This window comes from Rhinopithecus roxellana, chromosome 10, assembly GCF_007565055.1.
Source record: "Rhinopithecus roxellana isolate Shanxi Qingling chromosome 10, ASM756505v1, whole genome shotgun sequence".
Classification (NCBI taxonomy): Eukaryota; Metazoa; Chordata; class Mammalia; order Primates; family Cercopithecidae; genus Rhinopithecus; species Rhinopithecus roxellana.
Window position 1 is genome coordinate 62,015,183 of NC_044558.1, and position 136,896 is coordinate 62,152,078.

The window sequence follows — 136,896 nt, forward strand, 5'->3', positions numbered from 1 at the left end:
CAGCTACTCGGGAGGCTGAGGCAGGAGAATGGCGTGAACCCAGGAGGCGGAGCTTGCAGTGAACCGACATGGTGACACTGCACTCCAGCCTGGGCGACAGAGTGAGAGTCCGTGTCTCAAAAAAAAAAAAAAAAAAAAGGCAAATATGGGCCTGGTGCGGTAGCTCATGCCTGTAATCACAGCACTTTGGGAGGCTGAAACGGGCAGATCACCTGAGGTCAGGAGTTGGAGACCAGCCGGACCAACATGGAGAAACCCCATCTCTACTAAAAATACAAAATTAGCCAGTCATGGTGGCTCGCCTGTAATCCCAGCTACTCTGGAGGCTGAGGCAAGAGAATCGCCTGAACCCGGGAGGCGGAGGTTGCGGTGAGCCAAGATCGCGCCATTGCACTCCTGCCTGGGCAACAAGAGGGAAACTCCATCTCCAAAAAAAAAAAGCCAAATATGTGTTTCTAATTCTTGAAGAGGAGAAGACAGGAGGAAAAGAGGAAAGACATAAATGAAGGTAAAGTTAAATAATACAAAATATTTAAATAACAACAACTTAAGAAGACAAATATTATGAAACAATGCATATATGGACAATTTTTTGTTTTTTAGAGACAGAGTTTCATTCTTGTCGCCCAGGCTATAGTGCAATAGTGTGATCTCAGCTCACCGCAACCTCCAACTCGCGGGTTCCAGTGATTCTTCTGCTTCAGCCTCCCAAGTAGCTGGGATTACAGTCATGCACCACCATACCTAGCTAATTTTGTATTTTTAGTAGAGATGGGTTTCTCCATGTTGGTCAGGCTAGTCTAGAACTCCTGACCTCAGGTGATTCGCCAGTCTCGGCCTCCCAAAGTGCTTTGATCACAGGCATGAGCCACCGCACCCAGTCTTTTTTTGTTTTTTGAGACGGAGTTTCGATTTTGTTGCCCAGGCGGGAGTGCAATGGCGGATCTTGGCTCGCTGCAGGCTCCTCCTCCCGGGTTCAAACAATTCTCCTCGCTCAGCCTCCTGAGTAGTTGTGATTACAGGTGCCCACCACCATGCCCAGCTAATTTTTGTATTTTTTAGTAGAGAGGGGGTTTCACACATGTTGGCCAGGGTGGTCCTGAACTTCTGACTGTTGGGAACAGGCCCCGCAAAATCTGGCCATAAACTGGCCCCAAAACTGGCCATAAACAAAATCTCTGCAGCACTGTGACATGTTCATGATGGCCATAACGCCCACCCTGGAAGGTTGTGGGTTAAGTGGAATGAGGGCAAGGAACATCTGGCCCACCCAGGGCAGAAAACCGCTTAAAGGCGTTCTTAAACTATAAACAATAGCACTAGTGATCTATGTCTTAAGAACATGCTCCTGCTGCAGATAACCAGCCCAACCCATCCCTTTATTTTGGCCCATCCCTTTGTTTCCCATAAGGGATACTTCTAGTTAATCTAATATCTATAGAAACAATGCTAATGACTGACTTGCTGTTAATAAATACGTGGGTAAATCTCTGTTGGGGGCTCTCAGCTCTCCAGGCTGTGAGACCCCTGATTTCCCACTTCACACCTCTATGTTTCTCTGTGTGTGTGTGTCTTTATTTCCCCTAGCGCCGCTGGATTAGGGTCTCCCTGACCGAGCTGGTCTGGGCACTTGACTTCAGGTAATCCACCTGTCTTAGCCTCCCAAAGTGCTGGGATTACAGGCGTGAGCCACCACGCCCAGCCTTATGGCCAATTTTTAACTGCCCACTGAACTATGCAGCTGGATGTTGCTTTAAGAATTTAGAGGAGGTCAGGGCTGTTGGCTCACGCCTGTAATCCCTGCATGTTGGGAGGTCAAGGCAGGCTGACAGCTTGAGCCCAGAGTTCAAGACCAGTCTGAGCAACATGGCAGAATCAGCTAAGTGTGCCGGTGCCCGTCTGTGATCCCAGCTGCTCAAGAGGCTGAGATGGGAAGATCACTTGAGCCTGAGAGTTGCAGGCTGCAGTGAGCCGTAATCGCACCACTGCACACCAGCCTGGGCGACAGAGTGAGACCCTGTCTCAAAAATAAATAACTTAAAAAAAAAAAATCTCCCTTCATCTAAATCCTGTCTACTTCCAAGACTCAATTACACGTACACACACACACACAATCTTGGCCGGAGGCGATGGCTCACGCCTGTAATCCTAGCACTTTGGGATGCCGAGGCGGGTGGAGTTCAAGACCAGCCTGACCAACATGGAGAAACCGCGTCTCTACTAAAAATACAAAATTAGCTGGCGTCGTGGGGCATGCCTGTAATCCCAGTTACTCAGGAGGTTGAGGAAGGAGAATCGCTTGAACTGGGGAGGCAGAGGTTGCAGTGAGCCGAAATCGCACCATTGCACTGCAGCCTGGGCAATAAGAGGGAAACTCTGTCTCAAAAATAAATAAATAAATAAATAAAAGTTGAATCACAACACCTTCCTCTGAAAGGTTGTAGTGATGTTTAAAAGGAGATAATATCCCGGCCGGGCGCGGTGGCTCAAGCCTGTAATCCCAGCACTTTGAGGGCCGAGACGGGCGGATCACGAGGTCAGAAGATTGAGACCATCCTGGCTAACACGGTGAAACCCCGTCTCTACTAAAAAATACAAAAAACTAGCCGGGCGAGGTGGTGGGCGCCTGTAGTCCCAGCTACTTGGGAGGCTGAGGCAGGAGAATGGCGTAAACCCAGGACGCGGAGTTTGCAGTGAGCTGAGACCGTGCCACTGCACTCCAGCCTGGGCGACAGAGCGAGACTCCATCTCAAAAAAAAAAAAAAATAGGCCGGGCGCGGTGGCTCAAGCCTGTAATCCCAGCACTTTGGGAGGCCGAGACGGGCGGATCACGAGGTCAGGAGATCGAGACCATCCTGGCTAACACGGTGAAACCCTGTCTCTACTAAAAAATACAAAAAAAACTAGCCGGGCGAGGTGGTGGGCGCCTGTAGTCCCAGCTACTCGGGAGGCTGAGGCAGGAGAATGGCGTAAACCCGGGAGGCGGAGCTTGCAGTGAGCTGAGATCCGGCCACTGCACTCCAGCCTGGGCGACAGAGCTAAACTCCGTCTCAAAAAAATAAAATAAATAAAATAAAATAAAATAAATAAAATAAAATAAAATAAAATAAAATAAAATAAAATAAAATAAATGAGATAATAGGCTGGGTGGGTCACGCCTTGTAATCCGAGCACTTTGGGAGTCCCAGCACTTTGAGGGTAGGAGTTCGAGATCAGCCTGGGTAACATGGCTGAGATAACGACTATACAGTGAATGGCACATAGTAAATGGTTAGCTAATGTTTGACTCAGTCCCACTCTTCAGTGATCCTTGTGGGCATTTCTTCACAAAGTTGCAGGGTATTTCTGTAGTCCTCTCTCCAGTATTTTTCAGTATTTGTTCTAGCACACACTAGGCCTTCCATAAAAATGATGGAGTGAAAACCCCTGGCGGCGGGAAACCGGGGTGGGGGTGTGGGGAGGGGCACCTCAACGCAAACACACAGAAAATGCTACCGCAGAACATCGGTTACTGGGCAGAGGTACCTTTCAGAACCCCTAGGGTGCCCTCACATCCTGCCTGGCTGGCCTGATTCAAATGGTTCATTTAACCAAGGTCAAACTAACATCTTGGCTGCTACTAAAATCCAGGAACCGTCACTTTTCCCAGATAAGAGAGACAGTTGCTCAGTTAGAATCAGCAGCGGTAGGCCCAAAAGATCCCGCCTTCCTCCACAGGGCGAGCCTATCAGCGCTCCTCCAGCGATGAGCGGCAGCTCTCCAGGAGCCAATGAGTTCCTCCCCATGGAAGGAACCCGCCCACCCCTTGTGTCGTCACCAGATCTCTTAAAAAGATGGAACCTCAGCGGCGCTTCCTCGTAGCAAGCCTAGTGGCGGGTGTTTGCGTTGAAACGTGAGCGCGACCCGACCTTAAAGGGAAGGGAGCAAAGGAAGGACAGAGCCCTTTAAAACGAGGCGGGTGGTGCCTGCCCCTTTAAGGGTGGGGCATCCGGACGGCTGTATCTGAGCCCCAGACTGCCCCGAGTTTCTGTTGCAGGCTGCGAAGAAAGGCTCCTACACTGGGTCCGGGTGCTCGGCGGCGGCGGCTTCCTCCCCGCTTGTCCTCCCCGGGCCCGGAGGCACCCCGGCTCCAGTCATGCTGAGCAGAGTATGGAAGCACCTGACTACGAAGTGCTATCCGTGCGAGAACAGCTATTCCACGAGAGGATCCGCGAGTGCATTGTGAGTGCGGGGCCCCGGCGGGGAGAAGCGGGGGTTGCGGGAGAGGGGTGGGTTGGGGTCCGAGCCCACCTGGTCTCAGAGCGCCGTCAAATCATGCCTGGGCCAGCGGTGGGCGACGGAGGCCTCCATCCGGGAAGAAGGGCGGGTGCCCGGCTAGAGATCCCCTAGATGGGATCAGCTGGGTCCCTGAGCGGTAAACAAAGGCCGTCGTTTCCGTTCCTCCCCAACACGCCCCTCCCTGCCCCTCCCTCCCACCCCTCACCCAGCCCGTCTGAGAGCCTGCGGAGTCCGCCTTAGTCTGATAATCGGGGAAGGATGGGTTTGCTTCTCAAACGGGATTGAGGGCAAACCCAGCTGACGTTGGATGAAGGGGAGAAATCGTCACTCTGAGCTTGATTCCAGAAAAGAGGGGAGGTGTAGGGATGGCAGACAGGAGGAACCTGGGGACTTGGCGGGTCATCTCCTGCTTTGGAAGAAAGGAGTCTTACTAGGGTGGATCCTAATATGTAGAGATGAGGAACAACCAAGTATCCAAGTATCCCCCCGTCTTTTTTCTTTCTCATTAGTGTTTGTTTGAAACCCTGCAAGGCTGGGTTCCCAGCCTCTCAGCTATTCCGGGGTTTCCCCAGTAAGTTGTCCTCCCAGGGCTTCAGAGGGTATCTGGCTGCTGTTCCTTACGCCATCCCTGCCACTTAGAGCGGCAGCTGAACCAGCCGCAGAGAAGTGGTCTCCTCAATTCTGGGGTAGGGGTACCCAGTGGAGCTTAGGGAGTCATATCTTCTTCAGCCTTGCTTTGAATTCTTACCTCTCTCCTTTCTCCTCTGTTTCCTTCTCCAGAGCTCCCCAGGGCAACCCTCATCTCCAAATAGTAAATGGAAAGGGAATGGTTTGGGAAAACAGAAAGAAATGTTAGTAAGTGGGGGAACCCAGTGTTGGGGTCATTCCCTTCATTTTTCTCAGGCTGGGCTCTAGCCAGCCCTGGGCAGCCTATTGGAGGTAGGGTAAATTGAGCCAGGACATAATTAGGTCTGCTCTTATCTGTGAGGACAGGAAAGTATATTAGTCTGAGTGTGCAACTCCAGTAGAAGTTTGCTTTCGGCAAGCCTTCCTTGTGTGTTTCTTGGTGGACAGTCCACATGGTGGGTTGGGCATATTGCAGAGGCACAGCCAGGTCTTGAGACAGTGTCAGGCAGGAGGCTCACATTCCTAGAGAACAGGGAGGGATGAGACCTTGGACAGAAGCAGCCTCCTGGATGTCTCCCCCATCCTTTAGTCCCATGAGCTGAGAACATCGGTGCTGGCTAAGGGTAGCCTGAAGATTTATGGTGCCTCCCCCACCTGGCTCTCATCCAGGGGCTGAAGCGCAACCTAGCCTCTTGGAACTGCGTGGAACTCCACCCTGACCTTTTGAGCCCTCCCACCTTCCTGGCTATTACGCAAGCCCAGGGCAGAACACAGGCTGTAAAAATCTTGCAGCTACAATCTGAGTGGCTCCTTCTATTCTGCTTCCCTAATGTCAAAAGCTATGACTTTGTTCTAGATCGATGGCTCTCCTGCATCTCTGTGGATTCTTTCCTCGTATAGATAACTGTATGTGTATTCCCTGTGGGGTCACCCCTTTCTGGAGACTGGAAGACCCATGAGACTGATCCTGTCTTCTTGGCATATCTCAAACACAATAACTTCTTTTCTTGATACTCTCTGGCCCTTTTTTTTTGAGACCTGGTCTCACTCTGTCGCCCAGGCTGGAGCGCAGTGGCATGATCTTTGCTCACTGCAACCTCCGCCTCCCAGGTTCTAGTGATTCTTGTGCCTCAGCCTCCCGAGCAGGTGGGATTACAGGCACCTGCCACCACACACAGTTTTGTTTTTTGTTGTTGTTGTTGTTGTTTTTTTTTTTTTTGAGACTGAGTCTCTGTCGCCAGGCTGGAGTAAAGTGGCACAATTTCGGCTCACTGCAACCTCCGCCTCCTGGGTTCAAGCAATTCTCCTGCCTCAGCCTCTCGAGTAGCTGAGACTACAGGTGCATGCCACCACGCCTGGCTAATTTTTGTATTTTTAGTAGAGATGGGGTTTCACCATGTTGGCCAGGATGGCCTCGATCTCTTGACCACGTGATCCTCCCGCATTGGCCTCCAAAAGTGCTGGGATTATAGGCATGAGCCACTACGCCCAGCCAATTTTTGTAATTTTTTGTTTGTTTGTTTTTGAGACGGAGTCTTGCTCTGTCACCCAGGCTAGAGTGCAGTGGTGCAATCACGGCTCGCTGCAACCTCCACCTCCCGAATTCAATTGATTCTCCTGCCTCAGCCTCCTGAGTAGCTGGGATTACAGGCACGTACCACCACACTCAGCTAATGTTTGTATTTTTAGTAGAGACGAGGGGTTCCACTGTGTTGGTTAGGCTGGTCTCGAACTCCTGACCTCATGATCCTCCCACCTCGGCCTGCCAAAGTACTGGGATTACAGGCGTGAGCCTCCGCGCTCAGCCCAATTTTTGTATTTTTAGTAAAGACAGGGTTTCACCATGTTGGCCAGGCTGGTCTCAAACTCCTGACGTCAATTGATTCACCTGCCTTGGCCTCCCAAAGTGCTGGAATTACAGGCGTGAGCCACTGTGCCTGGTCGAGATTCTCTGTTCTTGATTATAGAGCCAAGCTGGCCAATGACTCCTCCTCTGGGCAGTAGAAGCTTACTTGGAGTAGAGTAGGAATGAATATGCAGATTAACGTGGCCGAGTTCCGCCATCACTGTCACTTGGCAGTCTAGCCAACTGTAGAAACACTAGATATTGGGCCCTAGCTAAAGCCCACTGTTAGGGGTAGAGGATTAAATGAGGCTCTGGTTTGGCCCAGCAGACCTGATCTTTCAGGCCCCTGAATAAGCATGGAATAGAAGTTGTGACTTGGTCTAGAAACATGACACCTACTTTGGGTCAAGGCACCAGTGTGGGTGGAGGTAGGAGGGTAGGGTAGTGATGGGGTGCCAGGACAATGCAGACATCTTCCTCCCCTCAAACCTGCTTCCCTTCCCAATAATGTGCTCAGAGTAAATTCCCTCTGGTTCTGTAACTGGTTTGAAATGTGTGTGCTTGTGCATTTCTAGGAGTTTTCTTTGCCCATTTACCAACCAGAGTTGGGCTGAAGCTACTTTCTCCCAGTGAAGTCCTTGTAGGGCTGGGCATGGTACTGTTTCCCCAGGTGCATGGGGCAGCCCCTGTCTGGCCCTTCTTCGAGGCCCCTGGGGCTCTGACTAGAAGGAAGTACCTGGGGGATCAGAACAGAATATACTTCCAGATGAAACCCCTGGAAGTATGGAGCCTTATCTTAAGGAAGTAATGGCCATGGAATTAACAGAGAGGCCCTTGGCTGTGGAATATGCTAAAGGTTAGAGCTTCTCATCCCAGCTCACATTCTGCTACAGATCTCAACACTTCTGTTTGCAACACTGTACATCCTCTGCCACATCTTCCTGACCCGCTTTAAGAAGCCTGCTGAGTTCACCACAGGTACTGTGATTTCCCTCCCTCCTGCCAGAGTTCCATTTGCCATGGACCAGCCTCAGGGGAATGGGCCTATGGCGCCCACTGGGAAAGGAGCAGTGGCTGTGTGGGGCTGTTCTGGATCCTTTGCCTCTTCAGCCTCCCTTTCTGCACAGACAGGGGCAAGGGCAGCTAGATGGAAGTGTCTTCTGGGCAAGTCATATAACATTTCTGATCTTCAGTTTCATCCTACAAAATGGGCATAGCAATGTCTACCTACTCCATTGTGTGGACCAAAGGAGATGGTTAATGTGAAAGCCCTTTGTGAACCTGAAGTGAGCAACTGCCGGGTGATTGTCATTACGGGCACAGTCTCTGTGTCATCTCCTCTCCTAGTGCTCCCACAGCCAGGACCAGAGACCTCCCCGATGACTGGGGCACCTGGTGATGGTGGCCTTTCTCTTTATGGGGAGTCAGAGTATGCTCAGATTGCAGCTTTCCTTCCCTAGACATTGTGTAATTGGAGGTGGGGGCACACTTGCCCCAGTTTCTAGCCCCAGCCTTTCCTCCTCTCAGGATGGCTCAGGATGAGTCCCCACCCAACAAGGCAGCTACCCTAGAGTAATTCCCTTGGGGACCTTCTCTGTGAATCTCCCTTCCCCCTCTTCTTTTCCCTTTCCTAGACCCAGCCACTGATGTAACCAACCTCACAGACTAGTTGTTTATTATATTAATATTTTGAGCATATAAAGAGGAACCTGTGATGGGAGAGATCTAGGGAGGAGGAAAGAAGTATAGGAATGTCTGGCCTGCATTCTCTTACCTGGGACCACTGATTTTTAAGCTGCCACCTTGACTGCAGAATAGGCTATGGAGTTCATAATGTGTGGTCTCCTGGAGCCTTCTGTTCAGCTCTGCCTTCTTTGAGGGGGCAGGGATGGGGCGGGGAGCACATTGTAATACTTACGGCCTCAGAACTGCCCCCTGATGTCCTGCCTCTTCCCCGTGCCTCTGTCTCTTACAGTGGATGATGAAGATGCCACAGTCAACAAGATTGCGTAAGTGTCCCTGCCTCAGCACCTAACACCAGTGGTCTTTAGGAACTGGGATCTAGGGAGGCCTAGAGCTGGAGGGAGAAGGGGGAAGTCTCACACAGTGAAGACAGAGTTTCTTTTTCCACCCCATTTCTGGCTTCCGGCTTTACCTCACCCTGGGGACGCTCAGAAAAGCTGCTGTTCCTGTCTTCCTGGTTAGGCCAGGAGCTTGTGGGAGCCTCATGGCCAGGAACATCCACTGGGACCTGAGTCACCAGAAATGGCTCCAGCTTGGCTTCACCTCCCAGCAACCAGAGTGGGGATGCAGATTGATGGAAAAGGAGCAGGGTGTGGGGAAGATGGGAACCCCTGAGGGAGGGGCATGCTTGGTTCTGAGAGGAAGGCCCATATTCCAGGCTGCCAATGTTCACTAGCACATACAGAGAAAGATGGAGAGATGACTCCTCTGAGTCAGTAGATCAGAAGGCAGCCCTCCACCCTTGATGGACCAACGAGATAGAAGTGCCCCTCTTCAGTGTATGCAGCCCAGGGCATAGACCTTGGCTATGAAGCTAGGTTTCAGTTTCCCCTTGTCCTCCTTTGCCCTCATGCCTTTGTGCGGGGCATAGCCACATGGGATGACCCTGTGCTTATCTGGGCAAAAAGAAGTAAGCTCAGAAATCCATATCCCTGAGTAAAGAAGAGAAGCCAGGCCCCCTAGCTTTGGTATCCTACCTGGCATAACTTATAGGCATGTATGGGAGGACCACATTCCTGGGGACAGCTGGGTATGTGACATGGCAGGTGACCAGCTTCCCATGAATGCCCGAAGCTGTGCCCATCCCATGAGCTGGGGCTTCCCTGGAGGTAAAGGGCTAGGGCGGGCCGGCAGTGGGTAGAACCCCAGCTGGACGGCTCCTTCCTTAGCTCTGTCATTGCTACAGCTGATTGTGGAAGCCACAGGTGCCCTCAGGACAAATGGAACTTCTCCAGCACAGCGTAGTGAGTGCTGAGCTAAGCAAGGACACTCTCCCCTTCTCTGTCCAGGCTCGAGCTGTGCACCTTTACCCTGGCAATTGCCCTGGGTGCTGTCCTGCTCCTGCCCTTCTCCATCATCAGCAATGAGGTGCTACTCTCCTTGCCTCGGAACTACTACATCCAGTGGCTCAACGGCTCCCTCATCCATGGTTTGTGGCTCCTAGAGGCAGCTTGGGGTGGGGATAGGGAGCAGAGAGCAGATAGAGTCGGGCAGACTCAGGCAGCTGTGGGCCAATCAGTCATGTGTCGCACCTTCCCTCTCCGCTTCTCCTGCAAATGGTCAGTCTCCTGTCAGTTGCCCCTCCCTTTACTGACCATCTCTGCTTTTCCTTTTTTGCTCTAGGCCTCTGGAACCTTGTTTTTCTCTTCTCCAACCTGTCCCTCATCTTCCTCATGCCCTTTGCATATTTCTTCACTGAGTCCGAGGGCTTTGCTGGCTCCAGAAAGGTAAGTAGGGGATATGTATCCAGGCAGGAAACGGAATTCCACACACATGGTTCAACTGAAGAGATTTTAATAAAGAGGCTATTTGCAGAGGTTTAGTTAAAGGAAGTTTGAGGCTCTAGTGACAGTAGGAAGTCATTACCACCCTTAGGCCTGTAGAGACAAAGGGAGGAAATAGTTTCTAGAACCCACTAATAGCTGAAGCCAGGGATGTGAAGCTGCCCAGAGAGGAGCTGTTGTCTTAGTGTCATAATCACTGCCAAAACCATGGTGGCAGATGTGGGAGGACTCACAGGAAACATACCCTCACCCCTTTTCTACCTTCCATTCTGCTGTTGGATGCGAAACTAGAGGGCAAAGAGCTTGTGGGATGCAGACCTCAGAGGTCAGCCTCCCAGAGCAGACAACGACAAGGAATGGGTCTGGGAAAAGGAGATGCAAATGAAGAACACCTGGTATGTGGGGTGACCTTAGACTGGGGAGTGGGAAGACAGAGCAACTTAGCAGAATAAGAGGGAAACCCTCTCTCTTACCTCCTGAATCCAGACCTCTCTGGTTCCCGCAGGCTGGCCGCCATCTCCGATGTCTTTCCATCCCCACACTGCCCTGATGTTAACCTCCTTCACCTGTTGCCTCCTTCTGTAGGGTGTCCTGGGCCGGGTCTATGAGACAGTGGTGATGTTGATGCTCCTCACTCTGCTGGTGCTAGGTATGGTGTGGGTGGCATCAGCCATTGTGGATAACAACAAGGCCAGCAGAGAGTCACTCTATGGTGAGTGGCCCAGCTTCCTCCAGGCTGTGTGGCTTTTCAGTTGGCCCATGTCCATCTGCCTGGAATGACTGTAACCCACTAAAGTGGAAAAGGTTGGCACCTTCTCCCTTTGACTGAAGTTTCAAACTGATAGACATCTGGCCAAATCCAATTTGCAGAAATGTTTCATTGGCCTATGCAATGGTTTTTAAAATATATATTCTTCAGTTGCTAACATTTTAAATTGGGAGGTTTCATATTAATATCCAGATATCTAACTTTGCTTGACAAGGAGAAGATCTGGCTACATTAGTCCCTGGTGATGGGGGCCAAATAGCAGTTATACCCTTTAGTTAGGGGTTAGGATCTCCAGTTTGTTATAGGCCCTGCCATTCCCTCTTCTGCTGATGCTGGCCGGCTTTCTTCATTTGTATTACTTGCCTAACCCCTGTGGGGACTGTGCCCTTGTCTAGACTCTGAGGCCTGTCAGCCCCCAGTAAGCAAGAAGAGATGAGCTGACACGCCTCTTTTTTTTTTATCCTTAGACTTCTGGGAGTACTATCTCCCCTACCTCTACTCATGCATCTCCTTCCTTGGGGTTCTGCTGCTCCTGGGTGAGTGTACAGGGTCTGGGAGGGAATGGGTAGGGTCCTTGGACCAGAGTAACCAGGCTGGAAGGAGGGGGAATGGAGGGGCATGTTAGTTAGGCAAGGGGTGGAGAGCAGGGTCTGGCAGGTGACTGGCTCTTGTTCTCACAGTGTGTACTCCACTGGGTCTCGCCCGCATGTTCTCCGTCACTGGGAAGCTGCTGGTCAAGCCCCGGGTATGTGGTATTCCTTGCTCTTTGATCCTGCAGGGTGAGCTTCCTGCAGAGCTGGAACCAAACAATGAAACCCACAGAGTGGTGAATGAGGGTTTGGGGGAGGCCTGAGACTAGGGAGCCCTGGGAAGAACAGGGTTCTCCTGGGGCCTTTGGGTCAGGGAGCCTCTGAAAGTTAGTCTCTTCCTTTCCCCTGCCCCTAGTTGCTGGAAGACCTGGAGGAGCAGCTGTACTGCTCAGCCTTTGAGGAGGCAGCCCTGACCCGCAGGATCTGTAGTGAGTTGCAGTTCTTCCCTGATGGGGTGGTGGGCTTGGCCTGGGCAGAGACTGCCCGACTTGGGAGCAACACCATCTTCTCTGCCCTCAGATCCTACTTCCTGCTGGCTGCCTTTAGACATGGAGCTGCTACACAGACAGCTCCTGGCTCTGCAGACACAGAGGGTCCTGCTGGGTATGTGGGTTGGTAGGGCTTGGGATACCTGGGTTTCCCCAAGGAGAGTAGCCCCTGGTTCCAGGTGCTTGCTGACAGCCTCCCATCCCTGCACAGAGAAGCGGCGGAAGGCTTCAGCCTGGCAACGGAACCTGGGCTACCCCCTGGCTATGCTGTGCTTGCTGGTGCTGACGGTGGGTATACCAGCCCTAGAGGTGGGGAGTGGACCCTCAGTACTCGAGGCCTTCTCAGGGAGAGGGGAGGCGATGAGGGGACCTGGTTATCATCAGTAATAGTGGTTGCTTCTCACTGAGTGCCTGCTTTTATGTCCTGCCTGTGCTGAGCACAAATGTTGAGCACATCAATCCTCATTTTGTAGATGAAGAGACAGAGTTGAGTGACTTGCCCAAGGTCACACAGGACCAGTGAGTAGTTGTGCAGGTTTGCCCTGGCATGAGAATAAGCAGTCGATTCCCCTATGGACTCAAGAATATATCTTATCAGTTGGAAGAAGAGAGATGCCTTTTGCTATTTATCCTTTTTGCAATCCATCCACCTAGAGGAGATGTATCTTATAATGTCCTCAAAGGCACTCTGTTGCTAATAACAGCTTTGATGAGGTCCCATACAGCTCATTGGAAGCGGAGCTAGTCTTGGAAACTGGAAATGTTGGACCAGAGTCTCTGCCCATTCCTTTAGCTCTGGGTCGAGCTGTGGTCTGGGGTGGGATGGGAGTCTGACCTTGCCTCACACAGGGCCTGTCTGTGCTCATTGTGGCCATCCACATCCTGGAGCTGCTCATCGATGAGGCTGCCATGCCCCGAGGCATGCAGGTACCAGGCTGCCCTCCCACCATATCCTTTGGGGAGGGCCTAAGAACAGCTGGGGAGAGGAGGCAGAAGCTGAGGACAGTGGGAAGGCTGGGTGCCGGGTAGTGCTGATGGTGGGGAATGCTCACAGTGACACTGCCCCACTCCTCAGGGTGCCTCCTTAGGCCAGGTCTCCTTCTCCAAGCTGGGCTCCTTTGGTGCCGTCGTTCAGGTTGTACTCATCTTGTATCCTTCTGGAATACAAAAACCTGTCTCCTGGGACTCTAGACAGCACTTCTTGGACTTTGTCTCCTTTGGGACTCTGAGCAACACTGATGGGAAATGGGGCAAGTTTTCATCAACCTCGGGTTCAGAAAGAAGGAAAATACTTAATTTTGAAAGGAGAGCTGGTGGTTCAGTAGAATCTGATCAGAAGAAAATAAAAAAGAAGCCAGATGCAGTGGCTCACACAGTGCTAATCCTAGCACTTTGGGAGGCTGAGGCGGGTGGATTTCTTGAGCTTAGAATTTCAAGACTAGCCTGAGCAACACGGTGAAACCTGGTCTTTACAAAAAATACAAAAAATTAGCTGGGCGTGGTGGTGCGTGCTTGCATTCCCAGTTATGTGGGAGGCTGACGTGGGAAGATCGCTTGAGCCCAGAAGGTCAAGGCACTGGGAGCTGAAATCGCACCACTGCACTCCAGCCTGGGTGACAAAGTGAGATCCTGTCTCAAAAATAAATAAATAAATAAATAAATAAATAAATAAATAAGCAAATAAATAAATAAAAAGTGGGCTGAGAGAGAGCTCTGTTCCCTTTGAGATGAGTTATTAATTCTTAGGAGCCAGCCAGTTCTTCCTTAATGCAGTGGCAGTTACCTAATGGTGTCCTCCGTTGTGGGCTTCTATAGCTCTCCACTCTTCCGGAGCCTGCGGCCCAGATGGCATGACACCGCCATGACGCAGGTAGCTGGGAGGGAGTAAGGGAAGCCTCCTGCGGGGTGTGGATGGGCACTAGGTGCCTGCAGCTCTTCCACCCTCACCACTCCTTTCCCTGCTTCCACCCAGATAATTGGGAACTGTGTCTGTCTCCTGGTCCTAAGCTCAGCACTTCCTGTCTTCTCTCGAACCCTAGGTAAGTACTGAAAGGAGGAAATAAAGGAATTGGGTTTTTTTGAGTACTTACTGATGTAAAGCAGGCACTTTATTTACATGCTTTCTCTAATTCCCACAACAAACCCGTGAGTAGGTATTATCCGCATTATACAGATGAGGAAAGCGAGGCTCTTTAAAGTGCCTACACTGAGCTTCAGGGTACTGTTGCCGCAAAGTACATACTTTTTTTTTTTTTTTTTTTTTTTGAGACGGAGTCTTGCTCTGTCGCCCAGGCTGGAGTGCAGTGGCCGGATCTCAGCTCACTGCAAGCTCCGCCTCCTGGGTTCACGCCATTCTCCTGCGTCAGCCTCCCGAGTAGCTGGGAGTACAGGCGCTCGCCACCTCGCCCAGCTAGTTTTTTGTATTTTTTTAGTAGAGACGGGGTTTCACCATGTTAGCCAGGATGGTCTCGATTTCCTGACCTCGTGATCCGCCCGCCTCGGCCTCCCAAAGTGCTGGGATTACAGGCGTGAGCCACCGCGCCCAGCGCAAAGTACATACTTTTTACATTTGCTACTGCCTCTCTCATTTACTTCTACTTTTGGTCGGGGAGCACACTTTTTTCTAAATCTTTCTCCTGGGTGAGTAATCTAGTAAATGTGCCTATTTGAAAAATGATGAACAGAGAAGCTACCTGATTGACCCAGATTATACAGCTAGTTTGAGGCAAAGTCAAGTCAGTCTAGGACCCTTGTCTCCTGAACCCCAGGCTAGTGCTTTCTCTACACTGGGGTGTCAGATAATATACTCATTCCTTCTCCTGCCTTGAAAGCTATATCTATAATTAACTGGTTAAAAAGTTCAAGAGTGGCTGGGCGCAGTGACTTGTGCCTGTAATCCCAGTACTTTGGGAGGCCAAGGCGGGCGGATCACCTGAGGCTGGGATTTCGAGACCAGCCTGACCAACATGGAGAAACCCCGTGTCTACTAAAAATACAAAATTAGCCAGGCGTGGTGGCGCATGCCTGTAGTCCCAGCTACTCAGGAAGCTGAGGCAGGAGAATCACTTGAACCCAGGAGGCAAAGGTTGCAGTGAGCTGAGCTCGTGCCATGCACTCCAGCCTGGGCAACAAGAGCGAATCTTCATCTCAAAAAAAAAAAAAAAAAGTTCGAGAATGTAACTAGTTCACCCCAAGGTAGTATGTGAGCTGCAGAGGTAACAACCGCCCTCCTACCTCCCCCTAAATACCACATCACCCTCTGTGTTTTATATATGATTTCATATTTAAATCAGTTCTGGGGCCAGGCCTGGTGGCTCACGTCTGTAATCCCACACTTTGGGAGGCCAAGGTGGACGGATTGGCTTGAGGCCAGGAGTTCAAGACCAGGCTAGCCAACATGGTGAAACCCCATCTTTATGAAAAATTTAAAAATTAGCCAGGTATGGTGGCACATGCCTGTAATCCCAGCTGGGGTGTGAGAATTGCTGAGCTTGGGAGGTAGCTGAGGCATGAGAATTGCTTGAGCTTGGGAGGTGGAGGTTGCAGCGAGCCAAGATGGTACCACTGCACTCCAGCCTGGGTGACAGAGCAAGACCCTGTCTCAGAACAACAACAACAAAAAAGGCCGGGCGCGGTGGCTCAAGCCTGTAATCCCAGCACTTTGGGAGGCCGAGATGGGCGGATCACAAGGTCAGGAAATCGAGACCATCCTGGCTAACACGGTGAAACCCCGTCTCTACTAAAAAATACAAAAAACTAGCCAGGCGAGGTGGCGGGCGTCTGTAGTCCCAGCTACTTAAGGCTGAGGCAGGAGAATGGCATAAACCTGGGAGGCGGAGCTTGCAGTGAGCTGAGATCCGGCCACTGCACTCCAGCCTGGGCGACAGAGCAAGACTCCGTCTCAAAAAAAAAAAAAAAAATCAGCTGTGATCCAGGCACAGTGGTTCACGCCTGTAATCCCAGCACTTTGGGAGGCCAAAGTGGGAGGATCACTTGAGGCCAGGAGTCCTAGACCAGCTTGAGCAACATAGTGAGACCCCATCTCTACCCCCCCAAAAAAAAAGTGTTTTTGTTTTTTTTTTTTTAATTAGCACACCTATAGTCCTAGTTATGTGTGAGACGGAGGCAGGAGGGTTGCTTGGGCCCAGGAGTTTGAAGCTGCAGTGAACTAAGATTGTACAACTGCACTCCAACCTGGGCAACAGAGCAAGATCCTGTCTTAAGACAAAACCAAATTAAACGAAACAAAAAACAGTTCTGTTTAATTCTTAACGTTATATTATTTCCACTCTACCATTTGTATTTATGCCAGGATAATTTGTAAGACAGTAGGCTTGTGGGTCTTCCAGTTAGTTCCTTTAGGTTGGATGCAGGTAAGAATATTTACAGGTGGGGAGCAGAGTTTTTTGATTTATGATAGTATTATGAGGGGCCCAGTAAATGTTAGAATAGTGCCTGGCACAGACAGTGCTTTATGTGTGTTGTCTCATTTAATTCTTAGGAAACTGAGGCACAGAAAATTTAAGGAAATTGCCCCAGATCACACAGCTAGTTAGTGGTGGAGTTGGGATATGAACCAAAGCAGCCTGATCAGTCTGAGCGGTCAGCAACCACACTGTTCTGTCTACTAAAAAAACTTGGTGAACTGCTTGCTCCAGGCCCAGGAACAGGTAGTAGGCCCTGGGAGTTCCTGGGAACACCGGTAGCCAGAGGAGGCCTCACTGGAGGAGAAGATACCAGACTCTGGAAGCGAAGTTGAAGCAAGCCTAGCTGCTGACACTTTGAACAGTCCCGAACTACTAGTCAGCTTGCGGAGTAGAATTGGGAGAGGCCAACCTATCAGTTGCAGTGTTGAAATGTGGCCACCAGGAGGCAGCACAAAGTTGGACTGGTAGCAGAAAAGGGCCTGGGGAGCCCACCTCTCATCCTGGCCTTTGTACTTCAGGGCTCACTCGCTTTGACCTGCTGGGTGACTTTGGACGCTTCAACTGGCTGGGCAATTTCTACATTGTGTTCCTCTACAACGCAGCCTTTGCAGGCCTCACCACACTCTGTCTGGTGAAGACCTTCACTGCAGCTGTGCGGGCAGAGCTGATCCGGGCCTTCGGTGAGAGGGAGTGAGGGTGCAGGCTGTTGGGGGGTGGTAGTTATCTAGGACACTCTGGATCACGGGTCACCCCGTCACCCCAGCAGGGGAGAGGGTGTGCTTGCTGCTTTGTGGGTAACATACCTCATCCACACATTCTGTGGCTTGGCTGTCTGATCCCTAACGGACTGGACCTTTGACCTGCTTTTGACTGCCCATCTCCTCCTCTTCTCCAGGGTTGGACAGACTGCCACTGCCCGTCTCTGGTTTCCCCCGGGCATCTAGGAAGACCCAGCACCAGTGACCTCCAGCTGGGGGTGGGAGGGAGAAAACTGGACACTGCCATCTGCTGCCTAGGCCTGGAGGGAAGCCCAAGGCTAGCTGGACCTCAGGACCTGGAATCTGAGAGGGTGGGTGGCAGAGGGGAGCAGAGCCATCTGCACTGTTGCATAATCTGAGCCAGAGTTTGGGACCAGGACCTCCTGCTTTTCCATACTTAACTGTGGCCTCAGCATGGGGTAGAGCTGGGTGACTGGGTCTAGCCCCTGGTCCCAAATCTGTTTACACATCAATCTGCCTCACTGCTGTTCTGGGCCATGCCCATAGCCATGTTTACATGATTTGATGTGCAATAGGGTAGGGTGGGGACAGGGAAAGGACTGGGCCAGGCCAGGCTCGGGAGATAGATTGTCTCCCTTGGTTCTGGCCCAGCAGAGCCTAAGCACTGTGCTATCCTGGAGGGGCTTTGGACCACCTGAAAGACTAAGGGGATAGGAGGAGGCTTCACCCATCAGCAATAAAGTTGATCCCAGGATTTGCTTTGTTTTTTTTAAAGTGCCTGTCTCTGTGTGTATTTGAACAGCCTTGCTCCCACCAGTCCTGAGTCTGCCCAGTAAGAGAAGCAGAGGGGTCCTGCCCACCATCCTTTTCCTTCCCCTTCATCTATATTACTAGCATCCTTTGGGGACTTGGATCTGGTGTTAGGCCATGCAGTTGGGCAGTGGAAAACTCCTCCATCCTCAGCCTTGCTTAAAGCTGGCTTGTCCCCTGACTCCTTATATCCATGGCCTTAGGACATGGGCATAGGAGTAGGATAACCTCCCCCGGTACACTCACACCTTCAGCCCTGTCCTCCTTGGCTTAACTATTGGATATAGAGTAAAATAAGTGGCTGGCTGACAAGGATTTTCATTTCCTACCTGAGAGAAGAACCTGGCTTTTTACTAGAGGTCATCAGTTTCTTGAAGAGCCCATGTGCTATGCTGCTGGTAAGAGCACAAAACTTAGAGTTATACAGATTGTGTATTGCACAAGTTCCAGGGATACCATTCACCTCATAGTCATTGTATGGATAGTTACTATGATAGTTTTCTCATAAAAGTCGGGCATCTTGAGGAAGGGGTGCTTTTTTCTTTTCTTTTTTCTCTTTTCTTGTGAGACAAGATCTGGCTCTATCACCCAGGCTGGAGTGCAGTGGTATAGTCTCAGCTCACTGCAACCTCCACATTCTGGGCTCAAGCCATTCTTCCAGCTCGGGCTCCAGAATAGCTAGGACAACAAACATATGCTACCATGCGTGGCTAATTTTTGTATTTTTAGTAGAGATGGGGTTTTGCCATGTTGCCTAGGCTGGTCTTGAACTCCTGAGCTCAAGCGATCCACCTGCCTTGGCCTCCCAAAATGATGAGATTACAGAGGTGAGCCACGACACCCAGCCATCTTTTTTTTGGGGGGGGTCTCTCTGTGTCACCCAGATTAGAGTGCAGTGGCATGATCTTAGATCACTACAACCTTGAACTCTTGGACCCAAGTGATCCTCCTTCCTCAGCCTCCTGAGTACCTAAGACTACAGGCATGTACCACCATCACCCACTAATTATTATTTTTTTTTTGAAATGGGGTCTCACTATGTTGACCAGGTTGGTCTTCAACTCATGGCCTCAAGCAGTCTTTGCCTCAGCCTCCCAAAGTGTTGGGATTACAGGAGTGAGCCACTGTGCCTGGCCTGGTTTTTTTCTAATGTACGCTAAGTTGCTATGAGTACTAGCCATAGAGTGGGGTGAGGGGAGAGTGAGTATGAAACACAAAGTGTAGATTCCACAAATACTTGCAGAGCACCCTTCTGTAGAGTAGGCACTTAACCTTGGAGATGCATGATAAATATGTGTGTGCTTAAGATTGCTTTGTCTAGTAAGGTGCCAAATAATTCTAATACTGTTCTACCACTGCAGTTAAGTACTGGTTTTTGAGGGAACACAGGTGGGCAGTGTTGGGACATCAAGGAAGGCTTCTTGAAGAAATGACTTCTGAACAAAAGAAATTGGATATGGTGCCTCTGAGATGAGATCTGAGTGGCTGAAAATGGAGCCCCGGGAGTCCAGAGAGGGAGAAAGCTGGAGAAGTGCCTAGATGGACAGTTAAGGGAAGTGATCCTCACCTCTTACAAAGACTTTTGAATGTCCACTGCCCTTCAGCAGCTTCCAACCGGCAGGTTATTCATTTGAAAAGCAGCAGCTATTAGATGCCTGGCAAAGAAGAGAAGGGGAAAAAAGTTGGAAGTCCTAAACCAGACAATAAGTACCAAGCTCTGTCCCTGGTTCTGGGGAAGTTCCAAAGGAGATTGTAAAGTTAGTAGAGAAATGGGCCCCTGGTATCCTCACCTCCCAGTCCTGCTTAATGCTGAGTGTGAGGAGAGATGGAAGTTGGGGAGATCTGCGGAGGACCACAGAGAAGGGAGGCTCTGGTTGTCTGCCCAAAGGGCTTGGCTGGTCTTGGGCAGAAATTGGAACCCGTACTTCCTGGATGACAGCGGAGGGCATGGCCTGCCAGGGTAGGCTTTGAGAGAGCAAAAATTCCAATTCGAGTATCAGAGGACGGTGGTGTGGTTCCAAGTTTAGGCTTGGAGGTAGAAAGATGTTTAGGCAGCCAAGGACTGTAAAGCTACAAGGATTTCCTAGGCAGGTGTTTGCCTGGTTTCCAGGATGGGACACACTTCAGTCGCAAAATGGACCAGCAGTGACCGGCTAGATCCCCCGCCCGGGTGAGAAGGGGTGGGACGATCTTGGGAGAAGGGCGGAGGGCGGGGCCAGGGGCCACTTAAGGCGGAGTCCGGAGTCCGGGAGTTCTGGCAGCACCAGAGTCCTGCAGCAGAGACGGGCTGGGCTGGCACTCACCCACGACCCTCCTTCCCTGCTATGATGGTTCGTCAGTAGCAGGTCCTAGACGCCCCCCCGCCCCCGGGGGGCACGTGTGCAGAGCTAGAAGCAGCCAGGTGCACGGAGCCACAAGAGCTCTAGGGCACTCAGGGGGCAGCTCTGCCTGCTGCCCTCTCTGGTGCCTGTGGAGATGCCTAACTGACAGGAGAGTTAGTGAGGACAGGAACGCTCGCTCTTGGCCCAGGTCCGCTGTATCCATGGCTCTCCTGACCAATCTGCTGCCCCTGTGCTGCTTGGCACTTCTGGCGCTGCCAGCCCAGAGCTGCGGGCCGGGCCGGGGGCCGGTTGGCCGGCGCCGCTATGCGCGCAAGCAGCTCGTGCCGCTACTCTACAAGCAATTTGTGCCCGGCGTGCCCGAGCGGACCCTGGGCGCCAGTGGGCCTGCCGAGGGGAGGGTGGCAAGGGGCTCCGAGCGCTTCCGGGACCTCGTGCCCAACTACAACCCCGACATCATCTTCAAGGATGAGGAGAACAGTGGTGCGGACCGCCTGATGACGGAGGTAAGGAGGGCCTCTCACTACCTGAGCCAGGGCACTGCCAGCTCCTCCGTTTTCCTGTGGCAGCCCAGGAGGGTGAGTCCAGCTTCACCTACAGAGACTTTAGCCTTAAAGATCTTCCTTGTCACCAGCCCCGGGGGGAAAAAAATCCTTACTGGCTGGACAGAGTGGTTAGGAGGGATCCTGACTAGAAGAGTCTGGGATGGGGAGGGGAGGAGGGACTGACTAGTGAGAGTGAAGCTGGGAGAGGCAGCGAGGGCGGGGAAAGGAGGATGGCGGCAGGCGAGACGGGAAATGGCTGAGGCGTGGACCGGGGGTCAGCCACCCAGCTAGGCAGGAAGGGCTGGGGTGAGCTGGGGGCCAGGAGCTGGCTAGGCAGCAGACAGAAGCCTGGCTCCTGACCTGATTGTAGAAAAGCTCTGTGGGTCGAAAAGAAGAGACTGAAAAGGACTGGGACAGGGGTGGCCAAGGGTCAGGTCACCAGACCATGTACCTGAGGAGGGGCTGGGCAGAAATTGCTTTTGGCATGAGAAACGTCCTAGAACCAGGACACATCTATTCTAGGGTCTATCCTAGGGCTATCCTAGGGTCCAAACGACAATCTTGGGGTAAAAAGTCATCCTCAGTGAGAATAACAAATGGGCCCACCTGAGAATCAGAGGACTCCTAAGTCTTCCAAGCTCTGCCTATCTCAGGGGCTTTCCTTGGAATTACATAATTAAGATAAATTCAACTACCATTTTTGAGCACTGGAACTGAATCAGCCTAGAGTGAGGTGGGCAATGCCTTGGAAGAGAAGGACCACCTCTGGCCAGTGATTTATTTTTTATTTTTTGTAGAGATGAGGTCTTGCCATGTTGCCTAGGCTAGTCTTGAACTCCTGAGCTCAAGGGATCCTCTCGACTCGGCCTCCCAAAGTGCTGGGATTACAGGTGTGAGCCACTTCATCCAGCCTGGCCAGTGATCTTGAATGTTAAAACTGAAAGAAAACTTGGGAGATCACATTCCTCCAACCCTCCCCACCCTAACTGCCACCCTCATTTTACATCTGAGAGCTGGACTTTCCCCAGGAGGAAAAGCAATTTAAACTCTCACAATTTAAAGTGGCATAGCTGGGACTAGAATTCAGGACTCCTGATTCTAAGCCCTATATACTTTCCATTACACCACCTAATTGTGTATGGAGTGGGGAGGTGAGGGGAGAGGGAGGGGTACGGATTTCCTCTGATTAATTGCCATAGTTTTCCAGGTTACTTTGTTAGGAAAACCTGTCCAGGGGAGAAAGAATTCCTTTTGCTTCTGCCCTGAAGCCTTCCTCCTACCCAGAGATTGGAAAAGGGGCATTTCTTCTTTCCTCCTTGGCCGTGGAACATTGTGACCCTTTTCTCTGGTTGCCACCTGCAGCAGAGTGGGCAGAACAAGGGACAGGCTCAGGAGGGGCTCCGACAGGCCTGGGAGCCCCCTCAGTCTTGCTTATCTCCCACACCCTGGCTGCAAAAGGCCTCCATTGAGTTGGCTCTGCACTGGGCTGCTGCCCCCGCAGGTCAGGGCCTCGGGGCCTCCTTAGGGGACGAAACGACAAAGTTGGAAGGAGCTACCACTTTTCCTGTTTTTCCCCCACTCCCCAACTCTGCGGAGGTGGAGGCGACTAGAGAAGGAGAGGGGAAAAGTGTCCTTCTGTTAGGAGGAAACCAAGTCCGAGGTGAGAGGTCGGAGGGGAAAGAAAAAAAGGAAGCTGTCCCTCTGCGCCTCCTCCCGCGGTGTCCCTGCTATGGTGCGCGCCAAGGTCTCCCGCTCCCAGGCTGGAGCGGCCAAGATAACTGTGGTCTCACTCTCCCAGGTGCAGGCTTACAGCCGCAGCTTCTTTTCCTCTTCTCCACTCTCACCCTGCAGGGGGCTCCCCAGATCCGCGCAAGGATCCCGTTATTCTCAGGTGCTATTCTCACGCCCTTCTGGGCTGCATCTAGAGCAGAGATGGGAGAGATGGGGGCTCTCCGGACTGGCAGAGCCTTAGCTGGAACTGGGAAGACTGGCCACGCGGGGGGAGGGGACCTAGCCGGACGGAGCAGGGATGGGGGGCGCGGCTTTCTGCCCTTTCCTCTCCCTGAGCCGGGGCGGCTGAAAAGCGCCTTTGTGGCCGGAGCTGCTGAGTCCGCTTCTCCCTGCGCGTCCCCGGCCTGGGCTCAGGATTCTCGCTCGGTTAAGTCATCCCGGAGAATGGCCATTGTACTTCGCGCAACCCCCGCCACCCCAATCCTTTTTCCAGCAGCCTTGATCCCGCACAGCTCCTCTTGGGCACCTCTGTAGGGGGCACCCGGAGCACGAAGGGGTTAATGCTAGGGGCCGAAAGGAGGAGGAGGAAGGAAGGAAGGAAGCGATGCCCGGTGCCAGGGAAGGCAATGAAACAAAAGATGAATCAGGAGGAGGGAGGAGAGCCGGTGCCTGGGGCGGGGGCCAGGCTCAAACAGGGGCTCCCCGGGAGCAACCAGGCCCTCCCTGACCACGCTTCCATTCGCCCTCCCAACTCTGGCCTTCTCCCAGGTTAAGCCGCTGTGCCAGTACCAATAGGGGTGAGGGACGGGCATTAAAAATGGGGAAGGAGGTAGGTATGGGCATCCCCTCTCAACCTCAGAGGTGACCCCACAGTTCTCCAACAACGCCCTGGGAACGGAGTGCAGATTGGCGACTACCATCTACTCAGATTCTCATTTCTCCAGGACACTCAAAAGCTGGGAGGGGGAGGAGTGGGGCCGGAATAACAAAGAATCAACCGTCCTATCCAGGTCCCTTTTACCCCCAGGGCGGTGGTGGGGAGACTGACTCCTTTATTCCCCGCCAGCGTTGTAAGGAACGGGTGAACGCGTTGGCCATTGCGGTGATGAACATGTGGCCCGGAGTGCGCCTACGAGTGACTGAGGGCTGGGACGAGGACGGCCACCACGCTCAGGATTCACTCCACTACGAAGGCCGTGCTTTGGACATCACCACGTCTGACCGCGACCGCAACAAGTATGGGTTGCTGGCGCGCCTCGCAGTGGAAGCCGGCTTCGACTGGGTCTACTACGAGTCCCGCAACCACGTCCACGTGTCGGTCAAAGCTGGTACAGTAGGAGGAGGGTGGTAAAATCCGCCCAAAGGGGGCTCCCTCCGGGAAACTGAGTCTGCAGTAGTCCTGTTGCCACCCTAGGGGAGACCAAGCGGGCTTTAGTGTTGAAAAACACCCGTCCAGGGGCCGAGGCGGTGCCTCACGCCTCTAATCCCAGCACTTTGGGAGGCCAAGGCGGGAGGATCACTTGAGGTCAGGAGTTCGAGATCAGCCTGGCCAACATGGTGAAATCCCGTCTGTATTATAAATACAAAAATTAGTCCGGGGTGGTGGCGCATGCCTGTAATCCCAGCTACTCGTGAGACTGAGGCACGAGAATCGCTTGAACCCGGGAGGTAGAAGTTGCGGTGAGCCGAGATGCTGCCACTGCACTCCATCTACTGGGCGACAGAGGGAGACCCTATCTCAAAATAAATAAATAAATAAATAAATAAATAAATAAGAGAAGAAAAAGGAAAAGAAAAGAAAGAAAACCACCCTTCCTTTTCTGCCCAGGTTGGGGCCAGTCAGGTTAATGGGAAATTGTGTTGTCCAGGACTGGCGATGTCTGCGCTGGCCTTGAGACTCGGTACCATCATTCTGGAACCACTGGTCTTGATTCAATCCTCCCTGTGGTTGTTCCCTGCAGATAATTCACTGGCGGTCCGGGCGGGCGGCTGCTTTCCGGGAAATGCAACTGTGCGCCTGTGGAGCGGCGAGCGGAAGGGGCTGCGGGAACTGCACCGCGGAGACTGGGTTTTGGCTGCCGATGCGTCAGGCCGGGTGGTGCCCACGCCGGTGCTGCTCTTTCTGGACCGGGACTTGCAGCGCCGGGCTTCATTTGTGGCTGTGGAGACCGAGCGGCCCCCACGCAAACTGTTGCTCACACCCTGGCACCTGGTGTTTGCGGCTCGAGGGCCGGCGCCCTCGCCAGGCGACTTTGCACCAGTGTTCGCGCGCCGGCTACGCGCTGGGGATTCGGTGCTGGCGCCCGGCGGGGACGCGCTTCGGCCAACGCGCGTGGCCCGTGTGGCGCGGGAGGAAGCCGTGGGCGTGTTCGCGCCGCTCACAGCGCACGGGACGCTGCTGGTGAACGATGTCCTGGCCTCGTGCTACGCGGTTCTGGAGAGTCACCAGTGGGCGCACCGCGCTTTTGCCCCCTTGCGACTGCTGCACGCGCTAGGGGCGCTGCTCCCTGGCGGGGCCGTCCAGCCGACTGGCATGCATTGGTACTCTCGGCTCCTCTACCGCTTGGCAGAGGAGCTGCTGGGCTGAGCGTCCCAGGCATAGAAACCTCGAAGCGCCCGAGGAAACGAGGGCCTGCTGGCTGAGATGTGGGGGTGTGGGCAGCAGACGATGCCGACTGGAAGGGAGGGAGAGGGAGGGGGAGGGAGAAAATGGGGCTATGCCTGGCTTAGGGGCAACCTCGAACTTAGAGGAGGTGATCCCGGGTCCTAGGTAGGTGGAGCTGATGGTGCGCACTCCTTAAAGAGGACTTTTTAGGCTGGGCGCGGTGGCTCACGCCTGTAATCCTAGCACTTTGAGAGGCCGAGGCGGGTAGATCACGAGGTCAGGAGATTCAGACCATCCTGGCTAACACGATGAAACCCCGTCTCTACTAAAAATACAAAAAAAAAAAAAAAAAAGAAAGAAAGAAAGAAAGAAAAAAATATTAGCCAGGCGTGGTGGCGGGCGCCTGTAATCCCAGCTACTCGGGAGGCTGAGGCAGGAGAATGGCGTGAACCCGGGAGGCGGAGCTTACAGTGAGCCGAGATCCCGCCACTGCACTACAGCCTGGGCGACAGAGCGAGACCCTGTCTCCAAAAAAAAAAAAAAAAAGGACTATTTAGCCTCTCCCCCAGTGCCTCAGCCCCACCCAATAATTTTATTTTATTTCTTATTTATAAATTGTAATATAATGATTCCCTTGCCCAGCTTGCCAAGGTAAGGGGCTGGGGCATGGCATTAACACTGACACCGCCAGCCAGTCTGACATCTGACATTTTCCTACAAGGTGGGCTAATAAAGGGAAGGCTTTCAGGAGCTTACTGGAAAACACCTCCATTCAGAGGGTGATTCACCTCCAGAGAGGGGAAGAAAGGTGGCCAACCTGAGTTAACACCTTACTTCCGGCTTCCCCTCCTTCCTCAGCAGGGTCTTTGGGACCCTTTTCCTCCCTTCAGAAGGGGCATCCCAACCCATAAGCAACAGAGCCCACAAGAGTCGTACCCTTTTCCAGGCTGCTGTTTCCATCTCCCACCCAGAGAGGATCAGCATTTTGCTTCTGCGGCTGAAGGGGCCAGGGTTGTCCGGGGTGGGAAAGACTATGCACACCTCTTCTCTGTTTATAGGGGCTCCAGCAGGGGCTCAGGCCCTTATGAGTACTGATACTCAAAACATCTAGTCCCCTATTATTAGCCAGTAGTCCTGGTCCCCATCCTACCCTGGTGGCAGGGCCTGGATGAGGTGGATGTTTTTTCTGATATGCCACTGGGCCAACTGATGATCCATGGGAAACCTGGCTAATAACTTGGCAATCCTCACATACTCATGGCCTGTAAAAGGAAGGGGAGCATGGTAAGGGGCTGGAATATTTCCTTACTGAAGGGCTGCTCAGAGAGAGAGAATGGGTTAGGCCTGGGTGTATGTGGGGGAAGTAGATTCCCTAAACAAAGGCATATCAGCATTACAACCCAAGCTCCCCTCCTGATCGCTGGCCCTGATTGTTGTTTCTACTGGCTTGGTCTTCTGCGCCTCCTTCTCCCTCTCCCATTATCACCAGCTGTGCTTCCCTAGCCTGGGTGTTTTTGGAACCTTTAGGTTCCAACGCAGTAGACACCTGGAATCCCTGAGTTAGGAATGGAAGCTCAGGAGGAAGCTGGGCTGCTCCAGAAGGGAAGTGTCTTGGGTGGAGGTGAGGCAGGGAGGAGGAAATAGTCGGGGGTTGTTGGTACCACCCGGAGCTCACCCTTGTCAGTAGCAGAAGTGCGCTCCCACCGCACAGGGTCCCTGCTATACACCGCCCTCTGGTGGCCTTCAAGATAATTCTAGGCCTATGTATGTGGTTCTCTGAAACGGAAGGAAAGAGGTCTCAGACATGGAAGGGTGTACTGGACCTGCGCAAAGGAGCCTGCTCCCAGGAGGGGAGAGATGATGGGTGGGCCTTGTTAAACTGCCAGCGCTGAGCCACGCATATCAGGAGCTATCAAGGAGTCCACCTGCTTCTCCTTGGGAAAGTCCTTCCAAACCATGGCACTTTTACATCCCTCCTGCCTAGTTTAGCTCTGTGGTTCCTGGAAGCTGCAGATGCCCTACTAGTATACCTGTAGTAGCCCAGACTTCCTTACATATCAAAGTTGCCCCCTCATGTCCCTCACCCTCATGACCCTTGAGTTCAGTTGTCAAGGAAGTGAAAGCATAATAGAGTTCCAGGTAGTGCTTGATAAAGGCAATATTTGGAAGCAGGCCAAGTTTACCTTTGGTGTCCTTCCACCTACCACTGCCCTCAACCCACATTGGGGGTCTGTTGCCACCTTTGTTTTTCCGTGTCTCAGAAACACATCCCAAGCTGTGGACCTTTCCTACTTTCTAAACCTACCCTTGTCTCTTTTTATCAGATCTGGTGCCTTCCTGTCATGTCACCACAGGTGATGACAAATCTGATAAACGAATTAGTTTTCCTATGTTGATGGGCTCCTTGGCTTTACTGCCCTTCCCAGGTAATCAGGTAATGCATATATATACATGTATTTTTAAACAGACAGGATCTGGCTCTGTCGCCCATGCTGGAGTGCAGTGGTGCGACCTTGGCTCCCTGCAGCTTCAACCTCCTGGGCTCAAGCAATCCTCCCACCTCAGCCTCTCAGATAGCTGGGACTACAGGTGCACGCTGCTATGCCTGGCTAACGTTTGTATTTTTTGTAGAGACAGAGTCTTGTTACGTTGACCAGGCTGGTCTTGAACTCCTAGGCTCCTGCCTTCGCCCCACAAAGTGCTGGAATTACTGGTGTGAGCCCCTGTGCCCAGCAGTAATACATATATCTTACAGTTTTAAACTTTAACCATAAAATCATAATGGTGATGATTCCTAGCACTGTAATAAGTTAGCTAGGGAGAGGTTTCAGGACAAGGAGAACTCATTGGTTTCCCTTAAACTACATTCTGTAAGTAATTTTCTAGGCTTGAGGTTTACCTCTCAACCCGCACTTCCTCCCTTTATTATCTTTATTCCTTTGAGGCCCCTCCTAGCTCTCAAAAAAAAAAAATGCATGACTTGCGTTCAAGCAGCATCTCGGTGTAGCAGGTGGGCATATTCACTTCGCCATGCAGTACCTCCCAATTGCAACACATTTTACCATCAACAAAATAGGCAATGATGATTCAGCTTATAAGTCAGCTAGATCTGGGGATAATGATACCTCTGTGACAGGATGGTTGACAAGGATTGTGCTGGATGTGGAATAGGCACTCAGTAAATGTTTTCTATTCTTTGGCCACTTCTCCCTGACTTTGCTGCCTTCCGATTGCTTCTTTCCTCACCATTCCACTAAAAGCATCAGTCGTGCAAACTTTCTGGGGTTGTATCACAGCACTTTCAGAAGCTGGAGGTATACTAGCTGCATTTCTGTAGTAGTTCAGATTTCTTTACATATTGAAGTTGACTCTTCATGTCCCTCACCTTTGTGACCCTTGAGCTCAGTAGTCAAGGAGGTGAAAACATAATGGGGTCCCAGGTAGTGCCTGAGATTACTTTTCTGAAGAAGTATAATTAAAAGTAATCTTGTTTTGAGAATTTGTGAAGCATTTTGTGATCACCCTGGCAATACCTGTCTGCGTATTGAGAAATCAGAGTTGAGAACCACTGCCTAAAGGTTTCAGGTGACCTGTGTATCTGCCCAGAATCCAGTCTTTTATTCCTTCTTTCCTTCCCTCAAGCAGGATTTACTGAACATCTGCAGCCTAGCCCTGTATTCCCCACTGAAAAACACAAAAGGTTAACAAACAGCTTCTTCCCTGGGGAAGTAGACATAAACACAGAAAATATTTAACATTGTTACTTAATTTGGCTGAGTTGAACCGGTGGTAAATGCCATATTAGTACAGAGAAGGCCTTGAGGAGAAAGGAGGGCCTGATTCGGATGTTGAAGCATGTGTAGGCGGAGGAGACTGGAAAGGGCATTCCAGGCAGAAGGAACATCATGAGCAAGGACTCAGAATCTGAGATGAAGCTGTGCAACTTATTTAGAGCAGAAGACTGGAAATGTAACAATATGTAGCTAATGGTTACTGAGAAGTTAAGATATGCCAGGCCCTGCTCTGATATTTTACCTGCATTTTCTTTTCCCCCCTTCCCCTTCCCTTCCCTTTTTTTCTTTCTTTCTTTCGAGTTTCATTCTTATTGCCCAGGCTGGAGTGCAGTAGCATGATCTCGGCTCACTGCAGCCTCTGCCTCCAGGGTTCAAGTGATTTTCCTGCCTCAGCCTCCTGAGTAGCTGGGATTACAGGTGCCTGCCACCATGTCCGGCTAATTTTTTGTATTTTTAGTAGAGACGGGATTTCGCTGTGTTGGCCAGGCTGGTCTCAAACTCCTGATCTCAGGTGATCCACCCGCTTCGGCCTCCCGAAGTACTGGGATTAAGGCGTGAGCCACCACACCCGGACTTTACCTGCATTTTCATTTAGTTCTCACAATCACAATCTGAGATGGTGTTGTAGAAGAGGAAACTGAGACAAAGAGAGGCTTAAGTCACGTGGCTAAGTTACCACAGCCAGTAAGTGGCAAAATGAAGCAGGAGTAACAAGAAATAAGACTTGGGCTAGGTGCGGGTGGCTCATGCCTGTAATCCCAGCACTTTGGGAGGCCAAAGTGGGCGGATCACTTGAGGTCAGAAGTTGGAGACAAGCCTGGCCAACACGGCAAAACCCTGTCTCTACTAAAAATACAAAATTAGCTAGGCATGGTGGCGGGAGCCTGTAATCCCAGCTACAGGGGAGGCTGAGGCAGGAGAATTGCCTGGGAGGCAGAGGTTGCAGTGAGCTGAGAGAATTACCTGGGAGGCAGAGGTTGCAGTGAGCTGAGATTGTGCCACTATACTCCAGCCTGGGTGACGGAGTGAGATTCTATCTAAACAAAAAATAATAAATAAAAATAAAAATAAAAAAATCAGGCTGGACAACATGGTGAGACCCTGTCTCTACAAAAAATAATTTTTAAAATTAGCCAGGTGTGGTGGTGCATGCCTGTAGCCCCAGCTATTTGGGGGGCTCAGATGGGAGGATCGCACGAGCCCAGGAGTTCAAGGTTGCAGTGAGTGATGATCACACCACTGCACTACAGCCTGGGTGTCAGAGCAAGAGCTCAAAATAAATAAACAAATAAATAATTTTTTTTTAAAAAAAGAAATAAGACCACCTCGATGAATGGGGCCGCATCTTGTTGGACCTTAGCTGTTTTTCACCTTTTCTCCTTCCCTTCACTGTGTCACTATAAAGTCCTCCCAGCTTTCTGACAGTTATTTCTCTCTCATTTTCATTGGCTCCCTAACTAAATAGCTAGATAGCTCCCTAAAGCTATCTAGCCATCCAGTTAAGGAAATACATATACTGATACAGGTTTCTGGCAGGAATCTATGGCAGGCTGGTACGCCAACACAGAAAGCATAAGAAGACCCTTAGCTCTTTTTGGACTAGAGAAGGAGAGGGAAGATTGAACTTTGTTATGACTGAATGTTTGTGTCTCCTCCCCCCAGCTCAAATTCATATATTGAAGCCTTAACCCCTACTGTGTCTCTATTTGGAGAAGGGGACTCTAAGGAAGTAATTAAGGTTAAATGAGGTCATAAGGGTAGGGCCTTGATCCTACAGGATCAGTGCCCTTATAAGAAGAGACATCAGAGTGCTCGGGTACTAGCTCTACCACATGCACTGAGGAAAGACTATATGAGGACATAGAGAGAAGGTGGCTGTCTACAAGACAGGAAGAGAGCCCTCTCCAGAAGGCACATCAGCTAGAACCTTGATCTTGGACTTCCAGCCTCTGGAACTGTGAGAAAATAAATTTCTGTTATTTAAGCCACCCAGTCTGTGGTATTTTGTTATGGTAGCTCTAGCAAACTAGTTCAAGCTTCCAGAAATATTTGAGGTAGAAAGAGGCTAGTGCTGAGACAGGGTCTCTACTTAGTGGAAGTAATCAGCTGTCCTTGAAAACGAGCATTACTTTCTTTCTTTCTTTTTTTTTCTTTGGGATGGAGTTTCGTTCTTGTTACCCAGGCTGGAGTGCAATGGCACGATCTCAGCTCACTACAACCTCCGCCTCCCAGGTTCAAGCGATTCTCCTACCTCAGCCTCCCAAGTAGCTGGGACTACAGGCATCTGCCACCATGTCCAGCTAATTTGTGTACTTTTAGTAGAGATGGGGTTTCACCATGTTGGCCAGGCTGGTCTCTAACTCTTGACCTCACGTCATCTGCCCGCCTCAGCCTCCCAAAGTGCTGGGATTACAGGTGTGAGCCACTGCACCCGGCTGAAAAGTGAGCATTTCTGACCTAGAAACTTCACATGGTTATTTAATTTAATTAATTATTTACTAATTTATTTTTGAGATGGAGTCTCACTCTGTCACCCAGGCTGGAGTGCAGTAGCAAGGTCTAGGCTCACTGCAACCTCAGCCTTCTGGGTTCAAGTGATTCTCCTACCTCAGCCTCTTAAGTAGATGGGATTACAGGCTCCAGCCATCCCACCCCGCTAATTTTTTTTGTATTTTTAGTAGAGACTGCATTTCACCATGTTGGCCAGGCTGGTCTTGAACTCTTGACTTCAAATAATCCGCCTGCCTCAGCCTCCCAACATGCTGGAATTACAGGTGTGAGCCACCTCGCCGAGCCTTTAAAAAAAAAAAAGAAAGAAAGAAAGAAAAAATTCTTTATTTATTTATGTATTTATTTTGAGACAGGTTCTCATTCCCACCACCCAGGTGGGAATGCAGTGGCATGATCACGGCTCATTGCAGCCTCAATCTCTCAGGCTCAAGAGATCCTCCCACCTTATTTTTTGATTTTTTGGTAAAGATGAGGTCTCACTATGTTACCCAGGCTGGTCTGGAATTCCTGGACTCAAGCAGTCACCCTGCCTAAGACTCCCAAAGTGCTGGGATTACAGTTGTGAGCCACTGCACCCAGCTATTTATTTGTTGAGAAAGAGTCTCACTATGTTCAGGGGCACAATCATGGATCACTGCAGCCTCGACCTCCCAGGCTCAGATGATCCTTCCACCTCAGCCGTCTGAGTAGCTAGGACTAAAGGTACATGCCACCACACCTGGCTAATTTTTGTATTTTTTGTAGAGACAGGGTCTCACTATGTTGTTTATGGTTGGTCTCAAACTCCTGGCCTCAAGTGATTCTCCCACCTTGGCCCCCCAAAGTGCTGGGATTACAGGCATGAGCCACTGCACCTAGCCTACATGTTTATTTTATTTTATTCTAATTTTTTTTTAAAAGGCCTGGGCATGGTGGCTCACACCTGTAATCCCAACAGTTTGGGAGGCCGAGGCAGGCGGATCACCTGAAGCTGGGAGTTTGACACCAGACTTACCAACATGGAGAAACCCCGTCTATACTAAAAACACAAAAAAATTAGCTGGGCGTAGTGGCGGGCGCCTGTAGTCCCAGCTACTCCGGAGGCTGAGGCAGGAGAATGGTGTGAACCCGGGAGGCAGAGCATGCAGTAAGCTGAGATCACACCACTGCACTCCAGCCTGGGTGACAGAGCGAGACTCCGTCTCAAAAAAAAAAAAAAAGATACAAAATTAGCAGGCATGGTGATGCATGCCTGTAATCCCAGCTACTCAGGAGGGTGAGGCAGGAGAATCGCTTGAACTAGGGAGGTGGAGGTTGTGGTGAGCCAAGATGGCATCATGCACTCCAACCTGGACAACAAGAGCGAAACTCCCTTTCAAAAAAAAAAAAAAGGGATGGAGTCTTGTGATGTTGTCCAGGCTGGTCTCAAACTCCTGAGCTCAAGTGATCCTCCCACCTTGGCCTCCCGAAGTGTTGGGGTTATAGGCGTGAGTCACCAGGCTTTGCCTACATGTTTATTTTTGACTGTGCTTTTGTGGTCTCTGTAATATTGGAGGGAGCTTTCCTCTTTGGTTGGAAGACTGAGGCAGCTATCATGGGAAAGAAGGTGGTCAGGGTCTATTTCCCTGCAAGGAATTTTGTGGCCAATCAGCATATTGTCATTGTTGTTGTCTATGTATGTGACTTGGTGGATGTATACAAATAAGCATCTCCCTGAGAGGAGGTTATTTTCAGTTCATTAAAATTTCATGAGTACCTACTATGTGTCAAGTATTGTGCTGTGTGATGGAGATAGGACAATAGAGGCAGACAGGGACACAATCCCTTCTCCCCATGGCTCTTGTAGTTCATCTGGCAAGACAGGCATAAATGGTTAGAGGTTGTTGAATGTGGTAACAAGTGACACTTAGACTGAGACCTGAAAGATGAGTGTGAGTTGTCCAAGAGGGAACGGCATGTGCAAAAGGTTGGATTTGGGGAGCAAGAGTAAGATGAATCTGAGGAGATCAAAGGAGCATCAGCAAGTTCAGTATAGCTAGAGGGTGATGTGATCCAGGTCTTGTATTTCCAGGCTGCAGTGCAGTGGTGTCACCATAGGTCACTGAAGCCTGGAATGCCTGAGCTCAAGCCATCCTCCTGCCTCAGCCTGCTGAGTAACTTGTAGCTAGGACTACAGGCATGAACTAACTTTGTTTTCTTTTTGTAGAGATGGGGTCTCACTATGTTGCCTAGGCTGGTCTTGAATTATTGGTCTCAAGCAATCCTCCCACCTTGGCCTCCCAAAGCACTGGGATTACAGGTGTGATCTAGTGCACCCAGCCTGCTTTAAGGATTTTGAATATTGTCCTAAAGATGAAAAGTTATGGTAACATTTGAAGCAAGGGAAAAATCCTGCTGAGAGGAATAATCAAACTTGCATTTTAAAAGGGAAACTGAGGCTGGGCACGGTGGCTCACGCCTGTAATCCCAGCACTTTGTGAGGCCGAGGTGGGCGGATCACCTGAGGTTGGGATTTCGAGACCAGCCTGACCAACATGGAGAAACCCCGTCTCTACTAAAAGTATAAAATTCGCTAGGCGTGGTGGCGCATGCCTGTAATCCCAGCTATTCAGGAGGCTGAGGCAAGAGAATTGCTTGAACTCAGAGGCAAAGTTTGCAGTGAGCCGAGATCATGCCATTGCACTCCAGCCTGAGCAATAAGAGCGAAACTCTGTATCAAAACAAACAAACAAAACAAAACAAAACAACAACAACAACAACAAAAACAAAGACAAAAAAACACAGCTGGGTGCCGTGGCTCACTCCTGTAATCCCAACACTTTGGGAAGCTGAGGCAGACGAGTCACGAGGTCAGGAGTTTGAGACCAGCCTGGCCAACATAGTGAAACCCTATCTCTACTGAAAAAATACAAAAATTAGCTGGGCATGGTGGCGTGTGCCTATAATCCCAGCTATTAGGGGAAACTAGCAATTGGATAGGACTTATTTATTTATTTATTATTATTTTTTTCAATGGAGTTTTTTTGCCCTTGTTGCCCAGGCTGGAGTGCAATGGTGTGATCTCGGCTCACTGCAACGTCTACCTCCTGGGTTCAAGTGATTCTCCTGCCTCAGCCTCCCAAGTAGCTGGGATTACAGGCATGCATCATCACACCTGGCTAATTTTGTATTTTTAGTAGAGACAGAGTTTCACCATGTTAGTCAGACTGGTCTCGAACTCCTGACCTCAGGTGATCCACCCGCCTCAGCCTCCCAAAGTGTTGGGATTACAGGCGTGAGCCACCACACCTGGTCAGATAGGACTTTTTAGATAGCCCTTATCCCTATGTAGATTGGTCCTCGGTTGAGCATTTGAATGTCCTTGCTCTAGTTTCAATTACAAGAAGGAAATGCTCCCACTCCCACACAGAGTGTGTTATGGGAGCAGATGGTGGGAGCTGTGTAGAGAAATTGGAGTAGGATAGGATAGGATAGGATAGGATAGGATAGGATAGGATAGGATAGCAATGGAACAGAATTGAAGGTGATACCACCAGCCCTGATTTTGCTTCTCTCAGAAACTTAAACTGTGTCTTAACTTCTCTCTTTGGGACTGCAAAACCTAAGAACACAGTTGTCTGATTTCAAACCATATGATGTCCAAACAGAAGTCCTTTGAACTGGGTACTTCTTCTCTGCTATTCTCTTTTGCTTTCCAGCCATCCATCCAGCAGAGCCTTGGCTTAGCTTGGAGCTGAGCGCCGCAAGCTGAGATAGAGCTGTCATCCTAAGAACCAGGCCTGGGGTGAACATTGCAGCTGCCCAGGGAACAGCTGGTTAAGCCCCCAGCAGCTGCAGCAGCTGGGATTCCACCCAACATTTGATCTGGGATTAATCCCATTTCCTCCACACACATCCCATGCTTGTTCTAGTCCCTGGCTAGTCTATAGTATCTTGCAGAATCTTTGAGAACAGATATTGCAGATCTCTTCCTTAAATAGGCTGAAGACAAGGTCACCCACCTTCTCCTTCTCTTGGAAGCAGCTGGCCCAAAGCACCTTGGGACCACTACAGAAAGGAGGATATAGGTTTCTCTCTCTCTCAGCCCTCTTTGACTCTCTATATATTTCAATAAATTGGCTAGGATAGAGTAGTCTTTAAATTGCCTGATTTTCAATAACTCGGAATTGTCCAAAGATAAAGGGACTTCTTTGTTGAGATGGAAGGAGAATTTCCTTTATCTCTGAAAGACTGTACCAAGGCCTAGAAACTATTGGCGGGGTGTCTGGGTAGGATCAAACATCATGCCAGTGGTTATCACTTTTAAACTGATTGCTTCTCACTTAACTGTGATTCTACAGTTAAAAACAATAGGGCTATATATTCTACTTGTTTCCTATTTACCAGCTGTGTGGTCTTGAGTAAACAAAGGCTACCATTAGGTACTTCCATGAAGTTGGAAATGAAGAGGTGCTCTGAGATTTAAACAAGGCAAATCAACACAGGAAGGCACAAGGCAGTTCCTCCCAGATCCAAACCTGATTCTCTCCCTTCCACAAATATTTATTAAGCCTCTGCAAATACTAATAGGCATTGTACTATGTTAAGGATTTTGATATTTTTCTAGAGACATGGGCAGTCATTTTAGTGGAATAAATTAATTTAATTAAGTTTTAGCTTGGAGGAGTAGTCTAATCAAATTTGGATTTTATTTTATTTATAGATGGAGTCTCACTCTGTCACTAGGCTGGAGTGCAGTGGAGCGATCTCTGCTCACTACAAGCTCCGCCTCCTGGGTTCAAGCGATTCTCAGGCATGCGACACCACACCCAGCTAGTTTTTTATATTTTTAGTAGAGACGGGGTTTCACCATGTTGGCCAGGATGGTCTCGATCTCTTGACCTTGTGATCCACCCGCCTTGGCCTCCCAAAGTGCTGGGATTACAGGCGTGAGCCACCGCACTGGCCAAATTTGCATTTTTTTTTTTTTTTTTTTTGAGATGGAGTCTCGCTCCAGGCTGGAGTGCAGTGGCACAATCTCGGCTCACTGCAAGCTCCGCCTCCTGGGTTCACATCATTCTCCTGCCTCAACCTCCCGAGTAGCTAGGACTACAGGCGCCCGCCACCACACCTGGCTAATTTTTGTATTTTTAGCAGAGACAGGGTTTCACCGTGTTGGCCAGGATGGTCTCGATCTCCTGCCCTCGTGACCCACCCGCCTCGGTCTCCCAAAGTGCTAGGATTACAGGCGTGAGCCTCCGTGCCTGGCCCAAATTTGGATTTTAAGAAGGTCACTCTATTAGCCAGTGATGGTGGTGGTTGCCTATAATCCCAGCTACTCGGGGGACTGAGGCAGGAGAATCACTTGAACCTGGGAGGCAGAGGTTGCAGTGAGCCGAAGTCACGCCACTGCACTCTAGCCTGGGCAACAAGAGTGAAACTCCGTCTCAAAAAAAAAAAAGAAAGAAGAGAAAGAAAGAAAGAAAGAAAGAAAGGAAAGAAAGAAAGAAAGAAAGAAAGAAAGAAAGAAAGAAAGAAAGAAAGAAAGAAAGAAAGAAAGAAAGAAAGAAAGAAAGAAAAAGTGGCCCAAACATTCCAACCTTCTCTCCTCTATCTTCCAGTCTGTGGCCAATGCTTGCTATTAGCTAAAGCTGTCTGGAAGCCAGAGGGCATTACTGCTGTCTATAAAGGTCAGCCTTCCAGGAGCAAAATGCAGGATGAAGAAGGGTAAAGGAAGATCTGGAGGGGTAAATGGAAAATGTGAGTTAATAAGAACCAGAACTCTAATGTCTGAGTCTTCAGAGAAGGGTCTTCAGATTAGAAAGAACATGACCATGACAGGGAGCACCTGAAAGCAACTTATTAGTTAATTTAAATCTAAGAAGCATGGCAGTTTGCATTTTAAAATAAAAAAAAAAAAATTGGTGCTATGACTGGAATTCAAGTTTGCATTTTATCTTAAATCTGTATTTACATGTTTTTTTTTTTTTTTTTTTGAGACGGAGTCTCGCTCTGTCGCCCAGGCTGGAGTGCAGTGGTGTGATCTCGGCTCGCTGCAACCCCCGCCTCCCAGGTTCCAGCAATTCTCTGCCTCAGCCTCCCGAGTAGCTGGGATTACAGGCACCCACCACCACACCCAGTTAATTTTTGTATTTTTAGTAGAGACGGGGTTTCACCATCTTGGCTAGGCTGGTCTTGAACTCCTGACCTCATGATCTACCTGCCTCGGCCTCCCAAAGTGCTGGGATTACAGGCGTGAGTCATTGCGCCCAGCTATTTACATATGATTTTTAACAGTTGATGCCAAAATTAGATAATCATCCATTTTCCTAATTAGAAGATCCAAAACAGAAAGTATTGTTTGGCCAACTTGAGCAAACTTTTAGGAATTACATAATTAAATGTCTAATTTATAATATTTAATTTATATACTATACATATTTAAAAGTACATAGCCTATAAAATAATAAATTGATATTATTTAACTGATTTTCCATTCTTACATTTAAAGAATAGTTTTATTCAAACTTTTATTATTATTTTTTGAGATGGAGTCTCGCTCTGTCATCCAGGTTGGAGTGCAGTGGTGCAATCCCAGTTCACTGAAACCTCCGTCTCCTGAGTTTGAGCAATTCTCCTGCCTTAGCCTCCTGAGTAGCTTGGATTACAGATGTGTGCCACCATGCCTGGTTAGTTTTTGTACTTATACTACAGACAGGGTTTCACCATGTTGGTAAGGCTGGTCTCAAACTACTGACCTCAAATGATCTGCCTGCCTCGGCCTCCCAAAGTGCTAGGATTACAGGCTTGAGGCACCGTGCAGGCCTTATTACTATTTTTTTTTTTTTTTTTTTGAGAGAGGGTCTCACTTTGTTGCCTAGGCTGGAGTGCAGTGGCACAAACATGGCTCACTGCAGCCTCAACCTCCCGGGCTTAAGCGATCCTCTCACCTCAGCTCCCACAAGTAGCTGGGACTACAGGAACACACCACTATGCCTGGCTAATTTTTTTCTTTTCTTTTTTTTTGAGATGGAGTCTCACTGTGTCGCCCAGGCTGGAGTGCAGTGGTGTGATCTTGGCTCACTGCAAGCTCTACCTCCTGGGTTCATACAATTCTCCTGCCTCAGCCTCCCAAGTAGCTGGGACTATAGGCGCCCGTCACCATACCTGGCTATTTTTTTTTTTTTTTTTTGTATTTTTAGTAGTGCCAGGGTTTCACCATGTTAACCAGGATGGTCTCGATCTCCTGACCTTGTGAACTGCCTGCCTCGGCCTCCCAAAGTGCTGGGATTACAGGTGTGAGCCACCGTGCCCAGCTAATTTTTGTATTTTTTGTAGAGATGGGGTTTTGCCTAGGCTGGTCTAGAACTCCTGATCTGAAGTGATCTGCTCACTTTGGCCTCTCAAAGTGCTGGGATTACAGGTGTGAGCCACTGCTCCTGGCCCCAAACTTGTATATTGATATGAAAATATCCATTTTCTTTTCTTTTCTCTTTTTTTTTTTTTTTTTTTTTGAGACGGAGTTTTGCTCTTGTTGCCCAGGCTGGAGTCCAATGGCGTGATCTCAGGCTCACTGCAACCTCTGCCTCCTAGGTTCAAGCGATTCTCCTGCCTCAGCCTCCCGAGTAGCTGGGATTACAGATGTGCGCCACCATGCCCGGCTAATTTTGTATTATTAGTAGAGACAGGGTTTTACCATGTTGGTCAGATTGGTCTCAAACTCCTGACCTCAGATGATCCGCCCCCCCTTGGCCTCCCAAAGTGCTTGGATTAGAGATGTGAGCCACCGCACCTGGCTAAAATACTCATTTTCAATATAAGTGCCTTTATGATTACTAGATCCTCTTTTGGAACTTAGATATGATACCTAAAGGTGAGCTCATCTTGTGGCCATGAAGTGACAAGCAAAAGGGAAGAGTTAAGAGGACTGCAGGTACCAGACCTGGCATTATGGAGCAACTGGACTGATGCCGCTTACCTCCAGCTTTGTTACTTCAGAAAAATAAATCCTTGTTTGTTTAAGCTATTGCAACTTGGTTTTTCTGTTACTGAAGCCAAATGTGTTCTTAATATTCAAGTGACTACAACCACAGATTCAATATCAGATAGTTCAGGTTACTGTAGATCAGGTACCCAATATCAAAGTTTCTACGACAGATGTCACAGATGGCCTCATTGTCTCCCATGCAGGTGCAATCTGAGTGCTCCAAGGTGATGTTTGTGGTGAGGATGGAGTTGTAGATCTCAACTACAGCTGTGGAAACCTGGGGGCTTGGTAAATGAAGAACTCCAGCTTGGACTTCTTGCCATAATCAATCTACTCTGTAGCAGATTGAAAAACAGAGCTACAATATTTTGCAGTTTCTCTCATGGAGAAATGAAGTCTATTTCCCCATGCCTTGAATCTGGGATGGCATTGTGACTTGCTTAGGCTACTAACATGTGGCAGAACTTGTGTTGAATGAGTTTCAAAGCCTAAGGCCTCAAGAGACCATGCACTGTCCTAACTTTGCCATCTTGGATGCTTCTGCTACCCAAGAAGAAGAAGCTCGGGCTGCCCCAATAAATGATGAGAGACATGTGGACAGACATAGGCCTAGCCAAGAGCCAGCACCAAGGCTCCAGACATGAGTGAGGTCATTTTAGACCTTCCATTCCCAGTGGAGCTTCCACTGACTAGTCACAAGAGTGAGTCCAGAGGAGGCAACATAAGAACCATCAATTCAACCCACAGAATCCTGAGAAAAATACATTGTTGTTTTAAGGCACCAAAGTTTGATGTGGTTTGTTATGCAACAATAGGTAATTGATACATCAGCAAGGAGGTAAACTCATAACTGTGGAAAACAAACAAGCCTTGAATACCTGTGCAATGGAGTCCATTAGAAAAGACATGCCATATAATTTGGATGCAAACAGAGTAGAGACATTTTTCACTTTTCCCAGAGATACTTAAAACAGTTTTCTGGGAACATCTTATCTTTATTTTGTCTCAGTTGTTTGAAACATAGCAATATATTATGCTGTCTTAGAAATGTTATTTCAGGCCAGGCTGGGTGGCTCACGTCTGTAATCTCAGTGTTTTCGGGAGGCTCAGGAGGAAGGATTGCTTGAGGCCAGGAGTTCAAGACTAGCCTGGGAGCAACCCCGTCTCTACAAAAAAAAAAAAAAAAAAAAAAAAAAAAAAAAAATTAGCTGGGCATAGTGGTGCATGCCTGTATAGTCTCAGCTACTCAGGAGGCTAAGGCAAGAGGATCACTTGAGCCCAGGAGTTACGGGCCACGGTAAGCTATGACGGCACCACTGCACTCCAGCTTGGGTGACAGAGTGGCACCCTGTCTCTAAACAACAAAAACAGGCTGGGTGTGGTGGCTCACATCTGTAAACCTAGCACTTTGGGAGGCTTAGGTGGGTGGATTGCTTGAGTCCAGGAGTTTGAGACCAGCCTGAACAACATGGTGAAACTCCATCTCTACTGAAAATACAAAAATTAGCTGGGCATGGTGGTGCATGCCTGTAGTCTCAGCTACTCAGGAAGCTGAGGTAGGAGAATCACCTGAGCTGAAGAGGTAGAGGCTGCAGTGAGCCAAAATCATGCCACTGCACTCCAGCCTGGGCAATCGGAGTGAGACCCTGTCTCAAAAATAAATAAATAAATAAAAATAATAAAAAACAAAAGAAATGTTATTCCAATCCCATTTATCTAACATTAGGATGAATTGCTTCCTTTATTTCTAGTATTATATAAATAATACATAATAAATATGTTTATTATATATAAAACAATATTTATATATTATATATTTTAATACATATTATTTTTTGACTTATACTCAAGTTCTATTCTTCCTTTATTCGATCCTGTTTTTGTGATCTTTACTAAATAAACCATTTATGCATTACTTTTTTTTTTTTGAGACGGAGTCTCGCTCTGTCACCCAGGCAGAATGCAGTGGCGCAATCTTGGCTCACTACAACCTCTGTCTCCCGGGTTCAAGTGATTCTCCTGCCTCAGCCTCCCGAGTAGCTGGGATTACAGGCGCCTCCCACCATGCCTGGCTAAATTTTGTATTTTTAGTAGAGATGGGGTTTCACCATGTTGGTCAGGCTGGTCTCAAACTCCTGACCTCATGATTCACCTGCCTTAGCCTCCCAAAGTGTTGGGATTACAGGTGTGAGCCACTGTGCCCGGCCTATGCATTCCTTTTTAAAGTGATTGATATTTAATGAATAACTATTTAATCAACCGATACCTTAGTCCTAAAGTGTGCAGGTTTTATAGATTGGCTCATGAAACATTTCTCTTTTTGTTTTTCTGGAGACAGAGTCTCACTCTGTTGCCCAGGCTGGAATGCAGTGGCATGATTTCGGCTCACCGCAACCTCTGCCTCCCAGGTTCAGATGATTCTCCTGCCTCCACCTCCCAAGTACCTGGGACTACAGGCACACACCACCATGTCTGGCTAATTTTTCTATTCTTAGTAAAGATGGGGTTTCACCACGTTGGCCAGGCTGGTCTCGAACTCCTGACCTCAGGTGATCCATCCGCCTCAGCCTCCCAAAGTGCTGGGATTACAGGCGTGAGCCACCGTGCCCAGCCCTGGCTAACTTTTTTATATTTTAGTAAAGACCGGGTTTCACTGTGTTGCTCAGGCTGGTCTTGAACCACTGAGCTCAGCTCAGGCAATCCGCCCGCCTTGGCCTCCCAAAGTGCTAGGATTACAAGCGTGAGCCACTGTGCCTAGCCCTTTTTTATTTTTATTTTTATTAATTTTTTGACACAGGGTCTCTGTTGCCCAGGCTGGAGTACAGTGGCACAAACATGGCTCACTGCAGCCTCAACATCCTTGGGCTCAGGTGATCCTTTCGTTTCAGCCTTCCAAGTAGCTTGAGACTACAGGTATGTGCCACCATGCCTGGTTAATTTTTCTTTCTCTTTTTTTTCTGTATTTTTTATAGAGACAGGGTTTCACCATGTTGCCTACCTAGGCTGGTCTCGAACTCCTGAGCTCAAGCAATTCACCTGCCTGGTCTCCCAAAGTTCTGGGATTACAGGCCTAAGCCACCACGTCAGGCCAAAACATTTATTTCTTTTTTTTTTTTTGAGACGGAGTCTGGCTCTGTCTCCCAGGCTGGAGTGCAGTGGCCGGATCTCAGCTCACTGCAAGCTCCGCCTCCCGGGTTTATGCCATTCTCCTGGCTCAGCCTCCCGAGTAGCTGGGACTACAGGCGCCCGCCACCTCGCCCGGCTAGTTTTTTGTATTTTTAGTAGAGACGGGGTTTCACCGTGTTAGCCAGGATGGTCTCGATCTCCTGACCTCGTGATCCGCCCGTCTCGGCCTCCCAAAGTGCTGGGATTACAGGCTTGAGCCACCGCGCCCGGCTCAGAACATTTATTTCTAATCACCTTGTCTTTTGCCTTTCTTTACTATAGATGTTGGAAAAGAAAATGCTAAAATTTCCAGGTTTCCTTACAGCTAGAGATGACTATATAAAACAATCTTGTTCAATGAGATGCAGGTGAATATCTGCTGTGAGCTCTTCCCTTGCCAGCTAAAAAGAAAAAGTCACAAGAGGAGAAAGCCCTTTGTCTTGGCTCTTTTGCTTTCTCTCTGATTCAAAACAGGAGAATTAAGATGGTTTAATAAGGAGACTATTTACAAAGCTGTGGGCAGGGTATAGGGAGACCACAAGGGATAGAGCAATGCCCCAAGGTGAATAACAGAAAAGAGGCTGATACTGCTATAGGCCTGAAGGCTGAGGGGAGTCACTGAAAACTAGGAGACAGCTGTGTGTATGTGTTGGAGGAGGCGGCTGCCTTGAGAGGTGCTGTGACCTTCAATGAGGGACAGAGCCACTCTCCTGCCTTCATTGAATCTCCTGTGTGTGCTTTCCTTTGGCTGAGATTCACTGAAAGCCAGGAGACAAGGCCTGCCTCCTGGACACAAATCTGGGTGGAAAACAATGGAGAGTTCATCATCTCGACGGTATAAGCAGTATAAAAGGCATCTGTTTGTTTGTTTTTTTTTCTCCTCCCTCCCTCCCTCCCTCCCTCCTTCCCTTCCTTCCTTCCTTCCTTTTGATGGAGTCTCACTCTGTTGCCTGGGCTGGAGTGCAGTGGCATGATCTCGGCTCACTGCAAGCTCCACCTACCAGGTTCACGCTATTCTCCTGTCTGCCATTCTCCTGTCTCAGTCTCCCAAGTAGCTGGGACTACAGGTGCCCGCCACCACGCCTGGCTAATTTTTTTTTTTTTTTTTTTTTGAAGCGGAGTCTCGCTCTGTCGCCCAGACTGGAGTGCAGTGGCCGGATCTCAGCTCACTGCAAGCTCCGCCTCCCGGGTTTACGCCATTCTCCTGCCTCAGCCTCCCGAGTAGCTGGGACTACAGGCGCCCGCCACCTTGCCCGGCTAGTTTTTGTATTTTTAGTAGAGACGGGGTTTCACCGTGTTAGCCAGGATGGTCTCGATCTCCTGACCTCGTGATCCGCCCGTCTCGGCCTCCCAAAGTGCTAGGATTACAGGCTTGAGCCACCGCGCCCGGCCAAGGCTAATTTTTTGTATTTTTAGTAGAGATGGGGTTTCACCGTGTTAGCCAGGATGGTCTCGATCTCCTGACCTCGTGATCCACCTGCGTCGGCCTCCCAAAGTGCTAGGATTACAGGCATGAGCCACCGTGCCTGGCCTATTTCTGTATCCTAGTGTGCAACACATAGTAAGAGTGCCTGGCATAAAGTAGAATATCTTTTTTTTTTTTTTTTTAAAGAGTCTCACTCTGTTGCCCAGGCTGGAGTGCAGAGTGCAATGGTGTGATCCTGGCTCACTGCAACCTCTGCCTCCCATGTTCAAACGATTCTCCTGCCTCAGCCTCCCAAGTAGCTGGAATTACAGGTGCGCACCATCACATCCAGCTAATTTTTGTATTTTTAGTAGAGGCGGGGTTTCACTATGTTGGCCAGGCTGGTCTCGAACTCCTGACCTCAAGCGATCTGCCTGCCTCAGTCTCCCAAAGTGCTGGGATTACAGGCATGAGCCAGCACGTCCGGCCTAGGGCTTTTGTGAACATTAAATGAGATAACAATAAAATGCACCTGGCACATAGTATAGTAGAACTCTCTATAAATCTAGGTGATTTCCTTCCTTTCTTCCCTCCTCTACCAATCCTTCTGCAAGTCATTTTAACCTCAGCTTCAGAATATCCTGAATTCTCGACTTCATTCAACATGATCACTCTAGCCACGCCACTCTCATCTGGACTACAGGTAACAGTTTCTTCGCCAATCTCCCTGCTTCCTCTTGCTCCTGTTCCCCTCAAACCCCAATCCATTCACCACAGCCAGGGAGATATTTTAGAAAGACAATTTAGATCATGTCATGCCCCAGCTTAAATACCTTCAAGTACTTAGAATTAGCCCAGACTTCTTTATGTGGCCTGGCCTCTGCCATTCTCTTAGACTTCATCTGCTTTAGGCTAACTGGCTTTCTTTTTTTCTTCCCCTGTTCCTGGAATTTACTGAATTTATTTCCATCTTAACGCCTTAGCATTGGTGGATTCTTCTTTTGAAATCTGCTAACTGGTTCCTTCAGATCTTAGTTTAAATGGGGTTTCCTATGGGAGAAAGTATCACTAATCTAAAGTGGTCATCTCAGCCAGGCTCGGTGGCTCATGCCTATAATCCCAGCACTTTGGGAGGCCAGGTCAGGTGGATCATTTGAGGCCAGGCGTTCGAGACCAGCCTGGGCAACATAGCAAAACCCCGTCTCTCCCCAAAACACAAAAATTAGCCAGTCTCATAACCCTGTCTCAAAATAAATAAAGAAAAAATTTAAAAATGCTGTATTGTCTTTAAAAAATAAAGTGGTCATCTTTTATCACACCATCTTCTATATCACTTAACGCTATCTGATATCTCCTTGTTGTATGTTTGTTTCTGCCTTCATAAGAGCAGACACATTGTCTTTCATGTCCATGTTCTGACCCCAAAGCTGGAGCAATGCCTGAAACACGTAGTATATGCTCAGTATTTGTTGAAAAATGAATGTTTGAGGATCATGATGATGAAGAAGAAACCTCAGACTACTTGATCATAAATTCTAGCAATTTCCGCAAGAACAAGAATTGCAAAAAGGCCGGGCGCGGTGGCTCAAGCCTGTAATCCCAGCACTTTGGGAGGCCGAGACGGGCGGATCACAAGGTCAGGAGATCGAGACCATCCTGGCTAACACGGTGAAACCCCGTCTCTACTAAAAAAATACAAAAAACTAGCCGGGCGAGGTGGCGGGCGCCTGTAGTCCCAGCTACTCGGGAGGCTGAGGCAGGAGAATGGCGTAAACCCGGGAGGCGGAGCTTGCAGTGAGCTGAGATCTGGCCACTGCACTCCAGCCTGGGCGACAAAGCGAGACTCCGTCTCAAAAAAAAAAAAAAAAAAAAAAAAAAAAAAAAAAAAAAAAGAATTGCAGTTTGAAATTAGATGCTGGAGGACTGGAAACCTTGATAGGTCTGGGGCTGAAGGCTGGGGGAAGCAGAGGGAATATATTGGAACTTCGGCCCTTTTCTTCCTATCTAAGGACCCCAGAGACCATGCAAAAGGCTAGAATCTTAAGGCCAGAAACCATACAACGGGTATTTTCCATCCATAATTCTTCGCAGCCACTTCAGCTAGGCTGCAAATGCGCAAACGCCTTTAGGACCCCGGGTTCCTTTCTGTTTCTTTATGAATGAACCGGCTCCAGTCTGCGCACGCGCAGCTCCCAGGACTCCCGCTCCACGTGAGGCCCACCCTTCCCTCCTGCTGGCGGCACCGCCCTTACCCATTCTAATGGACCAATGGCGAGCGGCCTGAGGGGCGGAGCCCGGCGCGGCGCGGCTCAGTAGTTCCCCCGGCGCCTGGCTCCCTCGCGTTAGACTTGCTGTGTTGTGATCACGTGGGCAGCTCCGGGCGCGGCGCTTGTTTTGGTTTCCCTCTAACTTGCCCACGGCAGCTTCTGGGTGAGCGACTTTCCTGCACCTGCCCACACCCTGACCTCGTCTTCGGGCTCTCTCAGCCCGCGGTTCCGCAAGCCCCTGGGGCGGGCTCCTGCCATGCCGCTGGTCCGTTACAGGAAGGTGGTCATCCTCGGATACCGCTCTGTAGGTGAGTCTCCGCCCTGCAGAGCTCGGACGCGCAGCAGCTTTGTAGCCAGAAGAGGCGCGCTGCCGTGGGAACGCGACCCAGGGAGGAATGGTGACATCGTAAGAATGGGGTTGTAGAGCGAGGATTGGAAGAGTGGAGGAATAAAGGTTGGTGGTGTGTGGAGGCTGCAGGAAGCGCGAGCACTCAAGGCTTAATGAGGACCTGGCTGCGGTAATCTCAGAGTGGTCCCAGCGTTACTTTGGGGATAGGGGTGGGGTCACAATTTGAAAACCGGGACGCGGTCGCCGTGGGGACAGATAGTCGCAGGTGTCCTGGGGCCGGGCGGACTTGATCCTGGGGAATCTTGGATCTTCCTGCGGGTAGGATGGGGTGGGGAAGGCGGCGGGAAAGGCTTCCTGCTGCGCTTCTGAATGCATCCGGTAGCCAAAGTGCGGAGACCCCGGGCGAAAAGACGGTGAGGGTAGACACAAGGGATAGGATTGCTTGAGGCACTCACAGACTGTGGTGTTAATTTGGGGTACCCTTTGGTCCTGGGCCACAGTCCGAAAGGACAGAGGATGTGAATGTGGATGGATGATTTGGATACAGCTGCCACACTGCTCCCCACAGGGAAGACATCTTTGGCACATCAATTTGTGGAAGGCGAGTTCTCGGAAGGCTACGATCCTACAGTGGAGAATAGTGAGTAGACTTCTCCCCTAGTGTGCTGGTGATGCGACCCGGAGGGCTTGGATAGCCCACCCAACTCCATAATGTATTTCTCTGGTGCCAAGGGGCTATTTACACATTACATCTAATTTCTTCTTTAGCAATCCTGTTCAATGGATGGCTAGAGTATGGATTTTGCAGGATACTGAGTCTGGGATAGTTTAGATGTAGACATTAAGAACCTTAGTGTGTTTTTCCAGTTACCTGGATAACTCCCTGGAGCTGATCTCTCTGTGTCAACCCCAAGGTTAAGAATGTAAGGGGAGGCCGGGCGCAGTGGCTCACGCCTGTAATCCCAGCACTTTGGGAAGCTGAGGCGGGCGGATCAATTGAGGTCAGGATTTCAAGACCAGCCTGGCCAACATGGTGAAACCTCATCGCTACTAAAAATACCAAAATTAGCTGGGCATGGTGGCACACACCTGTAATCCCAGCTACTAAGGAGGCTGAGGTAGGAGAATCGCTTGAACGCAGCAGGTAAATGTTGCAGTGAGCAAAGATTGTGCCACTGCACACCAGCCTGGGTGTCAGGGTGAGACTGTCTCAAAAATAAAAAAAAGAAAAAAAAAAACAAAAAGGCCAGGCGCCGTGGCTCACGCCTGTAATCCCAGCTCATTGGGAGGCCAAGACAGGTGGATCACCTGAGGTCAAGAGTTCGAAACCAGCCTGGCCAACTGGTGAAACCCTGTATCTACTAAAAATACAAACAATTAGTTGGACATGGTGATGGATATCTGTAATCCCATCTACTCGGGTGGCTGAGGCAGGAGAATTGCTTGAACCCAGGAGGCGGAGGTTGCAGTGAGCTGAGATGGTGCCACTGTGCTCTAGCCTGGGCAACAAGAGCGAAACAACGTCTCAAAAAAAAAAGAAAAAAAGAGAGAATAAAAAGAATGTAAGTGGGGGGAAGGGAGTGGGAGGGATGAAGATAAATTGATCAATAAGTACAGATATATAGTTTGATAGAAGAAATAAGACTTAGTAGATCAGTAGGGTGACTATAGCTTACAATAAGCTATTTTACATTTCAAAATAGCTATAAGAATTCAAATGGTTCTAGCATAAAGAAAACACAAATATTTAAGGTGATGAATATTCCAGATATACTTATTTGATCTTTACAAATTATATGAATGTATTATCATGTGTACCCTGAAACTTGGTGCATCTATTATTCATCAGTAAAACAAAAGTAATTTTCTTTTCTTTTCGAGACAGAGTCTCGCTCTGTCACCCAGGCTGGAGTGCAGTGCCGCAATCTCAGCTCACTGCAACCTCCACCTCCTGGGTTCAAGCAATTCTCATGCTTCAGCCTCCTGAGTAGCTGGGACTACAGGCATACACCACCATGCCCAGCTAATGTTTTGTATTTTTAGTAGAGACAGGGTTTAACCATGTTGGCCAGGCTGGTCTCGAACTCTTGGTCTAAAGTGATCCGACCGCCTTGGCCTCCCAAAGTGCTGGGATTACAGGTGTTAGCCACTGAGCCCGACCAACAGTCTACTTTAAAAAAATGCTGCCGGCCGGGTGCGGTGGCTCAAGCCTGTAATCCCAGCACTTTGGGAGGCCGAGACGGGCGGATCACAAGGTCAGGAGATCGAGACCACCCTGGCTAATACGGTGAAACCCCGTCTCTACTAAAGAATACAAAAAACTAGCCGGGCGACGAGGCGGGCGCCTGTAGTCCCAGCTACTTGGGAGGCTGAGGCAGGAGAATGGTGTAAACCCGGGAGGCGGAGCTTGCAGTGAGCTGAGATCCGGCCACCGCACTCCAGCCTGGGCGACAGAGCCAGACTCTGTCTCAAAAAAAAAAAAAAAAAAAAAAAAAATGCTGCCAAAAAAAAGAAGGTAAGACAGCCAGGTGCAGAGGTGCATACCTATAGTTCCAGCTCTTGGGAGGTTGAGGTGAGAGGATCGCTTGAGCCCAGGACTTCCAGGCTATAGGGTGCTAAGAGTGCACCTGTGAATAGCCACTGCTCTATAGCCTGGGCAACACAGCAAGACCTCATCTCAAAAAAAAATAAAATAAAATGTAATTAGCCGGGCGCAGTGGCAGGCGCCTATAATCCCAGCTACTTGGGAGGCTGAGGCAGGAGAATCGCTTGAACCCAGGTGGCAGAGGTTGCAGTGAGCCAAGATCAAGCCACTGCACTCCAGCTTGGGCAATAGAGTGAGACTCTGTCTCAAAAAAAAAAAAAGAAAAAAAAGTCAGGGGACATACATTGCTGGCCCTATAAGGCACCTCACAAAGTTTTCTTTTCTTTTCAGCTTACAGCAAGATAGTGACTCTTGGCAAAGATGAGTTTCACCTACACCTGGTGGACACAGCAGGGCAGGTACCAGTTGGGGTATGGTATCCAAAAGTGGCAGTTCAGCCCTCAGAGATGAAGTCTGGTAGTCTTTGTGGCTCATCTGTAAAGTAGTATTAAAAGCATTTTACCTGCTAAGAGTATGCAGGGCTCATTGGAGCTGCTCCATAAATACTTGTTGAAGTGACTATAGTAGGGCATGCCCCAGGGAGGGTCACCTGGATGTTGTCCCACCAACCTTTGCCATCTGAGTGGTTTGGATCTAGGTACTGATGTTTCCATTTCTGCCAGGATGAGTACAGCATTCTGCCCTATTCATTCATCATTGGAGTCCATGGTTATGTGCTTGTGTATTCTGTCACCTCTCTGCATAGGTAAGTGACCAAGGTTGTGAGTGTGGGACTTGGGAAGACCTGAGGACTGTCTCATAAAGTTATAGCTCCAATTCTTGTGTTTAAAGCTTCCAAGTCATTGAGAGTCTGTACCAAAAGCTACACGAAGGCCATGGGAAAACCCGGTAAGTGGCCTTGGGGGATAGGGACATAGTGTGGGCATGAGGGAGTAGGAGAGAGCAGAGGGGAGAATTATCAAGTTGGAGAGGCTCGGATATAGATCCTGCCTGGTCTGATAAGGAGTTGTCCAGCCTTGATGTAAGGAGTTGGGGAATGAGGGGATTCTGAAATAACTGCTGTTTCCTCACAGGGTACCAGTGGTTCTAGTTGGGAACAAGGCAGATCTCTCTCCAGAGAGGTATGTAAATCTCTGCTACTTAGAGGAAAAGGAAGTGAAATGGACTGGGAATCAGTCAGACTCTCATCCTGGCTCTGCCACTGACTCAAGTCATTTCACCTCTTTTTGTCTCTAACTTGAAGCTTAAGGAAGATAATACTTCTATCTTAAAAGCCACAATTTCATATTTCAAGCCTCAGTCCTAGATTCACCCATTGTTCCTTTGTTTACCTATATTTGCTCCTTCCACAGCTCTCCTCCCAAAACTTGGGGAAATGGCAAGGGTCAGAGGAAGTCTTTTTCTTCCTTCTTTTTTTTTTGAGATGAAGTCTTGTTCTGTTGCCCAGACTAGAGTGCAGTGGCGTGATCTCGGCTCACTGCAACCTCTCCTCCCGGGTTCAAGCGAGTCTCCTGCCTCAGCTTCCCGAGTAGCTGGGACTACAGGCGCCCACCACCACGCCTGGCTAATTTTTTGTATTTTTAATAGAGACGGGGGTTTCACTATGTTAGCCAGGATGGTCTTGATCTCCTGACCTTGTGATCCACCCATCTAGGCCTCCCAAAGTGTTGGGATTACAGGCATGAGCCACCACGCGCGGCCCATTTTCTTTTTAATAGAGATGGTATTTCACTGTGTTGCCAAGGCTGGTCTTGAACTCCTGAGCTCAAGTGATCCACCACTTCGGCCTCCCAAAGTGCTGCATTACAGGCATGAGCCACTAAGCCTGGCCAGGAAGCCTTGATTCTGAAGATTTTTCAGAGCACTTACCGACATTTCTATCCTCCATCTTTATGTCCCAAATTTGCTTCCAGAGAGGTACAGGCAGTTGAAGGGAAGAAGCTGGCAGAGTCCTGGGGTGCGACATTTATGGAGTCATCTGCTCGAGAGAATCAGGTGCTTGACCCGAAGACTAGAAGGGTGGTGGTGGTAGCCGTGTTTTCCTTATTGTACTGCTTGGTGGGAATGTTGCAGGAATGGAGCTTTCACCCCAGAGCTGGGTGGTATTGGCACTGAACTGACTTTTGCCCTGAATCCTCTCCCCTTATAGCTAACTCAAGGCATCTTCACCAAAGTCATCCAGGAGATTGCCCGTGTGGAGAATTCCTATGGGCAAGAGCGTCGCTGCCATCTCATGTGAGCCCTTGGGTGTGGTGTAACTGCCTTGTTTCTGCCTCTGGCACTTGCCATGTTCCAGTGGGGGGTCAGACCCTCAGGACTTCACGGGTATGGTTGCCAGCTGTGTTCCTGACCCCTGGACACACAGTGTGGCATCCTCATGTTTGCACACTTTCCCCAGGCTCTAATGGCCTGGATGTCAATGTTTACAAAGGGGCAAGGACCTATCATGGACACTGGCCTCTAGCTCTCTGTTTTTGCTAGATGAATTCTGTTATAACCTGTGGGGTCAGGATATGAGTCCTGGGCATTATTTATCCAGGACCCATCCTCTTGAGTGGGTTTTGGGTGTTGGCTGGGTAAGGGAAGCCAGGGACTTCTGAAATAGAGCTGGCTCCCTGGGGTGACAATGTATATATGCAAATAAACTGAGAAATCTTTTGTTGTTGACTTCTTTTCCCTGTGTGTGTGTGTGAGACGGAGTTTCACTCTGTTGCCCAGGCTGGAGCGGTACAGTGCTGCGATCTCGGCTTCCTGCAACCTCCACCTGCCAGGTTCAAGCAGTTCTCCTGCCTCAGTCTCCCACAGGCACCTGCCACCATGCCTGGCTGTTTTTAGTAGAGATGGGGTTTCACCATGTTGGCCAGGATGGTCTTGAACTCCTGACCTTAAGTGATCCGTCCGCCTCAGCCTCCCAAAGTGCTGGGATTATAGGCGTGAGCCACTACTCCCGGCCTTACTGTTGACTTCTGTATATCTAGGGAGAGCTCAGAGCCAATATCTCTTTTTCCAAGGAGTGATGGCTGTGGTCTTTGGTGGGAAATCTTTCCTCCTACCTTGTTCCTATTCCTTATTCCTCACTTATTAAGGACCATTATCCTAACTTGCCTTTCCCACCTTTCTATTCTGCTAGGTTCCTCATACACTGAGTCCAGTTGGCTGCCACTCCCGTCCAAGTTTTGTAGCCTTTCAAGATCCCCTTAATTACAGAAACACCACCCTCTAGTGGCCAGATGCAACATGCTGACCTAGCTGTCTTCCTGGGGCCTCAGCATTTGCTTGGACTCAAAGCAGACAGGGTTTCAGGAGAACGAAGCCCCTCGTTCCTAATGATGTAAGAATTGAGGAGCGTAGAGGCAGAGACTAAAGTGTTGTGAAGACTGACTTCCCAAGAGTGTTGAGTAAAGTAAGAAATAATGCATCTGGTGCCTATCAGTCCCCCCGGCCTTCCATGTCCCCAGTGTCTTTCATTAAAATGGCTGTCCTTTGCTCTTTTCATACCTTTAATCTTTTTGTACTTTTCACACCTTTGGTGTTCTACTCTTTTTAGGTGTCAAAGGCTATTGGTTCTGCTCTTATGGACCTACCGCCTCAGTAGGATTGATATTTCAGCTAGGAAAGTTTGGTCCTGTTTGCCTCTGCTTTTCTTGATCCCCACCCTCCCACCAGCATGATTGCCTAACTAATACCTCCTCCAAGGACGTGTAAGGGTTACTTGAATGGTAGATCTTCACAGGGAAGGTACAGACCTCTTCTGACAACTGGGGGAGCCCAAGGTACCTGTCAATGTACTTACTTGGGAAGGATTGACAGAACCTAGATGTGATTTTTAGCTGTGACTTTGTCAGTGCCTGGCTCCAGGCTTACAGTGGGGATATGGCTTGTCATGCTGATTTTCAAAAGTCCTGACAGCTGCTTTTGCTTTTCTGATCCAGAATCTAAAAAGAAATAAGGGCTGCTAGAAGAAACATACTTCAAACAACAATCTCACTGGCTTAGGAGGTTCCGGGAGGTCACTAACCTCTCTCCTTATACTAAAATTAAGTCCTTTTGCACATCTGACCTGGGATACTCATTACAGGGGCCTACTTTCCCGCTGCCATTTTCACGAGGTCTGGGGTAGACTTAGAAACATCTAACATTTTCTAGTTTATCAATAATCTCAAGGCCTGGGGACAGTAGTGATAGCGGTTAATAGCTCCTCCACTTAGCTGTGTGGCCTTGAGCAGTCACTTAACCTCTCAGAGCCTCCATTTCTCATTTATGAAGAGTGGCTAAGTGTGCTTCATAGAGTTGAGGTGAAAATTAAATCAGGTAATATATGCAAAGCTTACTACAGTTCTTCACACATAATAAGTCCTTAAGAAATAGTGGGTGGCAGCCGGGCGCGCCTGTAATCCCAGCACTTTGGGAGACCAAGGTGGGTGGACAACCTGAAGTCAGGAGTTTGAGACCAGCCTGGCCAACGTGGTGAAACCCCATCTCTACTAAAAATAAATTAGCTGGGTGTGATGGTGGGCGCCTGTAATCCCAGTTACTAGGGAGGCTGAGGCAGGATAATCGCTTGAACCTAGGAGGCGGAGGTTGCAGTGAGCCAAGATCACGCCATTTCACTCCAGCCTAGGAGACAAGAGCGAAACTCTGTCTCAAAAAAAAGAAAAAAAAAAAAACCCCGAAATAGTGGGTGGCTATCTGTGTTATTACTGGAGGTCTTTCTGGTGAGGGTCTGCCTCTCCCTGCCTCTGGGTGCAAACCTGGGAGGGGCCTTCCATTTTCCAACTTGTTTCTTGGTTAACTTATTCTGTTGTAACCAAAAGAGGTGTGCGATCACTGCTGGAGTTTTTTTGCTCAAATATGTGTGGTCAGTGCAGAAAGCAGATGCCAATGTGTGGCTGGAGTAGGACAAATCTAGTCCTGATCCCTCCTATGACTCTGACCAGCAGAGATTAAGGTCTCCTGCACTGTCGAATATAAAAGCATCAAGTCACATGTGGCTATTTAATTTCATTAAAATAAAAAGTTCCTTACTTGTACCACCTGCATTTCGAAGTGCTTGAGAGCTCATGTGGTTAATGGCTACCATATTAAATAGTGTAGATTTAATCCATTTCCATCACTGTAGAAAAGTTCTGTTGGGGCCCCGTGTGGTGGCTCATGCCTGTAATACCAGCTCTTTGGGAGACCAGGGCGAGCGGATCATGAGTTCGAGACCAGGCTGGCCAACATAGTGAAACCCTGTCTCTACTAAAAATACAAAAAAGTAGCCGAGTCTGGTGGTGTGCGCCTGTAATCCCAGCTACTAGGGAGGCTGAGGCAGGAGAATCACCTGAACCCTGGAGGCAGAGGTTGCAGTGAGCCGAGATCGCACCATTGCACTCCAACCCGGACGGCAGTGCAAGACTCCGTCTCAAAAAAAAAATATATATATATGTTGGATAGCACCGTAAACCCTTTCCCCACAAAGCTGGCATTGGATCGAATCGGCCTGCCTCTTTCTCCATATCTTCCTTTAAAAAACTGTAGTATTATTTGTAATCCTAGGAAAAACGTGGCCTTTGGTTTGAATAATGGCTCAACTTCTGACGAGATGTATTTCTGTGGGCAGTCTTACCTATTGTAGCCTTAATCTTCATCTGCAATATGGAGATAATTCCATGTAACTCATAATGAAGGTGAGGAAATAACTAAGAGTATATAAAGTATCTGGACATAGTTAATTTGTCTCCTTTTGTCCACCCCATGTGTGCAGTTGATGCAGAAGAGGCATTCCAATCCTTTCTCATCCAGACTTATTGTGGGGGGGTGGTGCCTGCAAAGAGTATGTTTTGCGATCTTGTCTAGAACAGTACTCCGGCCAGGTAGCAGCGAGGCTACCTCAGTTTACTAAAAAAGGGACAGGGGTATTGAATATCTGAAAGGACTGGAGGTGGGAGTGGGGGCACCCTGAAAAGGAAGGGAGACTCTACATTTATGTTTCGATGGGGAGGTGTGTGTAGTGACTGTGTGGGCACCGACAGTCCTTCCTCACACGGGGGACTGGGAGCCAGGAGGAACGCCTAGGGACTAGTCCAGTTTTCTTCGGGTCCCCAAACGTGGCAAGAACCCACCCTCTGCAGCGCCAGGCGCCGTACCTCACTTTCTCCATTTGCGGACTCCAGTTCCCAGGATGCTGAGCAGCGGCCAATCTCCTGGCTCTTCTTCCATCCCCCTCCCGGGAAAGACTGCCCCTGGCCAAAGCAAGGGGGCAGTTGGAGTTTCAGGGACCAATGACTGCAAGGGTATGGAATTAAAAAGCGGCCGGAGTCCTAGTTTCGCGGCCTGGGCGGTAAATGAAGAGGCTCCAGGGCCGCGGCAGACAGGAGGTGGGCTTCGTTCCCACGTGTCTGCCCGGCTGCCGGCCCGGCGCGGTCGGGGTTAACCCGGAGCGGAAGGATCCCGCAGCGTGTGCGTAGAACTGCAGAGTCACAGCCTTTCCTCCGAGAGGGCGGGATCCCTCCGCCGCTCCGCTCCAACACAAAATAGGGCCGCCTCTTCTCCTTTCTCCCCCTCTCGAGTGGGGTGCCCCGGGCAAAAGGCCCCCCCGGATCTCGCGCCGAAGGCTTCACGAATCTTCACGACCGCTGCCCAGCTCTCGGGCCAGGAAATAGCCCCTTCGCAGGAACCACCCTACCGGCCGAACAGGAGGCGGAGGGGGGGAGGCGGAGCGGCGCCGCGCTGCACTACTTTCCTCTCCGGTTGCAAATGGCTGCCTCGTTCCCCACTTTCCGCTCAGTTTCCTGACCCCCCGGTGCCGGGAGCCGGGGTTGGGCCATGCACCTCTAGGCCCCCTGCGATCACAGTCAGCCGGGGGTCGAGGGGGTGCCACCGACCAAAGCCGGCCAGGCCGGGGGCGGGGCAGCTCCCGAGGCCAGAGGGGAAGGGAGGCGAGCGCAGGGCCTGGAGCGGCCGGAGGGGAGCGGGCAGAGGGCTCGCACCGCCCGCCCCTTCCTCTTCCTCGCCCACCTAGCCTCCTCCCTTCCCCGGGGGGAGCAGAAGGTGGGGGGCTCGAAGCCGCCGAGGGTGAGCGCTCGGGGTCGAGAAGCCCGGCGCTGGGTGTGTGTCAGGTTCAGCCCCGCGGCCCCGCCGGCCCCGCGTCGCCGTAGCTCGCGCGGCCCCGGGCGCCGGCCGGGGCGGGGAGAGGGGCTCGGCGCTCCTGCGAGGGTCTCACGTTCCATCCGGGCCAGGCGCGGGGCGGCGCGGCATTCCTTCCGGGCTGCTGGGGAGGCGCCTCGACGTTCCATCTGGAGAGCCTCGACGTTCCGCCCGAGCCCGGCGCGGGCGGCCGGGGCGCTGGCCGGGCCCTAGGACTAAGAGGCCGCCCGGCGACGCGGATGCGGAGCCTGCTCGCCCAAGATCAAAGCCACCGGTGCTCTCTTTGTGTCCGCTCGGGATTCGCCGCCCTGGGGCTGTCCATGGAAACCTAAACTGCTGGAACCTGAGGCAGAGAACCCCTCTTTGGCTTCTTGCTGTTTTTTGTGGGGGGAGGGTGGCCACTCCGACCTGGATTTACCGTTCTTGGCCCCCCTAAGCCCCCCCGTGCGGGGGGCGGCTGTGATCGCTCTGGCGGTTGGAGGTCGGGGAGCGGCCCGGGCTCTGGCCATGTTCTCGGATGAGGATTTCTGGATCGCCCTGTGAAGAGGTGAGTGAAGTCCGCCCGGCCAGGGCCCAGAAAGGGTTGGACTGGGGGCACAGCCAGATGGACTATCTTAGCCGGAGCTGGCCTTTAGGTTGGAGAAGGGGGTGCCAAAGCTGGGGAGCGTTCCTTTGGCAGGGTCTGTCAAGGGAACCTGAGCCAGTCACCAGGGCAGAACTGAGGCCTGGTGTCTTGGGGTGTGCCTCTTTAAAGACTGGGGGTTCAGAGAACCACGGGAGTTTGGGAACCTGGCCAGATAGCCTCTCTGCCTGTTTATTTTTGTGTTGGGGGAGCTCGACTAAAGTAGGACCCAGGCCCTGATGCCAGCACCAATCCCAGGCTGCTGCTGCTCCTCTCAGGGTTCCTTGTGGGCCTTGGGACAGAGCAACTTGGGATGGTGGGGGAGGGTACCACTGCCAGGTCAGACTTATTATGCCAGTTGGATCTTAAGGTTGTTCCTACCGAGTTGGGCACCCAAAGCAGTCCCTGGAAAACTCAAGGAACCCCAGATCCTTCACCAGGCCTTCTTTCACTGGGCAAAGGGAGAGTGTGTGGAAACTGACTAGTTGTGTGTGAAGGGAATGGCTGGGGCAAGAAGGAGGCGGGGCTGGGGGCAGCTCTGGCCCTGCTGTTCAACTTTAAACTACCCCTGCCTGGCAAAGTGACCCCAGTGAGGCCTACTGCTGTCTTAGCCTGCTTTGCCTCCCCTCCTCTTAGGATGGATCTAATCTCTAGAGGATTATAGAAGAGGCCCTTGAGATTTGCTCCCTGCGAATGTAGGCTGCAAAAAATGGCTTTTGTCTTTTGCCTTCTCCCGGCCTGGTATGGAGAGCTGGCTGCCATGAGTCCCTGGCCAGTCCTGCAAGCCCCTCCCAGACCTCTCCAACCCTTTTTTGACCAGGGATTGTTAACTGGTTTTCTGATCCTGTACCAACTGTGCAGAATGGGGTGGCCTGTATCTCTCTGGAGGAGAAATGTCTTGATCAGAGCTCTTTTCTCCTGGAAACCAGTGATTCTACACCTGGCAGTAGGTATTGGGGAGAAAGAGTGTGTATGTGCCTGCAGCTTGAGCCTCAATCCTGTGGGCCTTGCTTGGGCTGGGACTGCCCCTCTCACACCTGTCATGCTGCCCAGCAGGGATTTGGCTGGTGCATTTTGCTCCTTCTATCTGCTCCAACATACATATGCTAGATTTCTTTGAGTCTGGTTTTGAGAAAGAGAAAATAGAGGTTTTGCCTTTTAAAGATTTCTCAAAGGTGAGAGGTGTTACAGGGGTAGTGGAGTGAGGTGAGCTGTCAACCCTGCTCTCCACTCCTGCATTCTATGGAGAGTCCCTCCTGTTTGTCCTGAAACAACTTCCTTACGTAGGACTGCACCTTGTTAGCTGTGCCTGCCTTCAGGATGAGCCAGGGACACAGTTCAGAGGGTCTGCAGGGCCAGTGTTCCTTTTGGATCCATCTCGGAGGGCTGACCCAAAATGGGGGTGGGAAGAGGTGTGGTTTGAGTCTCAGGCTGGGAACCAGGAAGTCCTGAGTCCTACTGAAGAGCTGTTCACTCAAGGGCCTGCTGCAGCCTTATACCTCTCCAAGTGTCCATTTCCCCCTTGCCTGGGAAAATGGAGTGAAAGCTGTTGGTCTGGGAGGGAGGCAGGAAGGAGAGTGGGTTGAGATCAATCCCTGTCCTTTTCTTTGCTGTTTTGGACCTCTAAGGTATAGGATTGAGGGGTGCCAGCACAGTTTTACTCCCTAGATCTGTACCTGCTGTCTGGGATCTCTAGTTCTGTGGAGGAAGCCTGGCGAGACACTAGCCCATTTTAGATCCAGGGAAAAAATCCTTGGTGTGTATGTGTGTGGGTTTACTGACTGTGAATGATGGGACTGGATAACCTGGGGTCTTTGTTTAGATATGTTCAGGGGCCTGTTAACTGGGAATCAGCATTGGGATCCCGGTGCTGGACTTCAGGGCTGGGGAAATAGGGACTGAGGGCTGAGGCTTTTTGGAGGTGCCCCCTAGATTATTTTTGGTACAACTTGTATGACATTCTTCTCTTTGCTTCTTAATCTCTCATCTTCCATGGCCCCATGCATGGGCTCTGGCTTTGGAGGATGGTTGTAGTCTGTCTCTCAAGGCCAGATGAAGGTGGTTTCTTTACCTTCTTGAGCAGTACCAGCCTTACCTGCCTGAGAGGGCTGAGCTCGGGGGAGAGCTGAGGAATTTGCCCCTCTGGCCTTGTGTGAGGCAGCTCTCCTCCTACCCACTGTATTATCATTGTTGCCCTTTGCTTCTTGATGTTTGTGACTCTTTTGGCCTTAACTTTGAGAGCAGAGCTGGTAGAGGATCTTTCGGGGTATGTAGTGGTAAGAAGTAGTAAGATGCAAACAATTAGAAAACTTTAAGAGCCCCTTGGACCTTCTGGGTGTGGTCAGGCCTTGAATGACTGAATGGAAGAGGGGCCTGGCTGCTGCCCTCACCTCCATCTCCCACTTCCCATGGTAGCTTCTAAGGACTCCTTGAAGTTCTGGAGCAGCTTTTCTATGAGCCGGCCAGATGACCACCCTGCTTTCCTTTCAGGTGTGGTTGTGTGGCAGGTTTGGGAAAGAGAGATGGCTTGGGAATGGAGATGATGTGTATCAGGTGATGCTTTACTTTATCCAGTAGGTTCTGAGAGTGTTAGGGGAAAAAGGAATTTTCTTTCCTGTGACATGTCTCCAGAGGGGCGTAGCCAGTATCTGGAAATAAAGGGTGAGTTCAGAACAGGAGGAGTGATACTGTAGTTCTTAGGGAATTGATTTACTGATTTGGGGCGCCTTTGAGGGTTCCCCCTTGTCTCGTTTGTCCCAGTCATTCAACCCTAAGTGGCTGACTGGGGTGTTTGCCTTCCAGTTTGGGAGGAGAGGCTGTCCTTGCTAAGGGTGGTGTGGTCACTCTGGTTAGTCAAGAAGAGTGGATAAGGTGAGAGATTAATTTATCAAACTTTTATTGTTTAGAGTTCTGTTTTAGGGATTTCCCCCACCTCACCACCACTTGCTTTAGGAACACTGTATTCTTCTCTGATTAAGAGAAAGGATATATACTTCCCACTACAAGCCGCTGGCACTTATCCCTTTCTTCCTCCTCCTATAGGGTCCCTTTCCTATTCCTCATATCTGTAATTATTGTTCTCCTCCCCCCCCCCCCCCCCCCCCCCGCTGTGCTTAATTCCCTCTGAGGTCTAGGAAAATAATACCCAAAGGTGTAGGTCTCAACTCTTTTAGGTGTAACTTTAGTGTGTTTCATTAGGCTCTGATACAGGCATGTATTTCTTAGAAGAATGGACAAGGGACCGTTATTCCCCACCCCCATGTATGTGTGTGGAAACCCTGCTTGAGGGAAGAGGAAGGAAGCTACTCAGCTCTGCTGTGCTATGTCCTGCCCTGTTTAGAACTCCTCTGAGTGACTGTATGCGTCCTGAGACTACAATTCCCAGCATGCTTAGCCTCAGGCCTGGCTACACATGCTCAGTAACTCTCAAGGTCCACTTCTGTTAACTACTAGGGATATCTGAAGAGGAAGGGCAGTTGGTGTTGCTAAGGGCAATGACCTGAGACCTTCAGGCTGGGTGAGACCCTGAGCTCAGTTAGGGCACGGGCTAGGGGTTGGTCTGAGCTGGATTTAGGTTGGAAGTGGGTGGAAATTAGGGAGTTTCTTCTTTTGTGATGGTGATGTCCTCGTAGAAACAAGTGGCGGTGGGGGAGATCTATCCATAGCTAGGCTATAGTTCTAGTAGTGTGTTCCATCTCTTGCATTGCCTCAGACTCTGCCTCTGGGAGAGGGATTTTTGCTGGACTCAGGCTTCCTGGGTCATAACTACCCCTGGGTTGGCACAGACTAGCCTCTAGAATGGCAGCTTACTTGAGACTTGAAGAAAAGGTGTGGAAATAGGGCTCACCAAAAGCCAAAAACCCAGAGGCAAGGCAAACAGCAGTATTAGATATAAATGGATATGCTTCTAGTTGGATGCTATGGCCCCAGGAACTCTTACAGAGGAGGCTGGAAGTGGGAAAGTCAAATGGATCCCCTGAGAATCTCTCCAGAGTGGGAGAAGAGGGTATGTGTTTATCTGGGGAGGAGGTGACCCTACAGGTTAGGGAGAATGACTTTCTTGTCAGTATAGGATTTTGTAGTATGGCTTGCTCTGATGTCTGGAGGGTCTGGATGCCTTCTTCCCAGGATTCTGGGAAAAGTGCTTCTTGGGAAGACTTACTAGGGATATAGATCTCTTCCTTGGCACCAACAGGTCTCCCCGAGAGGGCCCTGCCCAGTCGGAGAGAGGGATGGACAGCCAGAAGCTGCCTGGTGAGGATAAAGATTCAGAACCGGCAGGTGAGTAGGACAAATTCTTTATTTGCTTTTAGATTTCACAGGCAACCTTATATTTTTGGTCCTGGCCCAAGGACATGAGCTAAGTCTATGCAGCAGATAAGTAATGGAACAACTTTGTTCTTTGAGACAACAGTTGAAATATCATAACTCTGATCCACTCAGGTTTTGGATAATCTCATGTGTCTGGTGAGTGGACTTTGTATTAAATAGGGATGATGACTGACACATGCTGTTTGTCTGTTTATTCAGCTGATGGACCTGCAACTTCTGAGGACCCAAGTGCCACTGAGTCAGACCTGCCTAACCCACATGTGGGAGAGGTCTCTGTCCCTAGTTCTGGGAGTCCCAGTCTTCAGGAGACTCCTCAGGACTGCAGGTAACTTGTTTGAGGGCACATAAGGATTTGATTTGAGAGTCTAGGGCTTTCAAGGAAGAGAATTTAGGAAAATGAGTGTCGGGGAACCATGGGCATGCCAAATCATGGGGTTGCTGGGGGCCTGGCGTGGTACTGATGCTTGTGTGTCCACAGTGGGGGTCCGGTGCGGCGTTGTGCTCTCTGTAACTGCGGGGAGCCCAGTCTGCATGGGCAGCGGGAGCTACGGCGCTTTGAGTTGCCATTTGATTGGCCCCGGTGTCCAGTGGTATCCCCTGGGGGGAGCCCAGGGCCCAATGAGGCAGTGCTGCCCAGTGAGGACCTGTCACAGATTGGTTTCCCTGAGGGCCTTACACCTGCCCACCTAGGAGAACCTGGAGGTGAGTGAGGAGAATGGGGCAGCAAATGGGAGAAGGACTGGGTAGTCCTGAGCCAGCGATCCCCTTTCTGTTAACTCTTTCCTTTCTGTTTACCTCTTCCCACCTGTAAAGGGTCCTGCTGGGCTCACCATTGGTGTGCTGCGTGGTCGGCAGGCGTATGGGGGCAGGAGGGCCCAGAACTATGTGGTGTGGACAAGGCCATCTTCTCAGGGATCTCACAGGTGGGGCTGGGGCCAAGGGATTGCATAGGTGAAGGGTAGGGCTGGTGGGCTTCTGAGAGTCAGGGTGGAATGAGAAGGAGTGTGGGTATGCTGGGGCAGAGCTAGTGCCTGAACTGTTTCTTTGGGGAGAGCTGGCTGACACTGAGGCTCTTTCTTCACCCTGGCAGCGCTGCTCCCACTGCGCCAGGCTTGGTGCCTCCATCCCTTGCCGCTCACCTGGATGTCCACGGCTTTACCACTTCCCCTGCGCGACTGCCAGTGGTTCCTTCCTATCCATGAAAACACTGCAGCTGCTATGCCCAGAGCACAGTGAGGGGGCTGCACATCTGGGTGAGAAGTCCTGATCTTTGGTCATAGGGCAAATGAGAGACCAAGTGTGCCTTGGATTTTTGTACTCTACAGAGCACTGATCAAAGTATAGAATTATATACTGTTGGTCTGCCTCACTAAAATAGGTGTGAACTTTGTGAGCACCAGGGGTTTGCCTGTCTCGTTTACCATTGTGTCTCCAGTGCCTAGAACAGCTGGCAGACGTTGGGCAGGCACTCAGTAACTTTGTTATTTGTTCATTCTGTGCCCATGGAGTGCCTGTTTTGTGTACGGCACTGTGCTGAGGCTTGCAAGGAATCCATAGCTGACCTGTGGTGTCTCTACCCCCTGCAGAGGAGGCTCGCTGTGCAGTGTGTGAGGGGCCAGGGGAGTTGTGTGACCTGTTCTTCTGTACCAGCTGTGGGCATCACTATCACGGGGCCTGCCTGGACACTGCTCTGACTGCCCGCAAACGTGCTGGCTGGCAGTGCCCTGAATGCAAAGTGTGCCAAGCCTGCAGGTAGGAATGGAAGGGCACGAGGGAAGTCTTAGGCACAACACAGGTTAGGGTTGAAAATGAGGGCAGTCGGAGAAGGCCTGTTAACATGAAAACAACAAAAAAGAAACGAGGGCAGAGAGGACACTGGAATGTTCCCTGTGCCTCTGCAGGAAACCTGGGAATGACTCTAAGATGTTGGTTTGTGAGACGTGTGACAAAGGATACCATACTTTCTGCCTAAAACCACCCATGGAGGAACTGCCTGCTCACTCTTGGAAGTGCAAGGTGAGTGTACCCTGATTCTGCCCTATTGTCCCTAACTCTGCCTCCTACAGCATTCTCTGTCTTGACAAGTCCTATACTCTTCTTTAGTCTTTGCTGTCTGACCAATGCCTGTTTTGCCCACTCCCTTCCCTTAGGCATGCCGGGTGTGCCGGTCCTGTGGGGCGGGCTCAGCAGAACTGAATCCCAACTCGGAGTGGTTTGAGAACTACTCTGTCTGTCACCGCTGTCACAGAACCCAGGGAGGTCAGCCTATCAGCTCTGTTGCTGAGCAGCATACCCCTGTGTGTAGCAGGTAAGTGGTGTGGACTGACTGAGATTGGGCTGGCAGGTTGGAAGGACTGAGTTTGGCAGGGTTCTTCTTAAATTGAGTGGACTTTGAGAGGAGAGCCTTAAGGTGGGCAGTGCCATCCACAGCATTCGTGCCTCGCCCCAGTGTGCTCTCTAGGATTTGTTAGCTGGTGAGAGCCACAGTGCCTGCTCCCCTGTACCCTCTGCAGATTTTCACCCCCAGAGTCTGGCGATACCCCCACTGATGAGCCCGATGCTCTGTACGTTGCATGCCAAGGGCAGCCAAAGGGTGGGCACGTGACCTCTATGCAACCCAAGGAACCGGGGCCCCTGCAATGTGAAGCCAAACCACTAGGTGAGTAGGGTTTGAGGGTCCCTGAAATTCATCCCCTTTTATTCTGTGATAAGAGACAGTTTGTGCATTGCCCCGGACCCTGCACTTCCTGTGGGGTGGATCTGAGCTAGATAGGAGCATCGTGTTGTTGTGTCTGCAGGGAGAGCAGGGGTCCAACTTGAGCCCCAGTTGGAGGCCCCCCTAAATGAGGAGATGCCACTGCTGCCCCCACCTGAGGAGTCACCCCTGTCCCCACCACCTGAGGAATCACCGACATCCCCACCGCCTGAAGCATCGCGCCTGTCCCCACCACCTGAGGACTCGCCCGCATCCCCGCTTCCTGAGGCATTGCACCTGTCCCGGCCGCCGGAGGAATCGCCCCTCTCTCCGCCGCCTGAGGAGTCTCCTCTGTCTCCCCCACCTGAATCATCACCTTTTTCTCCACTGGAGGAGTCGCCCTTCTCTCCACTGGAAGAGTCACCCCCGTCTCCTGCACTTGAGACGCCTCTATCCCCACCACCTGAAGCATCGCCCCTGTCCCCACCATTTGAGGAATCTCCCTTGTCCCCGCCACCTGAGGAACTGCCCACTTCCCCGCCACCTGAAGCATCTCGCCTGTCTCCACCGCCTGAGGAGTCACCCATGTCCCCTCCACCTGAAGAGTCACCCATGTCTCCACCACCAGAGGCATCTCGTCTGTTTCCACCATTTGAAGAGTCTCCTCTGTCCCCTCCACCTGAGGAATCTCCCCTCTCCCCACCACCTGAGGCATCACGCCTGTCCCCACCACCTGAGGACTCGCCTATGTCCCCACCACCTGAAGAATCGCCTATGTCCCCACCTCCTGAGGTATCGCGCCTGTCCCCGCTGCCTGCGGTGTCACGCCTGTCTCCACCGCCTGAGGAATCTCCCTTGTCCCCACCGCCTGAGGAGTCTCCCACATCCCCTCCACCTGAGGCTTCACGCCTCTCCCTGCCACCTGAGGACTCCCCCACATCCCCACCACCCGAGAACTCCCCCACATCCCCACCACCTGAGGACTCGCTCATGTCCCTGCCGCTGGAGGAGTCACCCCTGTCACCACTACCTGAGGAGCCACAACTCTGTCCCCTATCCGAGGAGCCGCACGTGTCCCCCCGGCCTGAGGAACTGCACCTGTCCCCCCGGCCTGAGGAGCCGCACCTATCTCCGCAGCCTGAGGAGCCACACCTGTCCCCCCAGCCTGAGGAGCCATGCCTGTGCGCTGTGCCTGAGGAGCCACACTTGTCCCCCCAGGCTGAGGGACCACATCTGTCCCCTCAGCTTGAGGAATTGCACCTGTCCCCCCAGACTGAGGAGCCACACCTGTCTCCTGTGCCTGAGGAGCCATTTTTGTCCCCCCAGCCTGAGGAATCACACCTGTCCCCCCAGTCTGAGGAACCATGCCTGTCCCCCCGGCCTGAGGAATCGCACCTGTCCCCTCAGCTTGAGGAGCCACCCCTGTCCCCTCGGCCTGAAGAGCACCCCGAGGAGCCAGGCCAATGCCCTGCACCTGAGGAGTTGCCCTTGTTCCCTCCCCCTGGGGAACCACCCTTATCTCCCTTGCTTGGAGAGCCAGCCCTGTCTGAGCCTGGGGAACCACCTCTGTCCCCTCTGCCTGAGGAGGTGCCCTTGTCCCCGTCTGGGGAGCCATCCTTGTCACCTCAGCTGATGCCACCAGGTAAGGGGAAGTTAGTACCCTCTTACTCTGGAACAGCTGTAACTCTTCATGGCACGTCTGATCTAAGAGCCCTTCTTTTTTCTCTTTCCTTCCAGATCCCCTTCCTCCTCCGCTCTCACCCATTATCACAGCTGTGGCCCCACCGGCTCTGTCTCCTTTGGGGGAGTTAGAGTACCCCTTTGGTGCCAAAGGGGACAGTGACCCTGAGTCACCCTTGGCTGCCCCCATCCTGGAGACACCCATCAGCCCTCCACCAGAAGCTAACTGCACTGACCCTGAGCCTGTCCCCCCTATGATCCTTCCTCCATCTCCAGGCTCCCCAGTGGGGCCGGCTTCTCCCATCCTGATGGAGCCCCTTCTCCCTCAGTGTTCGCCACTCCTTCAGCATTCCTTGGCTCCCCAAAACTCCCCTCCTTCCCAGTGCTCCCCTCCTGCCCTGCCACTGTCCGTTCCCTCCCCGTTGAGTCCCATAGGGAAGGTAGTGGGGGTCTCAGATGAGGCTGAGCTGCACGAGATGGAGACTGAGAAAGTTCCAGACCCTGAATGCCCAGCCTTGGAACCCAGTGCCACCAGTCCTCTCCCTTCCCCGATGGGGGATCTTTCCTGCCCTGCCCCCAGCCCTGCCCCAGCCCTGGATGACTTCTCTGGCCTAGGGGAAGACACAGCCCCTCTGGATGGGATTGATGCTCCGGGTTCACAGCCAGAGGCTGGACAGACCCCTGGCAGTTTGGCTAGTGAACTTAAAGGCTCCCCTGTGCTCCTGGACCCCGAGGAGCTGGCCCCCGTGACCCCTATGGAGGTCTACCCCGAATGCAAGCAAACAGCAGGGCAGGGCTCACCATGTGAAGAACAGGAAGAGCCACGTGCACCAGTGGCCCCCACACCACCCACTCTCATCAAATCCGACATCGTTAATGAGATCTCGAATCTGAGCCAGGGTGATGCCAGTGCCAGTTTTCCTGGCTCAGAGCCCCTCCTGGGCTCTCCTGACCCGGAGGGGGGTGGCTCCCTGTCCATGGAGCTGGGGGTCTCTACAGATGTTAGTCCAGCCCGAGATGAGGGCTCCCTGCGGCTCTGTACCGACTCACTGCCGGAGACTGATGATTCACTATTGTGCGATGCTGGGACAGCTATTAGCGGAGGCAAAACTGAGGGGGAGAAGGGGCGGCGGCGCAGCTCCCCAGCCCGTTCCCGCATCAAACAGGTGAGGGACTGTCTAGCTGCGGGATGTGATCAGAGTTAGCCCTGTCAGAGGTATAGTCCTGTGTCACTGATACTTTCCCACCTTGCTTTGTGAATCCTATACTTGGAGATCCTTTATTCCAATTATTAAGGAGAAAATACTAATACATAGAAGGGATGAGTAATTTGCCCAGATTCATGGTTACTCAGTAATAGAATTGGGACCAGAAACTTGGTTCTTTCAAGTCACTGTTTTTTCTCCATGTCCATGTCGGCCACTCTTGGGAGGGGAAGAATGGGTTTGGGCTACAGCTATGCACTTGTTGATATCTGGGAGTTTGGCCTTTTCCCCTGCCATGAGTGGGACTCCTGGGCTTATTACCTGTCTTACTGTGTCCATTTGTCACTTCTTCTGTTCAAGTGTGTAAACCCAACACACTAGCCCTTGACATGCTCCTGTCATTGTCCCCTTCTTTCACTCAGGGTCGCAGCAGCAGTTTCCCAGGAAGACGCCGGCCTCGTGGAGGAGCCCATGGAGGACGTGGTAGAGGACGGGCCCGGCTAAAGTCAACTGCTTCTTCCATTGAGACTCTGGTAGTAAGGAGATGCCTCCTATTCCTCCCATCCCCCGACCATGCTTTAGCACCCTCTGAGTCCTTCCAGTCCTTTGCATGCTTGCCTACCTGCCTGCTTGTCTAGGGTCTGTCTGGCTATGTCTGAATTCCTGTCCACTTGGCCCCCAGGTTTTTCTGAAATCTCTGCTATCAGGCTGAGGCCCAGTTTGGGAGCTGGGGTGTTCTGTCCGTTATTTCTGGCTTTTGGCCTTCATCTTAGCCAGGGGTTCACACTTTCTTCCCCCAACACCAAAGAGGAAAGTATCTTGGTGGGGGCAGATTTATCTGCCTCACTTTTCACAACTCTCTCCCCATTAGGTTGCTGACATTGATAGCTCTCCCAGTAAGGAGGAGGAGGAAGAAGATGATGACACCATGCAGAATACCGTGGTTCTCTTCTCCAACACAGACAAATTTGTCCTAATGCAGGTACCATACAGTGAGACCTGACACACTGAACATTGTGTATGTTTGTGTTTTGATGAGAGAATAGATGGGGAGAACTGGACCTACTTTTGGGATACCCAGCTAATGAGAAAACAGACCATGAATTCTAATCATGTTGTTCATTGGTTTGTCCATCCATCATATTTCTCTTGAGTGTCTCCTCTGAGCTTGGCACTAAGCTAGGAGCTAGAGAAATAGCAGTGAAAGGGGGCTGGGCACGGTGGCTCAAGCCTGTAATCCCAGCACTTTGGGAGGCCGAGACGGGCGGATCATGAGGTCAGGAGATCGAGACCATCCTGGCTAACACGGTGAAGCCCCGTCTCTACTAAAAAATACAAAAATAAAAGCAGCCGGGCAAGGTGGCGGGCGCCTGTAGTCCCAGCTACTTGGGAGGCTGAGGCAGGAGAATGGCGTAAACCCGGGAGGCGGAGCTTGCAGTGAGCTGAGATCTGGCCACTGCACTCCAGCCCCGGGCGACAGAGCAAGACTCCGTCTCAAAAAAAAAAAAAAAAAAAAAAAAGAAATAGCAGTGAAAAAGTCTTTGCCCTATTGAAGTTTATAGCTTAGGGAACTTACATGTGTCCTCACTTGAATAATCTTGAAGCTGATAGAATTTTGTCACATACGTGATTCTCACCTGACCAGTCTTTACCCCATCTTATCTTCCTTTAATTTGTTCTTACCTTTACCCATGTCAGGCTTTATAAATTCAAGTGACCTGACTAGGTGAGTGAGGCATTCTAGGAAGGAGCAGGGTCCCTTGGTAGCTTACAGCATCCTAACGCTGTGGGATGGGGTTCCTGACTCTCTGGTCACAAATCAGTGTTGTAGCGTCATAGTGGGCTGGATCTGAGTGGGATGGGGAGATCTAGTTGGACATTTGGGTTTCTCTGTGTTTCCCCAGGACATGTGTGTGGTATGTGGCAGCTTTGGCCGGGGGGCAGAGGGCCACCTCCTTGCCTGTTCACAGTGCTCTCAGTGCTATCACCCTTACTGTGTCAACAGCAAGGTGAGTTCGGGCCCAAGAGGTGTAGGCTGGGAAATAGGGTCAGTTATTTGTTACCCTAGTTACTTGTCCTGGCCATACCACCTCTTAAAGCAGCCACTGGTCATGGATGTTGTTCATTAGTCACCAGTGGTTATCAAACTTTTCTTGGGGAAAAATACTTTGGAACTCATGGTGGACTTCATAGTTTCTTTGTGGTAGATCCTGACTTGCTGGTATAATTCAGTCCATTGTAAAAAATAACAACATGGCCGGGCATGGTGGCTCCCATCTGTAATCCCAGCACTTTGGGAGGCCTAGGCAGACGGATCACCTGAGATTAGGAGTTCAAGACCATTGTGGCCAACATGGTGAAACCCTGTCTCTACTAAAAATACAAAAATTAGCTGAGTGTGGTAGCGCGTGCCTGTAATCCCAGCCACTCGGGAGGCCGAGGCAGGAAAATTGCTTGAACCTGGGAGGCGGATGTTGCAGTGAACTGAGATCATGCCACTGCACTCCAGCCTGGGCAACAGAGTGAGCTCTGTTTCCAAAAAAAAAAAAGAAAAAAGAAAAATTGGGGGACCTAATTCTGTCTATAGTCTCTTCTTAGGGACTTGGCTAGTGGAAAGATTGCTATTCTATTCACAATGAGGCAGTGGCTAGTGCAGCTCTTCTCTGATCAGCAGAGATGATTGGGAATCTAAGTTTAGAGTCCCTGTTTTGGGGACAAGGGTGCTCTGTCTAAGTCTCCCTGTGCTCAAATGGAGGCCTAGTCTCTGCATTGGGGTTCCTCCAGCTTCACCCTTAGAAGTCCCACCTCCTAGGCTGGGTATGGTGGCCCATACCTGTAATCCCAGCACTTCACTTCAGGAGGCTGAGGCAGGTGGATCACCCAAGGTCAGGAGTTTGTGACCAGCCTGACTAACATGGTGAAATCCTGTTTCTACTAAATACAAGAAAATTAGCTGGGCATGGTGGCAGTTACCTGTAATCCCAGCTACCTGGGAGGCTGAGACAGGAGAATTGCTTGTACCTGGGAGGCGGAGGTTGCAGTGAGCCAAGATCACGCCATTGCACTCCAGCCTGGGGAACAAGAGCAAAACTCCGTCCCCCCCCCAAAAAAAAGTTCCACCTCCTTTCCACCTCACACCCTGAGAAGTTCCCATTTTCTGCCTCAGATCACCAAGGTGATGCTGCTCAAGGGCTGGCGTTGTGTGGAGTGTATTGTGTGTGAGGTGTGCGGCCAGGCCTCCGACCCCTCACGCCTGCTGCTCTGTGATGACTGTGATATTAGCTACCACACATACTGCCTGGACCCCCCACTGCTCACCGTCCCCAAGGGTGGCTGGAAGTGCAAGTGGTAAGGAGACTGTGATCTTTATTGGAGCCCTGGGGCCTTGAGATGTTAAAGTGGATATGATGTTGAGTATGTGACAGAGGCTGGGTTTAGGAGGCCAGGCTGGTGGCTTGGGTTCCTGGTGAGGGGACTTCTGGGTACTTTGGGTAGGTTGGGTGCTCAGGCTCTGTTTTCCTGCTCCTACCAGGTGTGTGTCTTGTATGCAGTGTGGGGCTGCCTCCCCTGGCTTCCACTGTGAATGGCAGAATAGTTACACACACTGTGGGCCCTGTGCCAGCCTGGTGACCTGCCCTATCTGTCATGCTCCTTACGTAGAAGAGGACCTACTAATCCAGTGCCGTCACTGTGAACGGTGAGAACATCCCTTTCTCTTCATGTTGGCCCCGTTGCTAGCCTCGCATTGCCTGAGCTCATTTCCTCCAGTCTCTGTTCTCCAGGTGGATGCATGCTGGCTGTGAGAGCCTCTTCACAGAGGACGATGTGGAGCAGGCAGCCGATGAAGGCTTTGACTGTATCTCCTGCCAGCCCTACGTGGTAAAGCCTGTGGGTGAGTACCAGCTGCTGGGTAGGGGGAGGAGTCAGGGCAGGGGTACCTTGCTTTGGGACAGGACCTCAGCCACCTCCGTTTGTCCTTCTCTCCATAGCGCCTGTTGCACCTCCAGAGCTGGTGCCCATGAAGGTGAAAGAGCCTGGTGAGTCACAGAAATTTTGACTGCCAAAGCCAGACCAGACGTCTGACATCATCTGGTCTAACTCTAACCCCCCAGCTTCATCTCCTCATTTTAAGAGGAGGAAACTCAGGAAACTCAGACCCAGAGAAGTTAAGTGGCCTGCCCAAGGTTACCTAGTGAGTTAGTGGCAAAGTTACGACTAGAACCAAGGTTTCCAGCTTCCCGGGCAGTGTTCCTTTCATCAGGCACCATGGCCTCTTTACTGCCAGAATTTCATTTTCAGAACTCTTTTTTTTTTTTTTTTTTTTTTTTTTTTTGGTGAGACAGAGTCTCACTTTGTCGCCCAGGCTAGAGTGCAGTGACACAATCTTGGCACACTGCAAGCTCCACCTCCCGGGTTCACGCCATTCTCCTGCCTCAGCCTCCCGAGTAGCTGGAACTACAGGCGCCCACCACCATGCCCAGCTAATTTTTTGTATTTTTAGTAGAGACGGGGTTTCACCGTGTTAGCCAGTACGGTCTCGATCTCTGACCTCGTGATCTGCCTGCCTTGGCCTCCCAAAGTGCCAGGATTACAGGCGTGAGCCACCGTGCCCGGCCAAGAACATAACTCTTTTTTATCAGTGAAAGGGGCCAGGGACATCTCCTTTATCGTGATATGGCACTGCTCCTGGCATCTAGGACATTGTGTGCTGGCATTCAGCAAGTAGGGGCCCTCATAGCCCCAGACAGCAAGATAATCACCCTAGTGATGCTTGGGTTAATCATGAGCAAAGACAGCCTTCTGAGTTACAGTTCCTCTCTGAATCTCCCTGGGTCACTGACAGAGAACTCGGGCCTCAGCCAGTGCCTTAGGTGGTCTCTTCTCCCCAGCAGTTAGACCCTAAGCTGGACTTTTGTCACTGTCTTTGTCTCAGCTAAGGACATAGGTTGAAACTTGCAGTTCTGGTTTCCCTGGGGCTTCCATCCAGGTATCACACACTCTCCTCTAATGCAGAGCCCCAGTACTTTCGCTTCGAAGGAGTGTGGCTGACAGAAACCGGCATGGCCTTGCTGCGTAACCTGACCATGTCACCACTGCACAAGCGGCGCCAGCGGCGAGGACGGCTTGGCCTCCCAGGCGAGGCAGGATTGGAGGGTTCTGAGCCATCAGAGGCCCTTGGTCCTGATGACAAGAAGGATGGGGACCTGGACACCGATGAGTTGCTCAAGGGTGAAGGTTAGCTTGGGGAATCTTAGGGAGCGGCAGAATAGTGGGAGCATGCCTCTGGGAGTGGGATGTTGGGTGGGGGCTACATTGCCACTCACAGTTACCCTTAAGCACTGCTGGTCTTGTCGAAGTGGCTCTGAGGCAAGGTCCTCAGCTCTCTCCATGGCAGGATGACAAGGTTAAAAGGGCCTATCGTTCTGATCTGCCTCTATCTTTTCTGTCACCATATGCAGGTGGTGTGGAGCACATGGAGTGCGAAATTAAATTGGAGGGCCCTGTCAGCCCTGACGTGGAGCCTGGCAAAGAGGAGACCGAGGAAAGCAAAAAACGCAAGCGTAAACCCTATCGGCCTGGTGAGGTCCTGGGATGGGTTTGTGGGGTGGTGGGGTGGCTTGGTGCAGCTCAATAGGTCCCCCAGCGGCTTCTCATCCGCAGCTCTGCCTCCTCATAGGCATTGGTGGTTTCATGGTGCGACAGCGGAAATCCCACACACGCACGAAAAAGGGGCCAGCTGCACAGGCGGAGGTGTTGAGTGGGGATGGGCAGCCCGACGAGGGTGAGACGGGTGAGGGCACCAGTGGGGCCTGGGAGAAGGTGGGACAATGCTAGAGAGACCCAGTGGGTGGACTCATTGAAAGGGCCGAGAGGGTGGTAGACCCAGCTGGTGTTGTGGGAGAGAGTAGGCACAAAGTGTCACCCTGCAAGTTGGGAGCAGCATGCCCTCAACCCAAGTCTGACACTTCTGTTCTGTCCACAGTGATACCTGCTGACCTGCCTACAGAGGGCACCATGGAGCAGAGCTTAGCTGAAGGGGATGAGAAGAAGAAGCAGCAGCGGCGAGGGCGCAAGAAGAGCAAACTGGAGGACATGTTCCCTGCTTACCTGCAGGTGGGTCTCAGGCTCCAAGCAGTAAGGGAGGTGTCTGTGCCCTGCAGGGCATGAAGAAACCTGTTTCTCCTTGACTGCCCCACAGGAAGCCTTCTTTGGGAAGGAACTGCTGGACCTGAGCCGTAAGGCCCTTTTTGCAGTTGGGGTGGGCCGGCCAAGCTTTGGACTAGGAACCCCAAAAGCCAAGGGAGATGGAAGCTCAGAAAGGAAGGAACTCCCCACATCGCAGAAAGGTTAGTTATGTGGGAGTAAGTGGTCTGAGAGAATCCGACTTCCTTCTGGCTTAGGAGCTGGCAGGTTATTTGATGGGAAATGGACTGGCCTCCAGGAGTCAAGGGTGGGGTCAAGGGTCCTGGCCTGTAGGGCTGTGGGACTGGAGACCTGCTCTGGGCATCAGATGTAGGACATCTCTGATTGGAGTGGGGACTCTTGCTCATAGGCGATGATGGTCCAGATATTGCAGATGAAGAATCCCGTGGCCTCGAGGGCAAAGCTGATACACCAGGTGAGAGCTGCCGGGGGGACTGTCCTGTCTTGGCCTTGCCTCTGTCCCTCTGCCATGCCCCTGAGCATTGTCGGGTTGGAGGCTGGAAACTGTCCCATGACCCTCTGTGGTTCAGAGTGGCCATGACCCATACTGGCCTTGACTAATGGGTTTCTCCTGGCATTTACAGGACCTGAGGATGGGGGCGTGAAGGCATCTCCAGTGCCCAGTGACCCTGAGAAACCAGGCACCCCGGGTGAAGGGATGCTTAGCTCTGACTTAGACAGGATTTCCACAGAAGGTGAGGCTGTGACCCACACCTGTTTGTGTATAAGGGTTTTCTGTGGGAGAAGGAGGAGGTCCTATCTGTGGGACTATGATCTGTACAGCTTCTCTGGTGGGGAGTCCTGGGCACCTTCCTTGGCCATGATCATTTGTAGACCTGTTGTGTCACCTGAACTTCCCAGTCTTCCTCAGCAGTATCCTTCATTCCCCTACAGAACTGCCCAAGATGGAATCCAAGGACCTGCAGCAGCTCTTCAAGGATGTTCTGGGCTCTGAACGAGAGCAGCATCTGGGTTGCGGAACCCCTGGCCTAGAAGGCAGCCGTACGCCACTGCAGAGACCCTTTCTTCAAGGTGATACGGATGGGAGTGGTCTGAAGACTGACATAACCAAGCTTGCCTCCAGGATGGGCCAGTCGCTGTCTTTTCTCTGATCCTGTTCGTCTTGTAGGTGGACTCCCTTTGGGCAATCTGCCCTCCAGCAGCCCAATGGACTCCTACCCAGGCCTCTGCCAGTCCCCGTTCCTGGATTCTAGGTTGGTGTCTCTGTGTAAACTTCATGGGCAGTCCCTGTTGTCCTTTCCCTCCATCTGAGTTCATGCCTCGCCCCCTTCCGACTCCTGCAGCACTTCCCCTGTTCCTCCCCATTCCCTTGTGAGTGGCCCTCCTCTTTTGGGGCAGGGCAGTGGCCTGAGGCTCTGGGCAGTTTGTCTGGGGTGGGACTTGGCATCCCTGCACCCTGTGACTCTCTGCCCCTGCGCCCCAGGGAGCGCGGGGGCTTCTTTAGCCCAGAACCCGGTGAGCCCGACAGCCCCTGGACAGGCTCAGGTGGCACCACGCCCTCCACCCCCACAACCCCCACCACGGAGGGTGAGGGCGACGGACTCTCCTATAACCAGCGGAGTCTTCAGCGCTGGGAGAAGGATGAGGAGTTGGGCCAGCTGTCCACCATCTCACCCGTGCTGTATGCCAACATTAATTTTCCTAATCTCAAGCAAGATTACCCAGGTACCTGTGGGACGAGGGCAAAGGAGACAGCCTGGCAACATGGCAGGTGGAGGGGTTGCCTGCCAAGTCTCCTCTGACTCACTCCCTCTGCCCTCCAGACTGGTCAAGCCGTTGCAAACAAATTATGAAGCTCTGGAGAAAGGTTCCAGCAGCTGACAAAGCCCCCTACCTGGTGAGACAGAAAGGAGCATGGGTTAGCATGAGAACTGAGAGGGAGGAAGGGATCTTTGGGTAATTTACCTCAGTTCTTTCCACTCCCCACTCCTAAAGCAGCTAGGCCCGAAGGGATCAGCTTCTGGGTAGGGAGTGTGAAAACACTGTACAGTATGGGGGCGGGGCATGAGACCAAGCACTAGGCCCTAAGGCTGTGTCCTGTATCCCTCAGCAAAAGGCCAAAGATAATCGGGCAGCTCACCGCATCAACAAGGTGCAGAAGGTGAGTGGGGCTGGGCTGGGGTGTAGCAGTCCTCTAGTGGGTGGCTTCTCTTGAGGGTGGAGGGCCATGGGGCCTGCCTGCAGCAGCCTGACTGCCCTGTGCTTGGTCTCCCCCTGTAGCAGGCTGAGAGCCAGATCAACAAGCAGACCAAGGTGGGCGACATAGCCCGTAAGACTGACCGACCGGCCCTACATCTCCGCATTCCCCCCCAGCCAGGGGCACTGGGCAGCCCGCCCCCGGCTGCTGCCCCCACCATTTTCATTGGCAGCCCCGCTACCCCCGCCGGCTTGTCTACCTCTGCGGACGGGTTCCTGAAGCCGCCAGCGGGCTCGGTGCCCGGCCCTGACTCGCCTGGTGAGCTCTTTCTCAAGCTCCCACCCCAGGTGCCCGCCCAAGTGCCTTCACAGGACCCCTTTGGACTGACCCCCGCCTATCCCTTGGAGCCCCGCTTCCCCACGGCACCACCCACCTATCCCCCCTATCCTAGTCCGACGGGGGCCCCTGCGCAGCCCCCGATGCTGGGCGCCTCATCTCGTCCTGGGACTGGCCAGCCAGGGGAATTCCACACTACCCCACCTGGCACCCCCCGACACCAGCCCTCCACACCTGACCCATTCCTCAAACCCCGCTGCCCCTCGCTGGATAACTTGGCTGTGCCTGAGAGCCCTGGGGTAGGGGGAGGCAAGGCTTCCGAGCCCCTGCTCTCGCCCCCACCTTTTGGGGAGTCCCGGAAGGCCCTAGAGGTGAAGAAGGAAGAGCTTGGGGCGTCCTCTCCTAGCTATGGGCCCCCAAACCTGGGCTTTGTTGACTCACCCTCCTCAGGCCCCCACCTGGGTGGCCTGGAGTTAAAGACACCTGATGTCTTCAAAGCCCCCCTGACCCCTCGGGCATCTCAGGTAGAGCCCCAGAGCCCGGGCTTGGGCCTAAGGCCCCAGGAGCCACCCCCTGCCCAGGCTTTGGCCCCTTCTCCTCCAAGTCACCCAGACATCTTTCGCACTGGCTCCTACCCTGACCCCTATGCTCAGCCCCCATTGACTCCTCGGCCCCAGCCTCCGCCCCCTGAGAGCTGCTGTGCTCTGCCCCCTCGCTCACTGCCTTCCGACCCTTTCTCCCGAGTGCCTGCCAGTCCTCAGTCCCAGTCCAGCTCCCAGTCTCCACTGACACCCCGTCCTCTGTCTGCTGAAGCTTTTTGCCCATCCCCCGTTACCCCTCGCTTCCAGTCCCCTGACCCTTATTCTCGCCCACCCTCACGCCCTCAGTCCCGTGACCCATTTGCCCCATTGCATAAGCCACCCCGACCCCAGCCCCCTGAAGTTGCCTTTAAGGCTGGGTCTCTAGCCCACACTTCACTGGGGGCTGGGGGTTTCCCAGCAGCCCTGCCCTCGGGGCCGGCAGGTGAGCTCCATACCAAGGTCCCAAGTGGGCAGCCCCCCAATTTTGTCCGGTCCCCTGGGACGGGAGCATTTGTGGGCACCCCCTCTCCCATGCGTTTCACTTTCCCTCAGGCGGTAGGGGAGCCTTCCCTAAAGCCCCCTGTCCCTCAGCCTGGTCTCCCGCCACCCCATGGGATCAACAGCCATTTTGGGCCCGGCCCCACCTTGGGCAAGCCTCAAAGCACAAACTACGCAGTAGCCACAGGGAACTTCCACCCATCGGGCAGCCCCCTGGGGCCCAGCAGCGGGTCCACAGGGGAGAGCTATGGGCTGTCCCCGCTACGCCCCCCGTCAGTTCTGCCACCACCTGCACCCGACGGATCCCTCCCCTACCTGTCCCATGGAGCCTCACAGCGATCAGGCATCACCTCTCCTGTCGAAAAGCGAGAAGACCCAGGGGCTGGAATGGGTAGCTCTTTGGCGACACCTGAACTCCCAGGTACCCAGGACCCAGGCATGTCCGGCCTTAGCCAAACAGAGCTGGAGAAGCAACGACAAGTAAGTTGACACCCTGGAGCTAAGCCCCACATATCACTGCTGTCTCTGGGTTAGCCCCATGATTAGAGTAGAATGGGCTTATTCCTCTTCTTTTTTTTTTTTTTTGCACAGCGCCAGCGACTACGAGAGCTGCTGATTCGGCAGCAGATCCAGCGCAACACCCTGCGGCAGGAGAAGGAAACAGCTGCAGCAGCTGCAGGAGCAGTGGGGCCTCCAGGCAGTTGGGGTGCTGAGCCCAGCAGCCCTGCCTTTGAGCAGCTGAGTCGAGGCCAGACCGCCTTTGCTGGGACTCAGGTAGGTAGAGTGACAAGGGATAGTGGGGCCAGGATACTGAAGGTTGCCCCACCTTCGTCTACCTTGTCTCTTCTAGGACAAGAGCAACCTTGTGGGGCTGCCCCCAGGCAAGCTGAGTGGCCCCATCCTGGGACAAGGGTCCTTCCCTGGCGATGACCGACTCTCCCGGCCACCTCCACCAGCCACGCCTTCGTCTATGGATGTCAACAGCCGGTGAGGCTCCAGGAGGTTCTCTGGGGGTAAACCAAGGGGTATGAATTTTATCACTGTTGCACGCTCTTGTGATTTTCCTGTAGCACTAATCCTTTTCCAGTATCACTTTCTCTTCTTCCTCATTCCTTTTCTTCCTCACTGCATTAATTCTATCCTTCCTCACTGCCGTAAGCACATGTTCTTGCTCCTTTTCATCTGATTTCATCTTATTGACTACTGTATATTCTTCCAGGCAACTGGTAGGAGGCTCCCAAGCTTTCTATCAGCGAGCACCCTATCCTGGGTCCCTGCCCTTACAGCAGCAACAGCAACAACTATGGCAGCAGCAACAGGCAACAGCAGCAACCTCCATGCGATTTGCCATGTCAGCTCGCTTTCCGTCAACTCCTGTACCTGAACTTGGCCGCCAAGCTCTAGGTTCCCCATTGGCGGGAATTCCCACCCGTCTGCCAGGCCCTGGTGAACCAGTGCCTGGTCCAGCTGGTCCTGCCCAGTTCATTGAGCTGCGGCACAATGTACAGAAAGGACTGGGACCTGGGGGCACTCCATTTCCTGGTCAGGGCCCACCTCAGAGACCCCGTTTTTACCCTGTAAGTGAGGACACCCACCGACTGGCTCCTGAAGGGCTTCGGGGCCTGGCGGTATCAGGTCTTCCCCCACAGAAACCCTCAGCCCCACCGGCCCCTGAATTGAGCAACAGTCTACATCCGACACCCCACACCAAGGGTCCTACCCTGCCAACTGGCTTGGAGCTGGTCAGCCGACCTGCCTCGAGCACTGAGCTTGGCCGCCCCACTCCTCTGGCCCTGGAAGCTGGGAAGTTGCCCTGTGAGGATCCCGAGCTGGATGATGATTTTGATGCCCACAAAGCCCTAGAGGATGATGAAGAGCTTGCTCACCTGGGTCTGGGTGTGGATGTGGCCAAGGGTGATGATGAACTGGGCACCTTAGAAAACCTGGAGACGAATGACCCCCACTTGGATGACCTGCTCAATGGAGATGAGTTTGATCTGCTGGCATATACTGATCCTGAGCTGGACACTGGGGACAAGAAGGACATCTTCAATGAGCACCTGAGGCTGGTAGAATCAGCTAATGAGAAGGCTGAACGGGAGGCCCTGCTGCGTGGGGTGGAGCCAGGACCCTTGGGCCCTGAGGAGCGCCCTCCTCCTGCTGCTGATGCCTCTGAGCCCCGCCTGGCATCTGTGCTCCCTGAGGTGAAGCCCAAGGTGGAGGAGGGTGGACGCCACCCTTCCCCTTGCCAGTTCACCATTACTACCCCCAAGGTAGAGCCCGCACCTGCTGCCAATTCCCTTGGCCTGGGGCTAAAGCCAGGACAGAGCGTGATGGGCAGCCGGGATACCCGGATGGGCACAGGGCCATTTTCTAGCAGTGGGCACACAGCTGAGAAGGGCTCCTTTGGGGCCACAGGAGGACCACCAGCTCACCTGCTGACCCCCAGCCCACTGAGTGGTCCAGGAGGATCCTCCCTGCTAGAAAAGTTTGAGCTCGAGAGTGGGGCTTTGACCTTGCCTGGTGGACCTGTAGCATCTGGGGATGAGCTAGACAAGATGGAGAGCTCACTGGTAGCCAGCGAGTTACCCCTGCTCATTGAGGACCTGTTGGAGCATGAGAAGAAGGAGCTGCAAAAGAAGCAGCAGCTTTCAGCACAGTTGCAGCCTGCCCAGCAACAGCAGCAACAGCAGCAGCAGCAGCAGCATTCCCTACTGTCTGCACCAGGCCCTGCCCAGGCCATGTCTTTGCCACATGAGGGTTCTTCTCCCAGTTTGGCTGGGTCCCAGCAGCAGCTTTCCCTGGGTCTTGGAGGGGCCCGACAGCCAGGCTTGCCCCAACCACTGATGCCCACCCAGCCACCAACTCATGCCCTCCAGCAGCGCCTGGCTCCATCCATGGCTATGGTGTCCAATCAAGGGCATATGCTAAGTGGGCAGCATGGAGGGCAGGCAGGCTTGGTACCCCAGCAGAGTTCACAGCCAGTGCTATCACAGAAGCCCATGGGCACCATGCCACCTTCCATGTGCATGAAGCCACAGCAACTGGCAATGCAGCAGCAGCTGGCAAACAGCTTCTTCCCAGATACAGGTAACCTCGGTTAGTAACATAGCCAAGTTACTCAGGGTGATCATTGTTATCACTAAATGGGCACTGAGGCTAGAGACCTCAAATAATCCGCACTTAAGATGGGACACAAGGAACTTTGGCTAAATATCATACTAGTGGTAGAGGCAGAAACACTGTAGCTTTTAAGAAGATAGAACAGTTCTGGCATATAGTAGGCATATGGCAGATGTTTGAATAAATGGAATGAATGTATGAATGAAGCCTAAGTAGCAGAGCCTTTGTGGCTGTAGTGAAGTTGAAAGCTTAGGACTTGAAGAGTGGTGGTGCAAAAAAAAGCAGTTGAGGTCAGGCATGATGGCTCATGCCTGTAATCCCAGCACTTTGGGAGGCCAAGGCAGGTGGATCACTTAAGATCAGGAATTCAAGACCAGCCTGGCCAAGATGATGAAACCCTATCTCTACTAAAAATACAAAAATCAGCTGGGTGTGTGCCAGGCGTGGTGGTGCATCCCTGTAATCCCAACTACTTGGGAGGCTGAGGCAGGAGAATTGCTTGACCCCAGGAGGCAGAGGTTTTGGTGAGCCAAGATCACCTCATTGCACTCCAGCCTGGGCAACAAGAGCGAAACTCCATCTCAAAAATAAATAAATAAATAAAAATTAGCTGGGTGTGGTGGTGCATGCCTGTAGTTCCAGCTACTCGAGAGGCTGAGACAGGAGAATTGCTTGAACCCAGGAGGTGGAGGTTGCAGTTAGCTGAGATCACGCCATTGCACCCCAGCCTGGGCAACAGAGCGAGACTCTGTCTTTAAAAAAAAAAAAAGTGGGATAGGTGAAAAAGTTCATTGAGGCTGTAATGGCGGGAAAACCTATGGGATGTTTCAAGAACAGTGAGTGAATTAGTTAGGCTGGAGTAAACTGTTTAGAGTGAAGTAAGTGACATAATTTTGGTGAGGTAATATGGGGGCCAGATTGAAAAAGACCTCAAATTATAATAGCATTTATTGAGTAATTACTATTTGCCAAGCAGTTTACTGAGCACTTCACACTTTTTGTCCAATTTAATCATTACAGCAGACTCATTAAATAGGTATTGTTATTATCTTTGATTACAGAAGAGGAAACAGAAGTGGAGGTTAAGTAACTTGTCCAAGATTACACAGCAGCTAGCAGAGCTAGATCTGAAGTCTGGTCGGTACTCCTCTTAACTATTTACTGCCTCAGAATTCCAGGAGAGGGAGTTTGGTTAGTCCTTAAGAAAGTGGGAGCTCTGGCCAGGTGCTGTGGCTCACACCTTTAATCCCAGCACTTTGGGAGGCTGAGGTGGGTGGATCACCTGAGGTCAGGAGTTCCAGACCAGCCTGGGCAACATGGTGAAACATCGTTTCTACTAAAAATACAAAACTTAGCTGGGCTTGGTGGTGGGTGTCTGTAATCACAGTTACTCGGGAGGCTGAGGCAGGAGAATCGCTTGAACCCAGGAGGTAGAGGTTGCAGTGAGCCAAAACGGCACCATTGCACTCCAGCTTGGGTGACAAGAGCAAGGCTCTATCTTAAAAAAAAAAGAAAAAAAAAAAAAAAAAAGAAAAACTGGGCGCTCAGTTAAGTTTTCTGAGCAGTGGAGAAATATACGAAGTGTGGGATTTTAGGATGATTTAATTAACTTTTTGGTAGTTGGTTGTTTCTTTTTTTTTGCCCAGCATTCTAGACAGACAGGAGAGTGGACTACAGGTGATGCATGCGGTACCCAAAACAGCTCTGGAATCTAGGGCTTTGCAACAGTGCCAGCATCTTGGGTTCTTGGGCTGTGCTAGTTGCACTAAGAACATTGCATTTGAAGAATGCTTTCCAAGTCATAAAGTGTACTTAAATTCTTGTCACGTTTGATCCTCTTAACACCTCTGAGGTAGACGGAGTAGGGATCATCATCTGTATCAAATAAAAGGGTAAACTGAGGTGAAATAATGCAGGTTGACTCAACAAATATTTACAGAGCCACTTTTTCTAGCATGGCGCAAGTAAAAACAGGACCACATGTCCTGTGAATAATAGAGCTGATTCACCCAGGCAGACTGGCTCCTAATTCAGTGGTCTTTCTGCCTTGCCATGCCATTGTTCTGCCTGGTGTGGTTGAGGTCAGGATGTTGAAAGGAATCGCAGATATTCAGTGAAGCATTGGCCCCATAGCCCAGCTCATTTGGTTCTCCCTTCTCCAGACCTGGACAAATTTGCTGCAGAAGATATCATTGATCCTATTGCAAAGGCCAAGATGGTGGCTTTGAAAGGCATCAAGAAAGTGATGGCTCAGGGCAGCATTGGGGTGGCACCTGGTATGAACAGGTAAGAATCAGGGCCGGAATGGGTTTGGCCCTTTTCTTTCCCAGTCACACCCCTTCTTGGCCCCCCTCCCTACTTGTCCCACGTTTCTTTGCCTTCCAACTTTCTTATTGCCAACACTTATCCTCTGTGCTTTGGTGGACTCCAGACAGCAGGTGTCTCTGCTAGCCCAGAGGCTCTCGGGGGGACCCGGCAGTGATCTGCAGAACCATGTGGCACCTGGGAGTGGCCAGGTAAGTGGTCAGGTGGGAGTAGGAACTTGTGTCTTATGCCGTTGGGGCACCCTTCTTAGGGCCTGGCAGGGAACAATGACCCTTTAGCAGTCTCTCTCATTGCAGGAGCGGAGTGCTGGTGATCCCTCCCAACCTCGTCCCAACCCACCCACTTTTGCTCAGGGAGTGATCAGTGAGTATGGGGCATGGGAGGAAGGTGCAGGGAAGTGGTTTGGGACATATAGAGGAAGAGGGATTGGGATTACCATTTTGCAGGTCCTGACACCCAGCTTCTTTTCCCAGATGAAGCTGACCAGCGGCAGTATGAGGAGTGGCTGTTCCATACCCAGCAGCTCCTACAGATGCAGCTGAAGGTGCTAGAGGAGCAGATTGGTGTACACCGCAAGTCCCGGAAGGCTCTGTGTGCCAAGCAGCGCACTGCCAAAAAAGCTGGCCGTGAGTTCCCAGAAGCTGATGCTGAGAAGCTCAAGCTGGTTACAGAGCAGCAGAGCAAGATCCAGAAACAGCTGGATCAGGTAGGGGAAAGCAAACTTCAGCCTAGCACCCAGAAGGCAGGGAAGAGGGATGGCATGAGGGGAGCATGTCCCAGCCTGACCCCTCTGACCTCCCACGTTAGGTCCGGAAACAGCAGAAGGAGCACACTAATCTCATGGCGGAATATCGGAACAAGCAGCAGCAGCAACAACAGCAGCAGCAGCAGCAGCAGCAACAGCAACAACACTCAGCTGTGCTGGCTCTTAGCCCTTCCCAGAGTCCCCGGCTGCTCACCAAGCTCCCTGGTCAGCTGCTCCCTGGCCATGGGTTGCAGCCACCACAGGGGCCTCCGGGTGGGCAAGCTGGAGGTCTTCGCCTGCCCCCTGGGGGTATGGCACTACCTGGACAGCCTGGTGGCCCCTTCCTTAACACAGCTCTGGCCCAGCAGCAACAACAGCAACATTCTGGTGGGGCTGGATCCCTGGCTGGCCCCTCAGGGGGCTTCTTCCCTGGCAACCTTGCTCTTCGAAGCCTTGGACCTGATTCAAGACTTTTACAGGAAAGGCAGCTGCAGCTGCAGCAGCAACGCATGCAGCTGGCCCAGAAATTGCAGCAGCAACAGCAGCAGCACCTTCTAGGACAGGTAGCAATCCAGCAGCAACAGCAGCAGGGTCCTGGAGTACAGACAAACCAAGCTCTGGGTCCCAAGCCCCAGGGACTTCTGCCTCCCAGCAGCCACCAAGGCCTCCTGGTCCAGCAGCTGTCCCCTCAACCACCCCAGGGGCCCCAGGGCATGCTGGGCCCTGCCCAGGTGGCTGTGTTGCAGCAGCAGCACCCTGGAGCTTTGGGGCCCCAGGGCCCTCACAGACAGGTGCTTATGACCCAGTCCCGGGTGCTCAGTTCCCCCCAGCTGGCACAGCAGGGTCAGGGCCTTATGGGACACAGGCTGGTCACAGCCCAGCAGCAGCAGCAGCAACAACAGCACCAACAGCAACAACAGCACCAACAGCAAGGGTCCATGGCAGGGCTGTCCCATCTTCAGCAGAGTCTGATGTCACACAGTGGGCAGCCTAAACTGAGCACTCAGCCCATGGGCTCTTTACAGCAGCTTCAGCAGCAGCAGCAGCAGCAGCAGCAGCAGCAGCAGCAGCAGCAACAGCAGCAGCAGCAGCAGCAGCTACAACAGCAGCAGCAGCAGCTACAACAGCAGCAGCAACTTCAGCAGCAGCAGCTTCAACAACAGCAACAGCAGCAGCAGCTTCAACAACAGCAGCAACAGCAGCAGCAGCTTCAACAGCAACAACAGCAGCTACAACAGCAACAGCAGCAGCAGCTTCAACAGCAGCAACAGCAGCTACAACAGCAACAGCAGCAGCTGCAACACCAACAGCAGCAGCAGCAGCAGCAGATGGGCCTTTTAAACCAGAGTCGAACTTTACTGTCTCCTCAGCAACAACAGCAGCAGCAGGTGGCAGTTGGCCCTGGCATGCCAGCAAAGCCTCTTCAACACTTTTCTAGCCCTGGAGCCCTGGGCCCAACCCTCCTCCTGACGGGCAAGGAACAAAACACCGTAGACCCGGCTGTTTCTTCAGAGGTCACTGAGGGGCCCTCTACACATCAGGGAGGGTCGTTAGCAATAGGAACTACCCCTGAGTCAATGGCCACTGAACCAGGAGAGGTAAAGCCCTCACTCTCTGGGGATGCACAACTTCTGCTTGTCCAACCCCAGCCCCAGCCTCAGTCCAGCTCTCTGCAGCTGCAGCCACCTCTGAGGCTTCCAGGACAACAGCAGCAACAAGTTAGCCTGCTCCACACAGCAAGTGGAGGAAGCCATGGGCAGCTAGTCAGTGGATCATCTTCTGAGGCTTCATCTATGCCCCACCTGCTTGCTCAGCCCTCTGTTTCCTTAGGGGAGCAGCCTGGGCCCATGACCCAGAACCTTCTGGGCCCCCAACAGCCCATGCTAGAGAGGCCCATGCAAAATAATACAGGGCCACAACCTCCCAAAGCAGGACCTGTCCTCCAGTCTGGGCAGGGTCTGCCTGGGGTTGGAATCATGCCTACGGTGGGTCAGCTTCGAGCACAGCTCCAAGGAGTCCTGGCCAAAAACCCACAGCTGCGACACTTAAGTCCTCAGCAGCAGCAGCAGCTACAGGCACTCCTCATGCAGCGGCAGCTGCAGCAGAGTCAGGCAGTACGCCAGACCCCACCCTACCAGGAGCCTGGGACCCAGACCTCTCCCCTCCAGGGCCTTCTGGGCTGCCAACCTCAACTTGGGGGCTTCCCTGGATCACAGACAGGCCCCCTCCAGGAGCTAGGGGCAGGGCCTCGACCTCAGGGCCCACCTCGGCTCCCTGCCCCACCAGGAGCCTTATCTACAGGACCAGTCCTTGGCCCTGTCCATCCCACACCTCCACCATCCAGCCCTCAAGAGCCAAAGAGACCTTCACAATTACCTTCCCCCAGCTCCCAGCTTCCCACTGAGGCCCAGCTCCCTCCCGCCCATCCAGGGACCCCCAAGCCCCAGGGGCCAACGTTGGAGCTGCCTCCTGGGAGGGTCTCACCTGCTGCTGCCCAGCTTGCAGATACCTTGTTTGGCAAGGGTATGGGACCTTGGGATCCCCCAGACAACCTAGCAGAAACCCAGAAGCCAGAGCAGAGCAGCCTGGTACCTGGGCATCTGGACCAGGTGAATGGACAGGTGGTGCCTGAGGCACCCCAACTCAGCATCAAGCAAGAACCTCGGGAAGAGCCATGTGCCCTGGGAGCCCAGTCAGTGAAGAGGGAGGCCAATGGGGAGCCAATAGGGGCACCAGGAACCAGCAACCACCTCCTGCTGGCAGGCCCTCGCTCAGAAGCTGGGCATCTGCTCTTGCAGAAGCTACTCCGGGCAAAGAATGTGCAACTCAGCACTGGGCGGGGGTCCGAGGGGCTGCGAGCTGAGATCAACGGGCACATTGACAGCAAGCTGGCTGGGCTGGAGCAGAAACTACAGGGTACCCCCAGCAATAAGGAGGTGAGTACTCTGGCTAGAGTAGAGCAGGTAGAGTGGGGCCTAGGGCCAGCGGGGGGGCAGAATGAGTGAACCTGGGTCAGACAGAAGAGATGAGGGCTCTGAGGAGGAGGGTAGCAGCCTTCACTGGGCTTATTTGGCTTAGGATGCAGCAGCAAGGAAGCCTTTGACACCGAAACCCAAGCGGGTACAGAAGGCAAGCGACAGGTTGGTGAGCTCCCGAAAGAAGCTGCGGAAGGAGGACGGGGTCAGGGCCAGCGAGGCCTTGCTGAAACAGCTGAAACAGGTGACCCCCAGGAGCCAGTCCCCTGGTCCCATCCCAGGATAGGGGGCACCCTGTCCCCCAGCTGTGCAAGACAGCATTGCAAATGCTGCCGGTTTTCAACTTTGTCATCTTGCCCCTCATAGGAGCTGTCGCTGCTTCCCCTAACGGAGCCTGCTATCACCGCCAATTTTAGCCTCTTCGCCCCCTTTGGCAGTGGCTGCCCAGTCAATGGGCAGAGCCAGCTGAGGGGGGCCTTTGGAAGTGGGGCGCTGCCCACTGGCCCTGACTACTATTCCCAGCTGCTTACCAAGGTCAGAAAAATGGCAATATTTTTTGGGAATAGTTGAAGTTCTTGGGAAGGTGAGGGTGGGAATGGAAAATTGAGGGAATTGTTGACGTAGAGTGGGACCAGGAGATTATACCAGTCTCCCTATGCCATCTTGCACACAACACCCCACCCCCCACCCCCCAGAATAACCTGAGTAACCCGCCGACACCACCCTCGTCGCTGCCCCCCACCCCACCCCCATCGGTGCAGCAGAAGATGGTGAATGGTGTTACTCCATCTGAAGAGCTGGGGGAGCACCCCAAGGATGCTGCCTCTGCCCGGGATACTGAAGGGGCACTGAGGGGTAAGTCAAGAGCAGATACCACCCCTGGTGGGGTTTGGTAGCTGGAGTCCAAGCCAGTTAGTGTGCTGTACAGTTTAGAAATGAGTGGGTTGCCTGCTGTCCTGTGTGTTTACATAACAGGGCACTTGAGGTAGGAAGGGCCCCTTCAGGACTGATTTCTTGGGGACCAGAATGGACATTTGGAGTCTAGAGCAAACACAATAGGGGAGGTGGGTGGCAAGGAGCATCTTTATGAAGCTTTGTATAGAAGGAACAGTCCAGCTTTAGTGAGTGTGGAGCTAGACTGATCTGGATTTGAATTCTGGTTCCTGCATTCATTCAACTGTGTTACCGTATCCAAGTAACTTGATTGCCTTGTGTGAGCCTCAGTTTCCTCACTGTAAAATGGCTATTGTAGTACTCACCTAATGGAGTTGTTAAATGACTAAACAAACTCCAAAGAGTGTATCTAAAGCCAACTGCCACCAGGCATGGTAGCTTATGCCTGTAATCGCAACACTTTCGGAGGCCAAGATGGGAGGATTGCTTGAGGCCAGGAGTTCAAGACCAGCTTGGGCAATATAACAGGACCCCCCACGTCTATGAAAAAAATAAATAAAGCCAGTGCCTGGCATGCACGACAGACTCAATAAATATAGCTTGTCTGCCCCAAACTGGTAGGTGGGAGGACAGTTAATCATGATAGCTGAGATCTCATGCTAATTAGGCCTAAAATATTGGGAGAAGGTACCATCAGCCCTGGCCACCCTCACCTGACTTTTCTTCTCCCCACCCACCCCTCAGATACTTCAGAGGTGAAGAGTCTAGACCTGCTGGCCGCCTTGCCTACACCCCCTCACAATCAGACTGAGGATGTCAGGTAGGGGTGGGGCCGGAAATGGGGATGAGGAACAAGGGTGGGGGACAGGTTGCCTCATATTTCCTTTGGCCAATGGCAGATTTCAAGTAAGATACCTATTCATCTCTAGATTTAGGAGGGGGAGTCTGCAGGGCTGTAGCAACAAATGTCTACTTTTGGTCCCTAGGATGGAGAGTGATGAGGATAGCGATTCTCCTGACAGCATTGTGCCAGCTTCATCCCCTGAGAGCATCTTGGGGGAGGAGGCCCCTCGTTTCCCTCATCTGGGCTCAGGCCGGTGGGAGCAAGAGGACCGAGCCCTCTCCCCTGTCATCCCCCTCATTCCTCGGGCCAGCATCCCAGGTATGTGCTACTCTGGATGTGGGCCAGGCCCAGTTCACCTGGGTTGTCTGAAGCTAGGGGAGAGGCGGCCAGGGGTTACACAAATCCCTCTTTCTCATTCAGTCTTCCCAGATACCAAACCTTATGGGGCCCTTGACCTGGAGGTCCCTGGAAAGCTGCCTGCCACAACTTGGGAAAAGGGCAAAGGAAGTGAGGTGTCAGTCATGCTCACAGTCTCTGCTGCTGCAGCCAAGGTGTGTCCTAGGGGTACCTCGAGGCTGAGGGGAACCTGATCAGAGGGCAGTCCCTGGAATTTGTCTGGATAAGAAAAACTGTAGTTGTTTAAAAACATGTACTGAGTACCTATTGTATGTGAAAGCCTGGGCTAGAGTCTGTGGAATTTGGATATGAAGCATGATTCCTGCCCTCACGGGGCTCATAGTCCCATAGTAAAGACAGACAAGTCAACAACTAAGGAGCACCTGTGTGTGTAATGCCACAGGTACTACATGACAGCATTGCCCCAGTCATGTTTGGTGGGACTCTATCAGCTGTTTTGAAAATATTAACGGACTTTTGTGGTCAAAGAAAGTTGGAAAACACAGTTAAAATGACAGTATGGGTTTCTTTACTACAAGTAGAGTCCTCAGGTCTTTTTAATTTGCTGACGTGTATCATGAGCCTCCAAGTCATGGATAGAGCATGCATCATTTCCTAAACGTAGTTGATGTAGTCCCCTTTTTGTGGAGCTCCCATCAGTGCTCACAGCAGGGCTGGGTGACACAGGATAGAACTCCTACTCTGGGGAGTGGGTTCTAGGTGTCCTTGTCCCCACCCAGCTGATAGTAGAACTCACCTCAGACACTTGGCTGACATGTTTCTCCCATTCCTTCCCCGGCCCTGGCAGAACCTGAATGGTGTGATGGTGGCAGTGGCAGAGCTGCTAAGCATGAAGATCCCCAACTCCTATGAGGTGCTGTTCCCAGAGGGCCCTGCCCGGGCAGGCACTGAGCTTAAGAAGGGGGAAGCTGAGGGTCCTGGTGAGTGTGGCAGGGAAGCCTTTTGGGACTTGAGGGAAGTGATTCTGTTGGGACGCTCTGATCCACTCCTTTCTGTAGGTGGGAAGGAAAAGGGTCTGGGAGGCAAGAGCCAAGACACTGGCCCTGATTGGCTGAAGCAGTTTGATGCAGTGTTGCCTGGCTATACCCTCAAGAGCCAACTAGACATCTTGAGCCTTCTGAAACAGGTAGGTCTAGGGGAGAAAAAGGGGTGGGTGTTAGAAAAAAGGGGCTGCTGGCTAGGCACGGTGGCTCATGTCTGTAATCCCAGTGCTTTGGGAGGTAAGGGGAGTGAATCACTTTAGGCCAGGAGTTTGAGACCAGCCTGGCCAACATGGCGAAACCTCATCTCTACTAAAAACAAAAACAAAAAAAAAGTAGCCAGGCATGATGGTGCATGCCTGTAATTCCAGTTACTCGAAAGGCTAAGGCATGAGAATCCCTTGAACCCAGGAGGCAGAGGTTGCAGTGAGCCAAGATTGTGCCTCTGGATCCAGCCTGGGCAACAGAGCAAGACTCTGTCTCAAAAAAAAAAAAAAAAGAAAAAAGAAAAAAGGGGCTGCCTAGGGCAAAGAATGTGGAGGCCTTTTGGGAGGGTGGGATGTGGGTGAGGGGAAGGAGGGAGCTAGTTAGATGAGAAGCTGGCACTAATGATACAGGGCACCCTCCTACAGGAGAGCCCCGCCCCAGAGCCACCCACCCAGCACAGCTATACCTACAATGTCTCCAATCTGGATGTGCGACAGCTCTCGGCCCCACCTCCTGAAGAACCCTCCCCGCCCCCTTCCCCCTTGGCACCTTCTCCTGCCAGTCCCCCTACTGAACCCTTGGTTGAACTTCCCGCCAAACCCTTGGCTGAGCCACCCGTCCCCTCACCTCTGCCACTGGCCTCATCCCCTGAATCAGCCCGACCCAAGCCCCGTGCCCGGCCCCCTGAAGAAGGTGAAGATTCCCGTCCTCCTCGCCTCAAGAAATGGAAAGGAGTGCGCTGGAAGCGGCTGCGGCTGCTGCTGACCATCCAGAAGGGCAGCGGGCAGCAGGAGGATGAGCGGGAAGTGGCAGAGTTTATGGAGCAGCTTGGCACAGCCTTGCGACCTGACAAGGTACCTCGAGACATGCGTCGCTGCTGTTTCTGTCATGAGGAGGGTGACGGGGCCACTGATGGGCCTGCCCGCCTGCTGAACCTGGACCTGGACCTGTGGGTGCACCTCAACTGTGCCCTTTGGTCCACGGAGGTGTACGAGACCCAGGGCGGGGCACTAATGAATGTGGAGGTTGCCCTGCACCGAGGACTGCTAACCAAGTGCTCCCTGTGCCAGCGAACTGGTGCCACCAGCAGCTGCAATCGCATGCGTTGCCCCAATGTCTACCATTTTGCTTGTGCCATCCGTGCCAAGTGCATGTTCTTCAAGGACAAGACCATGCTGTGTCCAATGCATAAGATCAAGGGGCCCTGTGAGCAAGAGCTGAGCTCTTTTGCTGTCTTCCGGCGGGTCTACATTGAGCGGGACGAGGTGAAGCAAATCGCCAGCATCATTCAGCGGGGAGAACGGCTGCACATGTTCCGTGTGGGGGGCCTTGTGTTCCACGCCATTGGACAGCTGCTGCCTCACCAGATGGCTGACTTTCATAGTGCCACTGCCCTCTATCCCGTGGGCTACGAGGCCACACGCATCTATTGGAGCCTCCGCACCAACAATCGTCGCTGTTGCTATCGCTGTTCTATTGGTGAGAACAACGGGCGGCCGGAGTTTGTAATCAAAGTCATCGAGCAGGGCCTGGAGGACCTGGTCTTCACTGATGCCTCTCCCCAGGGTGAGCGGTGGGCCCTTGAAATGGATAATATGGTATGGGGAAAGTTTCTCCCAGGGTCACTGTTACAGTGTCTGTAAGAGGACCTGTAGCCTCTATGTGAGTGATCCTCCTTCCCCCACCTCAGGCAGGCAGGGGGTCTCTTGCAAATTCCCAGTGAAAGTGTTTGAGCCTCTCTGTCACCCTAAATTCCCTTGTAGTTGAAAATATTTTGCTTATCTCATCTCACATACTCTAGTGCCTTTTGCTATCCTCAATGGAACAAAAGAAAATAGTTCTGAGACTATCGTCTGCTTCACCTAACCTAATCCTAACCGAGTTCCTTGTGGTTGTGTTTCCCTGGATGAAATCGGAATAAATTTGATTTTAGTTTTAGTGTTAATGATAAAATAACAGTAAGAGCAGGTACCTTTTTTTGAGTGTGTACTGTGAGCCACAAACTAAGCTAAGTGATTTGTGTAGTTTATTTTGTTCATACAACCCTATGAGGTAAGTATTGTACTACGATTATGCCCAGTTTACACATAAACTGAGTCTTAGATTTAAGTACAGTTATGCATTGCTAAATGACAGGGATACATTCTGAGAAATGCATTGTTAGGTGATTTTGTCATTGTGTGAACTTCATAGAGTGTACTTACACAAACCTAAATGGTGCAGCATACTACACACCTAGGCTCTGTGGTATACCCCATTGCTCCTAGGCTACAAATCTGTATAGCATGTAACTGTACTGAATACTGTAGGCAGTTGTAACATATGGTAAGTATGTGCATCTAAATATAGAAAAGATACAGTAAAAATACAGTATTATTGTCTTACCAGACCACTGTTGTATATATGATTCCTCATTGAATGAAATGTTGTTAAGCTGCACATGACTGTATTTGGCTCAGGGTCCCATGGCCAGTACTAGAACCTGAGCGCAAGTCTTTCCAACTCCAAAGCATGCCTGTTCTTTCACTAGGGACCTTCCATGGCCTATGCTGGGTCCACTGGGCCCTGGGTTTCTGTCTTAAGGCTCTGTGATGACCCCCTGTTGTTGGAAGCCTCCTGCTTCTTTTTTTTTTTTTTTTTTTTTTTTTTTTTTTTTTTTTTTTTTTTTTTTGAGACGGAGTCTTGCTCTGCCGCCCAGGCTGGAGTGCAGTGGCCGGATCTCAGCTCACTGCAAGCTCCGCCTCCCGGGTTCACGCCATTCTCCTGTCTCAGCCTCCCGAGTAGCTGGGACTACAGGCGCCCACCTCGTCGCCCGGCTAGTTTTTTGTATTTTTTAGTAGAGACGGGGTTTCACCGTATTAGCCAGGATGGTCTCGATCTCCTGACCTCATGATCCGCCCGTCTCGGCCTCCCAAAGTGCTGGGATTACAGGCTTGAGCCACCGCGCCCGGCCAGCCTCCTGCTTCTTAACAGACAGTGAGACTAGGAGGCCAAGAGAGGATCCGGAAGACCAGCACACCTTCATGATAGGGAGGCTTGAAGGCCACAGAAAACAACTGTGGTTCTGGATTGGGGTTAGGGACTGGAGGTCAGTGAGCAGAAGTTGCCTCTAAGGGCTGCTCTCTTCCCTGCTTCTTAGCCGTGTGGAATCGCATCATTGAGCCTGTGGCTGCCATGAGAAAAGAGGCTGACATGCTGCGACTCTTCCCTGAGTATCTGAAGGGCGAGGAGCTCTTTGGGCTGACGGTGCACGCTGTGCTTCGCATAGCTGAATCAGTAAGGAAGGGGCTGGGAGCTGGGGGGCTTGGCGGGCACTGAGAACTTTGGCCACCCCAAAAAAACTCAGGCTAAGGTGAGTATGAACTGTGCCCACAGCTGCCCGGGGTGGAGAGCTGTCAAAACTATTTATTCCGCTATGGGCGCCACCCCCTTATGGAGCTGCCACTCATGATCAACCCCACTGGCTGTGCCCGATCAGAGCCTAAAATCCTCACACACTACAAACGGTGAGCTTGTGATGCTGGAGCCAAGGGATGTGGGTGTGGGTGTTGATAGGGATCCTCTGGTCCCATCATGAGGATTTAGGATACAGATCAGAGTTCTCGTGGAGAAACTGGGGAATCACTCTTAGACCTCCTAATTAGAGAGCACACAGATATTAGCAGGTTATCCTTTTCCTCTTCTCCCAACCTGCTCAGATGCACTTGGGATATAGGACAGAATTATCTCGGGCACCCTGGGGAGGTAATGGGTAAACTGGTGAAATTTTATGAAATATATGAGGGACCTGGTCACCTTTTTCCTCTCCTGTTTTACTTCCAGTGGGAGGGCCTGTGATTCTCCCAAACCTCAGATACCCCATGAGTGCTAGGGTCACCTTCCCTTCCCCGTGAGTGTTGGTGTCAAAAATAAATAGTTAGAGATATAATAGAAAAATAATAAAACCTTACATTTGTATAGCACTTTATACTTTTTTTTTCAAAGCGTTTTCACATCCATTATCTCATTTGATCCTCACAACAACCTTATGAGGTAGGTAGGGCAGGTGGTATGACCCCCATTTTACAGCTGAGAAAACTGAGACCCAGAAAGATTAAATGACTAGGCAAAGGTCACACAGCTGGGACCAGATCCTTACTTCTGTGGGTCCTTGTTCTTTCTGTGTACCAGGGACCTTAGTCCCTGGGTAGAGGGAGGCAGAATCTGTGGTAGCAGGGCTTTCTTGAAGGTCTTTGGTGGCTCCTAGGCTGTCGTAGAGTGTCAGAGACTCTCTATCCCTAGCCAACCTTGTCCTTGATGCCCTGCAATGGTGGTTTTCAAACTGTGAGTGCATGTGTTCCAAAAAGTTCTCGATCACATAAACTGATGGGTTGAACTTGGCCTTCCCATGCATATCTCTTCCTTCCCCAAATTGGATTAAACCAGAAGAGCTCCATTGTCATCTAGTTTATGTATTGGAGTTCCAGTCAACATTTTGTTAAAGAAAAAAGCAAAGATTTCTGCTAAATGAAAAAGAACCAGAAACATTTGAAAACCACTGCTCTGGGATGGCAAGAATTTGGCTGGTACCCTAGGGTGGTAAAAGGTATCCTGCCAGGCAGCCGTCATTCCCCTGCACTGAGCCATCTGCACAGAGCCCAATGTTATGTCAGAGAAGGGGACAATCCGAAAAAAGGATACCACCTTTAGGCTGTGAGTTCACAGCCAGTTTTAATTCAAATCTAGCCTAGCGTGGTAGGCACAGTCCCCATTTTCAGGGCCTCCAGTATGTGCAGGAGGTAGCATTCAGACATTCAAGCAAACCATCAGCTTAAATTCTAGGCCTGGGCTGCTCGCGGAAAACTTCCCAGAGGAGCATGGCCTTGAGAATGGTTTGGCAGGAGAGTGGTAGGAAGTGGGAGATGGGAGAGCAGGCTCAGTGTAGGGGAATTGGTGCCCCCCATCTCCCTCCACACTTCACCCCTCACCCTGGGCTCTCTGTCCCACCCAGGGTGTCAGAAGGGTCCCTATAGCTAGTTGCTTCCTCACCAGAGCTGAGACCCAGTTGCCTCTACTCCTTTCCCAAGGCTGCACTTCCAGTGCTTGCCAGCAGCACACGCCCCTAACTGATGTGTTGCACATCCCAGGAGGTGGTGGAGGAGGTGGGTGGTATGTACTTGGTCTGAGGGCGAGCTGTCTTGTCATGGATTGTATCACCTCCCAGGCCCCATACCCTGAACAGCACCAGCATGTCTAAGGCATATCAGAGCACCTTCACAGGCGAGACCAACACCCCGTACAGCAAGCAGTTTGTGCACTCCAAGTCATCTCAGTACCGGCGGCTGCGCACCGAATGGAAGAACAATGTGTACCTGGCTCGCTCCCGCATCCAGGGCCTGGGGCTCTATGCAGCCAAGGACCTAGAAAAGCACACAATGGTTATCGAGTACATTGGCACCATCATTCGGAACGAGGTGGCCAACCGGCGGGAGAAAATCTACGAAGAGCAGGTATAAGCTGACAGAGGGGCCATTGTGGTGCATAGTCCGCACTCAACCAAGGAGCAAGGGTCAGGATTGGTCGCAGGAGAGCAGGAGGAAAGCTGTGGTGGGGAAGGGAAAGGCAGGAGAAATGAAGAACATGCAACAGAAGCCCACTGCCTGAGTCTCCTACCTGATCCCACTCTCTGATACTCTTGTCCCTTCTTCTGCAACCTCTGCCTTTCTAGAATCGAGGCATCTACATGTTCCGAATAAACAATGAACATGTGATTGATGCTACGTTGACCGGCGGCCCTGCCAGGTGAGAGATGACGAGGAAGGAGGGATTTAATGGTCCCTGAGTAGCACTCTGGGGGATAGACGACAAGGAATCAAAATTTTCGCAAGTTAGTTGCCTGACATCCCTGACTCTGTCCCTCTACCCAGGTACATTAACCATTCCTGTGCCCCTAACTGTGTGGCTGAAGTCGTGACATTTGACAAAGAGGACAAAATCATCATCATCTCCAGCCGGCGAATCCCCAAAGGAGAGGAGGTGAGAGGAAGTATCCTGAGTGAGTGACAAAGCAGCTACTCCTCCTCCTTTCACCCCTTCTCTGCCATTCCCTAAATGTGGGTTCCTAGGCTGGGCACCTCAGATCATATCTTCTCTGCCCTCCCTTCTTCCTTTGGGGGCTAGCATTGATTCTGCCCTCTTCTCTTTTCAGCTAACCTATGACTATCAGTTTGATTTTGAGGACGATCAGCACAAGATCCCCTGCCACTGTGGAGCCTGGAATTGTCGGAAATGGATGAACTAAGAAGCTTTGAGGCTACCAGGCAGGGGAGTCCCCCTACCCACAACCTCTTCCCTGAAAGGGTTGAGGGGGAAGAGAGGTAGCAGCCAGAGCCAGGACCCAGGGCTGGGGCTGCCGGCTGACCGGAGCCCCTGGAGCAGGAGGCTGGGGCAGAGGGCCCTAGGCCAAGCCCACCCTGGGCACCAGGGACAACCCTCTTCCCCACCACCGGCCCTCAGGCTGGCATCTCTGCCCCCAGCTCCAGGAGGGGCCAGACAGAAGCAGCCATTGGGCATCTCAGGTTTGAGGGGGATATGGGCCGGGAACTACCCAGAAGCATCTGGGAGGCAGCAGGGTGGGGGAAGAGGATGTGTGGCCGGGCCTCACAGCCCTGCTGCTCCCACTGACCTCTCTGGCCCAACTCAAGGCTGCAAAGAGACTTGACTAAGCTTGACAATCCCAAAGGCCGGGTCCCACACCTGGCCCTGCCTGCCGGGTCCTGCCCCCACCCTCACCCCCATCCCCCTCCCTCTTGATCTGTCTGTTTCCCTCTTTTCCTCTGTGTTTCTGTCTCTCTATGGGTTGTGTTTCCTTGTTTTCCACTCTGACAAATGCAACATGAACGGGAAAGAGGCGCCCAGCTGCCTAGGAAGGCAAGCTGGGCAAGCCGGGCAAGGAGACCCCGCACCCACACCTACCTCATTTAAGTGTTGGATTTTTTGCTGTTTTGAAATGTGAGACCCTCTCCAAGCCCCCTACTGCCCCAACCCTCTCCCCCACCTCACTGCCCTCTTCTGAGTGGGTGGAAGAGGGGGTAGGAGGAGGAAGAAAAACAACAACAAAAAATCCATCTTTGTTTTTAATTATGGGCATGGGATGGTGGTTGAGGCAAATGATGATGAAGATTGGGGATGACTGGCCCCTAGTTGCTCTAGGACTTCCTTCTCCATCTGGACATGGGGGCAGGAGGGGGCTAAACCTAGGACCAGGATATCTCTCTCCTGTTTTCCCAACCCCATCATAAGCCTGTTTGCCCTCCAGCCCCTGGACGGGTTGGGTGGGGGGTAGGGTGAGGGCTATCCCTGAGTGGCATGCCCATACCTAATGAGGCAGGGTGTGGCCCGGAGCTCCCACTTTCCCTCAGTCACCAAACTGCTGCTGGTCTGGTGGGAAGGGGTGGTGATGTGGGGGTGGGGAGCTTAGTGTCAGCGAGGGGAGGGTGGGGGGTATTTATCTATTTATACATGGGATTGTACATAGTCTTGTGGGGCATGGGGGAGCCGGCTGGAGGTGAGAACCCTCCCCTCTCCCCCCACCCCCGGGGAGAGCAAATGTAAAACTACTAATTTTTGTGCTTTATATATTCTATATAAATATATCTATTTTCTTTTTACAAAACCAGTTTATAAATGGTAGGGGGGTGTGGGGCGGACACATGGAGCTCCCCTTGTGGGGGGGCCCCCTCCATTACCCAACCTACCGCCCTTTTCCTCACCCCCCACCCCACTCCCCACCCCCTGGCTGTGACTGCTGTAAGATGGGGGTATAGAGGCTGGGCAATTCCCACCCCCTGTTGTATAGTTGGACTATGTTATAACGCACAAAAGAGAGCTGACCCCAGGGGGAGCCAGAGGGTGATGGGTTCCTTGCCTCCCTTTCCTTCCCCTTTCTGCCCAAGCTTGTGCTGCAGTTTAACCTCTTCCTGGGGGTGGGGGTAGGTAAGGGGTGGGTGACACCCCAAACCCCTCTCTGGTAGGGAACCGTGGGGATGAAGATGAAGCTTATATGCAGTTCTCTTCTAGGGGCTGTGGGCAAAGGGCATTTTGTAATTAATATTTTCAAGAATCAGATGTCTGGAGTGTAGGGGTGGGCTTGGTGGTGGTGGACGGGCGGGCCTGCTGGAGGGGGAGCTTGGTGGCTGTTGTGATTTTAGGTTTGTTTTTGTTTTGTTTTGAATTTGGGGAGTTGTGGATTGTTGGGGGTAGGGAGATTTTTTTTTTTTTTTTTTTTTTTTTTTGTTAAAGCTGCTTCCTCAACTGTTTCAAGCTGCAAATGTTTAAGAGAGTAACACCCCCCACTCCCACAGGAACCGCTGTAATTAAATCAGACAGTAGGAAGACTGGGCTGCAGCCCTCAAAGCCACAGCCCTTGATGTTCCTTTTCGGAGAGCAATAGGTCTGGGCTACAGGGAGGGGGAGATTGGCTCCCGTGAGTCAGGCTGTGTTTGGGGCTTGGGCCCTGGAATTGGGAAAAGGGGATGGGGAAGACTTTGTAAGCATATGCTAGGTATCCGATAGTCCTGTAGAATTTAGTGAAGAAACCTTATACAGTTTTTAATTTTTATATAAACTATAACTCAGACCCAAGCTACAAGGTTGGAATTTTGGTTGGTTTTTTTTTAAGTACCCTGCCTGTATAATTGCATCAGAATCCCCCACCCCCCCGTGTTTGTATTTTGGGTTGGTTTACACTCGCACATACTCAATTTTCAGTTTTCCCCTTTACAGTCTTCTCCCCTCACCTCCAGGACCCTCCCCCTTTTTAAAAAATAAATCGCTGACAAGTGTGAATCCCGTGAAGACTTTATTTTGTGTTGTGTGTATCCTGTACAGCAAGGTTGGTCCTTCGTAACAACGGATGAAATGGTTCCCTTTTTTAAAGCGCCCTCTCTCCCTCCACCCTCAGCGCCCCTGTCCTTGGCATGTTTTGTATCAGCGATCATTCTGAACTGTACATAATTTATGTTGCGAGAGGCAAAGGGCAAGTTTTGGATTTTGCTTCTTCCAAGTTTGTTTTTAAACGACAAATAAAAAAAGAACATTTTAAATACAAGCGGCTCCGTCCCGTGACCCTCGCCGTCAGCCGGATCCGTGCGGTCAGAGAGGACCCGGGGGAGGGCGGTTACCGAGGCCCGCCACCGCCGGAAGGGTGGGTTACCCGCCTTCCGCCGTAGTCTGGCGACTGCCATGACGTGGGCGGAAGTGGCGTCGCCGCACCGGATGTGGGGCGGGGCCTTCCCCAAGAGTTTCCTAAAGCGAGAAAACCAAGCCGGCGCCTCTTGCAATGGAGACGGTGAGGAGCGCAGGAGGGCGGTCGGGGGCGCTGTAGAGCCTAAGACCCCCCCTTAGGAGACCGGGAGGGCCGGGCAGGGGTTGGCGCTGGTGTCTAGCAAACAAAAAGCAGCCGGGTGTCTGCCCTATCCCGTGACCGTGTCCCTCCGCTTCTTCGTTGGGCGCATCTCCTAGGACTGGGCCGCGCCCCCGCCGCCTTTCCGTACGCGGTACCCTTAGCCCAAGCAGGCAGTGACTCCTGGCCCTCCTTGGAGCCCACGTATGCCGTGGCAATCTCGGGCCTCCTTTCCTCTTAGCACCTCAAGCCCTTTTAGAGGTTTGAGAGCGCAGGGTTGTGATCCGGCTTTGCTGGGTGAGGCAGGGGACGTCCAGAGGGATCTCCGCTTGTAGGTAGCTGCTGGACCTCTGTGGTCTTTCTGTGATCCCTGCAATCCCTGGCAGGAGGACATCTGAAGATCTTTATACTGCATCCAGTGAAGTCACATTCCCTCAATAAGACCGAGAATTGAGGTTTGCTTGAAAGAGGAAAACTTGCAGTGTTAGAGGCCGATGTGTCCCTGGACAAGTTTAGGTCATGGCCCGCTCTGCGACTCTAAGGAGGAGTTTTGGCATAGCTCATTCTTGGCGAGCAGGCATTGACCAATTGTGGCAGGGCCCTGTCACCCTCCCACAGATGCCGCGGGTTGCGTGCTACATGTTTGCACCCACCCTCATTCTCAGGAGTCTTTTTCTAGCGCTCTGTAACCCCTCCCATACACTTCCCTCTCCACAGTTTTTAACCATGTGTCTTCTTTCAGGCAGAGTAACTCTTCCCATCTTGGTTTTTATCATTTGCTACTGTAGTTATGAAAGGAATGCAAGTTCACTTTGCTTTGGATTACATGCCCAGAGTAATTCTTTGCCACACCCTTTCTTCTGCCCACAGAGAGGTTGTTTCTTTCAGGTTTTCGAAAAGAAAACCGACCAAAGTACTAAATTCGCAGGCAAGGAAGCCAGTTCTGACTAATCAAGATAATCTTGAACAAAAATAAGGAGTCTAATTCCATTAAATTTAAAATAACATGTCATATTCTACTTACTTGTGAGTGTATTATGGTTTACAGAGCATTTTTATGTAGATTTTCTAATTTAGCCTTCACACTTTATGTACTGGATTAGGCTGTGGGGTGGAAGTTAAAAAGAGGAAAAAGAAAACAGCCAGGTGTGGTGGCTCACGCCTGTAATGCCAGTACTTTGGGAGGCTAAGCCAAGTGGATTGCTTGAGCTCAGGAGTTCAGCACCAGTCTGGGCAACATGATGAAACCCTGTCTTGACAAAAACAAAAACACAAAAATTACCCAGGCATGATGGTGGTGGTGCATACCTGTAGTCCCAGCTACTCTGCAGGCTCAGGTGGGAGGACTGGAGGCTGGAGTTAGCTGAGATCATGCCACTGCACTCCACTCTGAGTGACACAGCGAGATCCTGTCTCCAGAAAAAAAGAAAAGAAAGAAAACTCCTGCTTTGAAAATGTTCAGCCTAACTGGAGTAAGGGTGAGGGCAAGCCAGCAACAGCTGTTATTTAAAGGTAGACTATAATAAACGCTGTCATTAATATGAAAACAAAGGACTGTGACAGAATAGTTGAGAGAAAAATTACTTTGGACCTAGGAGAGGGCACTGCAAATTGAGAGCAAGGGCACTGAAACTGGGGGATGTGGAGAATTGGGGGTGAGCCAGCGGCTTGATGTTGCTGGCTTTGGATTTTGGTCACAGTGAGAGAAAAGACTGGAAAAGTAGGCTAAGATCAGGTCGAAGGTATTACACACCATGCTAAATTTGAACTTTGTTTTGTAATAGGGGACCCATGGAAGATTTATGAGCAAGTCAGTGAATGTCTTTTAGGAATGTTCATAGCAGCTTTCTGTACATGGACTGAGCTACTTCGGAAAGTAAAGTTTCTTGTTAATGGAGATGAAAGCCCCTTCCAAACCTGAGATACTTTGGTGAAAGCATGAAAGACAAATTGAAGAGCAGATAGATTTGGGCCAAGGACCCCAATTTAAACAGTCTTGCAGAAGTGAGAGGTAAAAGCCTAAATTAAGGCTGTAAAATTGGCAATGAGAGAGATGGATCTGAGGCATTTCTAACATACCAGCTTAGCTGATAACTGGTAAGAAGACAGCTGTACAAAACAAAAAAACAAGATGGGAACTACAGCGAGAATAATAGGATTGGAGGGACAAATGTTTTGTTTCGTATTGAAGCATTTGAGGAGTCTCTGTGACATCTATGGTTGTCAAACAAATAATTGGAAATGTAGATCAGAAGTTTGGAAGAAATTGCGAGTCTATTTGTCAGATGTAGACTGTGTCTCTGTAATATTTTGTACTTACGTGGTACAGTTGTACTTTCTCAGGTCCCCTATGTTATTAAAAGTAGAAAGGCCAGGCACAGTGGCTTATGCCTGTAATCTCAGAACTTTGGGAGGCCAAGGTGGGCGGATCGCTTGAGCCCAGGAGCTCAAGACCAGCCTGGTCAACATAGCGAGACCCCATCTCTACAAAAAAATACAATAAGTAGCTGGGCTTATTGGTGTGTGCCTGTAGTCCCAGCAGCCCAGGAGGCAGAAGTCGAAGGATTGCTTGAGCTGGGGAAGTTGAAGATACAGTGATCTGTGATCGTGCCACTGCACTCCAGCCTGGATGACAGAGTGACACCCTGTCTCAAAAAAAAAAAAAAAAAAGTAGAAGTAGATGTAACTACATAATTCCCCCTCTGATATGGTGAAACAGGCAGAAAGTTAAAAGTCATTGTCGGGCTCCGTGGCTCATGCCTGTAATCCCAGCACTTTGGGAGGCCGAGGCGGGCAGATCAAAAGGTCAGGAGTTTAAGACCAGCTTGGCTGGCCGGGCACAGTGGCTCACGCCTGTAATCCCAGCAGTTTGGGAGACCGAGGTGGGCGGATCAAGAGGTCAGGAGATCAAGACCATCCTGGCTAACACAGTGAAACCCTGTCTCTACTAAAAAATACAAAAAATTAGCCAGGCGTGGTGGCAGGCACCTGTAGTCCCAGCTACTCGGGAGGCTGAAGCAAGAGAATGGCGTGAACCTTGGAGGCGGAGTTTGCAGTGAGGGGATATCACGCCACTGCACTCCAGCCTGGGCGACAGAGCGAGACTCCATCTCAAAAAAAAAAAAAAAAAAAAGGACCAGCCTGGCCAACATAGTGAAACCCCATCTCTACTAAAAATACAAAAAAACTCAGCTGGGCATGGTGGCAGGCGCCTGTAGTCCCAGCTACTTGGGAGGCTGAGGCAGGAGAATCGCTTGAACCCGGGCGGCGGAGATTACAGCGAGCCAAGATCACGCCACTGCACTCCAGCCTGGGCAACACGACACAGCGAGACTGTCTCAAAAAAAAAAAAAAGTCACATATTCAGTTGTGTTTGACTCTGTTATGTTGGTAGCTGTATCTCTAGTTAGCTATATGTTTCTTTCCTCCCTCTGTAACTTAGTCTTAGGCATATCTGTTCATATCAGTGTGCATCATTCTTTGAGAATTAAAAAACAAAACAACTGTGAATTATATGCAAAATCCTGTGCTTGGTGGTATGGGGGATACACAGTATAAGATAGTTCTAGGTTTCCAGGAATTTATAATCTGTTTGGATAGATAATGGACAAAACAAGTATCGCACAGTACAATATGTATCATATGATGGGTAAATTCTACAGAAGTAGCTGTTTTTGTGCCTTTGTGTAGATCTTTGTGAGACTCTGATATATCATGTGTCTATCTTTATCGTAGCCCTCTCTCCTACTTACAAGTGATGAGGCTGTTGTTCTGATAGTCCTGCCAAAATGGCAGGCCACGCTGACAGTCTTATGCAGTCCAGAGGGAAGAGAGGGAGATTATCCCCCTTACTCCCTGCACTCTCCCCTAGCCCATTAAGGGAGAAAAGTTTAGGGCTGTCGTAAACTTCCCTGGTTTAGGAAGTTCAGCCAACCTCCCAGGTTGAAGTTTTTAATGTCATGTTACTACAGAAGCTGTGGGGATGAAGTATGGTTTTAAGTTATTTTGGAGATATCACCCAGAGAAAGTGGAGCCAAGACTGTTGAGGCTAGCAGATGAAAATTGTTGTGATCCCTTCTGGGTTCCTAAATAACAACGGCATTTCCAAATGTTCCCACTTGAGGGAGCACAGAAGTGGTTCTAAGTTTTGTGTAGTCAAAGCACTCTAATCTCAGACTGTCTTGGGAAGGGAAACTTGGAAAACCAGCATCCCCTGGCTATAGCAGCCTTTGTTTGACTGACAAGGGTGCTGAGTGGACTCGAGTCCCCAGTTTCAGAACATTCATGTTCCTTACCCACCTCTCAGTCATTCAGGCTTTGACTGGCTAACAGTCAGCTACAGGGATCCTCCCCAGTTGTGGCCCTCTCTCTACCATGGAGGTAGACAATGATAGAACCAATGTCTGTGGTTCTAGTGCCTACAAATATGCTTAGTTAGTGTCTGTGTTTGGGGGAAGACAATGCTATCTCTCTGGCTTCCATGTTTTAATAAAGTGGATCTGTGAGAATCTTGTAGGGGTTAGCCCTAAGCTCAGATCTTTAGTCTTAGCTTTTAAGACCTAATGTTTCATTAGGCGGTATAGTGTACAAGAACATGAGCTTTGCAGATAATGCTCATTCCGGTCAGAAGTGGATAGAAGCATTTCTGGAAGGCACAATATTGTAGCAGTATTGGTTTCTTCTCTTCTGTGATTCCAGAGAGGTAGAATTTCATCAGAATGGAATAAATACATTCAAAAATTTTATAAAAATGGCTGGTTGTGGTGGCTGATGCCTGTAATCCCAGCACTTTGTGAGACCGAGGCGGGCAGATCAGTTGAGGTCAGGAGTTTGAGAACAGCCTGGCCAACATGGTAAAAACGCTGTCTCTGTTACAAATATGAAAATGAGGTGGGTGTGGTGGCACACGCCTGTAATCCCAGCTCTCAGGAGGCTGAGGCACAAGAATCGCTTGAACCCAGGAGGAGGCAGTTGCAGTGAGCCAAGATCACGCCACTGCACTCTAGCCTGGGCAACAGAGCGCGACTCTGCCTCAAAACAAAACAAACAAACAAACAAATTTACAAAAATGAACACTGCCAAGATAACCAAACTCTTCATCAGTTATAATAAATTATTTTCTTAGGTATAAGTAGTTTTAAAATTTTTTGTTTTTTCATGTATGTTATTTATTAAAATTTTGATGTTACAAAAAAGCAGACCACAAGCTCTGGAACCAGAAGATAGGTGTTTGAATGCCACCTCCACTCCTTATCAGCCATGTGACCTTGGACAGCTTGCTTAATGTCTCTTGACTCTCAGAGACATAATCTGTGAAAATAAGGCTAATAATAGTATTTACCTCAGGGTTGTTACGAAGATTAAATGAGATCATTATTTCTGAAGAGCCTTATAAGGCTGGGTGCAGTAACTCGTGCCTGTAATCATAGTGCTTTGAGAGGCCAAGGAGGGCAATCACTTGAGCCCAGGAGTTCAAGACCAGCCTGGGCAACATGGCGAAACTCCATCTCTACTAAAAATACAAAAATTAGCTGGGTATAGTGGCATGCGCCTGTAGTCCCAGCTACTCAGGAGGCTGAAGTGAGAGAGGATCACCTGACCCCGAGGAGGTCAAGGCTGAAGTGAGCTGTGATCACACCACTGCACTCCAGTCTGGGTGACAGAGCGGGACCCTGTCTCAGAAACAGAAAAGAAAAAACAGGGTTGGGGGAGGTGGTGGCTTTATAGTGCTTTAAAGAAAGTCATTATTTGTTCACCAACCCTTCCCCTAATGTTGCTAGGCTAAAATGGATGGAACCAGGTTAAGCTGAATCTGTTTTCTTGTTTCTCCAGGTCATTTCTTCAGATAGCTCCCCAGCTCTGGAAAATGAGCATCCTCAAGGTAAGTTTACTGAAGAAAGGAAAGTGGGCATGGAAACAATAGCCTGACCCTAACAATGTCTTCAACAATGCTTTTGAATCTCTCCCCTGGGAAAGTCAAAGCAGGGCCAGATAATGTGCCAAACCACAAAAATCAGTGACAGTAGTTTGGCGAGATCACCCAGGAATAAATCTTGGGCAGATTGGGGATGGTTAATATCTTCAATTATCAAACCACTTGAGAGAAACTTCTGAGGTACAGGGAAAACTTCCATAGGCAGCTCTGGGCTGGCTAACCATGTTTTAGAAGTCCTGGGTATTTTCTGTGTAGTCCAGAAACAGTGCCACCAGGATTTTATCACCCAGCAAGCTCACTAAAGCCATTGAGTGTACACAAAAAATTATGCAAAGGGCTGGGCGCTGTGCCTTACTCCTGTAATCCCAGCACTTTGGGAGGCCGAGACAGGTGGATCACTTGAGCTCAGGAGTTTGAGACTAGCCTGACCAACCTGGTTAAACCCTATCTCTACTAAAAATACAAAATTAGCCAGGTGTGGTGGCGCATGCTTGTAATCCCAGCTACTTGGGTGGCTGAGGCAGAATTGCCTGAACCGCAGAGGCAGAAATTGCAGTGAGCCAAGATCGTGCCAAGAGTGAAACTCCATCTCAGAAAAAAAAAAATTAAATTAAATTAGAAAAAGGCTGTTAGAACTAATCTAGTAATAGAAGCACTAAACCTCTAAAATCCAGAGCACAAGGAAGACAGTTCCAGTGCCGGCCAGTGCCTATTTTATGTTTTTGAGTACATTTGCATTAGCACCAAGGCAGAAACGTGAAACTCAAATTGCCTACATGGACCAAGCAGTGAAGTGAACTACATATGATTATGACAACCTGTAGATCTTGTGTTGCATCTAAAAGAAGGTGACAACTAGACTGGCCATGGTGATTCATGACTGTATTCCCAGCACTTTGGGAGGCCAAGGCGGGTGGATCACCTGAGGTCAGGAGTTGAAGACCAGCCTGGCCAACATGGTGAAACCCCGTCTCTACTAAAAATAAAAATATGGCCGGGCGCGGTGGCTCAAGCCTGTAATCCCAGCACTTTGGGAGGCCGAGACGGGCGGATCACGAGGTCAGGAGATCGAGACCATCCTGGCTAACATGGTGAAACCCCGTCTCTACTAAAAAAACACAAAAGCTAGCTGGGCGAGGTGGCGGGCGCCTGTAGTCCCAGCTACTCGGGAGGCTGAGGCAGGAGAATGGCGTAAACCCGGGAGGCGGAGCTTGCAGTGAGCTGAGATCCGGCCACTGCACTCCAGCCTGGGCCACAGAGCGAGACTCCGTCTCAAAAAAAAATAAAAATAAAAAAATAAAAAAAATAAAAATAAAAATAAAAATATTAGCCGGGCGTGGTGCCGCACACCTGTAGTCCCAGCTACTTGGGAGGCTGAGGCAGGAGAATTGCTTGAACCTGGGAGGCAAAGGTTGCAGTGAGCCGAGATCGTGCCACTACACCCCAGCCTGGGGGACAGCGCAAGACTCTGTCTCAAAAAAAAATTACAATTAAGGCAGCTGGGTGTGGTGGCTTACGCCTGTAATCCCACCACATTGGGAGGCCGAGGCAGGTGGATCACCTGAGGTCAGGAGTTCCAGACCAGTCTGATCAACATGGTGGAACCCCATCTCTACTAAGTAGAAAACATTAGCCGAGCTTGGTGGTGGGCACCTATAATCCCAGCTACTTGGGAGGCTGAGGCAGGAGAACTGCTTGAACCCAGGAGGTGGATTTTGTTGCAGTGAGCCAAGATCATGCCATTGCACTCCAGCCTGGGCAACAAGAGTAAAACTCTGTCCCAAAAAAAAAAAAAAAAAAAGGCAACAACTATCTAGGTCTGGTCAATTAAGACCTATTTTGGCCAGATCTTCTGACTTTGAAGACACTAGACATTTGGATTTTTATGTAAATTTCTAGATTAAAAATTTTTGATTTAAATAAGTCTGGGCACAGCGTAACACCAGCACATTGAGAGGCCAAAGCAGGAGGATCACTTGCGCTCAGGAGTTTGAAACCAGCCTGGATAAGTGAGACCCTGTCTCTATAAAAAATTAAAAATTAGCCGGGCATGGTGGTGTGCACCTCTAGTCACAGCTGCTGGGGAGGCTGAGGTGGGAGGATTGCTTGAGCCCAGGAGGTTGAGGCTGCAGTGAGCCGTGATTGTGCCACTGCACTCCAGCCTGGGCAGAGAGTGAGATCCTGTCTCATTTATAAACAAACAAACAGGCCGGGTCCTGTGGCTCACGCCTGTAATCCCAACACTTTGGGAGGCCGAGGCAGGCGGATCACGAGGTCAGGAGATCAAGACCATCCTGGCCAACATGGTGAAACCCCGTCTCTACTAAAAATACAAAAAATTAGCCGGGCATGGTGGTGGGCGCCTGTAGTCCTAGCTTCTCAGGAGGCTGAGGCAGGAGAATTGCTTGAACCCGGGAGGTGGAGGTTGCAGTGAGCCGAGATGGTGCCACTGCACTCCAGCCTGGGTGACAGAGCGAGACTTGGTCTCAAAAAAAAAAAAAAAAAAAAAAAAGCACCGAGAAAGCCAAATCCAATATATTTGTGGGCCTGTGGCCTGAATGATAGTATTTAACTATCAGTGTAGTGTATGTATCTTCAACTGGTGTCCAAAAACATTTTCTTAGGAGTCTGAATTCTCAAGTTGAAATAACAATGGTAGGCTTCCAGTTAAAGATGGTAGATTGGTAGACTGGGCTGCTCATGCCTGTAATCCCAGCACTTTGGGAGGCTGAGGCGGGTGGATCACTTGAGAACAAGAGTTTGAGACCAGCCTGGCCAACATGGTGAAACCCCATCTCTACTAAAAATATAAAAATTAGCCAGGCGTGGTGACACATACCTGTAATCGCAGCTACTTGGGCGGCTGAGGCATGAGAATCGCTTGAACTCAGGAGGAGGAGGTTGCAGTGAGTGGAGATCACACCACCGCACTCCAGCTTGAGTGACAGAGCAAGACTCTGTCTCAAAAAAAAAAAAAAAAAAGATGGTACATTGAATATATATTCACAAAAAGTCCCCTAAAACCATCATAAAGGAATTTTTTTAAAGAAAAAGACACAAACAAACACACCATAGGGAAAACAGGAGAGGAGATCATAGCAATGAATTTTTGGAAGCTGAAAAGCAGACGAAAGAGTGATGAATGACTTAGATCTGAGAAGAATTATAACTAGCAGTGAGAGCCAAGAAGCATTAAGGTCTAAGAAACAGTCAGATCCCAAGATACCCTATCCCATTGAGTGATAGGGTGAGCAACAGTGAACAACTCCACCTCCCACCTGTGGCAAAGACTGGAAATCTGGCCAGGGACTCGGGCACAGCTTAGGACTGAAGTACTGCACTGAAAACAGGAGCATGTAGTGAACTATACTAGATGCTGAGCCTCCAGCCGTCTTTTCCTTTTCAGTTTCCAGAGCGCTGACAGAAAAGACTTCACCCTCCAAGCATGAAATTGAATAATCCTTCTCTCCAAAATCCTCTTGAAGGGAAGTTCTAAAATATTTAAGTATTGAATGTTTTCGTACCCAAATGATTTGCAGTCAGTAAGGCTCACTTACACACTTAGAGCTTCCACTCGGCTTTAAAGCCTCCACTCTTAAGTTATGGTTTAAGTTCTCCTTTAAACCAGGGATTACCAAACATCTAAAGAAAGGATCTGTGAAAAATGATCCAAACTGCCCCCCACCGCACCCTGGAATGTACCTTTGTTTTACTCTGAAGGCTGTATCTCCCTGGTAAAAAAATAAATAAAAGTGAAAAAGCAAACTGCCCCTCCCAAACTCATATACACACAGAAGAAACAAACAGGAAAAAAGCAACTGGAAGGAAAAGGGGAGAAGAAAACTTTAATAATATTAATATAATCTTAGGTAAAGGAACATATTTCTCAACACCTGTGAAAGTAGTATATCTTTAAAGAAAACAACAGCCGGGCATGGTGGCTCACGCCTGTAATCCCAGCACTTTGGGAGGCCAAGGCAGGCAGATCACCTGAGGTCAGGAGTTCGAGACCAGCCTGACCAATATGATGAAACCTTGTCTGTACTAAAAATACAAAAATTAACTGGGCGTGGTGGTGTGCACCTGTAATCCCAGATACTCGGGAGGCTGAGACAGGAGAATCGCTGGAACCCAGGAGGTGGAGGTTGCAGTGAGCTGAGACTGCACCATTGCATTCCAGCCTGGGCAACAAGAGCGAAACTCTGTCTCAAGAAAACAAAAGCAACAACGAAAAACCATATTTCCACCATGAAACAAGTATAGGATACAATTTTTTAAAGAAGAAATTTTCCGAAAAGAAAAAGGAAATCTTGGAAATTAAAAATATAGGCCGGGCGCAGTGGCTCAAGCCTGTAATCCCAGCACTTTGGGAGGCCGAGACGGGTGGATCCACGAGGTCAGGAGATCGAGACCATCCTGGCTAACACGGTTGAAACCCCGTCTCTACTAAAAAAATACAAAAAACTAGCCGGGCGAGGTGGCGGGCGCCTGTAGTCCCAGCTACTCGGGAGGCTGAGGCAGGAGAATGGCGTGAACCTGGGAGGCGGAGCTTGCAGTGAGCTGAGATCCGGCCACTGCACTCCAGCCAGGGAGACAGAGCGAGACTCCATCTCAAAAAAAAAAAAAAATATATATATATATATAATAGCAAAAATTTAAACCCAGCTGGAGGTTTCAAAAATCAACATGAGGAAATTTCCTAGAAAGGAGAGTTAAAAATCAACAAAGTAGAAAATAGGAGAGAAGGTGCAGTGGCTCATACCTGTAATCCCAGCACTTTGGGAGACTGAGGCGGGAGACCAGGAGTTCAAGACCAGCTCAGCAACACAGCAAGACCCTATCTCAACAAAAAAAATAAAAATTAGCCAGGCACAGTGGCATGCACTTGTAGTCCCAGCTACTAAGGAGGCTGAGACAGGAAAATTGCTTGAGCCCAGAAGGTCAAGGCTGCAGTGAGCTGTGATCTCGCCATTGCACACCAACCTGGGTGACAGAATGAAAGCCTGTCTCTTTAAAAAAAAAAAGAAATATTTCAACAACCCACAAAACAAACAAACATTAAAGGATCAGTCTAGGAGGTCCAGTTTCTAAATAGGAGTCATAGAAAGAGAAAAATGGCAATACAGAGGGAAGGAAATAATTGAGGAACGAATTCAAGAACATTTATTGGAACTTGAGGACATTAGTTTTCATATTGAAAGGACCCATTGAATATTCAGCACAATGGATGAAAGTGACCCACCCAAAGCACAGTCATCCTGAGATTTCAGAACACTGGAAACAGAGAAGATCCTATGAGTTTTCAGAGAGAAAAAAAAAAAGTCACATACAAAAAGAGTCAGAATTGCCTCTCAACAACACCAGCAGCTAGCAGGCAGCGGAGGAATGCCTTCAACATTCTGCAGGAAAATACATTCCAAGCTTTCCTGCAGATTCTCTATTCAGTCGAATTATAAATCCAAGGATGAGGGTAGAATAAAGATATCTACAGGCTGCAAAGTCTCAAAAAAAATGTACCTCCCATGCACCCTTTCTCAGGAAGGTACTGGAAGATGTGTTCCACCAAAATAAGGGAGTAATCAAAAAATACGAAAATGCGATATAGGATACAGGAGCACCAGTGGAGGAGAGACGTGAAAGGGGTACACAGGATGGTGATGAAGAAAGATCCCAGGATGACAGCGGTGCACACCAGATAAACCAGCCCAGATTTGAGCAGGTCAGAAGGCTCCAGCGAGACTTCTTTGGGTAGTTTAAATTGATAAACTATCTAATGCTTTTGAACCTCTTGAAAGGAGATTTAAACAACTGGTGAAGCATTTGGGGATTGGATTAGTTATAAGAATTATACATAGAAGGCCGGGCGCGGTGGCTCAAGCCTGTAATCCCAGCACTTTGGGAGGCCGAGACGGGCGGATCACGAGATCAGGAGATCGAGACCATCCTGGCTAACACAGTGAAACCCCGTCTGTACTAAAAAATACAAAAAACTAGCTGGGCGTGGTGGCGGGCGCCTGTAGTCCCAGCTACTTGGGAGGCTGAGGCAGGAGAATGGCGTAAACCCGGGAGGCGGAGCTTGCAGTGAGCTGAGATCTGGCCACTGCACTCCAGCCTGGGCGACAGAGCGAGACTCCGTCTCAAAAAAAAAAAAAAAGAAAAGAAAATTAAACAAACAAAAGGACAAGACATTAACTCCCGAGAAAACAAAGTTGTGAAAGGAAGAAAAAAAATCATAGTTTACTATTTGGCTTATCTCTGAATAATAAATATTCGGTCAAAATGATTTGAATACTGGCTGGGTGCAGTGCCCATGCCTGTAATCCCAGCACTTTGGGAGGCCGAAGTGGGCGGATCACATGAGGTCAGGAGTTCGAAATCAGCCTGGCCAACATGGTGAAACCCCATCTCTACTAAAATACAAAATTTAGCCGGGCATGAAGGCGGACGCCTGTAACCCCAGCTACTCGCAAGGCTGAGGCAGGAGAATCGTTTGAACTTGGAAGACCGAGGTTGTAGTAAGCTGAGATCATGCCACTGCACTCCAGCCTGGGTGACGGAGCAAGACTCCCTCTCAAAAAAAAAAAAAAAAAAAAAAAAAAAAAAGATTTAAATACGGATCTAACCAACATTATGGTTTAGCTCCTGAAGAATGGGGAGGATGGGAAGTACATGTTTGTGGTAAAGCCCTAATAGGAGAGAGAACTAGAAATTCTCTTTGGTAGGTAGATGATAAATAATGGCCCAAAATGAAAAAAAAAAAATCGGAAACTAGCAATACAAACATGTTATTTAAGGACATAGAATTAAGTACCAAAATAATCAACTAAAAGAGGTAGATAGATGTTCTCATCTCTGGGGAAGGGTAGTACAGGAAGGTGGGTTGCAAGGACTGCATTTTTTTTCTTTCTTTTTCTTTTTTTTTTTGAGACGGAGTCTCGCTCTGTCGCCCAGGCTGGAGTGCAGTGGCACAATCTTGGCTCACTGCAAGCTCCACCTCCCGGATTCCCGCCATTCTCCCGCCTCAGCCTCTGAGTAGCTGGGACTACAGGCGCCCGCCACCTCGCCCGGCTAGTTTCTTTTTTTTTTTTTTTTTTTTTTTTGAGACGGAGTCTCGCTCTGTCGCCCGAGCTGGAGTGCAGTGGCCGGATCTCAGCTCACTGCAAGCTCCGCCTCCCGGGTTCACGCCATTCTCCTGCCTCAGTCTCCCGAGTAGCTGGGACTACAGGCGCCCGCCACCTCGCCCGGCTAGTTTTTGTATTTTTTTAGTAGAGACGGGGTTTCACAGTGTTAGCGAGGATGGTCTCGATCCCCTGACCTCGTGATCCGCCCGTCTCGGCCTCCCAAAGTGCTGGGATTACAGGCTTGAGCCTTTTTTAGTAGAGACGGGGTTTCACCGTGTTAGCCAGGAGGGTCTCGATCTCCTGACCTCGTGATCCACCCGCCTCGGCCTCCCAAAGTGCTGGGATTACAGGCTTGAGCCACCGCGCCCGGCCGACTGCATTTTTTTCTTAACAAAATTTGTAAAACTGTTTGACTGTTTAAACTGTGTGTCTGTATAACTTTGGTTTAAAAATTAAATATTAAAAACCAAATTGATTAAAGACTTAAGAGCATGAAGTTTGGAATCAGATCTAGGTTTGTTTGAGTCTTTCTTGCCACTTATTAATGGGTGAACTTGAACAGTTTATTTAACAACACCTATTTTCTCATCTGAAACATGAGGACAGTACTTACACATTTGTTGTAAGGATTAAATTTTGTAATTTTTTTTTTTTTTTTTTTTTTTTTTTTTTTTGAGACAGAGTCTCACTCTGTCGCCCAGGCTGAAGTGCAGAGGCACAATCTCATCTCACTGCAACCTCCACCTCGTGGGTTCAAGCAGTTCTCCTGCCTCAGCCCCCCCGAGTAGTTGTGACTACAGGCACGTGCCACCACGCCTGGCTAATTTTTGTATTTTTTTAGTAGAGATGGGGTTTTGCCATGTTGCCAGACTGGTCTCAAACTCCTGACTTCAGGTGACCCACCTACCTTGGCCTCCCAAAGTGCTGGGTTACAGGCGTGCACCACCACGCCCAGCCAATGTAATTTATTTATTTATTATTGTTTTGACACGGAGTTTCACTCTTGTTGCCTAGGCTGGAGTGTAGTGTTACAATCTGGGCTTACCGCAACCTCTGCCTCCCGGGTTCAAGCGATTCTCCTGCCTCAGCCTCCCGAGTAGCTGGGATTACAGGCATGCGCCACCACGCCTAGCTAATTTTGTATTTTTAGTAGAGACGGGGTTTCACCATGTTAGCCAGGATGGTCTTGATCTCCTGACCTCGTGATCCACCCACCTTGGCTTCCCAAAGTGCTGGGATTACAGGCGTGAGCCACTGCGCCCGGCTAATGTAATATTTTTAAGTGCACATAGTATAGTATATAGCACATTCAAGCTATTATTTTGGGAGATTGCTTCCCTAGTTTAGAGCGAGCAATTAAAATCACAGGAATAGAAAAAGGTAAACTACCCAGGATCTCCTGGGATGATTTCTGATTTACAGGGTGATCCCAGAATGGACTATCAGGGTGTTTTGAGCCAGGTTGATTGAGCACTGGGCTCTAACTTACTGTTAATGAGAAATGGCCCAACTTGGACCATGACTTTCCCATTTGCAGGTCTTAGAATAACTTTTTTTTCAATTGAGACAGGGGTTCGCTGTGTTGCCCAGGCTGTCCTTGAGCTCCTGGGTTCAAGTGATCCTCTGCCTCAACTTCCTGAGTAGCTGGGATTACAGGTGCTTGCCACCATGCCCAGCACAGTCTTGGAAGAATTTTAAGCAGCTTACTTCATTGAAAAAAGAGGAAAGTGAAAATGTGCTAAATATATGAAAGGGAAAGCTTAGATTAAAGATGAGAAACATTTTTAGATTATAACATGTTAAAGAGAGATACTATAGGCTTTATGTTTTAGTCAACTTTCTTTTACCTATAGGGACCAATAGATAAAGTCTTAACCTGGAGATAGGGGTTGGATGAAATGGTTTCTAAGAGGTTTATGCAGGTTTTGTGGAAACAATAGGAACAAGACAGATAAGGGGCCTTATAAAAAAAAATCATGCTGTAAATATTTGAGATACTAGAACACTGTTCTGTTTTCTGTCTCTTTTGATTGGGAGTTTTTATGGGGAAGGAAGCTGCTAACTATCCCACCCTATGCAGAGACCCCAGAATCCAACAATAGCGTGTATACTTCCTTCATGAAGTCTCATCGCTGCTATGACCTGATTCCCACAAGCTCCAAATTGGTTGTATTTGATACGTCCCTGCAGGTGGGTGAATCCTCTTTTCCCTTCCCCCTTTGGAGCCTGTGGTTTAATACTTCTCATCCTATCTCATCCTAAGGGTAATATCCTTATCCTTCTGTGAAGTTAGTCTCATGTTTTACCCAACATGCCCAAACACTGTTCTTTTTTATAGTCCTGCCCCTGTGGATTTGCCTTTATGATTATTACTGTCTTGGCTACAGGTGAAGAAAGCTTTTTTTGCTTTGGTGACTAACGGTGTACGAGCTGCCCCTTTATGGGATAGTAAGAAGCAAAGTTTTGTGGGTAAGCAAAAGTTTCTGGAACACATTATTATTGCATCTTGTGCTGGGCAGGGAGACAAGCTTCAGGCAGTACTGAGGGCTTTGTCTTGTCCTCTAGGCATGCTGACCATCACTGATTTCATCAATATCCTGCACCGCTACTATAAATCAGCCTTGGTAAGGAACCTTAGCCCAATGACCAAAATCACTTTCCCTACCCTAAGTCCCTCATTCTCATTTCTTTTGCTCCCAGCAAGCCACAAGGGCTTCAGGAAGCAGAGAGATCAGGTCTCAAATTCTGTTGCTTCTGCTTTCAGGTACAGATCTATGAGCTAGAAGAACACAAGATAGAAACTTGGAGAGGTATGTAGAGAATTGGGGTTGTAAAAGGTTACAAAGGGATGGAGGGTTTCTGGGAAACGCTTTTCTGTGGTGGTATTTTGTGACCCATCCCTTTTCCCTTCAGAGGTGTACCTCCAGGATTCCTTTAAACCGCTTGTCTGCATTTCTCCTAATGCCAGGTGAGTTCCAGTTATCCATCTGTCCAAAAAGGGGAAGAGATTTGCCATCAGCCTAGCTAATGCCTTAGACACCCAGGGAAAGGGGAAGAAGAGAGAAAAGACACACACACACACACACACTCTTACACACTTTCTCTCTCTCTCTCTCTAAGTCTGGCCTGTACTCTGCCCCCCTTCCCTAACCATTAGTTTTCCCTGTTTAGTGATACACTTTATGGAGCTGTTTACTCACCCTGAGCCCCAGCACTGTGGAACTTATTATCTCCAACCCTCCCACAGCTTGTTTGATGCTGTCTCTTCATTAATTCGGAACAAGATCCACAGGCTGCCAGTTATTGACCCAGAATCAGGCAATACTTTGTATATCCTCACCCACAAGCGCATTCTGAAGTTCCTCAAATTGTTTGTAAGTGCTCCTCAGCCCAGTTCTTTTTTCTCTTTTTTCGTTTATTTATTTATTTATTGAAAAAAGAGACAAGGTCTCACTGTGTTGCCCAGGCTAGTGTCGAACTCCTGAGCTCAAGTGATCCTCCTGCCTCAGCCTCCCAAAGTGCTAGGATTACAGGTGTGAGCCACTGCATCCAGCCCCACTTCTTGTTTATTTATTAATTTATTTTGATACAAGGTCTTACTCTGTTGCCCAGGCTGGCGTGCAGAGGCACTATCATGGCTCACTGCAGCCTCCAACGTCTTGGGCTCAGGTGACCCCCAGTCTCAACCCCCAGAAGAGCTGGGACTACAGGTGTGTACCACCACACCTGGCTAATCTTTTGGTATTTTTTATAGAGATGGGGTTTTGCCAAGTTGCCCAGGCTGGTCTCGAACTCCTGGGCTCAAGCAATATGTCCCCCTCAGCCTCCCAAAGTACTGGGATTATAGGCATAAGCCGGCGCACCCAGCCCTTATTTCTAACATACTGGGTTGGAGGGGGTATCCAAGGGTGGCTTTGGGTGCCTTGAAAATTAAGCTGATGGTTCTTTCCTCAGATCACTGAGTTCCCCAAGCCAGAGTTCATGTCCAAGTCTCTGGAAGAGCTACAGATTGGCACCTATGCCAATATTGCTATGGTTCGCACTACCACCCCCGTCTATGTGGCTCTGGGGATTTTTGTACAGCATCGAGTCTCAGCCTTGCCAGTGGTGGATGAGAAGGGTGAGAGATTGGGTGAGAGAGGGAGGGAAGATCCAGGCAAGTCAGGGTGGCTCCGGGAAAATCTGCTTTCCCCTCAGCTTAGCCAGGAGGGTGATTCTGTGAGTAGGGGGAGCTTTAGACCCCAGATCCTCCTTACTGAGCTGCCTCTGTCCCCCTAGGGCGTGTGGTGGACATCTACTCCAAGTTTGATGTTATCGTGAGTGATTGTGGAGGGTTTGGGAGGTAGGGAAGGGTGGGGGGGCGCTATTAAATATGGAGAGGGAGAAGGGAGTCTCTTCTGTGATCTAAGGATCTTAGAAGCTTCCAGGCTTTCAAATCCTATTTGAAAAGGAATTGAATGAGTTGAGTATGCCTTGTGGCTGACAATTGCCCTGAATCCCTCTGGTGAGGTTGGATGGGTTCAGGGTTTGGAGGCTGGCTCTCTTGCTTCCCTGCAATCTCCTTCCTCTGTCTCCCCAGAATCTAGCAGCAGAAAAGACTTACAACAACCTAGATGTGTCTGTGACTAAAGCTCTGCAACATCGATCACATTACTTTGAGGGTGTTCTCAAGTGCTACCTGCATGAGACTCTGGAGACCATCATCAACAGGCTAGTGGAAGCAGAGGTAGGGAGGCCAGCAACCCTAAAGGAGCTGAGGGGAGCAGCCTTGAGAGTGGGGTTTGGCAAGGAGAGTAGGGGCAGAGGGGCTTCCCCTGAGGCCAGCACTAAACATTCCCTTTTTCCCTTGTTGCTCTGTGCCAGGTTCACCGACTTGTAGTGGTGGATGAAAATGATGTGGTCAAGGGAATTGTATCACTGTCTGACATCCTGCAGGCCCTGGTGCTCACAGGTGGAGAGAAGAAGCCCTGAGCTGGGGGAAGGGGTCAGGCAGCACCAGGGGATATGCCCAACTCACTGCCTGCTGGAAGCTCTGTGGGAATCAGATGAAACTTGGGGAAATTGTGACTCTGTTCCCTGCTCAGGGCCCCCTGCCCTTCTATCTGGGAGCTAGGGAAGGTATAGGGGGAGGAAGGAGAATGGATTTATAGCTACCCTTACCCTCACACATACACTTGAAAAAAACTTTCAGCCTAGCCAATTCTAGCCCGTGTCTTCTTAGACATAGCTCCCTTTCTGGGTGAACTATAGGCTCTGTGCCTCTCAGACAAATTCTGATCTCTAAGAGATCCCCAGACCTCACTTGCCTCTGCCTCCATCTCGGCCCCGATTCAACCCTAAGATGATAGCACAACAAAATTCTTCATAAATATATTTTTATTCACCTGTTCCATGCTATATGGAGGCTAAGTCCATTTAGTGACATTTCTTCCCATAATGTGAGTGGGAAGGATTGTGGGGAGGAGGGGCTTTGGGTTCCTGTGTTTGTGCATATGAAGGGAGATGGGGGTTAGGTGGAGGAGGAGGGTAGCGTGGTTAGCTAAGGTTATTGCTTTTTGTGGCAAATCTAATTAAATGACAGGAATCTCTTCATGGTATTGCAGTGTTTGATTTTTACAGTTGATGGATACTACCTTTCTACTTTATATGGCTTCTTCAACTTGTCATTAATAATAACGTGTGTACGCGCACACACACGTACACACACACACACACACACACACAAACTGTGTGCCAGACATCATTCTCAGGGCTTTACATATATTAACTAATCCTCAGAACAATAGTAGACACTATTCCAGTTTTTTACAGATTTTAAAAAATGGAGGCACAGAGAGGCTGGGTAACTAACCCAAGACCACATAGCTAGTAAAAAATGGAGCTAGGATTTGAACCCAAACAGTCTTTACTGCTACAGTAGAATTCCTACTTCTAATTCTTCTTTCATAACTGCTTCTTACCCTATTCCCTGTGGTTCCTCCTTTCTATCTCACTTTCCTCTCTGCCTGAATCATGGCTGGTACCCAAGGAAAATCCTGTAACTGTCTACTCTTGGGAGTAGGCAGACTTGAGGGTCTCCTTTGGGCAGAGAATCCTGCCACCATTATTAGCTTTTCTTAAGGAAGGTTGGACTGTTTGGCTTTTGCTGAGTTGGCACTATTTTTTTTTTTTTTTTTTTTTTTTTTTTTTTTGAGATGGAATCCCGCTATGTTGCCCAGGTTGGAGTGCAATGGTGCAATTTCAGCTCACTGCAGCCTCCGCCTCTTAGGTTCAAGTGATTCTCCTGCCTCAGCCTCCTGAGTAGCTGGGATTATAGGCACGCGCCACCACACCCGGCTAATTTTTGTATTGTTTAGTAAAGACGGAGTTTCACCCATATTGGCCAGGCTGGTCGCGAACTCCTGACTTTGTGATCCACCTGCCACAGCCTCCCAAAGTGCTGGGATTACAGGCGTGAGCCACCACACCCGGCTGGCACTATCTTTAAACTACAAATCCCTTGCCTTTCTTCCAAGGTGAGACAGAGCTGGATGGTGGGAGAACAGCAGGGCACTGGTCACTCCATCAGATCCATTCCCTGTACTGAAACCATGTAGACCCAAACAGCAGTCAGCACCCAACACCAGAACTGCTAGACTGCGGTATGAGCTAAATTTGGGTGCCAGCTCACCCCTGCCTTGCAGGTATGATATAGTTTCCCATCCAAACCAGGAGCAATTTCAGAGTCATTGCTTGCCCCTTCCCCCACAGTGCCTAACCCCTCTGATGACCCTCCAGCCACGGCATACTGGGTTCTCCAAACTAGGCTTCCTGATGGAACACAGGGAAAAGCATCAAGGCCCTCATCAGATTCGACCTGAGGAAGCTTATTTTAAAAAAAGAAGGCCGGGCGCAGTGGCTCAAGCCTGTAATCCAAGCACTTTGGGAGGCCGAGACGGGCGGATCACGAGGTCAGGAGATCAAGACCATCCTGGCTAACATGGTGAAACCCCGTCTCTACTAAAAATACAAAAAACTAGCCGGGCGAGGTGGCGGGCGCCTGTAGTCCCAGCTACTCGGGAGGCTGAGGCAGGAGAATGGCGTGAACCCGGGAGGCAGAGCTTGCAGTGAGCCGAGATTGCGCCACTGCACTCCAGTCTGGGCGACAGAGCGAGACTCCGCCTAAAAAAAAAAAAAAAAGAAGGTGGCCCTCATCAGAGCTCAGCTTTCAGTGTTGCATCATGGCTGTTGGAGGAGCCCCTGCTTCAGCCTTCACCCCTTTACAGCTCTCACAGCACATTCTCAAACTTGGGGGAGGAAGGCTTCCAAGTTATTAGAATTAGAGTATATTTATGTGCAGGGAGGGTAAGTACATGGTGGAAAGGACAGATGGCCTCTTATGTCACATTCCCTCATTAAGGAAGATTTGCCTAGAGAGGAGGCAGAGGCTTTAAAAAGCCTCAGGATTCTAGTGGGACCTAGGGTGGAAGGAAGCACCTTCGAGTCAAGTCATCGGTGCAGCTGGCAGGTGTGTGGAATCAAGGGGGGTAGGGTGGACGGGACAGGGAATGTTTGCATTCTCTCTAAAGGTTTGTGTTAGGGAGCAGAGGCCTGGTTTTGTTGAGCTGTTTCTCAGTCAGTCAATTTCTGCCCTACAACAACCTTTCTGGTTGTTCCCCATCCCCTTAAAAGGAAGGGTCTGGACCCAAAGGGCTTCATGTACAATAGTGGAAAACTAATTGGGAACTCTTACTTCTCCGATTTCCCCCTAAAACCCAACCTGTCAGTCTCAGTGTGAGGATGAAGCTGAGGGAGAGACAAGGGATAAAATTTGGGAGACTCAAACAAGCTTCTATTCTTACCTATTCCTCTCCAGAGGCAAATTATCCCTTCTTCCCGAGGAACCATTGCCACACACACACTCTTTCCCCTCTCTGCACCCCTCCCCTCCACTGAGGCTGCTGCCATGGTTGCCAGGCATGGTTGCTAAGTCTCTGCATGGAAGGGTTGGCGTGGGCTGTGCTGCCACTAACATTACCATGGTGAATCAGGGGACACCTGGTATAAGCTTAGGAGGAGGGATCATGTGGATGTAAGCAACAGCCCCCCAGGACAGAGGCAGCCCAAAGGTGAGCATCTGGAGCACCACTTCAGGTGGGGGCTGAGTGAACTAGGCAATTGTGGTGGTGGTGAGGGGAGCTCTACATTGGAAAAAAAAAAAAAAGGCCACTTTTATCATTTCAGTTGCTAGGGGATTAGTTTTGCCAAGCAAACACACCATCTCTCCTCCATCCCCCTCTGGAAGGGTGAGAGTGCATAAGCACTTACTCTGTCCTCCATAAAGCTGGGCAGGCTGTGTGGGCACAGAACAATATAACCCCCAAATCCTGCTTCTAAATTGGAGGTGAAAGCCTGCTGCTGTGGGAGGGCTCCCTGGCTGCCCAAGGACAAACATGTAGAATGGGACTGGTAGGGCAGCTTGGGTGGCCAAGGCAGACGCCTGTGTCCTGCTGTACCAGCAGTCCTAGGCTGCAGCACTGAGCTGGCGAGGAGATACGGGTGTAGGGGTCACCCTTTTTGAGCTTAGGGAAGGCAGCTCTCCCTCAGAGTCGCACAAAAGCTTGGTGAAAGCCACCGCCTCCTCTCTCCACCGCATGGGAGCTGGTTACTCATCTCATCTCTGCACCCGAACAGCCACTGCCGCTAAAAATAGCCCCCCAGCCGTGGGCCAGCCCCTCCTGCACCCCAACCCCATGGAAACCAGCAGAGTGGCAGGCAGAGACCTTGAGTTCCATTCTCACGCACTCTATGTTGGGGAAACTGAAATCTGAGGCAGGAAGCCAGGGGCAGAACCCTGGTGGTCAGGCAACCTGACAAGCAGGAGAGTAAAGGGTTAAAACGGCAGGAAGGTTGAAGAAATAGGGGCGGGGGAGGGGGCACTGTCAGCTTGGCAAGAATCGTAAGTCCCTCCCCCGCCCACTCGTGCGATCCCATCAGGCTTGGGGGACAACAGCAGTGGGAAGGGGCGTCCAATCCCGGGCCCCAGGGGGCGGCCGTGCACATGGGGGAGGTAGCAGCGCGGAGCAGTCCGCGCGGTGTCACATGCGCGCGCACACACAGAGACAGGCACACACACGTGTGCCCGGGTATATATAGTTCCCAGTCCCCGGGCCCGCGGCTCTGCAGTGGGCGCCGGCTCCCTGGGCTGGGAGGGGGCTCCTGGGGCGGGTGGGAGGGTGGGGGGCCGGGGTGGGGTGGGGCAGGATGCTGGATGGCCCACTGTTCTCCGAGGGGCCTGACAGCCCCCGGGAGCTCCAGGATGAGGAGTCTGGCAGCTGCCTCTGGGTGCAGAAGTCCAAGCTATTGGTGATAGAAGTGAAGACTATTTCCTGTCATTATAGTCGCCGCGCCCCTTCTCGACAGCCCATGGACTTCCAGGCCAACCACTGGGCTCGCGGGTTCCAGAACCGCACGTGAGTGAAGCAGGGGTGAGGGGAAGAGAGTGGTGGGGCGGGGAGTGGGGTCCGGACCTCCCCGCAGGCACCAGCGAGCACTACTGATCCCCCTTCTCTTTCCCACGCCTCCCACCCCTGCCCGCTCCCGAAGGCTGGGGCCTGACTCATCCGGTTGTTTGGGGGAACAGGAGTGGGCGTGAGAAAGGGCAGGAGGTGAGATGGGGCAGACGCTGTTAAAGTGTGCAGGGAGAGATGGCGAGGAGTCCCGCTTCGACTTCAGTCCTAACATATACGCACGTGCACACGCGCACACACTCACACACACCCCTTCACACGGCTGCCCCAAGTGGTCTCCACTGCTCCCAGCTCCCCGGACCTCGGCTCCCTTCCCCCACAGACTGCTCACCTGGGTTCCTGCTCATTGTCCCAGGTGTGGGCCGCGCCCGGGATCCCCACAGCCGCCGCCCCGCCGGCCCTGGGCCTCCAGGGTGCTGCAGGAGGCGACCAACTGGCGGGCGGGGCCCCTGGCCGAGGTCCGAGCTCGGGAGCAAGAGAAAAGGAAAGCGGCGTCGCAGGAGCGGGAGGCCAAGGAGACCGAGCGAAAAAGGCGCAAGGCTGGTGGGGCCCGACGGAGCCCCCCGGGTCGGCCCCGCCCGGAGCCCCGCAACGCCCCTCGGGCAGCCCAGCCGGCAGGGCTCCCTGCTCCCTTGCGGCCCGAGCGCCTGGCGCCGGTGGGGCGAGCGCCCCGTCCATCCGCGCAGCCGCAGAGCGACCCAGGGTCGGCGTGGGCGGGGCCCTGGGGAGGTCGGCGGCCCGGGCCCCCAAGCTACGAGGCTCACCTGCTGCTGAGAGGTTCTGCCGGGACCGCCCCGCGACGCCGCTGGGACCGGCCGCCACCCTACGTGGCTCCACCTTCTTACGAAGGCCCCCATAGGACCTTGGGGACTAAGAGAGGCCCAGGACACTCCCAGGTGCCCACTTCATCAGCCCCACCTCCGACTCCGGCCAGGACAGAGGGAGGGCGCACAAAGAAGAGGCTGGATCCTCGGATCTACCGGGACGTCCTCGGGGCTTGGGGTCTCCGACAGGGGCAAGGTCTCTTGGGGGGATCCCCAGGCTGTGGAGCGGCCAGAGCAAGGCCAGAGCCCGGCAAGGGGGTCGTGGAGAAAAGCCTGGGGCTGGCTGCTGCTGACCTGAACAGTGGTAGCGACAGCCATCCCCAAGCCACAGTTACAGGGAGCGCAGGCACCGAGACAACTCCTGCGGGGTCTGCAACTGCAGCTCACAGTGCCCCGCGTCCCGCTCCCAGATCCAGGCACCACCTCAAGGGCTCGAGGGAAGGGAAAGAAGGAAAAGAACAGATCTGGTTCCCCAAATGCTGGATTCCCTCCCCTAAAAAACAGCCGCCCCGCCATAGCCAGACACTCCCCAGACCCTGGGCTCCCGGAGGCACCGGATGGAGAGAATCCCTAGGTCTTGGAGAGGGGGCAGGACCGGAGACACTGGAGGGTTGGAAGGCGACCCGCCGTGCCCACACCTTGCCCCGCAGTTCCCAGGGCCCGTCCCGTGGGGAAGGAGTCTTTGTCATTGACGCCACGTGCGTAGTGATACGATCCCAATATGTTCCAACCCCCCGAACCCAGCAGGTGCAGCTTTTGCCCTCTGGGGTGACACGCATGGTCGGGGAATCCGCCAGCCAATCGAAGCCCGGCAAGGAGGAGAGTGAAGGGGCCACGGTCTTTCCTTCCCCTTGCCAAAAGCGGCTGTCGAACAGTCGCCTTTTACACCAGCCCGGCAGGGGCCGCGAGGGCGAAGCTGAGGGCGGGAGGCCGGGGGACTCCTCACTGGAGGAGCGCACCTCCCGCATCTTGGGGCTCCCGGCCCCGGAAGTAAGCCTGCGGGACGCCCCCACGCAGCCAGGTAGCCCAGAGCACCAAGCCTTAGGCCCAGGAGCTTCGGGAGCCCAGGGCAGGGCCGAGGGCTCGGAAGTGGCGGTGGTCCAGCGGCGCGCGGGCCGGGGCTGGGCGCGGACCCCAGGGCCCTACGCCGGGGCCCTGCGAGAAGCCGTGTCCCGTATCCGCCGCCACACCGCCCCTGACTCGGACACGGACGAAGCTGAGGAGCTTAGCGTCCATAGCGGCTCCTCAGATGGAAGCGACACAGAAGCCCCGGGCGCCTCCTGGCGGAATGAGAGGACCCTGCCCGGGGTTGGAAACAGTTCGCCGGAGGAAGATGGGAAGACAGCGGAACTGAGCGACAGTGTCGGGGAGATCCTAGATGTCATAAGCCAAACCGAGGAGGTCCTCTTCGGGGTGAGGGACATCAGGGGGACCCAACAGGGAAATAGGAAGAGGCAGTGAGAGGCCCCTTCTTGTATTTGAGTCCCCAACACATCCATCCTTGGGTCCACTGGTCCCCATTCTTCCCCAGACTTCCTTTGCTTCTCTTTTCCTTGTATCCTTACCCATACCTATTCCCATCCTTGAAATATAAATGAAAGGAAGGGAAGCATATGCCCATTAATGATTTTGTTTCAGGAGAGGTGAGAATCAGCAGTAGATTTAATTAATGTCTGTTATGTTCAGGGCACAAGGGTGAGCTCTTCACAGGGGCTGATGCACTGGGTTTGGAGCTGAGCAGAGAGGCCTAACAAGGATCAGGCAGGAGGGCAGGGGTGGTGGCAGCCATAGGAGGGCAGTGTAGGGCAGGGCTTCTGAGGAGGAGGAAAAAAGTGAAGGAGAGACTTTGGACCCGGTGGCAGAGGGATCAGATGACAGAGGGGTTCTTGGCAGAAGAGGAATAGGTCCAGCAACAACCAGCAAAGCAGAAAAAGGGCTCACCTTGGTGTCACAAGTCTTGGATTTCAATCCCAACTCTGCCACTGACTTGCTGGTTGACTGAGGCCTGTCACTTTCCCTCTCCAGGCCTCCTGGTATATAAAACGATGGTATTCTAAGGTCCATCCTTCCATCTCTGACATTTTGAGATCTTTGGAAAGGACTCTATCTCATCCTCCCCTCGACAAGCCAAGAATGAGAGTTGGGAATAAGTGAACAGAGTTTGAGGGTTTCTGGGCGGCCTCCTTGTCACCCGAAGTCATGATCAATTCAGGAGACTGCCCAAGGTTTGCAGAAGAGGTAAGGGAGTGAGGCACTCCTATCCCAGTCTCCCAGGTTTAGGTGAGGGCTCCCCAAAGCAGGGCAAGATAGTGGCCCTGTCACTGACCCTGGCCTGTGGTGGTCTGAGCTGGGGAGGGAAGGACACCAATGAATCAGCTTGGGACCTCTTTAGGCCTTCCCCTTTTCCTTCACCCCAATGCTCCTTAGTGATGCTCTGAGGCGTGGCCACGATTTCCCTCCCAGGTGGTATCGCCCACCTGAAAAAATCCTGAGAATGTCTCCCATCTCGGCCTCTTCCAGAAGAAACTGGCCAGGCAAGGAAAGAGGCTGGTCCCCAGAGGCCAGTCGGCGTGGGGTGTGATACTCTCTATAGCCACTACAGGGCGCGCGCAGGTCGCGGATCTCCCCAGTTGCTAATCCCGGCTCTGCCACTCAATCCGATCCCTAGTTCCCAAGCGCAGGTCCCCAGCCTTGCAGTCTCCAGCCGTGCGGGGCCGGGAGCAGGCCTCCGGCCTCCCAGACCTCTGGAGCCCGCCGGGCCCATCTTTGTACTCATCCACCCCAGCCGGCTTGGGACTCAGACACCGAAGTCTTTTTTTTCTCTCCGATCCCTGGACACCTCTGTCTGCCATTTATTAGCCATGTGAACTTGGCCGCATCACTTCACCTCCCTGAGCCTCAGTTTCCTCATCTGTCAAATGGGGGTTTATAAACCACCTACCTCGCAGGGTTGTTGTGAGGACTTAATGCGATAATGTTTGTAAAGCGCCTTGCACACCGCCTGGCACACAGTAGGCGCTCAATAAATCTAAGCTTCCCTTTATCCAGCCTTGGCATCGTCTTCCTTTCACTGACCCTTTCCCCATGGTGGCCCTCCCCTGGGACTCCTCTGCTACATCCCGCTCTGTGTGACGGAGAGGGGGCTGCTTTCTCCCACCTCTTTTCTCCCCCAGCCGGGACTCTCCCTTCCTTGCCCCCAGCCCACCCCTGTTGGCTCTTCCCACTGCCCTGGCGCCCTCCCCCCGCCCCCCATTCCGAGCAAGGGCTGAGTCAGCCGGGGTAAATTTAGCTGCCGGCTCCGCGGGCGCGGGGGCTTCTCCCAGACTCAGTCGCCGGGTCCTGCCCCGGCCCCCGGCCCGCCTCTGCTCCCACTCCAACCGAGACCCGCCAACTCCAACTCCCGCTCAGCGTTCAGGTCCCCAACCCCGCTCTCAAACCACTTATGGTTTTAGTCTCCAATTATCTCGACATCACTCCCGCCTGCAACCAGAGGGACTCTGAGCAGAACTTGGAGTGGCGCAGGACCACCTGGGGTGGGGGGTGGCCACCATCTGGCAGGAGCTGGACCGCTGGCCTTGGTTCAGTGGAGGAAAGTCTCCTCTTTGGGTTTCTGAACTGGAGGGAAGACACTGGTCAGAGCTATCCAGGAAGATTCATCCCAGAGCCTTCCTGGAACCCACACTACCAGGTTTCAAGTTAGCTCTTGCTGGAGGAGTGTCACCTTGGGCAGAGATCAAAGGTTACTGAGATCTGCCCTTGAGGTCAGGAATTCCAGACCAGCCTCCAACATGGTGAAACTCCGTCTCTACCAAATATATTAGCCAGGTGTGGTGGTGCACACCTGTAATCCTAGCCACTCAGGAGGCTAAGGCACGAGAATCGCTGAATCGCTTGAACCTGGGAGAAGGAGGTTGCAATCAGCCAAGATTGGGCCTCTGTACTCCAGCCTGGGCAACACAGCCAGACCACATCTCAAAAAAACAAACAAACAAAGGTTATTGAGATCCGTCTCCCTTTCACCTACAATTCTATCTACTCAAAAGAACAAACAACGGTTATTGAGATCTGTCTCCCTTTCACCTACAATTCTATCTACCTACTACCAATTCTAACTACTGAGCATGTACTGAGCACCTACTGGGAACAAGAAACTGTGCGGGATTCCAGGATAGGGATGAGTAAGGCCTTTCTGACAATGGGGTGAAGGTGAGCAATGTGTTGAGTGTTACAATGAGTCAAACAAGGGAGATCGTATGGATTTTGTGAGATAAGGGAAGGCTCCATGGAGGAGATGACCTCAGCGTTAGAATTTGGTGAAGAGGCATTTCAAGTAGAGGGATCAGCCAAAATAGAGGCATGGATGCAGGTAAGCAGGGTATGTTTAGGAAATTGCTCAATGGTCTGATTTGCCTGCAGCTGAGAGTACATTTATGGCAGTTGTGGAAGATAAGGCAAGAGTGAAAACTGAGGCCAGTCTGGGATAAGCCTGGTCCAGCTGAGGAGTAATGTGCCTTGGGCCTCCAGGCTTGGGAAGAGGCTGGACTTCAGGTGAGGAGGAAAGTTAAGGAAGGGCGGTGTGTGGTGGCTCACACCTGTAATCCCAGCACTTTTGGAGGCTGAGGTGAACAGATCACCTGAGACCAGGACCAGCCTGGCCAACATGGTCCTACCCCACCTCTATGAAAAATACAAAAATTAGCCGTGTATAGTAGTGCATGCCTGTGATCCCAGCTATGGGGGAGGTTGAGGCACAAGAATCACTTGAACCTGGGAAGCGAAGGTTGCAGCAAGCCGAGATTGCACCACTGCACTCTAGCCTGGGTGACAGAGTGAGACTCTGTCTTAAAAAACAATAACCGGCCGGGCGCGGTGGCTCAAGCCTGTAATCCCAGCACTTTGGGAGGCCGAGACGGGCGGATCACGAGGTCAGGAGATCAAGACCATCCTGGCTAACATGGTGAAACCCCGTCTCTACTAAAAATACAAAAAAAACTAGCCGGGCGACCTGGCGGGCGCCTGTAGTCCCAGCTACTCGGGAGGCTGAGGCAGGAGAATGGCGTGAACCCGGGAGGCGGAGCTTGCAGTGAGCTGAGATCCTGCCACTGCACTCCAGCCTGGGCGACAGAGCGAGACTCCGTCTCAAAAAAAAAAAAAAAAAAAAAAAAAAAAAAAAAAAAAAAAACAATAACCAAAAAAAAAAAAAAAAAAAAGAAAAAGAAAAACAACAGCAACAAAGAAAACAAAGTTGAGAAAGACCAGGGCCGTGATGAAAGCATCTGCCTGGATTTTTCTACGATCAAAGGGCTCTAGGGCTCTGGGGATGGAAGAGGAGGTGAGCTGTATGCAACAGTGGAAGGGCTGGCCCTGTGAGGGTGGGCTTTACCATGCTGGCTGAGCCCCTTTGAGGATGAACACACAGGAAGCAAGTTTCTGAAATCTCACCCACACTGCTAACATAGTCGAATAACTTGACTAATGTGTTTAGAAATATGGTTTCTGGAGCTTCTACCCCATACTAGCTATGTGAACTTGGGCAAGTTACTCAACCTCTCTGTGCCTTGGTGTCCTCAGTTATAAACTGAGGTTGTTAAAAGTGCTTTTCATTAGCTGTGTGTGGTGGCACTCTCCTGTAGTCCCAGCTGTTCAGGAGGCTGAGGTGGGAGAATTGCTTGAGCCCAGGGGTTTGAGGATGCAGTGAGCTATGATTACACCACTGCACTCCAGCCTGGGCAACAGAGCAAGACTCTGTCTCTAAAAATAAATAAATTAATTAATTAATTAATTAAATAAACAATGTGCTTTATCTCTTAGAGTTGTTGGGAGGAGTAAATAATTCAATATGTAAAACACTTAGAACAGTTGGCCAGGCACAGTAGCTCACCCCTGTAATACCAGCATTTTGGGAGGTTGGGGTGGGAGGATTGCTTGAGCCCAGAAGTTCAAGACCAGCCTGGGCAACATAGCAAGACCCTGTCTCTCTGGTTTTTTTTTGTTTTTGTTTTTGTTTTTTTTTTAATTTTTTTAATTAAAAAGAAAAAACATAAAAGAAAGAACAACACCTGGTACATAGTAAGTGATTGACTGTTAGCTCTGATTATTATTTCTCTCTTGGGCTATTTTATTAGTGTTGGGTATGAGAACAGGAGGATGGGACAGACAGAATTAGAAGTAGGGGAGGATGGCCAGGTGCAGTGGCTCATACCTGTAATCCCAGCACTTTGGGAGGCCAAGGCCAGTGGATCATGATGTCAGAAGTTTGAGACCAGCCTGGCCAATACGGTGAAACCCCATCTCTACTAAAAATACAAAAATTAACCAGGTGTAGTGGTGCATGCCTGTAGTCCCAGCTACTCAGGAGGCTGAGGCAGAATTGCTTGAACCCAGGAGGTAGAGGGTGCAGTGAGCCGAGGTCACGCCACTGCACTCCAGCCTTGGCGACAGAGCGAGACTCCGTCTTTAAAAAAAAATTGCTGGGTGGCTCACACCTGTAATCCCAGCACTTTGGGAGGCTAAGGTGGGTGGATCATGAAGTCAGGAGTTCAAGACCAGCCTGACCAACATGGTGAAACCCTATCTCTGCTAAAAATACAAAAATTAGCTGGGTGTGGTGATACGCGCCTGTAATCCCAGCTACTGGGGAGGCTGAGGCAGAAGAATTGCTTGAATCTGGAAGGCAGAGTTTACAGAGAGCCAAGATCATACCACTGCTCTCCAGCCTGGGCGACAGAGCAAGACTCTGTCTCAAAAAAAAAAAAAAAGTAGGGGAGGAGGAGAATCAGGCAGCAGATGCCAGTGGAGAGGAGGGAGGAATCCTGGGGTGGGTACAGACAGCTCTTTTAATGGGTAAATGGTGCCCTGGCAGTGCTTGGGCGGTTAGGATGTCAGTGCAGCACACCCCTTCCCCCAGAACTTACTCCATCTTTGCCTAAGGATAGAGTCAGCACCAGCTGCCAAAATTCTGGGAAAAAAAAGAGAGAGACAAGAAGGGGAGGAGTGACTCCAGGTCTAGGGGCCAGCCCTTGGTGAGCCATATCTCAGACTGACCCTCCAGAGCTCTGTGGGTGGGACACTGGAGGCTCCCTGCTGCGAAAATGACTTCTAAATCTGGCTGTGTCTGCCAGCCAGCCTTGAGACAGAGGCCACAACCACCCCCTACCTTGGGACAGCCTCACTGGTCAGGAGTAGGGACAGCAGACGCAGGAGGATGTGGTCAATTTGGGGCAGCAGACCTCAGGTTAGTGCAGGATCCTGCTACCCTCCCAATAGCCAACTTCTTCCCTGGGAAGCCCCCTTCTGCCCCCGATGGGACCCAGTTAATATGGCTTTACAGGAGTCAAGAGCCGTCTCTTTCAGACTCTCAGGGGATGGCTGGGACTTCCCTAGATCAGCCACAGATAGGTGATAGGTAAGGAAACCAAGCCCCAGCATATAACTCTGGGATCTCAGAGTGTCAAGGTCAGTATGAGTATAATGTGTGTGAGGAGAAGAGGGCCAGGAGAGATAACTGAACATGAGGGCACAGCAAGTGTGTAAAATGTGTCTATGGGGAAGAGGCAGCACTCACTCAGTTGTTCATTTGTTTACTCACCCATTAAACATATATGCCAGGTGCTAGGGACACAAAAGAGACTCAGGCATGCTTCTTCCCTTCAGGGAGCTCACAAGCTAGGTTGCGTACGATATAGGGAAAGAGATGTGGAAGAGGAAACCCACAGTCATTGCAGTGCAGGAAGATGGCATAATATATGTTAATGAAAGCATTCCTGAGAGACCAGGGAGGATGAAAGAGGAGCAGCTCCCAGACTATGACTTCTTATGGGGAGTGGAATGTATCCAGTCATCTGGGAGACAAGTTGCTGAGGGTGCAGATGTTAGTGAAGGAAAGTTTGGCCTGAATACGTCTCTGCCTCTGCATATCCTGGCATGGGGTGAGCTCCTTCCCTTGAAGCCTCTGGCACTACCTAGGCTTTTTTTTCAATTTTCTTTTCTTTTCTGCCACCCAGGCTGCAGTGCAGTGGTGCGATCTCAGCTCCCTGCAACCTCCACCTCCCGGGTTCAAACCATTCTTCTGCCTCAGCCTCCCGAGTTGCTGGGACTACAGCCGCATGCCACCACGCCCAGCTAATTTTTGTATTTTTAGAAGAGACAGGGTTTCACCATGTTGGCCAGGCTGGTCTCGAACTCCTGACCTCAAGCGATCTGCCTGCCTCACCCTTCCAAAGTGATGGGATTACAGGCATGGGCCACCACACCTGGCCATTTTTTTTTCTTTTTTCTTTTTCTGAGACAGGGTCTTTCTGTGTCACCCAGGCTGGAGTGCAATGGCATGATTACAACTTAACTGCAGCCTCAGCCTCCCCAGCTCAAGTGATCCTTCCACCTCAGCCTCCTGAATGGCAGGAACCACAGGCACGTGCCATCACGCCTGGCTAATTTTTTTTTTTTTTTTTTTTGGTGGAGACGGGGTCTCCCTATGTCACCCAGGCTGATCTCGAACTCCTGGGCTCAAACGATCCCCCCATCCTGGCCTCCCCAATTGTTGGGATTACAGGTGTGAGTCACTGCACTCAGCCTACATTGCCTTTTGTGAGTCCTTTTATGGATAGATTTTCCATTCATCCATCTATTCACCCATCCACCCACCCATCCATCTATACATTCCACATCTACTTATCCACCCGTCCACCAACCTATTTGTCATCTATCTGGCCATTTATACTTTTTTTTTCTTTTTTAAGACAGTCTCACTCTGTTGCCTAGGCTGGAGTGCATTGGTGAGATCTCTGCTCACTGCAGCCTCCGCCTCCTGGGTTCTAGCGATTCTTGTGCCTCAGCCTCTTGAGTAGCTGGGATTACAGGCACCCACAAACACACCTGGCTAATTTTTGTATTTTTAGTAGAGACAGGGTTTTACCATATTGGCCAGGCTGGTCTCGAACTCCTGACCTCAGGAGATCCACCAGCCTTGGCCTCCCAAAGTGCTGGGATTACAGGCATGAGCCACCGTACCCAGCCCCATTTATACTTATATCAATTTATTCCTCTGTCCACGCATCCATTTATTCATGTATCCATGTATTCACCATTTAACAAAGGCATATGATATGCCCAGGTCAGTGCTGCAAGGGCTAGCCTAGTAGGAGGATGAGTAATATACACAGACAACCACCAATGGGATACCCAGTATGTGCTGCTAATGAAAGCCCTACCAACATGGTGCTTCAGGAGCTCTAACAGGCAAGACCAAGGGAAATCAGAAGAGTCTTCATGGGGGAAGGAACATCTGAGATGGTTTCAACAGTGGGAGACAGGGAAGGGGGGGCATTCTAGGGTGTGGGAAAATTCAGAGAGGTGGGAAAACACGTGGCTTTCACAGGGAACAGAGGCATTAGGGAATGCAGAGGGGAAGAAGGGTGAGTCCTGGAAAGATGTGTGGGAGCCAGATCTTGAAGTATTTCTTTTCTTTTCTTTTCTTTTTTTTTTTGAGATGGAGTCTTACTCTGTCAGCCAGACTAGAGTGCAGCGGTGCAATCTCTGTTCACCGCAACCTCCACTTCCTGGGTTCAAGCGATTCTCCTGCCTCAGCCGCCAGAGTAGCTGGGATTACAGGCGGGTGCCATAACGCTCGGCTAATATATATATATAGTAATTTTAGTAGAGACAGGAGTTTCACCATGTTGGCCAGGCTAGTCTCGAACTTCTGATCTCAAGTGATCCGCCCACCTCTGCCTCCCAAAGTGCTGGGATTACAGCTATGAGCCACCATGCCTGGACTGTTTCTTGGTAATGAAGATAAAACATTTGCACTTCAGTGAGAGGAATTGAGGGAGAGGTGAATGATAGAGTTTTTGAGCTGGGAATGTTCTAGTGCCAGCTCAACACCTGGAGAATTTTTTTTCCTGCGGCTTGATTGTAACCTCGTTGGTCTTGTTACTTTGTGGAATCCGCTGCTGGACCATGAGCTGCTGGAGGTGATTTAGCTCTGTATACCCAACAAGTTTGGCATGGAGCAGGCTCTCAGAAAATGCTGGAATAAAGAAGGAACAAATGATAAAACTGTGCCACAGGAACGCTGGCATAACAATGCAGTTCAGACATACAGGAAGAAGGATGGCTGCGGCCTGGGGTGATCCCCTGCTCCTGAGAGATGACCCTGCCTTCTTTGCTAGTCTCTCCAGGAGCTCTTCCAAGAGTCACCACAAGGAGGCGCTATCCCAACTGCCGCTCTGAGTTCGGCCAGGGTCTGTCCTGTTACAACCGGTGAAGTGCCCACCCCGAAGGTCCAGGGATGGCCTAGACATTTCCTTCCAGCAAGTCCTGAGAGAATGAGGAGCCTGAGTGCAGCTGTGGAAGAGAATAGCTCACAAATCCCAGTTGTTGTTGTTGTTGTTGTTGTTGTTGTTGTTGTTGTTGTTGTTGTTTTTGAGACAGAGTCTCGCTCTGTTGCCCAGGCTGGAGTGCAGTGGCCGGATCTCAGCTCACGGCAAGCTCCGCCTCCCGGGTTCACGCCATTCTCCTGCCTCAGCCTCCCGAGTAGCTGGGACTACAGGCGCCCGCCACCTTGCCCGGCTAGTTTTTTGTATTTTTAGTAGAGACGGGGTTTCACCGTGTTAGCCAGGATGGTCTCGATCTCCTGACCTCGTGATCCACCCGTCTCGGCCTCCCAAAGTGCTGGGATTACAGGCTTGAGCCACCGCGCCTGGCCTCGACAAATCCCAGTTTTAAAGCAAGTACCGGCTTCATCTATATTCATCCATTCATTTGACAGTGCCTATTACGTGCAAGGTACAATGTTAAGCTCTCATAAAAGCAACAGTGACCAAGACACAAAGACAGAGTTCCTGCCCTCAAGGAGCTCACAATTAGTTTGCCTAAATCTTCTTTTCTTATCTCTCTGTCTGTCTTTCTTTTACACACACACCTGCTCTCCAGGGCCAACCACCTTGACCCAGAAAGCTGTCTCCATGTGAAATATGCTCTTTAGAACTCTTGCCCCTCCAAATCCAAGTTTCTCGCCGAGGTTGCTGCATGGCCACATTAGTGTGACCCCTGGGAATGCTGTGACTCTTGACTGCTCCTTCTTGACGTGCCTCCTTTTGCTCTTCACCTGACAGGCCCTTTCCTGCTGTCTCTCTCAGCCTCTCCCATCACATCCACAGCCGCTCTGCCAGCCCTGGTAGGTTTAGGGACATTCCCAGAGTAGGCCTGGTACAGGCTAGGACCTCCTAACACCCTGGAGGCTATAGGGACATGAGGATGGATCTGCAAAAGTACCCCGTGAGACCCTGGCATCACGCATCTGGAGATGAGGAGTTGGAGAGTCCAGAAAACCAAAGTCCTCAGAAACAGGTCCCTCTCTGGCCTGGGGCTCTGCCAGCCAAATCCATCCCCTGACAGAGGCTGCCTTCTTTTCTCACCTTCTTTGGGGGGACCAGGAGACAGCTCTGTAGTGATGGCTGTGGGAGACGCTGGTGGGGAGGTGAAGCATTGTGGGACACTGTCCACTTTCCCAACGTGCTCCAGGGCCCATCGTAGCCCTTGGCGGGTTTGGAAGAGGAGGGGAGGGAGGGCTGGTGCCGAGAGTGGGAGCCAGGCCCATCGAGGTCCCAGGAGTGAATGCCTCATTGTTGGCCAGGCCAGAGTCACAGATAATTACCTCAATTAGTGACAATGGGAGAGTAATAAATACAGGCTTAGTGTCTCCTACCCCACCAGGGCTCCGAAGATTAATCCAGGCTGACGGGCGGGCCCTGAAAGGCCTGATGGACAATTCATTAAACTCCCCAAATGCCGCACAACCTGGGCGTGAAGGCTGAGTTAGCCCCCTGGGGGCTGTGCCTTTGTCCCGATTGTGTGTCTCCGCCACAGCAGAGCCGGGCAGCCCCCAGAGAGCGGGGAGGTGAGTGGGGCTCCCCAAGCCGGGCCAGGCGGTGGGAGGATTAGGCCTCGGTCCGGCCCTGGTTGCCCTGGCACACTGGCCCGGCCTGGCTGGAATGTCCGTGGGGGGGAGCTGGTCGAGCATAGGGGCGGGGCCGACAAGGTGGGGTAAGGGGGGCACACAAAACCAGGGGCAGGAGGAGTTAATTAGACGCCAGCCGAGGAGGACGAGGGGCCACAATAGGGCTGAGGGGCCGACAAGGACGGCCCCTTAACTTCCGAGGATTAATAGGGAGGAGGGAAAAGGGAGGGGTTCAGCCCTGGGGGAGGAGAGCTGGGAGCTTCATAGGGTGGAAATGCCCCCTGTTGACCCAGCTTGGCACCTACTTGGCAAGTGGCTGGGAGGCGGGAGGCTCCGGCAGCCTGGACAGGTACCTTCAGCATCCCAAAAATGGCTCTTTCTTCATCACATGGCACCTACTTAGGGAGGATGATTGCGCAGGAAGGGGAGAAAGGACCCCCTCATTTACAAGGGAAGTAGTGGAAGCAGAAGTCTTTGGGGGCCCTGTTCTCAGTCACCTCCAGGGCCCATGCCCCATAACCTATTCTGAGGCACAACCAGGAGCCTGAAGCTTTGCTTTCCTGATGAGGCTGCCAAGTTGAAGCCAGGAAGTCCTTAGTGGGGGCTGGAAGTGATGTGAGCACATGGAGTAGGGGTGGCTGTGTGTGCTTGCACCTGTGTATGCAGACACTGTGCACACAGGTGTGCCTGTGCACAGGGTCTGGCATTCAGTTGGCTTTTAGTTAATGCTTGTCGAATGAATGAATGAACTTCCGTTTTGCTGAGAGTAAATGCATGTGAAGAAGAGAAGTAGCATCCGGCTGCGCCATGACACCGAGTGCTTTGGGCCCTTTCATTCTGAGCTTTCAGCCAGGGCCCAGGGAGGGTAGGGACCCCATCTCTGAAGAGATAAGCAAACGTTCAGAGAAAATGGAGTGGCAGTGCTTCCTTCACCTTGAAAAGGGGGGAAAATATGGTAGCCTCTAGGAAGCCCCACTTCCTCCTGGGCCTCAGGGAACGGGGCAGCCCTGGCTCCTCCCTGGGAGCCACCCCACCCTGCCCCTCCCAGGGGATGACAAGGGAGCGAGTTGGCGGCAGTTCCCTGGGCATATTTATAACCTGCTGCTCGCTCACCAGCGTCTGCTTTTAGACCAGACGGGGGAGGGGGCAGGGGGGTGGTCTGTCTCATGCTGGGCGCCCCGGCTGGGTGTGGAAAGAGTGAGTAAGGGTGAGTGGTGGGCAGCCCTGCATGGATATTCCTGCTCACACCACAGCCAAACAGCTTATTTTCTCCTCATTTTGTTATTTTTCTCCCTCTGCGCTGGAGAGGAGGACTGAGCCAGCCTGGGGCGAGGGGGGAGGCTTTGGGGGAGGCTGGACCCTAGGGTATTTGCAGCCCCACTGACAGGGTTTTTCCAGGGTGCGTGTGGCAGGGTGTGTGTGGCGCTGGCTCGCTGACCCCCTGGGGACTGTGCACAGCCTGCCTTTCTTCTCAGCTTTTCCACTCCCCCCAGGATATTTCAGGACTAGTCTTTCTCTCACTTGCTCAGGCCAACCTGTATCCAGGGTCCTGGTACCTGAAGATCAGAGGTGGTAAGAGGTGGCACATCAGGCACAGTCCTGATGTCACCATCCTATGGCCACCACCCTGAGCCCACTGTGGCCCCTGAGACCTTTGTGAGTCTTCTTTCTAGGCACAACTGTTCTTCTCCCCAGGATGTACCTGCTCCAGCCCTGTCTGAGGACAGCACAGATGATCACAATAACAAAATGATTAGCTTCTATACAGTGCTTTGCAGATCCCTCCGCCCTTTTACTTGCTCTGTGTGTGTGTGTGTGTGTGTGTGTGTTTTATTAGTGCCCATCGAGGGCCCAGCTTCATTCTGCACTTCCCAATACCATCATCTTTGAAATTCCAGCCCTTGGAAGAGAAGGGCCTCCATGCCAAGGGCTTGAGTATGGGAGTCTGCCCTTAAACTTCATTTATGTGCAGAGGGCTTTACACTTCATTAAGCCTTCATTGCACTCCCTCCACTATACTAACCATATCTGTGGATGTGCTTGATCCCCTGGCCAGACTGTCAACCTCCTCCAAGCAGGCACTGTGGTTTATGAATCATTGTATCGCCAGCATTTGGCAGATGCCTGGTATGGAAGAGGTGTCAGTGAGTATTCAGATGACCCAGGCTTTTGGGTACATCATCTCATCTGAACCTCATCACCTCCCTGAAAGGTTAAGTAACAATAACCATCCCTGTTTGATAGGCAAGGCAACTGAGTCTGAGAAAGTACAAGATTTGTTGAAAGTCTGGGTAGGGGCAGAAAAGAATTCACCACTTTCCCTTGCTCTTCCTCCAGCTCCTGTTTGTCAACCTGGTTCAGAGTGCCCCAGCTTCCAAGTCTGAAAGCTGATACTGACCCCAATTCTTGGAGTCTGAATTTAGGTGAGAGTAGTTGGAGACAGCTGCCAACACTTTGACTCTACCCTGCTGCTTTGCCCCAACTCTGGGCACTGTCCAGCAGGGGCCCAAGCCCCGCCTCCCACCTCTGGCAGCCTATTAACTTCTTATATGGGGCGTTGAGAGATTTAATAGCTCTTTGGCTTATAGATTGGGCATTCTTTGCAGGGTGCTCTTTATGGAAACCCAAAGCTTTTCAGGTGCCTCTTCCCCAGGATCAAGAGGCTTTTATTTCTCCCCCTAGGGTGAGGAATCAGAGCTGAGATGGTGCTAGCTTGGCAGGTGGAAAGAAAGGGAAAGGGATGTCATTGCAGGGTTGAGCAGTTCCTGGCTCCATTCCCTTACCCCTACACGTATCCCAAAGGCCCACAGCGGGTCACACATCCAGGGAAGGGTGGGAGGCACCAACAGCAGAAGAGGCCTGAATAGGAGAGAAG

At 51.1% G+C, this 136,896-nt stretch overlaps 6 protein-coding genes across 15 annotated transcripts; all 6 read left to right on the forward strand.

Moving 5' to 3' along the window:
* The first annotated feature begins 3,804 nt into the window (after positions 1-3,804).
* On the forward strand, positions 3,805-18,045 carry LMBR1L (limb development membrane protein 1 like). 4 transcript variants are annotated; one of them, XR_004059635.1, is made up of 17 exons: positions 3,805-4,221; positions 7,645-7,729; positions 8,727-8,760; positions 9,784-9,923; positions 10,118-10,221; positions 10,864-10,990; positions 11,515-11,583; positions 11,728-11,792; positions 11,993-12,065; positions 12,157-12,240; positions 12,337-12,413; positions 12,975-13,052; positions 13,201-13,375; positions 13,941-13,995; positions 14,098-14,164; positions 17,071-17,232; positions 17,448-18,045. XR_004059635.1 is itself a non-coding variant. In XM_010385410.1 (17 exons), the coding sequence occupies exons 1-17, from the start codon at positions 4,150-4,152 to the stop codon at positions 17,513-17,515; spliced, it is 1,470 nt and encodes a 489-aa protein (XP_010383712.1). In that variant the 5' UTR covers positions 3,805-4,149; the 3' UTR covers positions 17,516-18,041. The 4 variants fall into 4 exon arrangements, 3 of the variants coding, with proteins under 3 accessions (XP_010383712.1, XP_030795127.1, XP_010383713.1); XM_010385410.1 differs by having other exon boundaries at positions 13,201-13,274; positions 13,905-13,995; positions 17,448-18,041; XM_030939267.1 differs by lacking the exon at positions 7,645-7,729 and having other exon boundaries at positions 4,097-4,221; positions 13,201-13,274; positions 13,905-13,995; positions 17,448-18,041.
* A 2,266-nt stretch (positions 18,046-20,311) lies between these two features.
* Positions 20,312-25,364, forward strand: DHH (desert hedgehog signaling molecule). The gene is made up of 3 exons (XM_010385412.2): positions 20,312-20,926; positions 23,763-24,024; positions 24,658-25,364. The coding sequence occupies exons 1-3, from the start codon at positions 20,624-20,626 to the stop codon at positions 25,281-25,283; spliced, it is 1,191 nt and encodes a 396-aa protein (XP_010383714.1). The 5' UTR covers positions 20,312-20,623; the 3' UTR covers positions 25,284-25,364.
* A 21,052-nt stretch (positions 25,365-46,416) lies between these two features.
* RHEBL1 (RHEB like 1) lies at positions 46,417-52,001 on the forward strand. 3 transcript variants are annotated; one of them, XM_010385415.2, is made up of 8 exons: positions 46,417-46,696; positions 47,238-47,377; positions 49,673-49,740; positions 50,005-50,087; positions 50,174-50,230; positions 50,416-50,463; positions 51,256-51,337; positions 51,492-52,001. In XM_010385415.2, the coding sequence occupies exons 2-8, from the start codon at positions 47,260-47,262 to the stop codon at positions 51,579-51,581; spliced, it is 546 nt and encodes a 181-aa protein (XP_010383717.1). In that variant the 5' UTR covers positions 46,417-46,696; positions 47,238-47,259; the 3' UTR covers positions 51,582-52,001. The 3 variants fall into 3 exon arrangements, with proteins under 3 accessions (XP_010383717.1, XP_010383715.1, XP_030795085.1); XM_010385413.2 differs by having other exon boundaries at positions 47,306-47,377; XM_030939225.1 differs by lacking the exon at positions 46,417-46,696 and adding an exon at positions 46,823-46,906.
* A 3,832-nt stretch (positions 52,002-55,833) lies between these two features.
* KMT2D (lysine methyltransferase 2D) lies at positions 55,834-98,379 on the forward strand. 4 transcript variants are annotated; one of them, XM_010385416.2, is made up of 55 exons: positions 55,834-57,017; positions 61,288-61,373; positions 61,623-61,749; positions 61,903-62,126; positions 62,238-62,347; positions 62,515-62,677; positions 63,011-63,176; positions 63,326-63,440; positions 63,575-63,732; positions 63,938-64,083; positions 64,223-65,761; positions 65,857-66,965; positions 67,427-67,540; positions 67,876-67,986; positions 68,909-69,013; positions 70,171-70,352; positions 70,537-70,701; positions 70,787-70,896; positions 70,994-71,041; positions 72,018-72,239; positions 72,464-72,583; positions 72,682-72,795; positions 72,988-73,118; positions 73,204-73,351; positions 73,558-73,623; positions 73,793-73,903; positions 74,103-74,240; positions 74,338-74,422; positions 74,653-74,894; positions 74,993-75,066; positions 75,280-75,330; positions 75,450-77,261; positions 77,373-77,555; positions 77,632-77,768; positions 78,001-79,871; positions 82,067-82,190; positions 82,336-82,420; positions 82,526-82,592; positions 82,703-82,935; positions 83,037-85,910; positions 86,053-86,193; positions 86,316-86,483; positions 86,645-86,804; positions 87,588-87,663; positions 87,830-88,005; positions 88,108-88,238; positions 88,892-89,024; positions 89,103-89,230; positions 89,717-90,857; positions 92,431-92,567; positions 92,667-92,797; positions 94,495-94,780; positions 94,999-95,072; positions 95,198-95,306; positions 95,479-98,379. In XM_010385416.2, the coding sequence occupies exons 2-55, from the start codon at positions 61,325-61,327 to the stop codon at positions 95,569-95,571; spliced, it is 16,713 nt and encodes a 5,570-aa protein (XP_010383718.2). In that variant the 5' UTR covers positions 55,834-57,017; positions 61,288-61,324; the 3' UTR covers positions 95,572-98,379. The 4 variants fall into 4 exon arrangements, with proteins under 4 accessions (XP_010383718.2, XP_030795492.1, XP_030795491.1 ...); XM_030939632.1 differs by having other exon boundaries at positions 74,674-74,894; XM_030939631.1 differs by having other exon boundaries at positions 72,682-72,786.
* A 147-nt stretch (positions 98,380-98,526) lies between these two features.
* On the forward strand, positions 98,527-117,321 carry PRKAG1 (protein kinase AMP-activated non-catalytic subunit gamma 1). Of its 2 annotated transcripts, XM_010385418.2 has the most exons (12): positions 98,527-98,619; positions 104,506-104,554; positions 113,810-113,919; positions 114,117-114,198; positions 114,295-114,353; positions 114,494-114,539; positions 114,643-114,697; positions 114,977-115,103; positions 115,684-115,849; positions 116,008-116,045; positions 116,309-116,455; positions 116,593-117,321. In XM_010385418.2, exons 1-12 carry the CDS (start codon positions 98,611-98,613, stop codon positions 116,698-116,700), a joined length of 996 nt encoding a protein of 331 aa, XP_010383720.1. In that variant the 5' UTR covers positions 98,527-98,610; the 3' UTR covers positions 116,701-117,321. The 2 variants fall into 2 exon arrangements, with proteins under 2 accessions (XP_010383720.1, XP_010383722.1); XM_010385420.2 differs by lacking the exon at positions 113,810-113,919 and having other exon boundaries at positions 98,548-98,619.
* Positions 117,322-120,849: 3,528 nt separating this feature from the next.
* DDN (dendrin) lies at positions 120,850-125,105 on the forward strand. The gene is made up of 2 exons (XM_010385421.2): positions 120,850-121,181; positions 121,594-125,105. The coding sequence occupies exons 1-2, from the start codon at positions 120,973-120,975 to the stop codon at positions 123,521-123,523; spliced, it is 2,139 nt and encodes a 712-aa protein (XP_010383723.1). The 5' UTR covers positions 120,850-120,972; the 3' UTR covers positions 123,524-125,105.
* The last annotated feature ends 11,791 nt before the right edge of the window (positions 125,106-136,896 follow it).

Bases quoted from the DNA above. Each gene is read 5' to 3' on its own strand.
- LMBR1L (XM_010385410.1), top strand. From the start codon at position 4,150: ATGGAAGCACCTGACTACGAAGTGCTATCCGTGCGAGAACAGCTATTC. The intron at 11,793-11,992 runs GTATGTGGTATT...CCCTGCCCCTAG, and splicing joins AGCTGCTGGTCAAGCCCCGG to TTGCTGGAAGACCTGGAGGA. The intron at 12,241-12,336 runs GTATGTGGGTTG...ATCCCTGCACAG, and splicing joins GACACAGAGGGTCCTGCTGG to AGAAGCGGCGGAAGGCTTCA.
- DHH (XM_010385412.2), top strand. From the start codon at position 20,624: ATGGCTCTCCTGACCAATCTGCTGCCCCTGTGCTGCTTGGCACTTCTG. The intron at 20,927-23,762 runs GTAAGGAGGGCC...ATTCCCCGCCAG, and splicing joins CGGACCGCCTGATGACGGAG to CGTTGTAAGGAACGGGTGAA. The intron at 24,025-24,657 runs GTACAGTAGGAG...TGTTCCCTGCAG, and splicing joins CCACGTGTCGGTCAAAGCTG to ATAATTCACTGGCGGTCCGG.
- RHEBL1 (XM_010385413.2), top strand. From the start codon at position 46,645: ATGCCGCTGGTCCGTTACAGGAAGGTGGTCATCCTCGGATACCGCTCT. The intron at 49,741-50,004 runs GTACCAGTTGGG...CATTTCTGCCAG, and splicing joins TGGTGGACACAGCAGGGCAG to GATGAGTACAGCATTCTGCC. The intron at 51,338-51,491 runs GTGCTTGACCCG...CTCCCCTTATAG, and splicing joins CATCTGCTCGAGAGAATCAG to CTAACTCAAGGCATCTTCAC.
- KMT2D (XM_010385416.2), top strand. From the start codon at position 61,325: ATGGACAGCCAGAAGCTGCCTGGTGAGGATAAAGATTCAGAACCGGCA. The intron at 72,584-72,681 runs GTGAGGTCCTGG...GCCTCCTCATAG, and splicing joins GCGTAAACCCTATCGGCCTG to GCATTGGTGGTTTCATGGTG. The intron at 72,796-72,987 runs GTGAGGGCACCA...TTCTGTCCACAG, and splicing joins GCCCGACGAGGGTGAGACGG to TGATACCTGCTGACCTGCCT.
- PRKAG1 (XM_010385418.2), top strand. The intron at 104,555-113,809 runs GTAAGTTTACTG...CACCCTATGCAG, and splicing joins GGAAAATGAGCATCCTCAAG to AGACCCCAGAATCCAACAAT. The intron at 114,199-114,294 runs GTAAGCAAAAGT...CTTGTCCTCTAG, and splicing joins TAAGAAGCAAAGTTTTGTGG to GCATGCTGACCATCACTGAT.
- DDN (XM_010385421.2), top strand. From the start codon at position 120,973: ATGCTGGATGGCCCACTGTTCTCCGAGGGGCCTGACAGCCCCCGGGAG. The intron at 121,182-121,593 runs GTGAGTGAAGCA...TCATTGTCCCAG, and splicing joins CGCGGGTTCCAGAACCGCAC to GTGTGGGCCGCGCCCGGGAT.